The following is a 144,179-nucleotide window of genomic DNA, read 5'->3' on the forward strand; positions in this document are numbered from 1 at the left end:
AGAGTAGCCAGGCACACCCCACCCTCAGTGGGTAGCTCTTTGTTTTCTTAAGTATCCAACAATAAGCGATTTTTTCCCTTAGCAACATGTATGGGGGGGAAAAATTCCTTTAACAGAAAAAAAACTAGGACTAAACTAAAACCCCAACAACAACTATCAAGCAATCTCACCAAGAACCTTTTATAGATTTTGTGGAGAGGCTCCGGCAAGCTATTGGGAAGCAAGTGACCAACCAGGAAACACAGAAAGAGCTACTAACAGAGGTAGCCCAAACGAATGCAAACGACATCTGCAAGAAGATTATTCTTGGGCTTCCCTTTGATCAGCCTCCCATATTAGACTTGATGGTCGAGGCCTGTACAAAGCTTGCAATTTTGGAGCCTGAGGTAAAAACAAAAGAAGGGGGAGTTATAGGGGTGGCTGAGGAGACTGTGGTGGTGGCAGGGGACACAAGACCTAAAAGAGAACTCATTTGTCACTGCTGTGGAAGGAAGGGCCATTGGGCCAGGGACTGTAGGGCACCAGCCCCAGTTAATAACAAACATATGGAGATTGTTTCCCCAGGACCATCACAGCAGGGAAACTGAAGAGGCAGCGTGGAACAGCCCCACGCATGGACAAAATTGAGATTGTTCCTACACCGGACATTTGGACCCCTGGACAAAGCTTGGAGGTGACCATCAACCACGCACTTCGATACCACCAGTTGGCAAGTAATTGCGGTAACCCTCCAACACAAAAATACCAACCCGGACATGGACACTTGCATTCTTGTTTTAGGGGAGACTAAAAGAACACCTCCAGAAATTGAAGCCTCTCCAGAGATTACTAAGACTGATCCAGAGGGAGGCTTCAGTTTGCTGGTGTGGTGTGTCCAGCCCCTGTTCTTCCTACCACAAGGCAGTGCCATCGCCCAGGCTGTTCCAATGCCTTGTGCCCTGCCCAGACACGGGAAAACACCTACCGTCTACTGGACAGAGGTGGTAGGAAGAGGAAAGCCCCTGATGGAGTGCAAACTCCATCAGGGCAAAAATAACATCAGTATTAAGGGGATGGTTGACATGGGGGCAGACATGACGGTCATTCCCAGCACCAAATGGCCGTCACAATGGGAGCTGCAGCCTGTTAAGGGCGTCGTCACTGGGATAGGAGGGCCCATATTGGCTAAACAAAGTAAGAGCGTCATTCAAATTGAGGGAACAGATGGGCAATTGGCCTCAGTACGCCCATTTTTGTTAGACACTGGCTTCACCCTATGGGGAAGGGATCTCATGTCCCAATGGGGGGCTCGGGTTGAAATTCCCTGAAAGCCCCAGGATTTTTAATTGTGGCCACTGTGGAGCGCCCCACTCAGGCACTAAATTGGAAAATTGATTCACAAGTGTGGGTAGACCAGTGGCCACTAAAAAGGGAGAAATTAAAGGTGCTCAATGCACTCGTAGAGGAGCAGTTGGCAAAAGGGAACATCGTGCCAACCAACAGCCCCTGGAATTCCCTGGTATTTGTCATCAAGAAACTGGAGAAGGACAGGTGGCACCTCCTCCACAACCTGTGAAAAATAATGTGATAGAGGGCATGGGACCCCTTCAGCCAGGGATGCCTTCCCCTTCAATGCTCCCCCAAAATTGGAATCTGGCTGTCATTGATATAAAGGACTGTTTTTTCCAAATTCCCCTACACCCAGACGACGTCCCGCAGTTTGCGTTCTCGGTTCTCTCCAGCAACCGGGAAGCTCCCATGCAGCGTGACCATTGGCGGGTGTTGCCACAAGGGCATGAAGAACAGCCCGACCATCTGCCAGTGGTATGTCGCCAGTATTCTGTCCCCCATCTGCAAACAGGCCAGCAAAGCCATCATCCATCATTATATGGATGATGTGTTAATCTGTTCCCCAAACAAGGAATACCTGGACTGGACATTACACATCACTGTCAAAGCCCTAGAAAATCAAGGCTTTGAATTGCAACCAGAAAAAGTGCAAAGAGTGAGCCCGTGGAAATACCTTGGCCTTAAGATTACAGAGCGCACCATCACATCCCAAGCATTGGCCATCAATAATAACCCCAAGACCCTACAGGAGCTACACCAACTGTGTGGGTCCCTTAACTGGGTAAGGCCATGGCTGGGCATCACAATGGAAGACCTCGCCCCTCTTTTTAATCTTTTGAGGGGGAGTGACTAACTGACCTCCCCGAGGACCCTCACAGATGAGGCCAAAGTATCAATCAGAAAAGTGCAGGATACTTTATCTTCAAAACAGGCTCACTGGTGTTCACCGAGTCTTCCTTTCCAGCTCGCCATCCTGGGAAATGTGCCACACCTGCACGCCTCCTCATGTTCCAGTGGGATGAAGGGCAGAAGGACTCCCTCATAATCATTGAGTGGGTGTTCCTTCCGCACCAACCGTCCAAGAGTATCACCACACCACAAGAACTAATGGCGCAGTTTATTATGAAATCTAGAGCTCGCCTCCACACCCTGGCAGGGTGCGATCTTACATACATTTACTTACCAATCACAAATGAATCATTGGAATACCTAGTACAAAAGAATACAAATTTGCAATTCTCATTGGACAGTTACCCTGGACGAATTTTGGTCCATTACCCTAAACACAAATTGTTCAATTCGACATTTAATTTAATTCCAAAAGAAATCCAAAGCTGCAACCCTCTCAATGCTATGACTATTTCTACAGATGGCTCAGGGAGATCCCACAAGTCAGTTGTGACTTGGAGGGATCCCCAGACACAGACGTGGGAGTCTGATGTCGAAGTGGTTCATGGATCACCACAAGTGTCTGAGCTAGCGGCTGTTGTCAGGGCATTTGAGAAATTTAAGGGTTACTGATTCAGCCTATGTTGCCAGGGTAACTGCAAGAGCTGAGAATGCTCTTCTAAAAGAAGTATGCAATAAAAAAATATACAACTTGCTCTCAAAGCTCATTTATCTCATCTCCTACGGAGAGCAACCTTTTTATGTAATGCATGTGAGATCGCATACCGATCTCCCGGAACCGATTGCCAAGGGTAATCGAAAAGCAGATGCCCTAGCCATGCCTGCTCAACTTACCACCTTGCCAGACATCTTCCAGCAGGCGAAGCTGAGCCATTCGATGCTTCATCAGAATGTTCCAGCTCTCATCCGCATGTTCTACCTCATGTGGGAACAAGTGAGAGCAATGGTGGTGACATGTCCCAACTGCCAAAAATATCAATTACCATCCCTAGGCAGTGAAGTGAACCCTAGAGGCCTTAATAGTGGTGAGGCGTGGTAAACTAATGTCACCCACTTTCCTGAGTTTGGGAGACTTAAATATATTCATGTATTGGTAGAGAAAGGGGGAGAAAGCAAAGGATGTGGAAAGACATCAGATATAAGACTTCGCTATGCTTGGTACCCCCCGCGAGATAAAAACTGACAACGGGCCTGCATATACCTCTAAACAGCTTCAGCGATTCCTGCAGCAGTGGGGAGTCACCCACAACACCGGTATCCCTCACTCCCCCACTGGGCAGTTGTCATAGGTTAGCAAGCATAGTCCCGGAAGGGATATCCTTGCTAAGGAGTGCTTACAGCTTCCTCTGGGACCTGAGAGAACCTATCAGCTGGCCAGTTTGAATATGGACAATTCTTTAAGCCACTTAAAGTTGTGACCGCCTCTGTGATCCACACTTAAGAATAGACAAACTCCCCCCCAAGCTCTCTCTCGTTTCCGGCACTGGGACAGGTGGCTGCAGGCCCCGTGCAGGGGCCAGCAGGCCCGGCCAGGCCCTGCTTGGGCTAGGCCGGGCCGGACCACGGCCAGCCTGGAGCCATGGGCCTGTTCCAGCCGTGGAACCCCCCCCCCCCGTCTTGCAGTGGGCGGCCAGAGAGGCTCGGAACGCCCCCCCCCCCCCCCCCTTCCCCCACTGCGGCCGAGATTCAGCAAAGCGGCACCTCTGTCCGGCAGAGGTCAGGTGACCAACTGCGATAAGCCACATTCCAGCTGCAAGGCCAAGGTGAGATTAACCCTTTTATTGCTGGGAAGAGCTGAAAACCTGAGGGAAGAGAGAGAGGAGATGCTTAAAGCTGAAAGTCTGTTGTGAAGCTATGATATATCAGAGTATCCTGTTGTAATTTCATGAAGATATGGGGGGTGGAGTGCTCAACTCGTAAGCAATAGGCAGATGCTGCCGCAGCTGTAATTTCATGAGAAGTTTGGACAGAGAGAGATGAACCAGATGAACCAGATGAGGACTTTTGCTCCAAAGATGAAAGGAGAAAAACCTCAATTCCTAGAGATGCTCCCAGAGATAGTCTTGAAGATAAGAAAGACCCTTTGCTCCCAGGGAAGGAGAAGGGCCTCTGTTTTGTTTGTTTCTGAATGGCTCAACCTTAAAATTGTACCCCAGAAAACTTCAAGAGTGGACCCTGGAAAGCAGTTGTGGGAAAAGCTGCAAGTCGGGGGAAGGGACTCACATCGCAAGCAGAGAGACTCCTCTTCCTAAATGGACTGAACAATATTTGGAAGTGGGTGGCTGTCTCGGTGTGATACTGTTTTATAGCACGAGCAAAAAGAGACTTCTCTTTCTAAATGGACTGAACAAGGTTATTATGGAAGTGGTAAACAGACGGAACATCTTAAGGGTTGTCTTTACATTGTCAGTGGGAGAAGGGAGGAAGGTGGGGGGAGGAGGAGAGTTCTGAAGGTGGTATAATTTTTTTTCTTTTCTTCTTTTAGGTCTGTTAATAAACTTTTTTATATTCATTCAAGTTGGTGCCTGCTTTGCATGTCTCCTAATTCTCATCTCACAGAAGATAAACAGTAATGAGTATTTTAGCCCAAACCACTACAGCAGTCAATTGTGGAACGGACCCACCAAAACTTGAAAAGGGTTTTGCAACAGCAAAAAGGAGGATCAGAGATAAACTTGCCCATGTTGAGGCTATGTAAATCCCTATTTACTATTAGTTTCCTCAACAACTCCTTTGAGGATCCGAATCCTCCAGTGCTCAGGCATTTTCAGAGCACGAAACAGCAGAAATTGAAGCAGAACCCTCCAGTTCTTATAAAAGACCCAGAGATGTTACAGGTCGAAGTACCTTACCAACTAATCACCTGGGGACATGGATACGCGTGTGTGTCCACGCCCTCAGGCCTAAGGTGGATCCCAAAAAGGTGGGTTAAACCTTATATTCCATCAAAAACTTAAAATCACAGGAACGACAATCCTCATGGGCAGACAATGACTCAAAGGATGTAACATTTGCTGCCTGGAGGAGACACCGTCAGGAAGAAACAGGAAACCCTGACCCCCTCAACTCCAACAACCCTAATAACCCCTTTTTCTTGCTTTCAGGTGTAACCCAATTTTACCTAATTCCTTGTATTTACCTGTTTATCTGTTTTTGGTGAAAAAACCCCAAAAACGTCTATGTTGAAAGGAAGACCCAACAGAAAGTCATTTAAGATACTTACCTTATATATTTTTCCCTTTTAGAGCACCCATCCTGGCACCCATGAAAGTTCTGACCTACCTCCGGTTCCTGATGTGGGGATGGATCCTCCTGATGTCCTCGTCGAGCGTCACGTGGATTGTCCCTCAGCCTCACGCAAATGTGTGGACAGTCCTGGCCAAGACCATCGGCCCGGACCACATGTGTTTGTCCATCGGTAGTGTGGATAACCCATTGTCATCATGCCTGGTGGGTGTCCCCTTAAGGCTGAATGAAATGCCAGTTGTTGGCACAGAAAAAAGTTGGGATGTCTGGGTGAACTCTCTAACAATTGTTCAGGATGAGCGCCAAGAATTGGAGTTATTGGGGTCTTACAAAGCAGAATTCTGTGTAAATTGGGATTTTTGGCTGACAGTTGGAACATCATATAAAAATTTGAAAAATGTCAGCCTCAAAGAGGATTATTACTGTCATACATGAAATCCCTATTTGTGCTTGGTCTTTGCATATTAAGTGCTTTAATTAATTAATTTTGAGTTAAATATTTTTAAATTGAATGTTAAAATTAACCCATCAGCCCAGGTACAAAAATCAAGTTCCATTATCAGTGTTTTCAATTGTTCAAAGTAGTTTATTAAGAGAGTTGCACCCTTCCCAGTTAAAAATTCCCCAGTTAAAAATTCCCAACTTAATGCTCCCTTTTCAAACTTCAAACCACCTGTACACCATAAGAGTTATCTTTCCTGTGTTTACTGTATACTTTTACAAGTGTTTTAAGATGTGTTGGATGTATTTTAATACTTTTTTTAGGTGGTTTTACTTGTACTTTGGTTCCAAGGCTAATTCCAAAAACCTCAGTTCTAACAGCCAGCAGCTATTTTTAGCCCCATAGCCATTACCCTGTAGGCAAGCTCCATGGCAACCTGAATTTTAATGAAGGCATTTTAGCACCCTTATCTCAACTAATACCACCCCTCTGACAACGATGAGCCATTGGTGGATGGAGATGATCAAAGGGAAAGCACCAATCACTTTAAACCGAAGGGGCGGGCTGTGGGCAGGCTGTGGGCGGGCTGTGGGCAGAGCAAAGGCACTATAAAACAACGAGACAGCCAGAGACATGCCCTCTCTCTCTCTGCAGGTTAGCTGTGGTGGGCATCAGTGCTGGGAAAGCCTTACTCCTACTAAGGAGCCTTTAGTAATTTTTTTACTTTTGGAGCAGCCAAAAGCCAGCCCAGCACTGCAAGTCCTTTTTCTCTACCTGAGGTCCAGTGCTGTCTCAGCCAGAAGATCTAAAATCCCTGCGCTCCTGGGGCATACCATCTATCAAGCCATAGGATCCGAAATTTTTATATTTTTCTAATTTCTGTAATTTTTCCATTTTTTCCGTTTTCAATAAATTATTTTATTTTTTTTTAACTAAGAGTTGTCTCATTTCTCACAATTACAAATTTAAAAATTGGTGCAATCTTACCCAGGCGTCTCAAATCTATGGTGGAGTCCCCACCTCTGCCTCGAGTGTCCACCACAGAGAACTCCCTAAGGGGATGTTTTTAATATGTGGAAGGAGAGCTTGGGCCAGCATCCCATCCAGTCTTCTAGGAGGACCCTGCACGCTTGGCCGGCTCTCGTTGCTCGCCCCCAACAAGACCCAGCTCCTCAATTGGAGGAACCAGGCACAACTGGCACGACCAAAAAAAAAGGCACAACGATTAGACCCAAATTGTGATGATGATGTCCACGCCTGGTCCCATACACAGAGGGCAGCTGCATCCATCTTTGTGCCATGGATAGCAGCAGTAAAAGCCCTGGGGGAACCTTCCCATTTAGTGTGTTGGGTAAAGAGGCAGGTCAAGCTGACCTCTTACGCCATCAGCCAACTGCTAGAAGACGAAGACACCACCAGGCAGGCCACGCTGCAGAACCGAGCAGCCATAGACTATCTGCTGCTTGTCCATGGACATGGATGCGAGGACTTTGAGGGACTCTGATGCTTCAATTTATCATCAAACAGCAAAGGCATTCATGCGATGCTCCGAGAAATGAAAGATCACATTGGAAAGATCCAGCAGGAGACGGAGGACTGGTTTAACAATTTGCTCAAGAACTTTGGGATGTCGGGATGGGGTGCTTCAATTGTTAAGCCAATACTTTGGTTTATATTGATTTATGTTCTTGTTCTGTTTGTTTTAAGTTGTTTCAAGAATTATTTAGTTCAAACGATAACCAATTTCTTCTTAAAAACAAAAAATGGGGGAGATGTTGGGGTGCATGAGGCGGTGGTCACTGCAGCAGAACATTCAGAGGACTGGTGGACAGGCCTCCTGAAAACCAAGGTCTAATTCTCACCCCTTGATTACGGCGAGTTCCCATGTTCCTAGTGGTTCTTAGTTTACATGTTTTAAGTTTATTTGTTCAGGAGTTCTCCACCTAGTTTTATGTATAAGTTCATGTTTATGTATTTCCCCTAGTTGCTTATGTATTAGTTCTGGAAAATTCTCCCTTCTTCGACCCCCCGTTGGTCTACTCATGTAATTCCCTCCCTTAAGTTATCCCTATTGGATATTCCTCTGTTGTCTCCTCCTCCTCAGTCGATCCCCATTGGTTGTTTCCCTTTGTTCCACCCCCATATAAAATACTGCGTTCTGTCTCACTCCCTTGTCTTTGTCCCTGGACCCTCTACCTGCAATAAACCAGCTGGAACCTATACAAAGACCCCTCTCTCATCCTTTGCCTCTGCCAATGCTTTTACATCATCTTTGTTTGGGGCTCGCTCCTTGCTAAGGAGCCAGCTTTCCCTGCAAGCTGCAGCTGACAGCTTTCCTTGCTTGCTGCAGCCGACCCCTGCCTGCTGCAGCTGACACCAAGGACGTCTGCAGCTGGACAGTGTGCTGCCTTGGGCAGCCCCAACAGTGTCAGTCAGTTGTTAGTTTACACAATTTTAAGGCACAACAAACCCAATTTAACCAACCACCATACACCATGGTGCGGGCATGAGGCATTCACATGGCATGCCTCACTTCCTCTATTCTAGCTGAGTCACTCTCCCACAGTCCTTTTCTACTTAAGCTAAGTAACAGGCCGGAGCCATCATTTTACCAGGCCTTTCCTTAACAAAGCTTTACCTATTGGTCTCACTCCTGGACTGTTTTCTGCTGTGTCATATTTTCATCAGACATCTGGTAAGTTGAAGTTCCCCATGAGAACAAGGGCCAGAAATCACAAGACTTCTCCCAGCTGCTTACAGAATTTTTTTTCTGCCTCTTCATCCTGCTTGGGTGGTCTATAACAAACTCTTACCAGGACATCTGCCTTGTTGGCCTTCCTCCTGATTTTTACCCATAAACACTCAACTCCATCAGCACCATCATCAAGCTCCAGGCAATTGAGACACTCCCTAACATACAGAGCTACCCCACTGCCTTGCTTATCCCTTTTGAAGAGTTTATAGCCATCCATTGTAGCACTCCAGTTGTGCAAGTCATCCCACCAGGTTTCTGTGATGGAAACTATATCATAGTTTACCTGCTGCATCATAGCCTCCAATTACTCCTGTTTGTTGTCCATGGTGTGTGCATTGGTGTAGGTGCACTTCAGTTGGACTAATGACACTTCCACCTTTTTGTGGGGAGAAGCCCTAATTCCTGTGTGACCATTCTCAGGTACTTCTGAGATTTCTAACACATCAATAATCCTTGCATCCTTGATGTTGCATGGATATTCATCCCCTAGCTCAACTGAGATGGCAGACTGAAGGACCTTGCTAGAACACTGTCCCTCAAACAGTGGAGTGAAATTTTGTGCTGCCTTTTCAACTAGAGGCTTTCTACACAGTGAATATTTGTCTGGCTAAGTAGCCTGCAGCTTGCAGAGATGGATGGAAGAAGGGAATTTTGTTACAATTAGACTCTGTGCGAAGGCAAATAATATCAGTGATCTATTTTCCATATTTGCAGCACTTTATTTTAAAAACCTCCTCCATGGCCCCTTAGTATAGGGCAGGACTGAAAGACATGGGAACAATTGCTTCTGCTTGTAGATTGCAGACAGGTCTTCTAATATTTAATGAGATGCTCCTGCACATGTATATACGTGTGCACTTTGCTGAATGAGATGCTTGAATGTTTTGCAGATATTCCAGTTATATCCAAGATGACTGTCTGTTTCTTCCCCCAAAAGGACTCTTAATTGCTCCCCTGTCATTTCAGTTAAGAGGAAAGAATGCTAAGGCCACAGCATCTGTGGGAACCATTAAGGTGACCCTCATCTGGACTAATCCATGGTGCCTGGCAAGCGCTCCGCAGCACTTTACATGTACCTCAGCCCCCTCTGTTGCCAGATGAAAAATTGTCTACACCTGGTGGGCTAACACAGTGCTTATTCTTCAAAGCGCACTGGCCCATGGAACTGCACAATGCCCATTGTGTAAGGAGAACTGGAAGGCAGCCAGCTCCAGTTTCTGCCAACTTTAGCAGTTCACCAGGGGGTCAGCTATGACTTTGGGGTCACTGACCACTAGGGACCACCAAAGAGACCCCCAGGACAGAAGAACACATGAGTAAAGGAGAGGGAAAATATGTTAATGATTTTGGGGAAATGATTACCATATGTATGTTTATTCTGGGACAATCAATGAATATGTATGTAAAATATAGTATATAAACAGGAACTTCCCTGTACTCAGAATGCATGGTATTTCAGAGGAAATATTCCCTCGTGCATCTGGCTGAATAAAGAATGCCTGCTTCTTAATGCTACATTGGTGTTAAGGAGTTTCTTTTATTTTTACCAAATTTTGGGTAACACATCCTTTTCAGCCCAAGGCTGAGCCCATGTTGGGGCAGGCTAAGCCCCAGCCCCTGCCCTCGCCCAGACATGAAAGACTTCCAGCCACAGATTGATGTGGGGCAGGACTTGAGAAAAATCCTTAGGATACTGGAAGAGGGCAAAATCTCTCCCTTCTCCTCCCCTCTGATACTTGGGAGCATCCATGGGAGAATGTGTCCTAGGTGCTCCTAAGGATGTGGAGCCTAGACTGCTCGGAGGTGGCCTTGAATCCCTTGCCAGTCTGGCCTTACAAAAGAGAGGTGCTGCAGGGGAGGCCTAATCTGTCCTTGCATATGTGTCACTGTGTGCCTATGCCCATGTGTCTGTGTAGAGGAGAAAGCTTGTTAGCCTGCCTTGGGGTGTACAGGATATAGGTTAAAGAAATAAGCCCTTTCTAATCAAATTACAGCTCTGGGCAATCACCAACTGTATAAAGTTTAACAAAGTCAAGTGCCAGATTCTGTATTCAGGACAGGGCAACCCTGGATGTATGGACATACTGGGGAATGAGATGCTAGAGAACAGCACTGCAGAAAGGGACCTGGAGCTTCTGGTTGATGGCAAGGTGAATATAAGTCAACAGTGTGCCCTGGCAGTCAGGAGGGCCAACCATGTCCTGGGGTGCATCCAGCACAGCATTGCCAGCTGGTCGACAGAGAGGACTGTCCTGCTCTACTCTGCGCTGGTGTGGCTTCAACTTGAGTACTGTATGTAGTTTTGGGGTCCACAATATAAGAAAGATATAAAGCTATTAAAAAGTGCTCAAAGGAGGGCCACGAATATGATGAAGGGCCTTGAGGGGAAGCTTCATGAGGAACGGCTGAAGTCACTTGGCTTGTTCAGCCTGGAGAAGAGGAGACTGAGGGGAGACCTCATAGCAGTATACAGCTCCCTCATGAGGGGAAGTGGAGGGGCAGACACTGATCTCTTCTCTGTGGTGACCAGTGACAGGACTTGAGGGAATGGCCTGAAGTTGTGTCAGGGGAGGTTTAAGTTAGCTATTAGGAAAAGGTTCTTCACCCAGAGAGTGGTTGGGCACTGAAACAGGCTCCCCAGGGAAGTGGTCACAGCACCAAGCCAGTCTGAGTTCAAGAAGTGTTTGGACAATGCAAAGAACATGGTGTGGTTCTTGGGGATGTCCTGTGCTGGGCAAGGAATTAGGCTTTGATGATGCTTGTGGATCCCTTCCATCTCAGGATATTCTGTGATTCTATGATTTGTGCATTTATTTATATTTAAATTATATACAAATACTACAGTAATAATATAAGCATTTTAAAACATAAAAAAATTAAAAGGACAAGATAAAGATTAAGATAAAATAAATAATATTTATAATGAAATTTTAATTTATTTATTAACAGCACAAAATGCTTTTATCCTCTTACTAAAAATATTACTAGTAACAATATTTTTAAATTACCCAATCCAACTGTCTGACCACTTCAGGGCTGACCAAAAGTTAAAGTATGTCACTGAGGGCATTGTCCAAATGCCTCTTAAACACTGACATGAACAGGGCATTGCCCACCTCTCTAGGAAGCCTGTTCCAGTGTTTGACCACCCTCTTGGTAAAGAAATGCTTCCTAATGTCAGGTCGAAACCTCCACTGATGCAGTTTTCAACTATTCCCATACATCCTATCACTGGATACCAGGGAGAAAAGATCAGCACCTCCGTCTCCAATTCCCTTCCTCAGAAAGCTATAGAGAGCAATGAGGTCTTCCCCCAGCCTCCCTTTTGCCTAAACTAGAGAAACAGAGACTTTAGTTGCTCCTCATAGGACATGATTTCCACCAGCTTTGTTGCCCTCCTCTGGAAGCATAGGACATGCTTTCCATCAGCTTTGTTGCCCTCCTCTGGAAGCATAGGAGTACCTTAACATCTGTTCTGGATTGGCCAAATTTAGAGATATATCCTCTGAGAGAAGGCACAACCACCCCTCCCCCCACCAGGTTCAGGAAAAATAAATTTTCCTCAAAGGAAAGTGAAAGAGACAAAAACTATTTATTTAACAAACACACAGGAGAAGGAAAATAATGCTAAATAATAAAATCTTGCGCTGTGAAGAAAAAAACCTGGGAAAGTGTTAGAGTCCTCCCTTTGGTCTCCTCGGAGCTGGGGCTTGGCCCAGGGCCAGACCCTCTGTGCTCAGTGGAAAGTCCTCCCGATGTGCTCTGGTGTTGAAGCAGTCCAGCAGAAAAGAGAGAAAATCTGAAATTCCAGGGAAGGAAAAAAGGTTCAACTCTCAGTCTCTCTCCAGAGAAAAAGAAACTGAAAAACTGGCCAAAAGGTGACAGGAAATAAAAACAAAACTGCAAGCCGGGTGCTTCCTCACTCCCCCACCGCAGCTGGAAAGAAAAGTCCCTATCTCTGTGTGGCTTTGAACACGCCGCAAACTGCTTTGAAAAAGTTTTGCTCAGTTTTTCCTTCCTCCTCTCAGGCTCAGTTTAAAGACATAGAAAGGCACAAGAATTAATTTCTGGGCTTAGGGCAGCGATATGGGATACACATCATAAGGTCACCCCAAGACATTCCACCCCTTATCCCATATCGTTGGCTTAATGCCCAAATTAATATATTCTAACTCCACAGACACACATTAATACATACATATATATATATACAGCTATGTACAAACAGTGACAGTGACACTCAGGAAGCAGTGGTATACAGGCATTCCACTTACCATGTGGTTTTCAACCAACAATCAGATCTCACTGAGGTACCAAACGTGTTGCTCCATCTTTCTGCATTACCCACCATGTGCAACCAGGCCCCTGAGCAAAGAAAACCCCATGGATGGGTTTGTCTGTACTCAAGGCAGAATTAATCCAAACAGACTTTCGTAACAGACCTCTGACCTGCACTATGAGAACCTTATCTCCATCTACTGTATGCAGGGATTCAGATTGGGCTGGACCAGCTCTATTGGTGGAACCTCGGGTGTTAACTAACCAGGTGGCCTTTGCCAGATGCTGTTCCCAATTTTTGAAAGTTTCCCCACCTAGTGCCTTCAGGGTGGTTTTCAACAATCCATTGCACCGTTCCACTTTGCCTGCAGCTGGTGCATGGTAAGGGATATGGTACACCCACTCAATGCCATGTTCTCTAGCCCAGGTGTTAATAAGGCTATTCTTAAAATGAGTCCCATTGTCAGATTCAATTCTCTCAGGGGTACCATGCCTCCAAAGGACTTGCTTTTCAAGACCCAAGATGGTGTTACGGGCAGTAGTGTGAGGCACAGGGTATGTCTCCAGCCATCCCATGGTGGCTTCTACCATTGTGAGCACATGGCTCTTGCCTTGGCGGGTTTGAGGCAGTGTGACGTAATCAATCTGCCAGGCCTCCCCATACTTGTATTTGGACCAGCACCCACCATACCACAGGGGCTTCACCCTCTTGGCCTGCTTCATCGCAGCGCATGTCTCACAGTCATGGATGACCTGGGAGATACTGTCCATGGTTAGATCCACCCCTCGATCTCGCCCCCACCTAGAGGTGGCATCTCTGTCTTGATGGCCTGAGTCATCATGGGCCCATCGCGCTAGGAACAACTCTCCCTTGTGTTTCCAGTCCAAGTCTACCTGTGACACTTCTATCTTTGCAGCCTGATCTACCTGCTTGTTGTTTTGGTGTTCTTCATTAGCCCAGCTCTTGGGGACATGGACATCTACATAGCGGACTTTCAAAACTAGCTTCCTTACTAGGGCAGCGATGTCTTTCCACTCTTCAGCAGCCCAGATTGGTTTTCCCCTATGCTGCCAATCAGCTTTTTCCCACTTTTCCAGCCATCCCCATAGAGCATTGGCTACCATCCATGGATCAGTGCAGAAGTATAGCTTTGGCCACTTCTCTCTTTCAGCAATGTCTAGGGCTAGTTGAACAGCTTAGAGTTCAGCAAGTTGGCTTGATCCACCTTCTCCTTCAGTAGCTTCTGCAACCCGTCGTGTGGGACTCCATACGGCTGCTTTCCACTTTCGTTTCATCCCTACGATGTGACAAGAACCATCGGTGAAAAAAGCGTAGGGTGTGTCTTCTGATGGCAGTTGGTTGTATGGTGGAGCTTCTTCAGCACGTGTCACTTGTTCTTCTTCATCAGTGAGACCAAAGTTTTCACCTTCTGGCCAGTTTGTGATTATTTCCAAAATCCCAGGGCGATTCAGTTTCCTGATACAGGCGCGCTGTGTGATGAGAGCAATCCATTTGCTCCATGCGGCATTGGTGGCATGGTGGGTAGAGGGAACCTTTGCTTGAACATCCACCCCAGCACCGGTAGTCGGGCTGCCAGGAGGAGTTCTGCTTCAGTGCCGATTACCTCTGAGGCAGCTTGGATTCCTTCATAGGCTGCCAAGATTTCCTTCTCTGTTGGGGTATAGTTGGCTTCAGACCCTCAGTAGATTCGGCTCCAAAATCCCAGTGGTCGACCTTGAGTCTCAGATGACACCATCTGCCAAAGGCTCCAGGACTGACCATTGTTCTCAGCTGCAGAGTAGAGCACGTTCTTCACTTCTGGTCCTGTCCTGACTGGGCCGAGGGCTAGAGCATGAGCGATTTCCTGCTTGATCTGGGTAAAGGCTTTTTGTTGTTCAGGGCCCCAGTGAAATCGTTCTTCTTGCGGGTGACCAGGCAAAGAGGACTCACAATCCGGCAATAATCAGGAATATGCATCCTCCAAAAGCCTATGGAACCTAGGAAAGCTTGCTTCTCCTTTTTGTTGGTTGGTGGAGACATTGCTGTGATCTTATTGATGACCTCAGGGGTCATCTGATGTCATTCGTCTTGCCATTTCACTCCCAGGAACTGGATCTCTTGAGCAGGTCCCTTGACTTTGCTCTTCTTGATGGTGAAACTGGCTTCCAGGAGAATTTGGATGATTTTCTCTCCTTTCTCAAATACTTCTGTTGCAGTGTTTCCCCACACAATGATGTCATCAATGTACTGCAGATGTTCTGAAGCCTCACCCTTTTCTAGTGCAGTCTGGATGAGTCCATGGGAGATGGTGGGACTGTGCTTCCACCCCTGGGGCAATTGATTCCAGGTGTACTGCACGCCCCTCCAGGTGAAGGCAAACTGAGGCCTGCACTCTGCTGCCAGAGGAATGGAGAAAAATGCATTGGCAATGTCAATAGTGGCATACCACTTTGCTGCTTTGGTTCCAGCTCGTACGGGAGCTCCATCATGTCTGGCACAGCAGCACTCAATGGTGGAGTCACTTCATTCAAGGCACGATAGGCCACAGTCAATCTCCATTCTCTTCCGATTTGCGCACAGGCCAAATGGGACTATTGAAGGGTGAGTGGGTCTTGCTGACCACCCCTTGGCTCTCCAGCTCATGGGTCATCTTGTGGATGGGAATCACAGCATCTCGAGTTGTCCAGTTCTGTCGATGATGCACTGTCAAGGTAGCAATTGGCACTCTTTGTTCTTCCTCCTTCAGAAGGCCTACTGCAGATGGGTTCTCTGATAATCCAGGCAAGGTGTTCAATTGCTTAATGCCCTCTGTCTCCACAGCAGCTATTCCAAAAGCCCACTTGAGTCCCTTTGGGACTCTAAAATATCCGTTCTGGAGGTAGTCTATGCCCAAAATGCACTGGGCCTCTTGGCCTGTCACCATGAGATGTCTCTTCCACTCATTTCCAGTCAGGCTCACCTCAGATTCCACCAAGGTCAAATTTTGTGATCCACCTGTTACACCAGAAATAGAAACAGATTCTACCCCCACATGCTGCGATGGAATTATTGTACACTGCGCACCAGTGTCAACCAAGGCATCATATTTTTGTGGTTCTGATGTACCAGACTAACGAATCCACACAGTCCAAACAACACCGCTTTCCCTGACCTCTCCCTGGCTAGAGGCAGGGCCCCTCTATGCCTGTTTATCCTTCTTTCCCTGGGCCTGTATCTTAGAGGTTCCTTCATGGGAATTGGTCATGCTATCGTCTTTTCCATCATTTCCAGCAGTTTGGCTAGAGGCAACTGGAGCTACTTCCTTTTTGGTAGATCCTCCTTTCTGAGACTTGCGCTCCTTCAATTCTTGCACTCGTGCTGCCAGAGCAGAAGTGGGTTGTCCACCCCACTTCCTCATGTTTTCCCCACTGTCACACAGGAAATACCACAGCTCACTTCGTGGGATGTACTTTCTCTCTCGGGAACGTCCGCTCTTGGTATCAGAATCTCTGATCTGTACCCCTGAGATTTGGAGAAGGCCCTCTTTTTTCTCCTTCTTGAGTTCCTGCTTGAATTCCTGGTGATTCTTCTTTATTTCATCCTCCATTTTCTGTATACATATTTCCACAGCTGCCGTTCTTGCATGTGTTGGGACATGCACGGAATCTGCATGTGCTCGGTGCTTCACTGCCATATCCTGCACCGTCTCATTGACACCGTAGTTTGGTTTCATTATTGCTAAAGCAGAAGCGTATTCTTGTGGCCCAAGTCATATGAGTTTTCGCCACATCACTGGGTCAATTCTGACTCTGTCTGGGCTTCTCAATCCTGGGTCAAGTGTGTAGACAACATCTACCACCGCTAGTTCTCTCAGGCGTTGGATCCCTTGTTCTATGATCTTCCACTGGGTTTGCTGCATGTAGAGATCATCTCCGCAAATATATCTTTCAATTACGCCTGTCAAAACCCCTCTCCAGAGACTGGCAGATTCAGCCCCCCTTATCATTGCTTGGTCGATCACTGGATCACGTGACAGGGATCCCAAATGCCTCGCTTCAGCCCCGTCCAGCATCACATCATCACCTGCCGCATCCGAAATACGGACCATCTAACTTATTATGGATTCATCAGACTGTTGGGTGTAATCCTTTCTTAGGCTGTGAAGGTCTTTTATGGACATGGACTCAGTAATGGTTTCTGTGCCTGAGTCAGTTGGTGGTTTTGAGGTTCCTTCCCATGCATCTTTTGAGGTTCCTTCCCCTGCATTATCCTCATCTTTAACTGGACGATCGGTTTTGGTTGTGTGTTCTTTCCTCATGACAGGAGCCACTGTCAATGGCTTAGACTCTCCATCTGGTTTGGCTTGCTGTCTGGTTTACCTGCAGCCTGAGTGACTGGGGTGTCTGCAGGCTTTGCTGATTTATCTTCCTGCCCCTCTACCTTTACCTGCTGCAGTGTGCGATAGGCATATGCCAAAGCCCAACATATTGCAAGGAGCTTGTTCTCAGAATTGTCATTGTATTTCTCTTTCAGATATTTCGCCACCTCAGCTGGGCTCTGAATTTGTTCAGGGGGGAAATTGCAAACCATTAGGACAGAGAATTTCTTCAGGATTTGGCCCATATCCTCCCATTCCCCACACCACTCAGGATTTTCCACCTCTGGGTCGGGTGTCTTGGCAGTCACCCTGGAAATCTGAGCTCTCATTCTAGACAAGCTGAAAACCACATAAAGGAAGGTCACTAGATTAAATACCAGGAGGGTGGTCTCTTTAACATCCAGGGGAAACTGAACATCCTCAAAAGATAACCTATCAAATTTAAAGGGAAGGGAAACCCCGTCTCCTCCTCCTCTAACAATCTGGGTGCAATTACTAATAAATTCCCAAAACAGTCTACTGAAGCTAGGACTGGGGTTAAGATGGAGAAACCACATATCATACACACTTCAAACAGCTGCCTGTACCTCTGTCAACTTCTTATAAATCATTATCACTGAGCACAGCAAAATAGAAATCTGAATTTTTGCCCCTGCTCTGCAAAAATTCTTTATCAAGGATAAGATCGGACCAAGTTGTGGATAGGCAAATAGGTCTAGGGACCAGAAAGGCACTAGTACCTTAAACAAGCCTACGGACCAGAAATACATGAATATATCAAGCCAGAGAAACGTTATGAATGCAACCAACATGGTGACTATTTTACCCCAACACAGAATAAAAAAATTCAAAGCAAAATGTAATTAGCACAGACTTTTCACTTTCCTTCGAGCCACACAGTTGGGCGCCACTAAATTTGTTCCGGTTTGGCCAAATTTAGAGATATATCCTCTGAGAGAAGGCACAACCACCCCTCCCCCCACCAGGTTCAGGAAAAATAAATTTTCCTCAAAGGAAAGTGAAAGAGACAAAAACTATTTATTTACCAAACACCAGGGAAAAGGAAAATAATGCTAAATAATAAAATCTCTCGCTGTGGAGAAAAAAACCTGGGGAAGTGTTAGAATCCTCCCTTTGGTCTCGTCAGAGCTGGGGCTTGGCCCAGGGCCAGACCCTCTGTGCTCAGTGGAAAGTCCTCCCGATGTGCTCTGATATTGAAGCAGTCCAGCAGAAAAGGGAGAAAATCTGAAATTCCAGGGAAGGAAAAAAGGTTCAACTCTCAGTCTCTCTCCAGAGAAAAAGAAACTGAAAAACTGGCCAAAAGCTGACTGGATAAAAAAAAAAACAAAACTGCAAGCCGGGTGCTTCCTCGCTCCCACACCGCAGCTGGAAAAAATGTTACTATCTCTGTGTGACCTTGAACAAGCTGCAAACTGCTTTGAAAAAGTTTTGCTCAGTTTTTCCTTCCTCCTCTCAGGCTCAGTTTAAAGGCATAGAAAGGCACAAGAATTAATTTCTGGGCATAGGGCAGCGATATGGGATACACATCATAAAGTCACCCCAAGACATCCTTCTTAATTTGCAGGGCCCAGAACTGCACACAATACTCAAGGTGAGGCCACATAAACACTAAATACAGCAGGATAATCACCTCTTTTGACTGACTGGTAATACTGTTTTTAGTGCACCCCAGGATGTGTGATGCATGAAGGGATGAGACCCACCAGCAGAGATGTGAGTGAATCTAAGGTTTTATTTGGAAGCATCAGCATATATATCTCTACTCTTAGGAGCCTTTTTTTGGTTATAACATACAGGCTTAATCACAGCTCTACAATAAATCAGTCCTCTTGACATCTATTGTTCTCTCCAAAGCCACAGCTAGTAGAGTGCGAAGTGTGTACTGTTCCAAGTTTCGTCATGGACTACTGGAGATAGTGTGCTTTTCTATGTTGAAGTAGAAACTCGTTGATCCAGTTCTGTCTCAGGTACACACTGTCCAGGGAGATGCTGCTGCGGCTGCTGGCACTGCTGTTGTAGCTCTCTGTGTAACTCTTTCCTAACACCACCACCTGTTACCCCAACAAGGATGCAGTTTGCCCTCTTGGCTGCCAGGGCTTGCTGCTGACTCCTATTAAGCCTCCTGTCAACCAGCATCCCCAGATCCCTTTCTGGAGGGCTGGTCTCCAGCCACTCCTCTCCCAATTAATGCTTGTGTCCAGGGTTACTCTGTCGCAGGTGCAGAATCTGGTATTTGTTCTTGTTAAATTTCATGCCACTGATGATTGCTCAGTGCTCCAATCTATCCAGATCCCTCTGGGAGGCCTCTTGTCCTTCAAGATAGTCAACCATACTTCCCAGTTTAGTATCATCAGCAAACTTGCTAATGGTGCATCCAGCTCCTGCATCCAGATAATTGATAAAGATATTGACCAGAACTGGCTCTAGAATTGAGTTCTGAGGAACACCTCTGGTGACTGGTGAAACCTAAGTGGTATGTAACAAAAGGTTAACCACAAGTAATATTGTAACAAGATGTGCAGGTAAAGCAAGAGAGATAGCAGAGCAAGCGAGATAACATGAGCCGTCAAAAGCAAGATAGGAAGTTTTAACAGAACTTGCAAACTGCAAAATTAGCTAAAAACAATTAGACTGAAAAACAAGAAGCACGGGGCATGCATTGAAGACAGAGGTAAAAAGGTCAAAAGTGAGGAAGACTACAGAAGTCTTCATCAAAAGACCACCAGAAGACGGATGACCACCACAGAAGGAACTGACACGTGCGAAAGCAACAAACTCTTATAAAACCATGACACAGCTTTATGCAAATATGAGTATGCTAATGATATGTTGTAATTGTGACGTTGCACAAAAGGACTTTTAAAATGTAACTGAAGGCTAAAGAAGATTAAGTGAGTTTTTGGTGGAGAGATCCCCCTCACTCCCAGCACTGAATAAAAAAATACCTGCTCTGTAGCCGAGCCGACTGTTGGAGAATGGTTAGAGGATCAGGGACATGGATCATTGATAAAGGGTACAAATCAATAACAGAACTGTACAAGCAAAAGCCTGCAGAAGAAAATGCCTCCATGAGAAAATGCCTGCATTAGAAACAGGCCTGAGAACCAAAAGGGAGTTTTTAGGAGGTACAGTGCTGTTCTGATAAGATGTACTGACCATGAGAAGGGAGGAAGATCTTTGATCTCTCAAGTCAAAACATAAATAATAGAAGCTTGCCAAATGTAGTCTTTTATCTAACCCAATTATGTAGAAGTAAGAATGCGCTTTCATAAGTTTAAACTAATTAAAGAACTGATAAGCATGTACTTTCACACTATATAAGTGCCTCTGTATTGCCAATAAACGAAGCTTGCTTTATCAATCACATTGATTGTCTGCATATCTTCCCCTGCCGAAAGTCAGCATTTGGAGCCAGAGACTGGCACGTCGTTTTCTTGACTAGGCGGGAGACCGAAGAGGCACCGATAAGCAGCGATCGGAGGGCAGAAGATCAGCAGCTGCAGGCAAGCGTCTGATCTGTGCCTGGACTGACCTACAGAGGGGTCTGCCATTACGGCTGACAAGGGCAAACCTGATAAAGGCTGCACAATTCCTGTCGACAGGGACATCGGTAAGATGCAGATGCGCTAGGACGCAGATATGGAAACAGAGGTGGCCCTTAATTTATTTTTACGCTTTTTAGAAATACGGGGAGTTAAGGAGATAAACCTTTGTAAGGAATTAAATGCATTGATAACGTTTGGGGAAAAGCAAGGGTTCTTTAAGGACCCAGGATCATTATTCCACGAACAGCAATGGCAAGACTATGGTGTTTGTTTATGGAATCTCGTTATAGATGACAATAAAGAAGCTAGAAAGTTAATGAAGCCATGGAGAGCAGTAAATAATTGTCTTAAGCCATATCATGTTGAAAAACAGGTAGCAGCAGTTGCTACAGCTCAATTAGAAGGCAAATACCCTCCACCTGGCATAATGACACTTGGGAGCGATTATGTTCCCACGCCACCAATAGGGTGCCCCGTAGCTGTTAAACCCCTTACAGATCAGACACCGTCTGTTCTACCTACTTCACCCCTGGCAGAAAAGAAAGACGAGTTACCAGAAAGCGACAAAAAAGAGTTAGAACAAGAAGCCGCTAGATGGCGCCAAGAGCTTACTGAAAAGGAAAATCTCAACACGTAACAGTCTTAAATCGCGAGTTAACCGAATTGACTGGAAAAGAATAGTAAAAACAGCCCTTGAGAATAAAGACTATGAACTGGCAGAAGTGATCGGAGATCCGTTTGCCTTTCCAGTAATATATCAAGCAGGCGAGGGGGGAATAGTAGGAGAATATAATCCTGTAGACTGGAAGTTGCTAACTCAGCTACGAGGCACAGTCAATGAGTCAGGGCTTCACAGTGAACCAGCTAAGCAAATGTTAAACTATGTATGGGGGAGTGGGATTCTTTGCCCAGAAGATATTAAAACTATTGTTAGAATGATTATGACCCCGTCACAAATTATGTTGTGGCAGGCACACTGGAATCGCCTTTGTGATGCCTCTGCTAACATTCCCCGTGACCCACAAGACCCTTCAAATGGGGTAACAGTGGAGCAGCTTATGGGTGTTGGGCAGTTTGCCAGAGTTGAAATGCAAGTGCAAGTGGGGCCAGAAAGATTATTAGAAGCTATGCGACTTGCACGGCAAGCAATGTCCTATATAAAAACAACACCCCCTCAGCCCTCCTACCTGTCAATCAAGCAAGAAAGGGATGAGCCCTTTTCAAGTTTTGTCGACAGAGTTACTAATGCTATACACAATTCAGATATACAAGACTTTATGAGAGGACCATTATTAAGACAGTGTGTGATGGAGAATTGTAATTCTTTTACTCGAGCCATATTAGTTACAGTGCCAGCAGATGCACCGGTAGAGCTGATGCTAGACAGAATGAGCCGAGTGCCAGTAGGGCCACAGGCAATGCTAGTGGAAGCTGTTAAAGAGTTAGGGAAAGATTTAGTGCAAGCCCAAAATCAAGCCTTTGCAGCCCTCGCTCCCTTGAAAGGGGCAGAAACACCAAGAGGTGGGTACTATACTAAGCCTAAAGAAGTCAAGTGCTTCTGATGTGGTCACAAAGGACACCTGAGATGGCAGTGTCATGTCCAACAAGTATGGTGCCGTAATTGCAATGTCAATAATCACTCCACGGAAGCCTGCCGGAAAAGGTCGGGAAACGGGAGACCGAGCGCGAAGGGTCACGGCGTGACGACACCAACAGCGGCCCCAGCAGTAGCAATGCCAGCCCCCGCAGCTCCTCACAATCGGCTGAGTGCCTGCGGCCAGCGACCCGAGGAAGCCTCGGCCTGGACCTGGCAACAGCAATGGATGTGACTTTGATTGACGACCGACCCCAGAAGATTCCAACAGGCATCAAAGGGCCCCTAGTCATCAATGGGCAGTGCCATGGAGCTCTGCTGTTAGGTCGCTCTTCTAGTAGCATGAAAGGACTTTTTATATTGCCTGGCCTAATTGGCAAAGACTATTGTTCTGGTTTGGCCAAATTTAGAAATATATCCTCTGAGAGAAGGCACAACTACCCCTCCCCCACCAGGTTCGGGAAAAAATAAATTTTCCTCAAAGGAAAGTGAAGAAGATAAAACTATTTATTTAAAAAACACATGGGAAAGGAAAATAATGTTAAATGGTAAAATCTTTCGCTGTAGAGGAAAAAACCTGGGAAAGTGTTAGAGTCTTCCCTTTGGTCTCCTCAGAGCTGGGGTTTGGGCCGGGGCCAGGCCCTCTGTGCCTGGTGGAAAGTCCTCCCGATGTGCTCTGATGCTACAGCAATCAAGCAGTCCAGTAGAAAAGGGAAAAAAATCCAAAATTCCATAGAAGGAAAAGTTCAACTCTCAGTCTCTCTCTGGAGAACAAGAAACTGGAAAAACTGGCCAAAAGCTGACTGGAAAGCCGCAAGCCGGGTGCTTCCTCCCTCCCCTGCCACAGCTGGGGAAAAAAAACAAACTTGCTATCTTTATGTGACCTTGAACAAGCTGCCAACTGCTTTGAGAAAGTTTTGCTCAGTTTTTTTCCTTCCCCCTCTCAGGCTCAGTTTAGAGGCATAGAAAGGCACAAAAATTAATTTCTGGGCATAGGCAGCGATATGGGATACACATCATAAGGTCACCCCAAGACAATTATAAAGGAGAGATTTGCATCATGGCTCAAACTCACTTTCCACCTGTGCACATCCCAACACATAGCAAAATTGCTCAATTAATACCTTTGCCTCACCTGACTGCAGCTATAGCCGAAGAAGCGCCGGAGAGGGGAACGAGAAATTTTGGTTCAACTGGGAGTCTCTCTCTTCTTACCCTCCCACTAGCTTGGCGGCCAGTTGCTACTGCCATATTCACTCATGGCAGCAATTCCATAACATTATCTGCTCTTTTAGACTCTGGAGCAGACTTAACAATAGTGGCCAATTCATGCTGGCCTCAGCATTGGCCCCTTCAACATGCAACAGGAGGAGTCGAAGGTGTCAGAGGCACTGCATCAGTACAACGCAGCCGGGATCGAATTCAAATCATACTAGATGGACGCACTGCATCTGTTATAGTCACAGTGATGCCTCTGCCTGAGAAAGTTAACGGTTTAATAGGAAGAGACGTGCTCACCCAGCTAGGTTTTGTGTTAACCACTGAGATGCCTTTTTGATAGCGGCCACTGCATTGACTTTCCCGATAGCCTTGCACTGGCTTACTAATGACTCAGTGTGGATCGAGCAGTGGTCATTCAAAGAGGAAAGTCTGCAGCAAGCCCATGCACTAGTGCATGAACAGTTACACCAAGGACACTTGCAACCATCTACGAGTCCATGGAATACTCCCATCTTTGTAATCAAGAAGAAATCAGGAAAATATCGGCTGTTGCATGATTTGCGTGCCATTAATGCTCAAATGCAAGCCATGGGGACTCTGCAACCTGGCCTTCCCAATCCTGCAGTTGTACCTGAGAACTGGCATTTACTAATAATGGACCTAAAAGACTGGTTTTTCACTATACCATTGCATCCTAATGACATGCATTGTTTTGCCTTCACCCTCCCTGCTATAAACAGGGAAGGACCTGCCTCTCGATATGAGTGGACAGTGCTACCCCAAGGAATGAAAAACAGCCCCACCTTGTGTCAGATGTATGTTGATGCTGCACTGAAGCCAGTTCGAATGCAGTGGCCAAAACCCATCATTTATCACTACATGGATGATATCCTCATCGCTCAGCCAGATCCAATCACCCCCCAACAAGAACTTTTGCTCACCAATCAGCTAAAACAGTATGGCTTGATTGTCGTGCCAGAAAAGGTTCAAGTACGCCTGTTTGGAAGTACCTAGGGTGGAACATCACCGAAGCACAAATCAAGCCACAGAAGGTGACAATTCAAACCAATCTCAAGACCCTGCAAGATGCACAAAAGCTCATGGGTGACTTGCAGTGGCTGCGACCAGTCGTAGGCATCAGTAATGAAGACCTAGAGATACTGAGACCCTTGCTGAGAGGGACTGATCCCTCTTCGCCAGTTTGGCCCACACCACAGCAAATTAATATTATCCAGTGTATCAGTACTGTTATTGCAGACAGAGCAGTTGATCGAATGGACGCTGATCTTCCAGTCGACTTTACTGTCCTCCACGGAGAGAGTCAACTTATTGGTGCACTGACTCAGTGCAAAAAGAAAAAGGGGGAGCAAGTTAGGGTGCTGGAGTGGATGTTCACAAGCCTACAGCCCAAAACAACATTGCAACAGAAAATTGATAATGTGGCAGAATTGATACAGAAAGGCCGCAAGCCTATAATACAAGTCACTGGGCCAGAGCCAGGAACAATCTACTTGCCAATGAAAAGAAATGAGCTTGAGTGGTATCTGCAATAGTCTCAAGCCTTGCAAATTAGCTTGTTAAGCAATGCCCAGCAAATTGAAGTACAACCACTTAAGGCCCCAATACTGAAATGGATGACACAGCATACATGGATTCAGATTCCCAAAAGGAGCAAACAACCACTACAAGAAGCAGTATCAGTGTTCACCCACGCTGGAAAGAAGTCCCGACGAGCAGCTGCCATGTGGCAAGTTCAAGGACAATGGTGTCACCAGATACTAGAGGCTGAACCTGGAGACTCTTTGCAGACCCTTGAATTAGCTGCAGTGGTCTGGGCATTCAAGCGATGGCTGACTGTTAAGCTCAATGTAGTGACAGACTCATTATATGTTGCTGGCATCGTAGAACGAATAGAGGATGCTAGGATCAAAGATATAAGCAACAGGCGCCTGTTTGAACTACTGCGCCAGCTCCAATCAGCCATTGGTCAGAGAAAGTGCGCTTATGCTATAATACACATTAGGAGTCATCAATGGACAGAGGGCCTGGGCGAAGGGAATGCCCATGCAGATCAGTTAGTTTCTGTGACAGTGCCATTAAATGAATTTGCAAAAGCATGGGAAGCCCATGACACATTCCACCAGAATGCCAGAGGTCTTCATAGACAATTTGACATCACCATGGAAGAAGCCAAAGGAATAGTACGGGCATGTCCTACATGTAGTCATCATGGTCTGGGTCTCGGTGTTGGGGTTAATCCCCGAGGCTTAGGCCCGAACGAAATGGCAAATGGATGTGACCCATGTTCCTGAGTTTGGCAGACTGAAGTATGTGCATGTCACCATAGACACTTGCAGCAAATTTATATGGGCATCAGCGCAGACAGGGGAAAAGGCCTCTCATGTGATTAGACATCTGACCAGCTGCTTCGCCGTGATGGGCGTACCAGAACAGATTAAGACAGATAATGGTCCCGCTTATACTAGCGAGCGGCTCCGCAAGTTCTGCCAGCAATGGAGTGTGCGGCACGTCACTGGAATCCCTCATGTACCCACAGGGCAAGCTATTGTAGAGCAAGCTAATCAAACGCTGAAATTATATCTAGCCAAGTTCAATGACATTCCAGATGTGCAGGAAAAATTAACAAAAGCTTTGTATGTATTAAATTACTTGTGTTTGTTTGGAGATAGTGACGCTGCACCTGCTTACCTTCACAGTGGTATTGCAGAAGCAAGGAGGAAAGTAACAAAGCCTTTTTATGTGATGTATAGGCACCCAGCTACAGGGATCTGGCAAGGGCCCGCTGAGGTTCAGCATTCAGGTAGGGGTTACATGTGTGTGCTTACCCCAGCAGGACCTCTGTGGGTACCCAGCTGCTGGACTCGTGCTGCGACAGAGCCTACAGTGAACAGCGCTGACCCTGGATCCCGAAGCGCATCAAGGTGAGGAGGAAAGGCTGAGAAGGGCTGTTGTGCCCTATGTATATAGACTGCAAACCTTACTTGGCGTAAGAGATCACTTTCTATCACCAGAAAGATTAGTAGAGTTGCTTTCATATGATCCATTTGAGCCAGGTATAAATCCTGATCCCCGGTTTAGTAAAAAACAAAGAGATTGTTTTAGCTGTAGTAGTGTGAACTGTAAAGCTTGGGTTAAAATACTTTGTGGTCGTTGTAATAGAAGAATTTGGGTACACCAAAGAACCTTAGTCCCTTGCTGCACCAGCTGCTGGCACGACCGAGAGAATTGGTTCCAAGCCTTGGAAAATTACACTGGCTGCTCAGTCGAACAATCTTTGCCTCTAATTGAAAGCATAGCTACACGACAACGCTTGTTGATTGTGTGGCAGTATCAGCAAGGTATAAGGCGGTTAGAAGAGTTTAAAAGGACCTGCATATTAGATTTACAGTGTGGAAAGGAAGTTAGCATTCCTGTCTCACATTAAGTGTTAGAAAATGAGTGGGATGCACAAAACTGCAGGTGGAAAAATATTAAGTTGTCTCAGTCTAATACTTATCATCGCTAATGCTTGCCTGGTACCCAGTTCCCATGCATGGGTCCCAGTGCAGCCCAAGAAGAATATTTGGGTTACTCTGGCTAACCTAACCAAACAGAGTGCTATTTGCCTATCTCTTTCTTCTCCTGGCAATCCGTTTTCCACTTGTTTAGTAGGATTGCCAACAGATGTTTGGCTATGTCCGACCCGTGCCCCAACCTGTAATGTAACTAATTCATTTGTCACAGTCAACAGTTGGGATCGGTGGGTACCCTACTTACCTATTGCCCCTGCTGAACCGCAAGAGCTAGAGTTACTAGGATCTGTAAAAGCAGATGTTATGTTTAATTGGACAAGTGAGTCATGCAAACAAGAAAACTGCAAGATGTCTCCCACTAATGTAAACTCCAGTCTACCAGTGTATCGCGATAGTTCCATTTGGTGCAATTACACTGCTACAAAGCTGTCTGTATCTATTAACTCTCCTTTAGCTTTGCCATCTGGTTGCTTTTTGATTTGCGGTGATCGAGCATGGTCAGGAATTCCTTCTCGCTTAAGAGATGGACCGTGTACAATTGGCAGATTGTCATTGCTAACACCAAATACATCAACGAGTAAAGCGTATGACCCATCAGTTTACAGCTGAATGCCTAAATGATGTTAAATTTTGGTCCCCAGCAGCCATAATAAGTGCGTCTTTTTTAGCACCTGGAGTTGCTTCTGCCGGAGCCCTGAGTATATTAAACAAGCTAGGCTGTTGGCTTGCTAAACAAACCAATGCAATGTCAAAAGCATTATCAGAGCTCTTAGTAGATGTAGATTCAGTGAGGCATGCTACCTTGCAAAACCGAGCTGCAATTGATTTTCTGTTGTTAGCTCATGGACATGGTTGCGAAGATTTTGATGGAAAGTGCTGTATGAATTTGTCCGAACACTCCCAATTGATTCACAAGCAGATAAGTGAGTTACATCGATTAACTACACAATTGCAGAAAGAAGATGGTCTCGGCTTAGAAGGATGGTTAAAGTCACTAGGTTTAGGACCATGGCTAGTTTCACTCGTGCAGCATTTGATTACTGTAGGACTAGTAATATTATTAATAATAGTGTGCTTACCTTGCCTGTGCCAATGCTTGCAAAAGATGATATACAAAGTTACTACATCTGTAGCCAATCAAGTATTGCTTGTACAAAAAGAAAAAGGGGAAATTGTTGGAGAATGGTTAGAGGATCAGGGACATGGATCATTGATAAAGGGTACAAATCAATAACAGAACTGTACAAGCAAAAGCCTGCAGAAGAAAATGCCTCCATGAGAAAATGCCTGCGTGAGAAACAGGCCTGAGAACCAAAAGGGAGTTTTTGGGAGGTACAGTGCTGTTCTGATAAGATGTACTGACCATGAGAAGGGAGGAAGGTCTTTGATCTCTCAAGTCAAAACATAAATAATAGAAGTTTGCCAAATGTAGTCTTTTATCTAACCCAATTATGTAGAAGTAAGAATGCGCTTTCATAAGTTTAAACTAATTAAAGAACTGATAAGCATGTACTTTCACACTATATAAGTGCCTCTGTATTGCCAATAAACGAAGCTTGCTTTATCAATCACATTGATTGTCTGCATGTCTTCCCCCGCCAAAAGTCAGCAGCTGACTATAGAGTTTTATTTTCTTGCCTAGTTTTGGGCATCACTGGTCGCCAGTCAGATGTAGCCCCATTCACTACAACCCTTTGAGCCCTGCCATTCAGCCAGTTCTTCATCCAGTGCACTGTAAACCTGCTCATCCCACAGTTGGACAACTTGTCCAGAAGGGTGCTGTGAGGGACAGTATCAAAAGCCTTACTAAAGTCCTCAATTTCAGATTCCCAGGAGACACTGCTAAGTAGCACCCTGAATAGCTTGAAGTTTTCTCTCTTGAAATCCAGGGTAGCAACTCTGTTGACATTTTTTCTCATTTCACCAAACATTTTTAACTCAACCATTTTGTGATCACTGTGACCAAGACAGCCACCTGTCATTACATCTCCCACAAATCATTTTCTATTCACAAATATCAACTCTAGGAGGGCATCTTTCTTAGTTGGCTCACTGAATACTTGTGACAAACTTATTTTCAACATACTTCAGCAATTTCCCAGACTTCCTTGTCACAGAAGAATGGTGCCCCCAATTGATGCCTGGGAAGTTGAAATCTCCCATAAGGACAAGGGCTAACAATCAGGAGATTTCTCCTAATTGCCTAAAGACTAACTCATCAGTGCTAACATCCTGGCTGGGTGATCGTAGTTGACACCCACCAATGACAGATGCTTTGTTTTCCATCCCCCTAATGCTCACTCAGAGGCTCTCAACCACATCATCCCTAACTGTAAGGGCTATACAATCAAACCTCTATCTTACTGTGCTCATTTTGAATGGGGAAGAGTTAATTTTCTTCCCAGTGGCTGGTATGGGGCTGTGTTTTGGATTTGTGAGATACCAAGATTTTGGGTGGGTGTGGAAAAAAAAATGCTGCTAGCAAGGATTTTCTTGCTATTTTCTAAGCCTGTGAGAGACTTTTTCTCTCACACAGAGATAGTAGAAGAGTTCTGTAAACAACCAAACACCTGCAACCTTGAGAAGTCTTGTTTATAGTATAGTAGAAAAATATTTTGACAATGGATGTTTTAGGATTCTAGCCAATCACCCCCAAGGGGTGGCTGATCTTTGTCCAATTAGACTATGAAGAAAAAAGTCTTTAAAAGAGTTCGTAATATAAAAATAATTAAATAAATCAATCTTGCTGCTCAATTCCTGCCTGCTGGATCCTCTCTCCTCCTCCTCCCTATGGCTGCGGGACACGGTAATATACCCTAGGGCATTTTTTAATAGGTGGGGGGTGAGGTGCTGGGCTTAGCCCCTAGCTCTCTCGCTCTTGGCATCGGAGGAGGACGGTCGAGCTGTTGCTTACCACGGGGAGAATCCACTGCCACGGCGGAGCCCAGCCCTGTACTGCTTCTTCCTTACTGTGGGTGAGCCTTTGCTCGTAAGAGCAGCCGTTGAAACTGGGACCTTATAAACACCCGATCTAACTGGAAAGGACCCTCACCATCTACTCAGGTGCCTCAGGAGAAAACCCCGACCCCCTCCCCCTTCCCGGAGGACGCATCTCCCCGGCTGTGTGCCGCAGCTGCTATGGAAAAGCCTGGCTGCCGCTGTCCAGCCCCGCTGTTTTCTGCCGCTGCCTTGGGCTTTTTCGTTAAACTCTAACCCAACACTCCATGTCCACTCGACCTGCGTGGCTCCTGCTAAGGCTGTTCTGTTACATTTTGTTTGCCACCCCAGGAGATGTGCCTGCCTCTGCCGTCCCAGCCGCCGCTCCGAGGTTCCTTCTGCAGCCTATTTCATCATCCAGCCCACCCGCCATTACCACGTGAGGGAGAAGCGGCTGAACTCGCGCCCCAGAGTCCCCTGCAGCTGTGAGGGAATCATCGCACCTGCCCTGCTCGTCCGGGAGCCAACGCCCCTGTCCTGCGGTGACTGTATGATACTGTATTCCCTATCATCTGCCCTATGCCAGACATGAGTTCTGTGCCTTTAAAGCTGGGTCAGAGAGAAAGGGGGGAAAAAAGCCGAGTGAACTCTTCAGAGTGGTTTGTGCTCAAGGACACATACACTCCCCTGGGTTCTCACTGCCGCTGCAGAGCCGAGGGAGCGCTTTTCTGCTTTTCCCAGCTCTCGGCTCCTTTTCTCAGGAGAGACAAAGAGTTAAAATTCTTTGCTTTTTGGCTAGCCTGCTAGCTGAGGCAAGAATCTGTAGGAATCCAGAGTGCTGAGAATATTTCTCTGCCTGTTTTTAAGGGTTCTTACCCCCCTGAACAACACTGTTTTAGCCTCCAACCTTGGAAAAAATTACCAATGGTCAGACAAGAACTAGAAAACACAGTGGTGTGAATTAGGTGATAGACTACTATGTAAGAATGTCACAGGGTGAAAAATTTAGAGGTTTTGGGCTTCTCTTTGTAGTAAATAGATAAGAGTAAAAAATATCAAAATGGAGGATTGTAGGTACAAAAATGCTGTTAGCCAGGATTTTTCTTGCTATTTTCTAAGTCCGTGAGAGACTTTTCTCTCTCACAGAAGAGGTAGCAGGGAATGTAAACAACCAAGCCACCTGCGACCTTGAAAAGTCTTGTTTATGGTATAGTAGAAAAATATTTTGACAATGGATGTTTTAGGATTTTAGCCAATCACCCCCAAGGGGTGGCTGGTCCTTTGTCCAATTAGATTATGAAAAGAAAAGTCTATAAAAGAGTTTGTAAAATAATTAAATAGATCAATCTTGCTGCACAATTCCTGTCTGCTGGATCTTCTCTTCCTCCTCCTCCCTATGGCTGCGGGACACGGTGCCATACCGTAGGAACCGGGCCTGCAGTAATAGAGGATTGATGTTGTTCTCTAAACCTTCTTTTTCTTCTACTACTCCATGTTCTGCAGTAAAAGTAGTTTGGAATGATTGGATAGAAAATTCCGCAGTTCCTAGTCGTGATGCTGAATAAGTCGTAGGAAAGTGAAAATAATGTATGTTTTTAGTAACTATTGGTTAAAATATCTTTAAAAGTCTGTGTAAATCTTGATAGAGAGCTGTCACTCCTGTTTTCTGTGCTCAATGCTGTACCTGGGTCACGCTAGTGGCTCTGTTCCTTTGATAAGACTTAATAAACAACTATCTGGAAGCACTGAAACTCAAGGAAAAGTCTTGGTTTATCTTTGAAACTCCTTGCAAGGACTTTCAGAAAATTCTCTCCCATCAGGAGGGACTTGATTTACGGCACGGTTCAGTGTCAGAACCTTTCCTGGGACTTTGGTTTTTCTTCTTTTTCTCCTGGAACTGTTTGCTCTGGTCCAGAATACCATCACTGGGAGGCCCTACACCGCATCCTGGAGGGCCCTACACTGCACCCCAGCTCTGGAGAGACCACAGCCACACCACCCACAGAAAGGACTTTGAATCTTCTCAGGTGTGATAGATAAATGTTATAATATTGTCTTTCTGCAAATGTTAAAATGAATGATCTTAAAGTAGCACTGTGTTGGGGTTTTAGGAGTTCTCCTGGGTTTTTTTCTGTTAAAGGAATTTTCCCCATACGTGTTGCTAGGGGAACAAATTTCTGGGTACTTAAGAAAAACAAAAGACCTAGCCACTGAGATTGGGTGCATCTTGCGACTCCTTTGTTTCACCTGGGTGTGTGGACAGTCAGTCCCCAGCGTTTGGACGGAGAGAGAGGCTGCTTCTTCGGCTGCTTTTTCCTTCTGCTGGAGAAACCCTGGGATCCCAAGCCCGCCTTCCCTGCCCCGCTGGGAGCCGGGCCGTGGCCGCCCTGCCCCCGCCGTTGCTTCGAGCCTTCACTACTCTGTAGTCCTGCTGTGCCCTGCCTGTCGAGATCTCCAGAGGGTTCCCACCACAGCTTCTGAGTTTGGATGCATCTCGTCTGCCACCCCGGATATGTGCTCGTCCCTGCTGTTCCAGCCTGCTGTTCCTGAGGGTCCGGCCAGACACCGGGATTGGCTGCCCAGGGGTTTGTGAAGCTTTTGTCCCATTCCTCCCCGGGATCCCAGGCCACAAGTGCCGCATGCTCCCTGAGCTCGCTCCAGAGTGCCCCCTGCAGCCGCGGGGGAACCATTGCACCTGCCCTGCTCACTGGGAGCCGCCAGCGCCCCTGCCGGCTGTGACCAGAACTGCACCCAAGGGGAAAGAGCCTGACAGCCAAGAAGGCTGGCACTGGGTTTGTGATTGTTTGCTGTTACTACCATAGTTATTGCTGTTTGTTTGACTTGTTATATACATATAGATATATAATAGTAAAGAACTGTTATTCCTATTTCCCATATCTTTGCCTGAAAGCCCCTTGATTTCAAAATTATAATAACTCGGAGGGGAGGAGGGTTGCATCTGCCATTCCAAGGGAGGCTCCTGCCTTCCTTAGCAGACACCTGTCTTTCAAACCAAGAAACACTGTTATTGTGATAGATTGTGCTGGTTTGGCCTAATTTAGAAATATATCCTCTGAGAGAAGGCAGGTTACAACCATCCCTCCCCCCCCCACTGGGTTCGGGAAAAAATAAATTTTCCTTGAAGGAAAGTGAAAGAGATAAAAACTATTTAACAAACACACAGGAAAAAGATAATAATGCTAAATAATAAAATCTCTTGCTGTAGAGAAAAAACCTGGGAAAATTTTAGAGTCATCCCTTTTGGTCTCCCTTCTCCTTGGAGCTGGGACTTGGCCCAGTGCCAGGCCCTCTGTGCTTGGTGGAAAGTCCTCCCGATGTGTTCTGATGTTGAAGCAGCCCAGCAGAGAAGAAAGGAAAAAATCGGAGTCCCAGGAAAACAAAGTTCAACTCTCTGGAGGAAAAGGAGCTGAAAAAAACTGGCTGAAAAACTGGCTGGAAGAGAGAACAAGCTGGGTGTTTCCCTCCACTCTCTCTCTCCTGCCACCACTGAAATGCAGACCACTTTTTATCCCTGTGTCCTTGAAACATGATAACAAACTGCAGACTGCTTTGAAGAAGTTTTGCTCAGTTTAAAGGCATGGAAAGGCACAAAATTAATTTCTGGGCATAGGGCAGCAACATGGAATACACATCATAAAGTCACCCCAAGACATAGATACATATTATAATATTGGCTTTCTGCAAATAGATGCTATATGTAAAAGTAGCTTTGTTACAAATAGATGCTATATGTATAATGTTAAAGTAGCTTTGTTATAAAGATGTAGTGTTGTAACAATAACTAATGCCTTTATTTCTGTCATTAACTAAACTTAGACATAATAGTAAAATAGCTAATATAGTTATGCTTGTGGCAATTGAACTGTCTGCTATCCAAGCAACGTGTGTTGAAGACCCCTGCTATTGACATACCAACTATCAGCAACTACCGTCTGCAGAAACCATCGACCAAAGCCCACTCTGGGGGTGATAATAAAAACTGACTAAAACCACAGCCAAGAAATGCACATGCTCTAAAAAGGCAGACCTAAGGAGGAGCCATGCTAAACAGTTCCTGGAACATGTAAACTAGTTTGAGGAAAAGTTTGAATATGCATAATTGCTTATGAATATGCATTAGGCTGATGCAATAGGACAGGTATGTAAAGAGTGTCTCCAAACTAACAGGTGTGCTCTTGGCTGAGTGCCAAAGCACCCGGCACCATGAATTTTCTTTTATTATCCTTGTCCCTTATTGTCCTTTATTAAACTTTTAAATCCTAACAGGAGAGTTGTAAGAGACGGTCTGAAAATCCCTCATCTGTCTCACGATCATCGCCGAGGACAGAGACTGAACACAGGAGTCCTGGCCTGGCTGAGGTGGGATGTCTGCCAAGTGTTGCCTGCGGGTGTGCCCACTGGGAACTGGTACGCATTCCTGAGGAAAATTAGTGCAGGTCGCAATGGACTGCGCCGTTCTTGCTGCCCAGGCGGGAAGGACTGTGCTGAAGCAGAAAGGAATGACCTGTCCTGTACACCTGTCCTGTACCTGTTTCCCAAAGCAACGGGCCCCATAACAACGGCTGTAGATTTCCCAACCTCTTGGCCAGTTGCCCCTCGCTTCTGAAAAGGACTATAAAGGGACTTTCTGAAATAATTGAGCCCGAGATCTCCCCACGGAAAGAAGACAAATCTATTGGCGGAAGACCATGAGGACTTCGTCTCATCCACTGTTAGCTATTGCCCCCCCTCTTTTTCTTCCTCTCTACTGTGTTTTTCTTTCTCTCTCTCTCTCTTTCTCTATTCTATTGCATTACTGTGTTGTGGGCACTTAATGAAGGTGCACTGTTCTGGTTAAAACCTAAATCTCTTGTGTCCTTTTACACTCTGAGATCCATAAACAAACCATCACGACCCCCGCTTGTATTAGCGGATCGTGACATTAAACTGGCATCACGGACAGGATCTGACAGACAGAAGGGGTTGCAAGGTTGTGTGTAGTCTGTAATAGGGGAAGGATGTTTCGCTCCAGCCGCACCTAGCCCAACACCCCAAAAAGGGTGAGCAGTGTCTAGAAAGCAAGGGGGGTGACTCGAATTTCCCGCAAACTGCACACGCCTAGGTGAAAAGCACCCCATACTCAGTTGAGGGCTCTGTCTTCAGATTTTTCGCAAAAGATCTCTTAGTGTAAAAGGGGGAACTGTGTTTTTTGGTGTGTGCGTGAATTTGGACTGCTTGGTGTAGTGAAGAGACAACCATAAGTAACTTAAGGAGTACCTACCAGGCAGATTTGGTCTCTTCACCCACCCAGGGAAGCGAAGGGAGACACAGTGAAGCTGTGTGTGTCGCAGTGTGTAATTAACTTTTACCTCCCTGTGGTGGTTTTGATCCCTTCATAAAATGACTGAAAACCCCAGTGCAAAAGTTAAAGCTGCATTTTATGCTCTGCTAGCAAAACATAATGCCCAGCCCTCTCCGGGAGGGGAAGAATGGGCTCAAAATAACTGGCTTAATTTGGATTATGTGACTGATAGAGTATGTTCTTTACAACATGAGACTAGATTTAAATTTGGCCGAAATAAAACCATAATCTGCTCTGTTTTAGGGGCATGCCTTGTGGCAGCTATAGATCATCGCTTAAAGCGATGTACTGAGGAGAAAGCAATCATAGATTCCCTTCAAAACCTAGTGGATATTTTACAGAAACAATTAGATGAAGAGAAGAATAAAAATCATTTGCTAGAGGCTGCTTTAAAAGAGGAATACTTTAGGAATTCAAAGAATACTGACTCACCAAAAGAGACAGAGGAAAAGGAAACTCCTCACATTAACCAAATATACCCCCAGAAAGAACTAATGCTAGTGAAAAATTGTGGGGAAAACTGCTGCCTTCGTATGAGACCTCTAATTAAAACAGAATATAATTATATCAATGATGAAGATTTTGAACCGCATATCACCACTAAACAAATACCATACACTGCTACTGAATTGGCTAGATTAAAAAAGGAATACGGGCGGCTTCCCCATGAATCTGAGACGGAATATGTTTTCCGAGTGTCCCTCACTGGAGGAGACCAAATTCAATTAACTGAACAGGAGGCCAGTGGATACTGGGGACATGGAGTTTTCTTGACAACAGGAGACAAACGTGGCACGTGGTCCCTGACTCAGCGCTCAGCTTTCTGGGCCGGGGGACTCAATCCTTTAGAAAGGGGAGACCCTTTAGCTATAGTTGGTACCCCCGATCAACTTCTAGAAAGCGTTGTGAGGAATGAGACAACTCTTAGTAAAAATTAAAATAATTTATTAAAAATGGAAAAATTGAAAAATTACAAAAATTAGCAAGATATAAAAATTTGGGATTCTAGTGGCTCAGGAGGTATGCCCCAGGAGTGCAGGGATTAGAGATCTTCAGGCTTAGACAGCACTGGACCTCTGATGGAAGAACTTGCAGTGCTGGGCTGACTTTTAGCTAATCCAAAAATCAAAGGTAAAAATTATTAAAGGCTCCTTAATAGGAGTAAGGCTTAAGTACCCAGCACTGGTGTCCACTACAGCTGATCTGCAGTGGTCTGCACTGCTCCGAGGCTTGCCTCCTTGTTTTTATAGTGCCTTTGCTCCGCCCCAGTCCACCCACAGCCCGCCCACAGCCCGCCCACAGCACACCCCTTTGGTCCAAAGTGATTGGTGCTTTCCTTTTGACAGATCATCTCTGTCTACAAATAGCTTGTCATTGTCAGGGGGGTAGTAACAGCTGAAGTAAGGGTGGTAACATGTCCTCATTAAGATTCAGGTTGCCATGGAGCTTGCCTGCAGAATAACGGCTATGGGGCTAAAAATAGCTGTTGGCTGTTAGAAACTGGGGTTTTTTGGAGTTGGTCCTGAGGCTAAAGTGCAAAGTAGAACCTTAAAAAAAATATTAAAATACATCTAATACCTCTTAAAACACTTACAAAAGTAGACAATGAACATAGGAGAAACAACTCTTACAGTGTACAAGTGGTTTAAAGTTTGAAAAGGGATTTTAACTGGGGAACTTTTAACTGGGGAATTTTAACTGGGAGTGGTGCAAATAAACTGCTTTGAACAAGTGAAAACCATATAATAAAACTTGATTTGTGTACCTGGGCTGATGGGTTAACTTTAACACTCAATTAAAAAAATTGTTTAACTCAAAATTAACTAATTAAAGCACTTAACATGCAAAGACCAAGCTAATTAGGGATTTCATGTATGACAGCGTCCACAAAGCTGCCTGTCTGCAAATGATCCATGAAAGGAAATTAACTCCTGTATATGAATCCCCGATGCAATTACCTGTGAAACCTGAACTGAAGACCCCTTTAATTCGAGGCCTTCCAGAATCACTCAAACCTACAGCAATTGTCCTTCAAAAAACCATAGCAGCTGTAGGTCCCATAGAAAGGCTGGATAGATTCCTTGGAAACCCGAGCAATCAAACTGGATCTACCAATCCTGGGTTTACTCCATACTCAACCCCCTCTCAGCCGCCAGGTTCACAATCGAATTCACCTGCTGGTGATCTCAAAGTTTGGACATGGAGTGAGGTTGCAGAAGATGTGTTTAATTACAGTAGAAAATATGGACCTATAAAAATCCCAGAGGAAAAATCAGACAAAACAAAAGGTGTCAGGTACATTAGGGCTCCTCATAGCGAAAAGCCAGAGAATGTAAAACAGATCTCTAACCGTCAGCATTGGTGGTTATTAGGTATCAAAAAGGGGGTCCCCAGAGATGTGATGGATGGCTTACCCCTTGATAAATTGAGTAAGGTAGTGTCTAACTGGCACTGCCGAAAACCCATTCTACCAAATCCGTCACTCCATCCAGTGCACCCCCCCCCCCCTCAGAATCTGGGCAGTGAGTCAAAGCAACCTCTCCCTCAAAGTCTGTGCAGTGAGCCAAAACAACCTCTCCCTCAAAACCAGGGAAACTAGACCCTCCGTCTCTTGTCAATGGGCGAAGAGATGGAGCATGGGTGTAGCTGAGAAGGCTCACTAAAAATAAAACAGGAGATATAATGATCACAGCTATTACAGGCCCTAAACAGTCACCTGTAACTTTTCTGATTGACACTGGGGCACAAATTTCTGTGCTGACAAAGAAAGATGCCCGGAGGTGGGGAATTGTCCCAACAAAGAACCGATATTGTGTTTTAAATGCCTTGGGAATGACAGAATCTATGAATGTGGCCTTAGTCAAGCTCACTTTGCCTGGAAAGGAAAACCAACTCTCTATTAATGTGGTGATTGGAGATATCCCAACCAATCTATTAGGGATGAATGCCCTCATTGGGAGACAGTGGGAAGACTCAGAGGGTCTTCTGTGGTCTTTTGGCACGCCACGTTTTAACGTCAGACTGCTCCAAGCCGCACCCTCCCTACCATTCAGCAAAGTAACTAATGTGAAACAATACCCCCTCCCCCTGGGTGCCAAAGAGGGCATCAAGCCAGTGATACAGGAGCTGCGAGAACAAGGAGTAATAGTTAATACTCATTCTCCTTTCAATTCTCCAGTGTGGCCAGTACGGAAGCCTAATGGGAAGTGGAGGCTGACAATAGATTTTTGCAGGCTGAATGCCAACACAGACCCTCTTACAGCAGCAGTCCCGAATCTGGCAGAATTAATAACATTGATTCAAGAAAAGGCTCATTCAATCATGGCACCCATAGATGTCAAAGACATGTTTTTTATGATACCTTTACAGCCAGAAGATATGGACTGCTTTGCTTTCACATGGGAAGGACAGCAATACACTTTCACTAGGCTTCCCCAAGGGTACAAACATTCTCCTACCCTGGCTCATTACACTTTAGCCCAAGAGTTAGACAAAATACCCAAAGCTGACAATGTGACTGTTTATCGATACATTGATGATATCCTTGTGGGAGGAAATGAAATAGAAGAAGTGAGAGATACCCAACAGAAAATAATCTCCCACTTAGAAAGCCTTGATTTGAAAATTCCCTCAGAAAAAAATCCAAAATCCTTCACATGAAGTGAAATTTTTGGGAATTTGGTGGAAAGGAGGTATGACATGTATCCCACCCGATACCCTAACCTCTTTAGACCAGATTAAAATGCCTGAATCCAAAAAAGATCTCCAACATGCTTTAGGATTATTAGTGTTCTGGAGAAAACACATCCCAGATTTTTCCATAATTGCCAGACCTCTTTATAACTTGTTAAGAAAAGGGATAAAATGGGAATGGACTGCTTCTCAAGAAGAAGCATTGCAATTGTTGATTTTTGAAGCAACAGCTCACCAAGCCCTGGGACCTATTCACCCTACAGATCCTTTCCAGATGGAATGGGGATTTGCCTCCTCAGGGTTGTCAGTACACATATGGCAGCGGGGCCCTGAGGGTCCGACAAGGCCTGTTGGTTTTTACTCCCGTGGCTTTAAAGATGCTGAAAAAAGGTACACTACCTGGGAGAAAGGATTGTTTTTGGTTAGCTTAGCTCTCATAGAAGTGGAGAAGATTGCACGACAACAACCAATTGTTTTGAGACGCCCTTTCAAAGTTATTAAGGCAGTCTCTACTGGGACCCCCCCACCTGACGGGGTGGCCCAGAGGGCCTCAGTAAGGAAGTGGTATGCTCAGATTGAACATTATTGTAGCATCTTCTCAGTAACTGAAGGAGCTGTAAAAAATCTGGCAATTCAAGAGACTGAAAACTTGAGTAGCAGCCAGGACAAACCTGCCTCAGTCATTAAAATAGCCCCTCCTTTTTCCCCCGAACAGTCAGCAAATTCTTGGTTTACAGATGCTTCTGCCAGGCGAGAAGGAAAGGTGTGGAAATATAAGGCTGTAGCCCTCCACACCTCCTCAGGTGAACGAATTTTCACAGAGGGGGAAGGCAGCGCCCAAGTTGGCAAGCTGATAGCTGTTTGGAGTGTTTTCCAACGTGAGGCACAGAATACTTCTCTTGTCTGTATTTACACTGATTCCTATGCTGTGTTTAAGGGATGTACTGAGTGGCTTCCTTTTTGGCAGCAAAATGACTGGGAAGTTAACAGAATCCCAGTATGGCAAAAGGAAAAGTGGCAAGAAATTCTAAATATTGCAAGTCAAGGGAATTTTGCCATGGGGTGGGTAGCCTCTCACCAGACAGATGGAAATCCAGCAGGAGAGTGGAACAATAAAGCTGATGAATTAGCAAGACTAAGTCCTTTGAAAAAGGATCAGATTACAGAGGACTGGGAGCACTTATTAGAATGGTTGCATGTAAAAAAACAACACACAGGTGCAAAAGATTTGTACAAAGAAGCCCTTGGTCGCGGTTGGCCTGTTACCAGAGAAATGTGTAAAACATGGATATCAGCCTGTGAACAATGCTGCAGACGGCTGGAAAGACACCCTTTGGAAGATGACCCTCTGCATTTAAGAAAGGGTAAAGGCTTATGGGATGCGTGGCAGGTAGATTATATTGGCCCCTTTAAAAAGTCAGGAGGTAAACACTTTGTGCTGGTAGGAGTGGAGATAATATCTGGGTTAGTCCAGGCCGATGCCTTTAAAAGAGCTACAGGAGATAACACTGTCAAAGCATTGCAGGGATGGTTTGGAACTTTCCCAAAACCACAAGAAATTCAATCTGATAATGGGTCTCACTTTACTGCCAAAGTTGTACAGGACTGGACAAAAAGTGAAGGGATTAAATGGACTTTCCACACCCCTTACTACCCTCAAGCTAACGGCATTGTAGAAAGGACCAATGGTCTCTTGAAACAACTTCTGAAACCACAGGAGGGAAATTGGGATGTTCGGCTATGGGAAGCTGTGAAAGGTGTGAATAATAGATGGGGGGTAAACAGGTGTCCCAAAATCACTGCCTTTTGCCCAACAGCTCCAAGCATAATTCCTTCACTACAGGGACCAAATGATCCTAAGAATCCTGCACACTACCCTGGACAACCTGTTTTGGTAGACCTTCCTACTGTAGGAGAAGTACCACTAGTGCTAAAAAGCCCTCTGAATAAATATGCATGGGTAGCCTCTGATGCCCTAGGGAGAGAGCATCGGATACATACACGCTGGATAATTCCATCATTCTAATTTTCTGCCTTTGGTGGCAGACTCTGTTTGTGTTTACTTTTCATAGAAGAACTCTGAGGGACGTGAAGAATCCGGCATCGTCCCTTAAACAAGTCAAATTGCTGATGCAAAACAATGTCTCAGAAGTTCAGCCAGCTTGTTCACCTTTTCTGCAAACTTCCTTTGAGGGGTGGACAACCTGGTTGTGAAAGCGGAACCCTTCTAAGAAACGAATGCAAAGAGACATAACCGGTGTTGTGGGAACAGGATTGGGAATCTTAAATAGTATTGATTCAGAAGTACTAATGAATAAATTGGCTGCCACAACTACAGATTTGACTAAAATACAACAACCACTGCAGTCATCCCTATTAGCCTTGGGAGGCCATCAGTGGTTGTTATCAAACATATTACCAAATTGGGAAAAGGTAAATGTGAATGACCACAAATTGATAATTGATGCACTCAGTGCTACACAAAACAACATTTCTTTGGCTCTCAGCTGCATCCAGGCTCAATTATGGATGCAGTCAGTTGCTGCCTCAATTATAAGAGAAGGCGAAGAAGGCACTTTTCCTACTGAAATTCGGAAAATAATCTGGGACAGTGCCACTGATTTTGAAAGAGAATTCCAATCCTGGTGGAACTTAGTAAATTTTACCTACGATCCCATCACAAACAGCCACAGCCTTTGTACTAACCATACGTAATGCTTCAGTGCATTTGATATTCCCTGTCTGTTGCAGTGGTGATACTGTAACACGCCTATATCAAACCAGGAGTCCTGTGGAAAATAAATATATATGGACGGATTCTTGATAGATGTTTCAGAGATGTTTATTTCCCCAGCCACATGGCCGGGCTCTGCCGAGGAACTCTTACAGTCAGGACCCGAGCTCCTTTGCCCACGCAGGAAACACAAACCAACCAATGGGGAACGAGGCTGAGCAGGGGCAGGGAAACCCCGTGCCTCCCTCAGGGCCCCTCTTCCCAGGGCTACATGGCGGGGGAAGGGACCCTGACACCTGTCATTGCATTAGGGCTGAACCATGATGGAGCTGTTCTCTATCCTTTCGAGCATAGAGAATGGGCCCGTCAAATTGGTGAGAAGTGGCAAACTGTTAATTTAGAAACTTGTATTGTCCGAGAACAACAAGGGTTCATCTGTGAAAGTAATGCAATTAGAGCTCAAGACATTTGTTTAGATACAGAACAAAATATCTGTCATTTTGAAATTCATCCTAACGAGATTCCTGAAACAGTGCTTGTGTATATAGGCAATGGATGTGCATGCTTAAGAACTGCTTGTGATAAAGTATTTGTAGAAAATTTAGTAGTAGATACTAAAAATCATTCAAATTTTTGTGTTTGTAACTTTACTAAAATCATAGGATGTGATTTTTCATATTTAGCCCCAGTTACTTCTTATCGCCTTTTACAGTCCAATTACACACCGATCCACCAATTATTGCCTACCCCCATTGGGATGAACCTTACTTTGGTAAAGCAATTGTTGCTTCACCAAGATTTAATTGAAATTTTGGAAAAGATCAAGAAAAATGGACAGAAAACCTTGGTAACTGTTCATCACAATGTGAAAGAAATACATCGTGTTCTAGAAAGAGTAAAGAAAGATACTGAACACAGGTGGTGGGATACTCTTTTTGGGTGGTCACCTACTGCTACAGGTGTCCTGAACAAATTGTGTCATCCCATCATTGTTCTCTTGATTTTGATTGGTTTTGCTTTATCAGCAACCTTATACATCATGAATTGGAGAATGATGAAACGGTTAACACAATTGACATCTATAATAAATGTCCACGATTTGGCCAATATCCCATCCACTGTGGACATACCCAAGGTTATTGACATGCGATGAACTACACGAGTATTAAAATAAGATGTGATAAGAAATTAGAGGTGTATTTTGATTAAAAAATTACATGTGTATTCTGATTAAAAAATTACTTATTTCCTTCTTTTCTTTTCTTTTCTTTTCTTTTCTTTTCTTTTCTTTTCTTTTCTTTTCTTTTCTTTTCTTTTCTTTTCTTTTCTTTTCTTTTCTTTTCTTTTCTTTTCTTTTCTTTTCTTTTCTTTTCTTTTCTTTTTTTTTCCTTCCTTTCTTATGTTCTCTACCCTTTTTTCCAGGATATGCTACCAACATTGACGAGTCCTGAAGACTTCGCAATGACACTACGAAATCGTGCTGATGGAGTTTCGCTTGACGATAATCATGAGTCACGGGGTGGTGTAAGAGACGGTCTGAAGATCCCTCATCTGTCTCACGATCATCGCCGAGGACAGAGACTGAACACAGGAGTCCTGGCCTGGCTGAGGTGGGATGTCTGCCAAGTGTTGCCTGCGGGTGTGCCCACTGGGAACTGGTACGCATTCCTGAGGAAAATTAGTGCAGGTCGCAATGGACTGCGCCGTTCTTGCTGCCCAGGCGGGAAGGACTGTGCTGAAGCAGAAAGGAATGACCTGTCCTGTACACCTGTCCTGTACCTGTTTCCCAAAGCAACGGGCCCCATAACAACAGCTGTAGATTTCCCAACCTCTTGGCCAGTTGCCCCTCGCTTCTGAAAAGGACTATAAAGGGACTTTCTGAAATAATTGAGCCCGAGATCTCCCCACGGAAAGAAGACAAATCTATTGGCGGAAGACCACGAGGACTTAATCTCATCCATTGGTAGCTATTGCCCCCCCTCTTTTTCTTCCTCTCTACTGTGTTTTTCTTTCTCTCTCTCTCTCTTTCTCTCTTCTATTGCATTACTGTGTTGTGGGCACTTAATGAAGGTGCACTGTTCTGGTTAAAACCTAAATCTCTTGTGTCCTTTTACACTCTGAGATCCATAAACGAACCATCACGACCCCTGCTTGTATTAGCAGATCGTGACAAGAGTGAACCTCGTTTTTCACATCAGGTCTTCTCCACAGCGAGAGGTTTTATCTAACATTATTCATTCTTTTTTTGGTGCCTGCGTGCACCCTGCTTGCTAAATAAATAGGTTTTTTTCACTTTCCTCCGATGAATTTTTTTTTGAACCTGGTGGGGCAGGGGCTGCTGAAATCTGCCTTCTATTAGAGGATGTTCATCTCCAACGTTTTCCTCCAAATTTGTCTCAAACTGGGACAGCCCCTGACGGCTGTGACCATAACTACACCAAAGAGGAAGGTGCTTGACAGCCGAGAGAAGACTGTTACTGGGTTTCTGGTTTTGTTTGTTGTTGCTGCCATTGTTTTTGTTTTGTTTGACTTGTTACACATATACATACTAGTAAAGGACTGTTATTCCCTTTCCCATATCTTTGCCTGAAAGCCCCTTAATTTCAAAGTTATAATAATTTGGAGGGAAGGGGGTCACATTTTCCATTCCATGGGAGATTCCCGCCTTCCTTGGCAGACACCTGTCTTTCAAACCAAGACACTATGGGAAGTAGTTAAAGAATTCCTTGCTTTGCTTTCATGTATAGCTTTTGCTTTCCCTATGGAACTGTCTTTATCTCAATACATGAGTTTTCTAGCTTTTTCTTTTCCAATTCTCTTCCCAATCTCCCTGGTGTGGGAGCTGCTTGGTACTTGGTTGCTGGCTGGTGTTAAACCATGACACTTACACACAGTGCAACTCCTCCACCTCACCTGCCCTGCCTATTCCTCCTGAACCACCTGAAGTCCTCCATCCCAGCATTCCAATTGTGAGACTCATTTCACCAACTCTCACTAACATCGATGGCATCATAGCTCTGGGAACTGACCAATGCTTCCAGTTCATCCTGTTTGTTTCTTATACTGCATGTGTTGGTATAGAAGCATTTCAGATGTGCTCCTAAAGCCTTAGTGCTCCCTGGAGCAGTGAAAATGTTCCTATTAGCATTGACACCTTCAGCTAGTGCCATACCAACCCTTGGCTTACCTTCAGCTCTCCTGATGGCATTCCCTTCCCCCACTGATCCTAGTTTAAAGCCCTGTCAATCAGTCCTGCCAGTTTACAATGTCAATCAGTTGGTATTACCAACTATTTGGATGGTGTTTTGCATTTTTAAACAAATGGGCTTAAACCCACTGAAACTTTTTGTTTGGAAGATTTTTAAACAGGCTATAAAATTCTGTTAACAAGCTTTTTATGTATACAGATATTAGACTTTTTATAGGTGATACAATTGCATTGATTTCAGCAACAAAATCATATAATGATGGAAACATTTCCAAATATCTGTTTCCAAAATGGTCTCTTCACAGCATAAGTTTCTTTCAAAAAGCAGTTACTTTCTCAGTCCTTGTTAAATTTCACCTTGAGGGAAAGATTAAGTGTGTTTATTTTTTTGAAAGTATCTGCTAGGTTGCATACTACTGACAGCCACTTGTGACAGAAAAGGTCAACAAATTTAGAACACTTTTCTATCTCCAAAAGAAAAATGTGCGACATGTCTTTAGATTTGACAACTCTCTTAAACACTTTGCCACAAGATAACCATCAAACCTTTGTGTGGTACAAAACATTCTCATGGTCGCTAACTGTTGTGGTTTAAGCCCAGATGGAAATTAAGCACCACACAGACACTTGTTCATGCCCCCTCTCTCCCCCACCAACCTGGTGGAATGGGGAGAAGAATCAAATTAAACTTGTAGGTTGAGATAAGAGCAGTTTAATAATTGAAAACAAAGTAAAATACAATAATAATAGTAAATAATAATAATGACAATAAAAAGGGAAAGAAAAAAAACCCAAACAAGTGATGCACAACACAACTGTTCACTGTTGCAATGGGGATGTTGCAACATGCGTATCAATCAACGAGGCTAGTGGAAAAGAAATATAAGGACTGATTCTTAATAGATGTTTCAGAGAGATGTTTATTTCTCCAGCCGCATGGCCGGGGCTCTGCCGAGGAGCTGCTCAATCATGGGACCAGAGGGTCCTTGCCTGTGCAGGGGAACACAAAACAACCAATGGGGAACGAGGTTGACCAGGGGCTAGGGAAACCCCGTGCCTCCCCCCCAGCGCCCCTCTCCCAGGGCTACATGGCAGGGGGGAAGGGACCCCAATAGTTCACCACACACTAATCGATGCCAGACCCCTCTTCCCAAACTTAGATTGGCCCCCCCTTCTGAGTAACTTCCCCAGTTTTTATACTGGACATGACGTTCTATGGTGTGGAATATCCCTTTGGCCAGTTCAGGTCACCTGTCCCAGCTATGCTGCCTCCCAGTTTGTTTGCTTTGTCTACCTCCTCACTGGCAGAGCATAAGAAACAAAAAGAAAATGTCTTTGACTTAGGATAAGCATGACTAAACAAAAACCCAAAGCATCAGTGTGTTATCAACATTATTCTCATTCTGAATCCAAAACACTGCACTGAACCAGTTACTGAGAAGAAATTAACTCTATCCTATACCCAACCAGGACACTCCCCATCTCATTACAAAGTATTCTACTATTTAAAGGTCTTGTTTTTATAAACTGAACCACATCAATGGCATCCTGTAGCACTTTGTGTGCTTCTGGCTCCAATTTCTTTGCTGCAATAGGTACCTATGGATGATCCAGTGAACGAATTTCCCATCTGATGCTGTCTCTGTACCCTTACCCCCAAATCCATTTTTTATTTCAGTCACAACAGCCACTCCATTGTTGGTTACACTGACACAGGTTTTTCATAAAACATTGTTTTTATTAAAGAAGACCTACTGCCACCAGAGATATAAGGGGGGGGAGGGGGGGGATGCTGCCATTTTCCTTTTGTCTCCCTACACACAGTCACCAGTGAAGAGCGCCATCCTGGGGGGGGGGGGGGGGGGGGGGGGTTACTCTGTCATTTTGAGTTTCTCTTTGTTCCTGGGGAGTCCGTGAGATTTCAGCAACTTTGTAATTAGCAACTAATTAGCAACTATTACTGTTTTGGGTTTTTTTGCCTGTTGCTGTTTCTCTTGTTAGTAAACTGCTATTATTTTCACTTATATCTACTTGTATTTGTTTCTCCGTATCAGTGGAAAGGGATTGGTTAAACTAAAGGGGAGGTAACTAATTTTTTGAGTGTCCCCCCTTAAATTGTCTTAAACCAAGACAGGAACACTGACAGTTAGCTGCTGAGTGTGAAGCAGTTTGGATGAAAAGGGAAAGTAATCTTTTGCTTCAGTCAGCTCTGCCAGAGCTGGAGGAGCAAAATGAATCTCTTAAAAAGGAGCTAGAAACAAAAAAATGTGAACTATGAGACATCAATTTAAGATGCCCCAGTCCAGTGGGGGTGTCCTGGGGTGACTTTATGATGTGTATCCCCTATCACTGCTCTATGCCCATAAATCAATCCTGTGCCTTTCTGTGCCTTTAAACTGAGCCTGAAAGGGGGGAGAGAAAAAACTGAGAGAACTTTTTAAAACAGTTGTTCAAGGACACAGATACACACTCCTCTGCGTTCTGCTGCAGTAGCAAGAGCAGAGGAAGCACCCTTCTTGCTTTTCAGCCAGCTTTCAGCTCCTCTTCTCCAGAGGGAGATGGAGAGTTGAACTTTACTTTCCTGGGACTTTGGTTTTTCCCTTCTTCTCTTCTGGACTGTTTCAACATCAGACCACATTGGGAGAATTTTCCACCGAGGTCCTGGAGGTGGGCCCACACTGACCCAGCTCCAAGGAGGAGGAGAGAGACCACACCTACAGAAGGACTCTGAAATCTTCCCAGGTTTCTCTCCACAGCAAGAGGTTTTATTATTTAGCATTGCTATACTTTTCCTGTGTGTTTGTTAAATAAATAGTTTTTTTATCTCTTTCACTTTCCTCCGAGGAAAATTTTTTTTCCCAAACCTAGTGGGGGAGGAGTGGTTGTAACCTGCCTTCTATCAGAGGATATTTTTCTCCAAATTTGTCCAAACCTGCACAGGGGGTTAATAAATCCCTGTACCTCTCTGGCAAATTACAAGAGCTTAAGCAAAGTTATCTGAAGGACAAAGTAATACATATGCATCTCCTTATTAAAACTGAAACCACTAATGATGGCCAGAGGGGAGCTCAGCAAACTACCACAAGGACTACCTTGTACATGGGGGAAGCCCTGGCTTAACTTCAGGAAAAATATGGCCATAGGGCCAATGAATCAGAGACTGAATACGTGTGGAGGGTCTCCCTAACTGGAGGAGATCAGATTCTGTTGAGTGAGGCTGAAGCAAGAGGTTACTGGGGACCAGGGGTCTTCCTGACCATGAATGATAACTGATCACTGTGGTCCCTGACCCAGAGGGCAGCCCACTGGGCAGGAGGATTGGACCCTATGGAAAGGGGAGTTCCCTACATGATTAAAACCCCCACGGTTGACCACTAAGTAGAGAGTATACAAAAACTGCATGTCTCCAGTTAATGCACACACAATTATTGGACCCACCATGATATTCCCCTATGGAACTTGAGGCAGATCCACAGAGATTTCTTGTCTTGATCCGAGGCCTGCCTGATGCACTAAAACATGCTAAACAACTACAAGAGCACATAATGGCAATGCCTAGACCTAGAAGAAGGGGTTCACCACCAGGAATAACCTGGTTGGAGGTAGCCCAAGAATTAGTAACTACTGGTTGGAAATTGGGGGTCTCTGGTACAGGTGGTCCTAACCCAAAGGCAGGCATCAGGAGGCTAGGGGACATCCAAAAACCTCCCTCATCAGGTAATCACTGACAAAATGTGTCCCTGATTGGGTGAAGGAGATACACTTTGTGGGTGGAGGGTGTTGCAAAAGGAATTCCTCGAGAAGTAATGGACAAATTACCCATCACTAATCTGGAAAGATTGATCAAAGGACCTGAGTCACCTCCTAGGGACAACCCCCTTCAAAAGTCCAACAGTGTTCCTCTCAGCTCCTCCAGAAATTGGACTAACTAGTTTAACCAGTTCCAAGTCAGGAAACTGGACTAGCTGCTGTCAGTAAGTGAACCAGGGATCAGTCAGTGGGTTTACATGAGAAGGCTTATGGAAAACAGCCATTGAGATATGGTAATCACTTTTCCCCTAGGCCCTTTTAAGTCTTTGGCCACTTTTGTGGTAGATACCAGAGCACAAATGTCAGCACTTCAAACTGAAGTTCCTGCTCATTGTGGCATTAAGCCAGACAAGAAAAAGATATGCTAACTGATGCTTTTGGTAAATTCCAACCCAGTGCACACCTCAGGTAAAAGGCTGGTTACTGGGGGATGAGACAGTCACAGAAACTGTCATGATTGTGGAGCTGTTGCTGGCTAAAATCCTGGGATTGGATCTATTAAAGGGATGTGCCTGGAGAGATGCCAGAGGGAGGGAATGGGTCTCTCACCTCCCTCTGTCCATCTGTTGCATACTTCTCCAAGTCTGCCTTCTTCCAAAATAACAAATGTGAAACCCTACCCCCTCCCTTTAGGAGCACATGAAGGAATTGCTCTAGTAATTGCAGAATTGCAGGCCATACACTCACCATATAATTTTCCTGTATGCCCTGTCCATAAACCTAATAGGAAGTGGTGTCTGACACTGGATTACCAATGCCTCAATGCTAACACTGGCCCATTAACAGCTGCTGTACGTAACATAGCAGAATTGATTGCCACAATTCAGCAACGGGCCCATGCAACCCTTGCAAAAGATGTTTTTTATGGTTCCCTTGCAGGAGGCAGACAGGGATTGTTTTGCTTTTACCTGTGAGGGTAATCAGCATACCTTTACTCTCCTCCCTCAAGGATAACAACACTCCCCTACTTTGGCCTGTCATGCACTCCCACAGAAGTTGGCCCAGATTGCCCCTGAAGAAGGGACTAAGGTATATCAATACATTGATGATATACTGATTGGCGGCTCTGATGTCACCAGAGTGGGCCACACTCAGACAAATATTATCACCCACTTTAAGAGTCTAGGACTTCAAATTCCCACAGAAAAGGTACAACTTCCTTCCTCTGAGGTTAATTTCCTAGGTATATGGTGGAAAGGAGGAGCAGTGTGCATTCCCTCTGAAACCTTGACCACCCTAGAGCAAGTAAAGATGCCGGGGAGTAAAAAAGAGCTCCAGCATGCTTTAGGCTTATTGCTTTTTTTGAGAAAACATGTTTTGGACTTCTCCATTATTGCTGCTCTAATGGCATTATGCCAGACAAGGAGTTGAATAAATGGATAGTTCCTCCTTTTCCAAACTGGTCCAAGTACGACTGAGTTTTCTCTTATAGGTATTCCATGAGAAGATGATGTGGTCATGAAGTAGAAAAAGGACTGGAGAGTTACACTGTTCTGCACTGTGTTGATGGATTGCATGTGTTCAGTCTTGGTAATTTTGCCATGTGTATATTTGTATACATTTTGTCTCAGTAGTTTTGCAATGTATATATAAGTTTACTGTAAGCATTGTTTTTAGCTGTTTGTGTCTCCTCTCTGGTTGCCACAGAAGGTGGAAAAGATAACTGCCCCCATAATTGCTTGTATTATCATTTTATTAATAATCAATTTGTTTGTGTTTTCATAACAAGTGACTTGTTGGGAGACCAAACATTAGTCAAATCATTTTATGTATTCATTTTATGGAATGGAAGGGAAAAAAGAAGCTACCTGGGAAAATACAAGTAAATTTGAAAGGGAATTAATTTCATTTGTTGTTGGGGTCTCCCCCCCTGCCATGGAGCCCTGGGAGAGGGGCCCTGGGGGGGAGACACGGGGTTTCCCTGCCCCTGGTCAGCCTCATTCCCGATTGGTTGGTTGGAGTTCCCCGGTGTGGGCAAGGACCCTCGGGTCCCGTGACTCAAGGAGTTCCTGAGCAGAGCCCCGGCCATGCAGCTGGAGAAATAAAGATCTCTGAAACATCTACCAAGAATCCATCCATATATATTTCATTTCCACGGGACTCCTGGTTTGATATATGCTTGTTACAGTAATCCCTGCTGTAACATTTGTGACCCCACCAGAAGTAAAGCCACAGTTTCTGATTTTGTGTCAAGATTAAATCACAATGGAGCTATACTCTATCCCCTGGAGAATATAGAGGATGGGCTCAATGTAAAGATGTGTTTATATAAGGACCTTTTTTATGAGAACTTTGAAGGCTAAAAGTTTTTCATGGTTTATAAAACTACTCAGACGACAAGGAGCATTAACTAAAATTCTTCCAATTATGTGTGGATGGTATCAAGAGAGAATTCTATTAATACAGCTATTACTGCAGCCCTAAGCCCTAGGGTATATCACCATGTAACGCAGCCATAGGGAGGAGGAGGAGACAAGATCCAGCAGACAGGAATTGTGCAGCAAGATTGATTTATTTAATTATTTTACAAACTCTTTTATAGACTTTTTTCTTCATAGTCTAATTGGACAAAGGATCAGCCACCCCTTGGGGTGATAGGCTAAAATCCTAAAACATCCATTGTCAAAATATTTTTCTACTGTACTATAAGCAAGACTTTTCAAAGCTGCAGGTGTCTTGTCATCTGCCTCACTTCCTGATGAGGAATCATCAGGCAAAGGCAACTCTGAGATGCTGGGAGCGAATAGAGGTGGACTGAGAGGGGCAGATTGGCTAGGTTGGCTAGCGGCAGAAGAGACAGCACAGTCTACCGTTGGCTGCGCTGCAGTTTGAACAGCAGCCTCTTTATAGGATGCCGTCTTGGCCGGTTCTGACCGAACTGGTACTGGAGCTGCTGCAGACATCTCTGGGGCTGCAGCCGCGCCTGGCGCTGTGCCCGTCTCTTGCACTGTGCCAGGACTCGGCGCCGCCACTGTCTTCCGCTCCGCAGTTGCGCCTGGCGCCTTGCTCATCTCTTACACTGCGCCAGCGCCCAGCGCCACCGCTGTGGGTTCTGGGTTTACCAGTGCTGCTGGCTACTGTGCAGCGGTCCCGCCAGCGCTTGGTGCCGCTGCCGAAACTGCTGCCGTTTCTCTCTCCCCAGCCACATTCAGCACTGCCGCCCCCAGCTGCCGCTCTGCAGCCGCCGCCATTTCCAGGTTTTCATGTGGCAGCGCTACTTCTGGGTTTTCCGCTGGTCGCGCCGCTTCCTGGTTTGGAGCCGGGTCTCCCATGGCCGGCGCGGGCCCGGCACACCCCGCATGGCAGGGTGCCTCTGGCATCTGCAGCAGCTGCTTTTGCAAGCTGAGCAATTCCTCCAGCTTCCGTGATATGTTGGGTAACTCTGTCAGCAAAGGCAGATACTGTATTAAAAGGTCGATGGCTCAGTTCTGCAGCGGTGCAGAACAGTTCATCATCAAGGAGGGCAGCGGACCACACCCAGGCAGTCTCGGTGCAGTCATGCCTGGCGCTACGCCAGCCAAGAAGGGACATCTGGGCAGTTTTGGCTCTGCTGGCGCATATGCAAACGGGCTAGGAGCTGCCACGGTCCAATTCGCTAAACCGCTAATTCATGGCCCTGGATAAGCCGTGGCCACTGCCGAGCTGAGCGGCAAAGCAGGCTGTGTGCCCTCCCTCTGCCCGGACACCTCCACCTCTGCCAGCACGGGGTCCCTGGGGGCCACGGAGTCCTGCGACTCTGCAGGGTGAGGCGGCGCAGGCTCTGCCTGTGGAGCCGAGGGGGTTTTTCTGTATCCACCATCACTTGCCCCTGCAGCCCGGTCAGCTGGGTCCCCTTTGGACATTCCTCCGTCACTCATCACCGAAATAGGTGAGCCAGCTCTGCTGCCACAGTCAAGGTCTATCAGCAGGATAAATAACAAACGCCAGGTCTGGTATAATTCTAACACTGATGGGTCCCCAGACGGGAGCTCGTGTCTGACAGCAGAGCCGACTTCCTGCCATAAGGCAAAGTCCAGGGCAGTATCTCTGTCCATGGAAATCCCTTTTAAGGTAGCCCAATCTAGTAATTCCCAAACTGAGTTCTCAGAAATGGAGGTGTGCATTGTACTAAACACACCTTTCCAGACCATTACCACAGCGTCGGTTTGTGAGCCTCTGTTCGCCATTTCTCAGTCCCATCAGACCTCCCGGTCCTGGGGGGGAAGGGGAACAGTGTACCTCTTGAGAAATTCAGCTTGACTCGCAGCAGCAGGACACGTCGCAGTGTGCAGATCACGTCGGGTGCACCAAATATTACCACAGCCCTAAGCCCTAGGGTATATCACTGTGTCCCACAGCCATAGGGAGGAGGAGGAGAGAAGATACAGCAGGCAGGAACTGTGCAGCAAGATTGATTTATTTAATTATTTTACAAACTCTTTTATAGACTTTTTTCTTCATAGTCTAATTGGACAAAGATCAGCCACCCCTTGGGGTGATTGGCTAAAATCCTAAAACATCCATTGTCAAAATATTTTTCTACTATATTATAAACAAGACTTTTCAAGGTTGCAGGTGTCGTGGTTGTTTGCATAACTCTGCTACCTCTTCTGTGAGAGAGAAAAGTCTCTCACGGGCTTAGAAAATAGCAAGAAAATCCTTGCTAGCAGCATTTTTGTATCTGCACACAGCTTCAAAGGTAATCAACTCTATTACTGGATCAGAAGATCCCCTTGAGATTTAGCTGATTGATGTGTACATGTATATCTGTTGGGGATACCCCTCTATGAGATTTAAAAATCAGAACACACTGTGTAATTCTATGACTAGTTTCAAGACTTATTGGGCCCATATCCAACAGACGCAGTATTGCAGAATTGCTTACACCCATTACCCATTAAAGAACACTGATCCTTGGGACTCATGGTGTGAGGGGCTGTGGCTAATGAGAACTGAGTTTGTGTCAGTATTAAATCCTTATTTTTGTGTTTGTAACTTTGTAAATATTGAGGGATGTGATTTTAACTATTAAAATCCTATTATATCCCCTCAGTTGTTACAATCTAATAGTGCCCTGTGGTTATTGGCCTGATGCTTGCTGTTTTGCTTTTTGTTCTGGTAATCCCATTGTATTGGACAATGATTTGTGCTGTCTTCCTTCTTCCTCTTTCTTCTTTTTTCTCCTTCTGTTCACTATATGAAAAATACAACCCATGAAGAAGATTTGGAGTGAGCAGCAGCAGAAGAGAAATTACTGAATGTTTAAGCCACGAGATCGTGTGAGAGAATGAAATGGTTAATGGCTTAAACATTGCTAAAACCATCCAGACATTTGCCCACTGTAGCAAACTGCAAAGAAAAAGCTGCTCATCTGTGACCACCAAAGTTCACCCTTCCCCTTTTACTCTAATCTGCCCCAAGGGATCTATTAACAAGAACCTGGGTTATCCCTCCCCTTTTAGGATGGGTCATAACAGATGGAAAACCCACCTCTGCCCTAGCAGCATGGGTATGTGAATTGAGAGGAAGAACAACCCCCACAGGAAATTCTTAAAGGATAAATGCTGCTCCTGTTTTTAGTGGGCAAGTCATCAGATGTAGGAGAACAAGAATGAGCTGCAGGCAGCCTCGACCTTGAAGAGTTACAGCTGTGCTGAACCACGTGTTTCTACTAAAGACCAGAGACCAGCTGACCGTCTGGCAGGTAACTCATAAGAGAGAGGAGACAACCCCAGATGAGGCCTACTAAGAAAGCAAGCAGGACTGGAGCAGCTTTAGGTGATAGCAGTTTCCTTTGTAGCTGTGGATTGAGAGTTGGTTTTTTGTTTACCATCAAATGGTGCCCCATGTGAGAAATATGACTACGGACCTGAGAGCAGTTTTGTGTCCACTGTCACTCAGACAGAATGGGAGGGCTGATGTTACTTCCGATCCTCTTGAAGGGATCTCCAGTTCATATTTACAAGAAGTGAACAATGAGTACTATGACCAGGATTAGAGGGGCCCTGCCTCAAGCTAGGTGGGGGAAAGGGACAATTGGGTCTATTGGACTGTGTGGATCCCATGGCCTGGCACATCAGACCCACAGGAATATAAAGCTTTAGTTGATACAGGTGCACAACGTACCCTGATGCCATCAAGACATGTAGGAGCAGAATCCATCTCTATTTCTGGGGTGACAGGGGGATCCCAACAGCTGACTGTACTGGAAGTTGAAGTGAGCCTGACTGGGAATGAATGGTGAAAACACCCCATTGTGACTGGCTCAGGGGCCCTGTGTATCCTTGCCATAGATTACCTCAGGAGAGGATATTTCAAGGACTCAAAATGGCATCATTGGGCTTTTGGGATAGCTCCTGTGGAGAGAGGGAATTAGACAACTGAATACCTTGCCTGGTCTCTCAGATGACCCTTCTGCTGTGGTACTGTTGAGGGTCGAAGAACACAGGTACCAATTGCTACCACAACAGTGCACTGTCAACAGCACCTCACAAACCAGGGCTCTGTGACGCCCATCCATTATGATTTGTGAAATGGAGACCCAGGGAGTGGTCACCAAGACTTGCTCACCCTTTAATAGTCCTATATGGCCTGTGCATAAGTCCAATGGAGAGTGGAGACTGACAGTTGACTATCATGGCCTGAATGAAGTTACACCACCACTGAGTGCTGCTGTGCTGGACATGCTGGAACTGTGACATGACGACTGATGCACAGACTCAGATTGGCAGGGATACTGAGACTGAAAAACAAGCTGGTTTTATACACTTCTTCAAGACACAGTATTTCCTTATATGGTATTTTTCACTAAGTGACCTATCACACATTGCCATGTCAGCAACATACTTTAATGTCCTTATATGGGGGTGATCCCATGCTGCCCATTTGTCCGACAGGCTCCAGCAGGCTTCTCTCCATAGACTGCCTGCCCTGTGGCATTTCTTCCCCCCAAGGTCTGGCGGACACAAGCTTCTCTGCACTGCCATGGCATTCTGCAGGTGCGTCCCACAGCTTGTAGCTCAATTCTATCTTATCTCCCTCTACAATTCCTCCTTTTTTGTTTTCAAACTGTAGTACCATAACTTTTTTCAATGCTCGATCAACTATATGAACAAAAAATCACACAACAAAACACTCCCAACATTAGAACGTTTGACCCACTGCCCGAACCAAACAAGCTCCATTCATCTTGTTCCCTCAGTTTCCCCATGAGCTGCTGATGAAGCCAGAGTAATCAAGGCTGGTCGGATCACTCTTGCAGGTACCCATTGTGGACCAGAATCTGTGGAAACACAAGCATATCCTCACCCCCAGGTTATCAACGGAAAGGGTCCTTCCCATTTTCCACTTTCAAGATTCTTGAACTTTTTCTAAGTGAGCCTGTGATCCACTAAAATGCCGTTGGACAGGAGTTAGGTCATTCTGAACATGATTCAAAAAATTAAGAACATATAAGGCTTTTTGCAGTCTTTCGTGGGGGGTATATCCCATCCCTGCACTCCCCCTTTTCTTTTAACAGCATGGACTTGAGAGTGCTATGGGCCTGTTCAACAATCGCTTGACCCATAGGGGAATTTGGAATACCCGTGACATGGTGTACCCACCACAAATGTAAAAAATCGGCTATCTGTTTGGATGAATAGGCTGGCCCATTATCAGTCTTTACCTTGGAGACAGGTACTCCGAGGGCTGTAAAAGTGGACAAAAAATGATGCTGGATGTCTTTTGCATGTTCACCTGTATGGGCAGAGGCAAAAATATATGTGGAAAAAGTATCAACGGTAACATGAATGTATTTCAACCTACCAAATTCAGGAAAATGTGTAACATCAGTTTGCCAGATTTCTAGACCTTGAAACCCCTGGGGATTGACTCCAAGGGCAGGCAAGGGTGCGACCTGTTGACAGTCAGCACAGGCTTGCACAATTTGCCGTGCTTGCTCATGTGTAAGCTGGAATTGTTTTCAAAGAGCTGCTGCACTCTGGTGAAAAAATCCATGTGACAGATGTGCCTGAGAAAAAACATCTGTCACAACAACGGCCCCAGCTAACTGGTCTGCACAGGCATTACCTTCAGAGATGGGGCCAGGAAGACTACTATGGGAACATACATGTAGGATATAATACCTTTTCGTACGCAATTGCACTGCAAAACACAAACATAATAATAAAGAAAAAAGCAATGGGTTAGTTACTTTGATATAAGCTGCTTCTATTCTTGTCACTATACCTGCAACATAAGCAGTCAGTAACAATGTTAAGCTCATCCTGAAATTTTTCAAAAGCCCTAACCACAGCTACTAGTTCTACCAATTGTGAAGAACCATGAACTACTTCTATATCTTGTAACAACTGCCTGTTATTTTGCCACACTATTACAGACCACCCAGTCTTTCCAGAGCCATCTGTAAACATCGTGTGGGCAATGGCAATTGGAATTGGGGAACAATAAGATTTTTCAATAAAATTCAACTGTGATAGGCTGCTCAACAAAGTATGAGAAGGCAAATGAATGTTTAATTGACCAGAAAACCCTTGCAGGGCAACTTGAAAAGCCAGTGAGTGTTGCTGCAACCAATCTAAATAATCTTGGGTCATGGGTAAGTAGATAACAGAGGGATCAGCACCATCAAGTTGCAGCAGGTGCTGTCGACCTCTCTGTATTGACAGTGAAATCAGTTCAATGCGGGAAACAATGGTTTTTCCAAATTAATGCAGAAAAAAAATCCATTCTAAAATAACAAGGGGGTCACAAGGTGGTATGGTAAAAAACTGTGGCAGCCTGTTAACCCACTGATTCTGTGATGCCATGTTCCCCCTGTTCCCTGCCCTAGCCTTGGCCACTCCCTTGGACTCTCCTATTGGTTCCTGTACTCCAGCCCCGCCCAGGGACCGCCCCTGGGACCCTGACAAAACCACCCCGCACCCAGACCACGAGGTCTCTCTCTCTGCCTCCGAGGGTGCCGGGACAAGATGTGAATAAAACCATCTTACCACCCTCATGGGAGACCCTTTTCTACCTCTTTATCACCACTGCGTTGTAACGCTGCTAGCTGCTAGAGCCAGATCGCGGGGGTGTCCGAAATGGACTTCGGGATGCGACGGCCCTAGGTAACCCCGGCTGAGCTATCAGGGAGCAGCAGCCTGCTAGACAGAGACAAGCGGTTACAACACTTTACTTCCATCCAACTGTATAGAAAATCTATCACATTTCATAATTTGTTGTAATACTTTTTTATTTGAATCGTTGGCAATGCTTTTTATGCATCTCCAGCATAATTTGCTGACAAAGGAATGCATTTTATTTTGTCAGCATGTTGCTTTCTCGACATTATTTCAGTAATTTTCACTGTTCCAGGGCAAACAAGTGATTGCCTTCCTTTATATGTGGAATGTTTCACTATTACCGCAGCCCTAAGCCCTAGGGTATATCACCGTGTCCCACAGCCATAGGGAGGAGGAGGAGAGAAGATCCAGCAGGCAGGAATTGAGCAGCAAGATTGATTTATTTAATTATTTTACAAACTCTTTTATAGACTTTTTTCTTCATAGTCTAATTGGACAAAGATCAGCCACCCCTTGGGGTGATTGGCTAAAATCCTAAAACATCCATTGTCAAAATATTTTTCTACTATACCAGAAACAAGACTTTCCAAGGTTGCAGATGGCTTGGTTGTTTGCATAACTCTGCTACCTCTTCTGTGAGAGAGAAAAGCCTCTCACGGGCTTAGAAAATAGCAAGAAAATCCTTGCTAGCAGCATTTTTGTATCTACAATTCCCCCTATTTGTTTTATAAGAGAACAACTCTACTATTAATCCTAAATAGAAATTTACATCAGTTATTAATTCTAAATATGTCCTTAAGGCTTTAACGATCTGACTCCAGAACAAGAAATTTAAAGTTCAGTCTCTGCTTGTAGAAGGACCATCTGCCTGATGGTTGACATCCTGGTCATCATCAGAAGAGTCATTAGGCTGATGATCTACATTCTGGTCGCCATTTGGAAGGTTGGTGTTCTGGTCATGATTTGGAGGTTGCCTGTTCTGCCTCTGGTGCCATAGGTCAGGCTGAATGCATTTTGAAGGTAGCCACCGTACCCCAGTATCTGTGGAAATGCAAGCATACCCACGACCCCAAACGATAAGCTCATGAGGGCCTTCCCACTGGTTAGTGAGTAAATTCCGCACCCAGACTTTTGCCTGGGGCAGTTGTGTCTTGCCTGAAGACTGCAACGAGAGAAAATGATTCAGAATAACAGGATTCTTTGAATTTTGTGGTACTGTAAGGTGATTAATTGTATACAAAGCTTTTGCTAGTCGGCTCTGTAGGGTTTCTCCATACATTCCCCTTTTCTGTTTGTCCAAAACACGCTTCAAGGTACCATGAGCGCTTTCAACAATGGCTTGGCCAGTAGGAGAATGTGGGATACCAAAGGTATGGTCTACACCCCATAGGTGTAAAAACTGCCCCGTCTTCTCCGAGGCATAGGCAGGACCATTATCGGTTTTCACAGAAGCTGGCACGCCCAGGACTGAGAAAGCCAATTTCCAATGGGCAATGACATCACGGCCCTTCTCTCCAGTGTGAGCAGTAGCCCACATAGCTGTGGAGAAAGTGTCAATAGACACATGCACATATTTCAGCCGACCAAATTCAGGGATGTGAGTTACATCTGTGTAGCAGTAGGGATACTTCAACACCATGCACCAAACAAGGAGGCCGTGGAAAAGAAATATACATGGACAGATTCTTTATAGATGTTTCAGAGAGATGTTTATTTCCCCAGCCGCATGGCCGGGGCTCTGACAAGGAACTCGTACAGTCACAGGACCAAGGGTCCTCGCCCGCGGAGGGAAACACAAAACAACCAATGGGGAACGAGGTTGACCAGGGGCTCAGGAAATCCCATGTCTGTCCCCTCAGGACCCCTCTCCCAGGGCTACATGGCAGGGGGAGGAGACCCCGACACATCTGTTTGCCAAATCTGCAAGGCTTTTAGCCCTCTGGGGTTTACTCCCGCTGGCAATGGCGCAGTGAGTCCATGACAGTCAGCACAAGCGCTGACAATGTCGCGTGCTTCGGTTGGCGTTAAATGAAACTGCTTCTGCAGGGTATGTGCACTTTGATGGAAGAAACCATGAGATGCCTTGGCTTGTGCAATTTTGTCAGGCTGAGTCCCTACCCACGCAGGGTTGGCCAGCATGTCAGCCCTGGCATTGCCTTCTGTTAGAAAACCTGGTAAATTGGTGTGGCTTCGAATGTGCAGAATGTAATACGGATGCACTCGAGCCTGAATTGCAGACCACAAGGTTTGCAACAGTGGAAACAGAGCCGCATTGTTCACCTCCTTCAGAAGTGAACAATCTAAGCGTTGGGTTATATCTGCTACATAAGCAGAGTCAGTAACCAAATTCAAAGGTTCCTGTGAGAATCGTTGACAAGCCATGGTAACAGCCCTTAATTCAACTAACTGAGCAGAGCCTGACTCGTGTTCCTTCAGCACCTGCCATTCCCATCCCTCCTTCCAGGTAACATTGGCTTTCCCAGTTTTCCCTGAACCATCCGTAAAGACGGTGGGTCCTTGCACTGGCACTCGGCTATTTCTCAGCCGCAAGGAAAGTACGGTCAATTTTGCCAACTGCAGTAATATATGGCTGGGCAGATGGTAAGTGATCTGCCCTGAAAAGTTTTGCAGCGCGCTTTGCAAAGGAGTACTATGGATAAGGCTCCACTCAAAGTATTCCTTTGAGATCGGAATGACAATTACTGCAGGATCCGCAGCCATCAGTTGCAGACACCATTGACAGCATTTGATTATCCGAGAAACGACCAATTCAAACACTGTGGTCACAGTCCTTTTCGGCTGGTGAGGCAAAAAGACCCATTCTAGGATATGCAAAGGATCAGACCATTGTGCATTCCACTGGCCAATGATACCTGTAGGATGGAGGTCTGGAATAGTAATGAAAACAGTGATAGCAATGGAGGGATCCACTCGATAAACCTGACGAGCGGAAACAGCCCGTTGGACCTCCTGCAGCGCTCGTCGCACTTCTGGAGTCAACTCCCGAGGTGAATTCAGAGCAGGATCCCCTTTTAACGTATTAAAAAGTGGGGAAAGTTGTTTTGCAGTTAGACCTAAATAAGGTCGTAACCAAGTGATGACACCCAGCAGTTTCTGAGCATCATTCAAGGTTTTAACTGAATCTGGGAATTGCACCTCTTGGCATTGGATAGTTTGGTCCAAAATTTTCACTCCTAAATATTTCCAAGGAGGATGCTGTTGAACTTTCTCTGGAGCTACCTCTAATCCATAGGCATGCAGAGCAGTGAGCAGCTGAGGCTGTATTCTCAGCAGCTTGTCCCGAGTGGACGCTGCCACCAGGATATCATCCATGTAATGGTAGCAGCGTGCATCAGGAAACTGCTTGCAAACTCCGGCTAAAGATTGGGCGACATACCACTGACAGATATTTGGGCTGTTCCTCATCCCTTGAGGGAGGACCTTCCATTGGTATCTCTTAGCAGGTTCAGCATTGTTAATGGCAGGCGCAGTAAAGGCAAATTTTGGGTTGTCAACAGGATGCAAAGGAATTGTGAAAAAACAATCCTTTATATCAATGATCAGGATGTCCCACCCTGTAGGAGTCATGGTGGGAGAGGGCATGCCAGGCTGCAATGCCCCCATACCTTCCATTACTGCATTAACTTTCTGGAGGTCCTGCAATAATCTCCATTTCCCTGATTTCTTCTTAATTAGGAAAACGGGAGTGTTCCAGGGGCTAGTAGAAGGTTCAAGGTGCCCCTGTTGTAACTGTTCCTGAACCAGCTGATGAAGGGCGTCTAGCTTCTCTTTTGGTAGGGGCCACTGTGGCTCAAAGATTGGTGTGTGTCATAGGTTAGCAAGCATAGTCCCAGAAGGGATGTCCTTGCTAAGGGGTGCTTACAGTTTCCTCTGGGACCTGAGAGAACCTATCAGCTGGCCAGTTTGAATATGGACAATTCTTTAAGCCACTTAAAGTTGTGACCGCCTCTGTGATAAACACTTAAGAATAGACAGACTCCCCCCCAAGCTCTCTCTCATTTCCGGCGCTGGGACAGGTGGCTGCGGGCCCTGTGCGGGGGCCGGCAGGCCCGGCCAGGCCCTGCTTGGGCCAGGCCGGGCTGGGCCATGGCCATCCTGGAGTTGATGGACCTGTTCCAGATGTGGAACACCCCCCCCCCCCCCCACTGCCTTGCCGTGGGAAGCCTGAGTGGCTTGGCTCTGCCCCCTCTCCACTGCAATAAGAAAAATTCAACATTCCAGCTGCAAAGCTGCAAGGCCGAGGTGAGATTAACCCTTTTATTGCTGTGAAGAGCTGAAAACCTGAGGGAAGAGAGAGAGGAGATGCTTAAAGCTGAAAGTCTGTTGTGAAGCTATGATATATCAGAGTATCCCATTGTAATTTCATGAAGATATGGGGGTGGAGTGTTCAACTCGTAAGCAAAAGCACCTGCGCTGAGATAGGCAGATGCTGATGCAGCTGTAATTTCATGAGAAGTTTGGACAGGGACAGATGGACCAGATGAGGACTTTTGCTCCAAATGGGAAAGGAGAAAACCCCAGTCCCTACAGATGGACCAGACGAGGACTTTTGCTCCGAATGAGAAAGGAGAAAACCTCAGTTCCTAGAGATGCTCCCAGAGATAGTCTTAATGATGAAGATGAGGAAGACCCTTTGCTCCCAGGGAAGGAGAATGGCCTCTGTTTTTTGTTTCTGAATGGCTCAACCTTAAAATTGTACCCCAAAAAACTTCAAGAGTGGACCGTTGAAAGCAGTTGCGGGAAAAGCTGCAAGTCGGGGGAAGGGACTCACATGCGAGCAGAGGGACTCCTCTTTCTAAATGGACTGAACAATATTTGGAAGTGGGCAGCTGTCTCGTTGTGATACTGTTTTCATAGCAGGAGCAAGAAGAGACTTCTCTTTCTAAATGGACTGAACAAGGTTATTATGGAAGTGGTAAACAGACTGAATATCTTAAGGGTTGTCTTTTTACATTGTCAGTGGGAGAAGGGAGGAAGGTGGGGGGAGGAGGTAAGTTCTGAAGGTGGTATATTTTTTTTTCCCCTCTTTTAGGTCTGTTAATAAACTTCTTTATATTCATTCAAGTTTGGTGCCTGCTTTGTGTTTCTCCTAATTCTTATCTCACAGAAGATAGACAGTAATGAGTATTTTAGCCCAAACCACTACACTAAATTGGTGTTTCTGCCCGGTTACAAACCCAACCCGTGACAGTGTGTTAGTCAACCACCGCAAAGGCAGGGTAGGATACTGTGCGCCCTTACGCACAGTGACCCCTGCTAAAAATTTGTCCCAATCCATACCCCCCAAACAGCCAACACGTCCTGTCCCCAAAGGTTAAGGGAAGTGGTAGCAATATAATGCCTAATTGTAGCTGTGTGCCCCTCTGAGTCCTTCCCCACCACAGGCTGTTCGCTAAAATAGCTCTGTGTGGTTCTTCCTAATCCTGCGATGGCTGATCCCACCGGGGCTAAAGGCCATGAGGGAGGCCATGCAGAAACGGAGATGATAGTTACATCAGCACCCGTATCAAACCCCGAAGCTGAGTCCAGGGTGGATGGGCTTTTGGCAGGATCAGGGTACATATCATCTGTGGCCTTTGGTCAGAGATGTCTGCAGTCCAGAAGGCCTGCGGAGGTCCTGTAAATCCACTACCATTATCTTCGTGAGTTTGTTGTTCTATCCTGGGGACACAAGACTTAAAAGGCACTAATTTAGCAAGGCAGGTCTTTTCAGGAATAGTTACAGGGGGCTTTTGCGTGGAGACCATAGCGCAAATCTGACCTTTAAAGTCAGCATCAATAACTCCTGAGTGCACTAAGATTCCTTGATGGGCAACATGAGTTTTTCCCACCAGCATCGCACTGGATCCCTGGGCTAAGGGTCCATATGCATCCAAGGGAACCTTATAAATACCGCTAGAGTCTAAGACGTCAAACCCGTCTGATCCCTGGGTGCCGTTTCTAGGGTGGCTGGGTAGGCCTGTGCCTGTACCTGTACCACTCTCTGGGGGAGCAACTGCATAGGAGAGCAATTCCCCCTCCTTGCACCCCAGCGGAAGTTTCCCGACAAAGGCTGACCATCGGCATGAGTCTGGGATCTACAATAATCCGAGCAATGCCCTGGACTACCACAACTCTTGCACTGAGGGATCGGTGTGTTTTCTTTTTGGCTTGGCTTAGGCCACCTGTTTTCTTCACCTGTTTTGGTTGCTTTGGTTCATGACCAGAAGATGTGTGAACAGGCTGCAGGAACACAGCCAAAGCAGACCTTTTCTGGTTCCCAGCTCCCACCTTAGAGCAGGCTTCGGCCATGTCTGTTACCTCAGGGTCCCCTGGTAAAGCATCTATGATTTTTCTGCACTCTTCATTTGCGTTATCTCTCACTAACTGCCTTAACAACAACTGTCTTAACCCGTCATCCTCAACCTGCTTCTCGAGAGAAGCAGCCACTTTCTCTACAAAAGAGAGGAATGACTCTGATTTGCCTTGAACTATTTCAGTATATCGCTTTCTAGGCGCAGACAACTCTATGGTTTTCAACAGGGCAGCCATGCCGACCTGTTGAGCTTGCTGCAGGACGCTAGAGGAAAAAGTACCCTGTAGGCTGGGATCAGAGAAGGGACCAGTCCCCATAAGAGCATCCGTTCCCACTGTCCATCTAGGATCGGCAGCAGGGAGCTACATATTCCCTAATGCAGCCTTGTTGGCCAGCTTTCTCCAGATTTTCTCAAAAACTGTAAATTGTACAGGTTGAAATAGAATTTGACCTAAGTGTCTGATATCAAATGGAGCAAGTAAATCTGTATTTATCACCCTTATTATCTGCATAACCTCAGCAGAACCTAGCCCATGTTGTGCCACCTTGGATTGCAGATCCTGGGCAACCTTCCAAGTAATCACCTCATGCTTGTCATGCTCCCCTGAATTTGGGAGAGCCTTGTACAACTGGGAAAGCTTGGATCTCCCCCTTTGGGGCGTCACTACCATCCTGAACTTCTGGCACAGCCTGTGGATGGAGTGTAACAGCTTCTCGATTACCCCCAGAATCCTCAAATATATTTGGCATTCCAAGGGTTTCCAATAACCTCCAGTCACCCTCCTCCAATGCTCGTATCTCCACTGACTCTAAGGAGCGTCTGTAGTGGGTTAGACGCACTCTTACCATGCAGTTCTGAAAGGCCCAGGGGCGAGACCAGCGCAGCCTTTTCCTTCGCTACGCGGCTACAGCCGCCTTGCGACCTGGGGCCCAAACCTCATCTGCCTCACTGCCTGACGATGAGTCATCAGGCAAAGGCAACTCTGAGACGCTGGGAGCGAACGGAGGTGGATGGAGAGGGACACTTTGGCTAGGTTGGCATGGGGCAGAACAGACAGCACAGACTGCAGTTGGCTGCGATGCAGTTTGAACAGCAGCTTCTTTATGGGATGCCATCTCGGCCAGTCCCGACTGAACCGGTACTGGAGCTGCTGCCACCCTCTCTGGGGCTACAGCCGCGCCTGGAGCCATGCTCATTTCTTGCTCCGCGCCTGCGTGTCGGGAAAGGCGCGGGAGACGAGCTCATGATTTCATGATCGGCAAGCCTCCATTTTATTGTCTTTTCATCTCTTATTTATACAACACTTAAACAGCTCATACATATTGCAAAAGCTGAGCTCATGATTGGTCATCTTCTCTCGTGGGAACAACACGCCCCGCGGCGATGGTTTCCTCATTCCAGTCTGCTCTGGCTTGTGTCCTGTTGGACATCCTGTTGATAAGAAACCCCTTTTCCCACGACAGGCTGACTTCTACATCCTGCAAGGCTCTATCTTATCATGTCCTCTACTGCGCAGCCATTCCTCAGATAAGCTCACCACACTTCCCCCGTTTTCTTTATGTGCTATCATGCTCAGAGTTGTTGTTTTTAGCATTACCCTCTTGATACAAGTTAGAGCGCAGCTGAACAGGACTAATCCTACCAAAACCATGATCAATAAGAGAAACAATGTTTTTACCATGCTTCTTACCCAACCACCCAATCCCAGTTCACTGACCAGCCCATCTAGGCCAAAGAAACCTGTATCTTCCTTAATCTTTTGAGAGTGATTTATAAGCTGTTGAATCTCTGTATGAATAGAGCGAGAATGATCATTTAGATCCATGCAGCATAGTCCCTCAAATTCTTCACACCCGTGTCCATGAGCTAACAACAGAAAATCAATAGCAGCCCTATTTTGTAATACAGCATGTTGGACTGTGCTTAAATCATCTGCTAGCGCGGACAGTACTCTACTTGTTCCATTTGCTTGCTTCACTACCCAGCAGCTTAATCTCTCTATATTGCGATGAGCTCGAGCTGCTGCCCCTCCAGGCAAAAATAGTGATGAAAAAATTACCTCCCACTTGTTCCACAAGGTCAATTCATCATCACAATTTGATTGGAGGGTCTGGGATAGATCTCTGCTCCATCTGGTGGGGTGGGTTTTATTTGGGTGGTGCTGTGGAAGGGCTAAACTAAGCTGTCCGATTGTACACGGACCGCCAACGGGCAAGGTAGGGATGCCGGACCAAGCACGATTTCCGCAAATTAGAAAATATCCAGGGGGCAGCCTTCTGGGTATGACTGTGCCTGGTGCAGGTTTTTCCTGTGTCCTACCAGTGTGGTTGCACCACGATTTTTCCCATTCTGAACTGTTCCCTATGGGAGACAACCAAGTAGGAGTAGATACATTTTTCCAGCAGTTGGTATGCGTGCCCTCAGAGCAGTGTGAATTTCTGCTATCTATATAAAAGCAACTAGTGGCGTTTAAAGAATCAATCAATTCAATCTCTTGCGGCTCAGGCCCAAATGGGAGGCGGTCATCCCAAATGTCATACTGCTCGAAACTTTCAATGATGTTATTGCCAGTAATTCGGCCTGACTGGAACCCTGTATCATTGGCGGCTGACCTGAAATGGAGCCAAGTTGTATTTGTTAGGGGGACTCCTATTAGGCACGTAAGAAAGGGAGTACTTGGGGTAGCTAAGCTGGCACAGAACGTAGTTGTATTTAATTCGCGTGCCAAAGATACCCAAACATTTTGCCTTGGATCGAATAGCTTAGGAGGGCAACTGTGCCTGAGGGCCAAAGTGCCTGGGACGCTTAGAAGACCCAATACTGCGAGTATACCGGCGGCACACATTGTCCCAGTCACGGGGTTTAACCTGCCACAGCTCTGGGACACCAAGGCCTGTCTTGCGACGGGCTTCTAGGATAGCGGAACGTTTGTTAGCTAGTATTTTCTCCGCAATATGCTTTAATTCCCACCGCAATTCTCTTAGGTGGAGGTCTTCAATATTTTCTAGTAACGCTAAACTCTGATCTAGAGGTACTCCCGTTAGTTTACCAAGATTTTCCTGAGCTGATGCTCGATTCCACTGAGACTCACAATTGAGACACCTTAACTCTGTGGACACTTGTCGCTGAAAGATCCACCACTGTAAATTACAACCTCTGCAATGAATTCTAACCCAAGCTAAATGGCAACGACTATAACAAACAATGCATGAGGGTTGGCAATGTGGCAAAAAGTCCGCGTATAATCGGGGAATGAGGGACTCTTCAATTTCCCGTTCAGAGTCTATTAGAAATTTAGTATGGAATTCCTCTTCGGTGTTATGTAGCACTTGTGAGACCACCTGTTGGAGTCGTCTTTTCTTCCTCTGTCGCGGACTGTCCATGCGTATAAGCTGGCTTAGTCCATTTTGCAGGGATCCACTGCTGTCCTGTCGGGGTAGAAACACAAACATAACCTCTGCCCCAGTACAAAACTTTGGCTGGATCCTGCCATAATCCTGACTGGGGGTCTTTATATCTGACCCACACTTCTGGTTGCGGATTAGAAGGTGGGGTAAAATGGATTATGGCAGGAGGAGACTGTCTATCTCCAAAAATGCAAAGATGATTTAAAACAAATAAGCATTTCAGTAGCTTGTCTTGGGTATTAGGAGTGTCAGGATATTTTTCTAGATATTGTTTTAATGTACCGTGTGCTCTTTCCACAATTGCTTGACCCGTGGGGGAGTGAGGAATTCCCCTTTTGTGGACAATATTCCATTGGGTCATATATCTGGCTATCCGCGTACTGCAATAGGTGGGCCCATTGTCTGTTTTAACTGTTATAGGGACTCCCATAATAGCAATACAGCTATTCATGTGGCGTTCAACATGTTTGGCTGTTTCTCCTGCTTGAGCAGTTGCCCACATAAAATGACTATAGGTGTCTATAGTAACATGAACATATTTTAGCCGTCCAAAGCTAGCGACATGAGTGACATCCATTTGCCAAATTTCATTAGCCTTTAGGCCCCTGGGGTTAACGCCTGCTCCCAAACCTAGCCCCTTATTGTGGAAACTGCACACGGGACACGCTTTAACTATGGCTTTTGCCTCTTCGATTGGGATACCGAATTCCCTTGACAAGCCTTTGGAATTCTGATGAAAAATAGCATGGCTTTCTCGCGCCATTGTTTGTTTCGGGAGAATGTTTTGGGCAAGCGAGACAAGTTTATCTGCTCTTTCGTTTCCTTCACCCAGGCCTTCATTCCACATGTGGCTGCGAATATGGAGAATGGAATAGGGGTGTGACCGTTCTCTTAGGGCGCGTTTTAGTTGCAGAAAGAGTTCATAAAGCCTTTTGTTTTGTACTTCCTTAATGACTGCATCCTCAATTCTTGAGGCGGCGCCTACTACATACAGCGAGTCCGAAACTACGTTTAAGGGTCCTGTGAGGTGGGTTACTGCCCAAACGACTGCAAGTAATTCTAAGGTTTGCAGGGTATCATCTGACGAGGCGTTTATTAAATGCTGATGCCATTGCTGGTCTTGTTTCCATACGACGGCTGCTTTCCTTGTCTTTCTTCCGGCGTCTGTGAATGCAGTAATAGCATTGTGGATAGGCTTATCTTCTTGCAAGGGTTTTGAAATCCAGTTCCATGCTCCTATCCACTGTAATGCCTTGGGAAACAGGGGACCGGTCCGAATTTTAGCTCCTGAGGACAACAGGGCTTCCGTAAGTAATGAAGAATTTAGCAAGTACCAGTCCAAGGCAAGTTTTTCCATTGGGAGATTGATGCACTCAGGTTCTTGTCCTCCAACTTCCAAAATGCCAAACATCCTTTCTTAATTAAATTAGCCAAATTTTCAAGTTTTGTGGTAATAGTTTTTCGTTGCTGCAACTGTGGTGATATCCATTCTAAAACCGCCAGCTCCCCCCTTTTCTTTAGCTGCGTAATTGCGCCGAGGAGGTGAGTTTCAGAATTCCAAATAGTAAGAGAGAGGGGGATGTCTGGATTAAGACGCGAAACAAAACCGTCTGTGATACAGGCGGTGATTTGTTGTAGAGCTTCTTGCTGCTGCGGCGTTAGGTGTACCGGTGCGCATGGGTCTGATCCTTTTAGTAAGGGACGGAGCTGATCTAAAAGAACATTGGGGATTCCTACTATTGGCTTCAACCACTGCAGATCACCTAACAGTTTTTGAGCGTCATTTAAAGTGGTGATTGAGGCTTGGATATGCAGTTTTTGAGGCTTCACTCTTTGATTGGTGATGACCCATCCTAAATACTTCCACGGGGAGGATATTTGAATTTTGTTAGCAGCTATTACTAAAGACCATTCTTGAAGAGAGGAGGTAATGAGCTGAATTTCTGTTTGGTCAAAAGGCTCCTTCTGCGCAAACAAAATATCATCCATATAATGATAAATGATGGTCTGAGGTAACTTTTGTCGCAGTGGCTGCAATGCTGCATCGACATACAATTGACATATGGTGGGAGAGTTGCGCATTCCCTGCGGCAATACGGTCCACTCAAAACGTTTGTCTGGTTCACCACGATTAAGAGCAGGCAATGAAAAGGCAAATCGCTTCGTATCATCTGGATGTAGTGGAATTGTGAAAAAGCAATCTTTCAAGTCAATAATAAGAAGAGGCCAATCTTGTGGCAACATTGCTGGATTAGGGAGTCCTGGCTGCAGCGCTCCCATAGGCTCCATAGGAGCGTTGACAGTTCGAAGGTCTTGTAGCAGACGAAACGTGCCATTTTTCTTTTGGATGACAAAAATTGGGGTGTTCCATGGGCTTGTCGACGGCTTAAGATGTCCTTGTTGAAGCTGCTCATTGACTAGAGTGTGTGCTTGAAGCAGATTTTCCCATTTTAAAGGCCATTGCTTAACCACCACAGGGTCGTTGTCAGTCCATCTTAGTGGCAGCGGGAAATTCCAAGCAACGGCCCTTAGCAGAAATGGCGATCATCAGTAAGCACAAAACCCATTTGGGCCAATACATCTCTTCCGAGGAGGCAGTCAACTGTGGGGGGTAGAGGGGCGATAGAAAAAGTTGCGGTAGTTTTCTTGCCCTCAATTTCTACAGTTATCAGCGGAGATTTGTGTGCTAGTTTCATTCCTCCGACACCAGTGATGGCTGTCATTGCTGGCAGAAGAGGCCAATGTGAGGGCCATGTGTTCACATCGACAATGCTGGAGTCTGCCCCTGTGTCTAGGAGGCTCTGTAACGTGATTGTTTCTCCTTTATAGGTTAGGGCACACGGCTTCTGTGGACGGCTATTAAGATCGATGGTGAGCAAGGTTAGTTCCCCAGTTGAGCCGCAGCCTGTATGAGCGTTTGGTTGAGCCTGCAAGGGTTGCATGCCTTGTGTGGCTTGAGGCAAAGGTACAAATTGAGCTAGTCTTTGGCCTTTAGGAATCCTTACAGGTGGATGAACAGTATAAGCCAGTATGAAGATATCACCCTGTGAGTCAGCGTCCACCACGCCTGGTTGAACGAACAGTCCTAGGGCAGTGGCAGATGATCGGCCAAGAATCAAGCCTCCTACTGGTATACCATTGAGGCAGATGGGTCCTGTTAGTCCTGTAGGGATGTTATGGATTTCAGACGTCAGGAGATCACAGTCTACTGAGGCTGCCAAGTCCAGGCCGATGCTGCCACCTGTTGCTGGCTGGAGGCAGGGCAAGGGTTTGCAGCTGCTACTTGTGTCCCTGCGCGGCTGCTGGACGCGCTGCTCCGGGAGTTTCCCTGCTTCTTGTTACGGCAGGCATTCGAGTTATGCGTGTTGGATTGGCATTTGTTGCACCAAACTCCGGATGCTGAGCACTCCCGACGAATGTGGCCCGACTGGCCACATCGATAGCATCTCATTCTGTTTCCCCCTTGAGGCAACCGGGGGCGCGTGGCTGCTGCTTGGAGGGGAGCATGGGCTGCCATTACCTGCATCTGAGCACTAGCTGCTTGTTCCTTCAATCCCTCCCCCAGCTTCTCTAATGCGTGGACTAAGAAGGCTTGAGCACCTGTGGGCAAGGTTGCAGATTTATCTAGTAATGCCTGAGTGGTCCAATCACCAGGTATAGAGGTAATCAAAGATCTGGTGGTAGGGTTGCTATTTTGCAAAATGCACTGTCTTAAAATGGCATCTTGCATATGGTCGGGTGTCCCTGCCCTAGAGATAGCATCCATAACCTTATCAACAAAGGAGCTTAACGATTCATCACGACCCTGCTTGATGCTCATATATAGGGGGGTCCCTCCCGATGTCCTGACTTTATCCATTGCTCTTTTAGCTACTGCCATAGCCTCCCTAAGTTTATGAGGCCCTAGTCCAGCTTGAGCTTCAACTCTGAGATACGGGCCCTGTCCCATAAGCTCATCTACAGTAAGGTCTGTTAAGGGGTCCCCTTGGGGTCTGGGGAGATTAGTGCTATGTGCTGCTTCCTCTCTCCACCTTGCCTCAAAAAGCAATCTCTGAGAAGGGGTGTAAATGAGTTTTGTGATGGCCAGGATATCGGCAGGCAGAAGAATGTGGGCATTAAAAAGATAATCTAACATCTGCTTAGCTGGTTCACTAGACACCCCAAAGTTACTGACTGTTGCTCTCAGCTGGGACAGGAGTTTCCAGTCGAGATGGGCAAACTGCGCGTTCTGACCCCCTTGCGCATTAGTAGTGAAAACGACAGGGAAAGCCATCGCTTCTTGTGCAGCCGCCAGGAGTTCAGAATCTCCCCTTTCCATGCCGTCTCGGGCAAGCGCCTGCCACAGCTCTCTCCTCCTTGCTGCCATAGCCTCCGCCGGGTCAGATTCTGCCCCAGGGACAGGCTCTGTGGCATTAGAGGGGTCGGGCGGCGGCGGCTGGTGTGAGGGGGTTAATGCAGAGGCGGTGATTGAAGCGGAAGGCGGGGGAGCAGGCAGGGGGGTAGGCAGGGCGGGGGATTGACTGTCAGTGGGGGGTGGCTCTGGCGGAATCTCAATAGTGGCAAAGGCAGGGGGGTTGGGAGCGTTGGAATAGACTGAGGAGTCATTATCTTGGTTACGGGAATGTGCCGCCTTAATACCTACGACTGCTCGCTTCTCTGCCTGCACTAACAGTAGCTCATTATGAACTGCTTTCCAAAGTTTGCTTATTTTCTTGGCTGACTTATCATCGTCTAAAACAAGGCTAAAAAGTTCATCCCCGTACCTCCGCCATTCTGCTAATTAGTGAATGCTGTGAGGGTCGTTAAAGAAACCATAGGAACGCGCGTGAGTTAGTAGGGAAGGGAGGTCTTTTTCTAAGTTAAAAGCTTTAAAGTGACGCTTAAGAAGAAAAGCTTTAAATAAATCCTGTGCTGCTTGCCTATCCATACTTACGGTACCATTGCTAGCCCTCCAGGCTTCGGCAGCACGTGTCAGCGAACCCACCGGTGTGGTCGTTCGGGCACGGAGACGGGAACACAGTTGTCCTCCGCTCTTATTGCCGTCCGTCTAGCTGCGGGACCTGAACCCAACGCACCTTTCCTTGTGGAAATGGGGGTGGGGGGGGTCAATGACGTGCCTTCTGTTCGGGCGTCAGATGTCGGGAAAGGCGCGGGAGACGAGCTCATGATTTCATGATCGGCAACCCTCGATTTTATTGTCTTTTCATCTCTTATTTATACAACACTTAAACAGCTCATACATATTGCAAAAGCTGAGCTCATGATTGGTCATCTTCTCTCGTGGGAACAACACGCCCCGCGGCGATGGTTTCCTCATTCCAGTCTGCTCTGGCTTGTGTCCTGTTGGACATCCTGTTGATAAGAAACCCCTTTTCCCACGACAGGCTGACTTCTACATCCTGCAAGGCTCTATCTTATCATGTCCTCTACTGCGCAGCCATTCCTCAGATAAGCTCACCACACCTGCGCTCGGCGCCGCTGCCAAAACCGCTGCTGTTTCTTGCTCCCCGGCTGAGTTCTGCGCTGCTGCCCCCGGCTGCCGCTCTGCAGCCGCCGCCGCTTCCGGGTTTTCCCATGGCAGCGCTACTTCCAGGTTCGCCTCTGGCCGCGCCGCTCTCTGGTTCGGGACTGTGTCTCCCGTGGGCGGTGCGGGTGGTGCTGGCAGCGCAGGCCCGGGGCACCCTGCACTGCAGGGTGCCTCTGTTATCTGCAGCAGCTGTTTTTGCAGGTGTAGCGGGTTGGGTTTGTAACCGGGCAGAAACATTGATTTAGTCTCTGTAGTGGTTTGGTCCAAAAGACTCATTACTGTTTATCTTCTGTGAGATAAGAATTAGGAGAAACACAAAGAAGGCACCAAACTTGAAAGAATATAAAGAAGTTTATTAACAGACCTAAAAGAGGAAAAAAAAATTATACCACACCTTCAGAACTCTTCTCCTCCCCCCACCATCTTCCCTTCTCCCACTGACAATATAAAAAAGACAACCCTTCAGATGTTCAGTCTGTTTACCACTTCCATAATAACCTTGTTCAGTCCATTTAGGAAGAGGAGTCCCTCTTGCTTATGCTATGAACACATTATCACAACGAGACAGCTGCCCACTTCCAAATAACTTTGCTCAGTCCATTTAGGAAGAGGAGTCTCTCTGCTCGCATGTGAGTCCTTCCCCCAACTTGCAGCTTTCCTGCAACTGCTTTTGAGGATCCACTCTTGAAGTTGTTTGGGGTACAATTTTAAGGTTGAGCCCTTCAGAAACAAAAGTTCTCTTCACCCATCTCTGGGAGCATTTCATCGTTAAGACTATCTCTGGGAGCATCTCTAGGAACTGAGGTTTTCTCCTTTCCCATTTGGAGCCAAAGTCCGCATCGCTTCCATCTCTCCCTGTTCAACTTCTCATTAAAGTACAACTGCGTCAGCATCTGCCTATCTCAGCGCAGGTGCTTTTGCTTACAAGTTGAATTAAACACTCCACCCTCTGTATCTTCATGAAATTACAGCAGGATACTCTGATATATCATAGCTTCACAACAGAATTTCAGCTTTAAGCATCTCCTCTTTCTCTTCCCTCAGGTTTTCAGCTCTTCACAGCCCTAAAAGGGATAATCTCACCTAGGCCTTGCAGCTGGAATGTGGCTTATAGCAGTGGAGAGGGGGGGGAAGCCGAGCTACTCCATCTCCTCACAGCAGGGCTGTGGGGGGGGTTCCGCGGGTAGAACAGGGCCCATTGGCTCCAGGATGGCCATGGCCCGGCCCAGCCTGGCCCGAGCAGGGCCTGGGCCAGGCCCGCTGGCCCCCCACATGGGGCCCGCAGCCACCTCTCCCAGCACCGGAAACGAGACAGAGCTTCTGCCTTGGAGTTTCTATTCTTAAGTGTTTATCACAGAGGTGGTCACAACTTTAAGTGGCTTAAAGAATTGTCCATATTCAAACCGGCCAGCTGATAGGTTCTGTCAGGTCACAGAGGAAGCTGTAAGCACCTCTTTGCAAGAACATCACTTCTGGGACTATGCTTTGCTAAGCTATGACAGCAGGCTGAGCAATTCTCCCAGCTGCTGGGATATGTTTGGTAACTCTGTCAGCAAAGGCAGATGCTGTGTTAAAAGGTTGATGGCCTGGTTCTGCAGCGGTGCAGAACAGTCCAGCACCAAGGAGGGCAGCGGACCGCACCCAGGCAGTCTCGGTGCAGTCACGCCCGGTGCGACGCCAGCTAAGAAGGGATAGCCGGGTGATTTTGGCTCTGCTGGTGCATGCACAAACAGGCTAGGAGCTGCCACGGGGGTCCAATTCGCAAAGCCTCTAATTCGTGGCCCTGGATAAGCCGTGGCCGCCGCCGAGCTGAGCGGCAAGGCATACTGCACACCCTCCCGCTGCCCCGACACCCCCGCCTCTGCCAGCACAGGGTCCCTGGGGGCCGTGGAGCCCTGCAACTGTGCAGGGTGAGGCGGCGCAGGCTCTGCCTGTGGAGCCGAGGGGGTGTTTCTTCTGATTCACCATCATTTGCCCCCTCGGACATTCCTCCATCATTCATCACTGAAACAGGCGAGCCAGCTCTGCTGCTACAGTCAAGGTCTGTCAGCAGAATAAATAACTAATGGCAGGTCTGGTATAATTCTAACACTGATGGGTCCCCAGACGGGAGCTCGTGTCTGACAGCACAGCCAAGTTCCTGCCATAAGGCAAAGTCCAGGGCAGTATCTCTGTCCATGGAAATCCCTTTTAAGGTAGCCCAATCTAGTAATTCCCAAACTGAGTTTTCAGGAATGGAGGTCTGCATTGTACTAAACACACCTTTCCAGACCATTACCACAGCGTCGGTTTATGAGCCCCCGTTTCGCCATTTCTCAGTCCCGTCGGACCTCCCGGTCCTGGGGGGGAAGGGGAACAGTGTACCTCTTGAGAAATTCAGCTTGACTCGCAGCAGCAGGACACGTCGCAGTGTGCAGATCACGTCGGGTGCACCAAATATTACCACAGCCCTAAGCCCTAGGGTATATCACTGTGTCCCGCAGCCATAGGGAGGAGGAGGAGAGAAGATACAGCAGGCAGGAACTGTGCAGCAAGATTGATTTATTTAATTATTTTACAAACTCTTTTATAGACTTTTTTCTTCATAGTCTAATTGGACAAAGATCAGCCACCCCTTGGAGTGATTGGCTAAAATCCTAAAACATCCATCGTCAAAATATTTTTCTACTATACTATAAACAAGACTTTTCAAGGTTGCAGGTGGCTTGATTGTTTACATCACTCTGCTACCTCTTCTGTGAGAAAGAAAAGTCTCTCATGGACTTAGAAAACAGCAAGAAAATCCTGGCTAGCAGCATTTTTGTATCTACATTTAACTGCTCTAGAATCCCATGAGAATGCTCACCAAACATATCCCTTATCTTTGGAGAGATCAAAGATGCTAGAGATGCCTTGCCTGTTCCCTGGTATCTTCTAGCAACACCATAACATTTGTAGCTTTTGGATTTTTGTATTCTAAGAACCAAGATTGAGAATTAGTTCAGAAAAGTCTTTTGTAGCATATGATGTGTGATGATTAAACATTTTATGTATCCCTCAGGACTCATCTACAATATCTGGAAGCTTGAAATTATAGGGCATTGCAGTGAGTTGGCCCTGGCTAGCAGTCAAGCACACACAGCCACTCACTCTCCCCTGCAGTGGCATATAGGAGAAAATAGGAGGAACAGCAGCAAGAAAACTCATTGTCTTAGGTTACAATGTGAGATGTAACCAAAAGTATGTTTTCTATCACCATCTGTTAAAAACAGGTGGGGCAACGTTCTTTATCTCTTCCATGACACATCCCTGATAACTCCCTCCAGAGGGAGATCTTCTGTTAATGGGCCATCTAGCCTCACTGCATGACTCATAGAATTACATCATCCCATTGGGAGATGCTCCACCCAGGGGGAGGAACCAAACATTCTTACCTGGATATAATCTGAGGTTTGCAACACCAGTCAGCCCTTACCTACTGGATTCCCACAGGACAAGAGCTACATAACCACCACTGGATCTTCAGAGGAGGACCAGACCTTTCTACAGGATCACTGATTCAACAGAACCTCTTCAAAGAGGACTGCAGCCACCACTTAATCGGACTGCTACCACCACCCTGACCAACAGGGTGTCAGGTCGTATCCTGACTCTGTCAGGTTAAGCCACCATTTCTGTATTATTGCCTGTCCTGGGGTGACAGTATGATACTGTATTCCCTATCGTCTTCCCAAGCCAGACATGAATCCTGTGCCTTTCTGTGTCTTTAAAACTGGGTGCAAGAGAAAGAAAAAAAAAAAGCCAGATGAACTTTTCAAAGCAGTTTTGTGTTCAAGGACACAAAAAGAGCTGCTGTGGCTGCTGGAGAGCGGAGGAAGCACCCTTTTGCTGCTTTTAAAGCCAGCTCTTGGCTTGGTTTTCTCCAGAGAGAGACGGAGAGTTAAATAACTTTTTTTCTTGGGACTTCGGTTTCTTCTTCTTCTCTTCTGGACTGTTCAACAATACCAGAACACACCAGGAGACCCTACACCATTGGCTCAGAGGGGGGCCTACTCCGAACTTCAGCTCCAAAGAGGAGAGAGAGGGAGAGAGAGATACCACAGAAAGGACTCTAAGATCTTCCCAGGTTTCCGGGAAGATTTGTTCCGGTTTGGCCAAATTTAGAAATATATCCTCTGAGAGAAGGCACAACCACCTCTCCCCCACCAGGTTCGGGAAAAAATAAATTTTCGTCAAAAGAAAGTGAAGGAGATAAAATGATTTATTTAACAAACACATGGGAAAAGGAAAATATTGCTAAATAATAAAATCTCTCGCTGTGGAGAAAAAACCTGGGAAAGTGTTAGAGTCCTCCCTTTGGCCTCCTTGGAGCTGGGTCTTGGCCCAGGGCCAGGCCTTCTGCGCTTGGAGGAAAGTCCTCCTGATGTGTTCTAATATTGAAGCAGCCCAATGGAAAAGGGAGAAAATACAAAATTCCAGGGAAGGGAAAACAAATTCAACTCTCAGTCTATCTCTGGAGAAACAGAAGCTGAACCACTGGCCAAAAGCTGACCGGGAAGCCGAAAGCCGGGTGCATCCTCCCTCCCCTGCTGCAGCTGGAAAAAAACCGAAAAAAACGCTATCTGTGTGTGACCTTGAACAAGCTGCAAACTGCATTGAAAAAGTTTTGCACAGTTTAGAGGCATAGAAATTAATTTATGGGCATAGGCAGCGATATGGGATACACATTACAAGGCCACCCCAAGACATTCCACCCCTTACCCCATATTGTTGGCGCAATGCCCAAACTAATATATACCAGTGACAGTGACAATCAGCAAGCAGGGGTATACAAGCATTTCACACTACAGGTGGTTTTCATACAACAATCAGATCTCCCTCTGGTACACAACATGTTGTTCCATCTTTCTGCATTACCCACCATGTGCAACCAGGCCCCTGAGCAAAGAACACCCCACGGATGGGTTTGTCTGTACTTGAGGCAGAATTTATCCACACAGTCTTTCCTAACAGTCCTCTGACATGCACTACTGGGACCTTATCTCCATCTACTCTATGCAGGGATTCAGATTGGGCTGGACCAGCTCTATTGGTGGAACCTCGGGTGTTAACGAACCAGGTGGCCTTTTCTAGATGCTGCTCCCAATTTTTGAAAGTTCCACCACCTAGTGCCTTCAGGGTGGCTTTCAACAATCCATTGCACCGTTCCACTTTGCCTGCAGCTGGTGCATGGTGAGGGATGTGGTACACCAACTCAATGCCATGTTCTCTAGCCCAGGTGTTAATAAGGCTGTTCTTAAAATGAGCCCCATTGTCAGATTCAATTCTCTCAGGGGTGCCATGCCTCCAAAGGACTTGCTTTTCAAGGCCCAAGATGGTGTTCTGGGCTGTAGCATGAGGCACAGGGTAGGTCTCCAGGCATCCAGTGGTGGCTTCTACCATTGTGAGCACATAGTGCTTGCCTTGGCGTGTTTGAGGCAGTGTGATGTAATCAATCTGCCAGGCCTCCCCATACTTGTATTTGGACCAGCGCCCACCATAACACAGGGGCTTCACCCGCTCGGCCTGCTTGATCGCAGCGCATGTCTCACAGTCATGGATGACCTGGGAGATACTGTCCATGGTTAGATCCGCCCCTCGATCTCGTGCCCACCTATAGGTGGCATCTCTGCCTTGATGACCTGAGGCATCATGGGCCCACCGAGCTAGAAACAACTCTCCCTTGTGTTTCCAGTCCAAGTCTACCTGTGACACTTCTATCTTTGCAGCCTGATCTACCTGCTTGTTGTTTTGGTGTTCTTCATTAGCCCTACTCTTGGGGACATGGGCATCTACATGGCGGACTTTCATAACCAGCTTTCTTACTCGGGCAGCAATGTTTTTCCACTCTTCAGCAGCCCAGATTGGATTTCCCCGACACTGCCAATTAGCTTTTTCCCACTTTTCCAGCCAACCCCACAGAGCATTGGCTACCATTCATGAATCAGTGTAGAGGTAGAGCTTTGGCCACTTCGCTCTTTCAGCAGTGTCCAGGGCTAGTTGAACAGCTTTGAGTTCAGCGAGTTGGCTTGATCCACCTTCTCCTTCAGTAGCTTCTGCAACCCGTCGTGTGGGACTCCATTCGGCTACTTTCCACTTTCGTTTCATCCCTATAATAGGACAAGAACCATTGGTGAAAAAAGTGTAGTGTGTGTCTTCTGATGGCAGTTGGTTGTATGGTGGAGCTTCTTCAGCACGTGTCACTTGTTCTTCTTCATCAGTGAGACCAAAGTTTTCACCTTCAGGCCAGTTCGTTATTATTTACAAAATCCCCGGGCGATTCAGTTTCCCGATAGGGGCCCACTGTGTGATGAGAGCAATCCATTTGCTCCATGTGGCATTGGTGGCGTGGTGGGTAGAGGGAATCTCTGCTTTGAACATCCACCCCAGCACTGGTAGTCGGGGTGCCAGGAGGAGTTGTGCCTCAGTGCCAATTACCTCTGAGGCAGCTTGGATTCCTTCATAGGCTGCTAAGATTTCCTTCTCTGCTGGGGTGTAGTTGGCTTCAGACCCTCTGTAGCTTCGACTCCAAAATCCCAGTGGTCGACCTCGAGTCTCACCAGACACCTTCTGCCAAAGGCTCCAGGACAGACCATGGCTCCCGGCTGCAGAGTAGAGCACGTTCTTCACTTCGGGTCCTGTCCTAACTGGGCCAAGGGCTACAGCATGAGCGATTTCCTGCTTAATCTGGGTGAAGGCTTGTTGCTGTTCAGGGCCCCAATGGAAATCATTCTTCTTGCGGGTAACCCAGTAAAGAGGACTCACAATCTGGCTGGACTCAGGAATATGCATCCTCCAAAAGCCGATGGCACCTAGGAAAGCTTGTGTCTCCTTCTTGTTGGTTGGTGGAGACATTGCTGTGATACTACTGATGACCTCCGTGGGAATCTGACCCTGTCCATCTTGCCATTTCACTTCCAGGAACTGGATCTCTTGGGCAGGTCCCTTGACTTTGCTCTTCTTGATGGCGAAACCAGCTTCCAGGAGAATCCGGATAACTTTCTCTCCTTTCTCAAACACTTCTGTTGCAGTGTTCCCCCACACAATGATGTCCTCAATGTACTGCAGATGTTCTGGAGCCTCACCCTTTTCCAGTGCAGCCTGGATCAGTCCATGGCAGATGGTGGGACTGTGCTTCCACCCCTGGGGCAGTCGGTTCCAGGTGTACTGCACACCCCTCCAGGTGAAGGCAAACTGGGGCCTGCACTCTGCTGCCAGAGGAATGGAGAAAAATGCATTGGCAATGTCAATAGTGGCATACCACTTTGCTGCTTTGGTTCCAGCTCCTACTGGAGCTCCAACATGTCCGGCACAGCAGCACTCAATGGTGGAGTCACTTCATTCAAGGCACGATAGGCCACAGTCAATCTCCATTCTCCTTCCGATTTGCGCACAGGCCAAATGGGACTATTGAAGGGTGAGTGGGTCCTGCGGATCACCTTATGGCTCTCCAGCTCCCAGATCATCTTGTGGATGGGAATCACAGCATCTCGAGTTGTCCGGTACTGTCGGTGATGCAATTTCAAGCTAGCAATTGGTACTCTTTGTTCTTCCACCTTCAGAAGGCCTACTGCAGACGGTTTTTCTGATAGCCCAGGTAAAGTGTTCAATTACTTAATGCCCTCTGTCTCCACAGCAGCTATTCCAAAAGCCCACTTGAGTCCCTTTGGGTCTCTGAAATACCTTCTTCGGAAGAAGTCTATGCCCAAAATGCACAGGGCCTCTTGGCCAGTCACAATGAGAAGTTTTCTTCCACTCATTTCTGGTCTGGCTCACCTCAGATTCCACCAAGGTCAAATTTTGTGATCCACCTGTTACACCAGAAATAGAAACAGATTCTACCCCCACATGCTGCGATGGAATTATTGTACACTGCGCACCTGTGTCAACCAAGGCATCATATTTTTGTGGTTCTGATGTATTACCAGGCCAACGAATCCACACAGTCCAAAAAACACGGTTTTCCCTGGCCTCTACCTGGCTAGAGGCAGGGCCCCTCTATGCCTGGTTATCCTTCTTTCCCTGGGCCTGTATCTTAGAGGTTCCTTCATGGGAATTGGACATGCCATTGTCTTTTCCATCATTTCTGGCAGTTTGGCTTCCGGCAACTGGAGCTACTTCCTTTTTGGTAGAACTTCCTTTCTGAAACTTGCGCTCCTTCAATTCACGCACTCATGCTGCCAGAGCAAAGGTGGGTTGTCCACCCCACCTCTTAACGTCATCCCCACTGTCGCACAGGAATTTCCACAGCTCACTTCATGGGATGTTCTCTCTCTGGGGAACGTCCGTGTTTGGTGTCAGAATCTCCGATCTGTACTGCCGAGATTTGGAGACGGCAGTCTTTAATCTCCTGGTGATTCGTCTTTATTTCATCTTCCATTTTCTGCAAACGTGTTTCCACAGCTGCGATTCTTGCATGTGTTGGGCTATGTGCAGAATCTGCATATGCTCGGAGCTTCACTGCCATATCTCGCACGGTCTCATTCGCACCATAGTCTGGTTTCATTAATGCTAATGTAGAAGCCTGTTCTTGTGGCCCAAGTTGAATGAGTTTTTGCCACATATATGGAATAACTCTGGCCCGGTCTGGACACCTCAATCCTGGGTCATTTGTGAAGACAACCTCTACCACCCCTTGTTCTCAAAAGGCACGGGATCCCTCGTTCTATGGTCTTCCACGGGGTTTGCTGCATGTAGAGATCATCTCCACACATATATCTTTCAATCACACCAGTCAAAACCCGTCTTCAGAGACTGGCAGAGTCAGCCCCCTTTATCATCGCTTGGTCGATCACTGGATCATCTGACAGGGATCCCAAATGCCTCGCTTCAGCACCGTCCAGCATCACATCATCACCTGCCGCATCCCAAATACGGACCATCCAACTTATTATGGATTCATCAGACTGCCGAGTGCAATCCTTTCTTAGGCTGTGAAGGTCCTTTATGGACATGGACTCAGTAATTGTTTCTGTGCCTGGGTCAGTTGATGGTTTTGAGGTTCCTTCCCCTGCATCTTTTGAGGTTCCTTCCCCTGCATTATCCTCATCTTTCACTGGGCGATCAGTTTTGGTTGTGTGTTTTTTCCTTGTGACAGGAGCCACTGTCAATGGCTTAGACTCTCCATCTGGTTTGGGCTTGCTGTCTGGTGTGGCTGCAGCCTGAGTGACTGGGGTGTCTGCAGGCTTTGCTGATTGATCTTCCTGCCTCTCTACCTTTACCGGCTGCAGTGTGCGATAGGCATATGCCAAAGCCCAACATATTGCTAGGAGCTTGTTCTCATTGGAATTGTCATTGTATTTCTCTTTCAGATATTTTGCCACCTCAGCTGGTTTCTGAACTTGTTCAGGGGGAAAATTGCAAACCATTGGGTCAGAGAATTTCTTCAAGATTTGGCCCATATCCTCCCATTCCCCACCCCACTCAGGATGCTCCACCTCTGGGTCAGGTGTCTCGGCAGTCACCCAGGAAATCTGAGCTCTCATTCTAGACAAGCTGCAAACCACATAGAGGAAGATTACCAGATTAAATACAAGGAAGGTGGTCTCTTTAACATCCAGGGGAAACTGAACATCCTCAAAAGATAACCTACCAAATTTAAAGGGAAGGGAAACCCCGTCTCCTCCTCCTCTAACAATCTGGGTGCAGTTACTAATAAATTCCCAAACAGGCTACTGAAACTCGGACTGGGGTTAGGATGGAGAAACCACATATCATACACACTTCGAACAGCTGCCTGTACCTCTGTCAACTTCTTATAAACCATTATCACTGAGCACAGCAAAATAGAAATCCTGATTCGTCTCCCTTCTCTGCAAAAATTTCTTATCAAGGGTAAGATCGGACCAAGTTGTGGATAGGCAAACAACCCTAGGGACCAAAAAAAGCACTAGTACCTCAGTGAAGCCTAAGGTCCAGAAAGACATAAGTTCATCAAGCCACAGAGACATTATGAGCTCAACCAGCATGGTGACTATGTTACCCTAACACAGAATAAGTGAATTCAAACCAAAATTTAACTACTAGAGTTATTTTCACTTTCCTTCAAGCCACGCAGTTGAGCGCCACTAAATTTGTCCCGGTTTGGCCAAATTTAGAAATATATCCTCTGAGAGAAGGCACAACCACCCCTCCCCCACCAGGTACAGGAAAAATAAAATTTCCTCAAACGATAGTGAAGGAGATAAAACTATTCATTTAACAAACACACGGGAAAAGAAAAATAATGCTAAATAATAAAATCTCTCGCTGTGGAGAAAAAACCTGGGAAAGTGTTAGAGTCCTCCCTTTGGCCTCCTTGGAGCTGGGGCTTGGCCCATGGCCAGGCCCTCTGTGCCCAGTGGAAAGTCCTCCTGATGTGTTCTAATAGAGTAGCAATCCAGTGGAAAGGGGAGAAAATACGAAATTCCAGGGAAGGGAAAACAAATTCAACTCTCAGTCTCTCTCTGGAGAAACAGAAGCTGAACCACTGGCCAAAAGCTGACCGGGAAGCCGCAAGCCGGGTGCCTCTTCCCTCCCCTGCCGCAGCTGGAAAAAAAAAAAAAAATGCTATCTGTGTGTGACCTTGAACAAGCTGGAAACCGCTTTGAAAAAGTTTTGCTCAGTTTAGAGGCATAGAAATTAATTTATGGGCATAGACAGCGATATGGGATACACATCATAAGGTCACCCAAAGACATCTCCACAGCTGAGGTTTTATTATTTAGCATTATTATTCTTTTCCTGTGTGTTTGTTAAATAAATAGTTTTCCTTCACTTTCCTCCAAGGAAATTTTTTTTTTCCCGAACCTGGTGGGGGAGGGTGGTTGTAACCTGCCTTCTATCAGAGGATATTCTCCTCCAAATTTGTCTCAAACCAGCACATTGGCTTGTTATATAGACTAGTAAAGAACTGTTATTCCTATTTCTCATATCATTGACTGAAAGCCCCTTAATTTCAAAATTATAATAATTCGGAGGGAAGGGGATTACATTTTCCATTCCAAGGGAGGCTCCTGCCTTCCTTAGCAGACACCTGTCTTTCAGACCATGAGTGTCTAGGTTTTGAAAGACAGGTGTCTGCTAAGGAAGGCAGAAGCCTCCCTTGAAGTGGCAGATATAACCCCTTTCCCTCCGAGTTATTATAATTTTGAAATCAAGGGCCTTTAGGCAAAGATGTGGGAAAATAGGAATAACAGTTCTTTACTATATATATATAGATATATAACCAGTCAAACAAAGCAACAACAACTATGACAGTAATAGCAAACACAAACCCAGTCCCAGCCTTCTCGGCTGTCAGGCTATTTCCCCTTGGGTGCGGTTCCGCTCGCAGCCGGTAGGGGCGCTGGCGGCTCCCGGTGAGCAGGGCAGGTGCGATGGTTCCCCCGCGGCTGCAAGGGGCGCTCTGGAGAGAGCTCGGGGAGCACGCGGCACTGGTGCCCTGGGATCCCAGGGAAGGATGGAACAAAAGCTTCACAGACCGCTGGGCAGCCGATCCCGGACTCTCGGGAACAACAAGCTGGAACGGCAGGCTGGAACAGCAGGCTGGAGCGGCAGGCACAAACACAAATCCCGGGTGGCAGACGAGATGTATCCAAAAGGGGAACCCCCCGGAGGTCCAGGCAGGCAGGGCGAGCATGGCTACAATGCAGGGAAGGCTCGAAGCAGCAGCGGGGCAGGGCGGCCACAGCCCAGCCTCCAGCAGGGCAGGGAAAGTAGCTTTGCGATCCTGGCGTTGTTTCCAGCAGAAAGAAAGACGGCCGAAAACAGGAACCAGCAGCTCCTTTCTCTGCAGCTTCTCTCTCCGGGCGCTGAGAGCGAACTGAACTCATACCCAGGTGAAAAAAAAGCCTGGCCAGGCCCTTTTGTCTTCTCTTAAGTACGGCCATTTGTCCCCTAGCAACATGCATATGGGAAAAAATTCCTTTAACAGGAGAAAAACTAGGACTAAACGAAAAACCCCAACATTATCCACCCAGATTTTTTTTCCATACTAACATGTTACATGAAACTTAACCTTTTTAACCATATGAATACATGCATCACCCAAATTATATACATATATACATGCTGATACTGATACAAGTACAGAGCCATGGGTAGTTCACCCTAAAACAAGGTCCCCTTGAGGTATGCATCGGGTCTCTCCATCCCTTTGCATCACCCACCAGGTACAACCTGGTCCCTGAGCAAAAACAACCCCACGGATGGGTTTGTCTTTGCTCGAGGCAGAATTAACCCAAACAGTTTTTCCAAGCATACCTCTCATGTGCACCACTGGAACCTTATTTCCATCCGTCGTTTGTAGGGGTTCGGATTGGGCAGGGCCGGCTCGGCTGGGGGAGCCTCGGGTGTTAACTAACCAGGTGGCTTTTGCTAAACACATCTCCCAGTTTTTGAAACTCCCCCCACCCAGTGCCTTCAAGGTGGTTTTAAGCAGTCCATTACATCGCTCAACCTTCCCAGCTGCTGGTGCATGGTAAGGGATGTGATACACCCACTCAATGCCATGTTCTCTAGCCCAGGTGTTAATAAGGCTGTTCTTGAAGTGAGTCCCATTGTCAGATTCAATCCTCTCAGGGGTGCCATGCCTCCAAAGGACTTGCTTTTCAAGGCCCAGGATGGTGTTCCGGGCAGAAGCACGAGGCACAGGGTATGTCTCCAGTCATCCTGTGGTGGCTTCTGCCATTGTGAGCACATAGCGCTTGCCTTGGCGGGTTTGAGGCAGTGTGATGTAATCAATCTGCCAGGCCTCCCCATACTTGTATTTGGACCACCGCCCACCATACCACAGGGGCTTCACCGGCTTGGCCTGCTTGATCCCAGCGCATGTCTCACAGTCATGGATCACCTGGGAGATACTGTCCATGGTTAGATCCACCCCTCGGTCTCGTGCCCACTTATAGGTGGCATCTCTGCCCTGATGACCTGAGGCATCATGGGCCCATCGAGCTAGGAACAACTCTCCCTTGTGTTTCCAGTCCAAGTCTACCAGTGACAGCCTGATCTACCTGCTTGTTGTTTTGGTGTTCTTCATTAGCCCTACTCTTGGGGACATGGGCATCTAAAATGGCAGACTTTCACAAGTAGCTTTCTTTCTCTGGCAGCGATGTCTTTCCACTCTTCAGGAGCTCAGATTGGTTTTCCCCTACGCTGCCAATTAGCTTTTTCCCACTTTTCTAACCATCCCCACAGAGCATTGGCTATCATTCATGAATCAGTGTAGATGTATGGCTTTGGCCACTTCTGTCTTTCAGCAATGTCCAGGGCTAGTTGAACAGCTTTGAGTTCAGCGAGTTGGCTTGATCCACCTTCTCCTTCAGTAGCTTCTGCAACCCGCTGTGTGGGACTCCATACGGCTGCTTTCCACTTTCGTTTCATCCCTATAATAGGACAAGAACCATCGGTGAAAAAAGCGTAGGGTGTGTCTTCTGATGGCAGTTGGTTGTATGGTGGAGCTTCTTCAGCACGTGTCACTTGTTCTTGTTCCTCTTCATCAGTGAGACCAAAGTTTTCACCTTCTGGCCAATTTGTGATTATTTCCAAAAGCCCAGGGTGATTCAGTTTTCCGATATGGGCGCGCTGTGTGATGAGAGCAATCCGTTTGTTTTATGTGGCATTGGTGGCATGGTGAGTACAAGGAACTTTTGCTTTGAACATCCACCCCAGCACTGGTAGTCGGGGTGCCAGGAGGAGTTGTGCCTCAGTGCCGATTACCTCTGAGGCAGCTTGGATTCCTTCATAGGCTGCCAAGATTTCCTTCTCTGTTGGAGTGTAGTTGGCTTCAGACCCTCTGTAGCTTCGACTCCAAAATCCCAGTGGTCGACCTCGAGTCTCACCAGACACCTTCTGCCAAAGGCTCCAGGACAGACCATGGCTCACAGCTGCAGAGTAGAGCACATTCTTCACTTCGGGTCCTGTTCTGACTGGGCCAAGGGCTACCACATGAGCGATTTCCTGCTTGATCTGGGCGATGGTTTGTTGCTGTTCAGGGCCCCAACGGAAATCGTTCTTCTTGCGGGTAACCAGGTAAAGGAGACTCACAATCTGGCTGTACTCAGGAATGTGCATCCTCCAAAAGCCTATGGTACCTAGGAAAGCTTGTGTCTCCTTCTTGTTGCTTGGTGGAGACATTGCTGTGATCTTACTGACGACCTCAATGGGAATCTGACGTCGTCCACCTTGCCATTTCACTCCCAGGAACTGGATCTCTTGAGCTGGTCCTTTGACCTTGCTCTTCTTGATGGCAAAACCCGCTTCCAGGAGAATTTGTATTCTTTTCTCTCCTTTCTCAAACACTTCTGTTGCAGTGTGCCCCCACACAATGATGTCATCAATGTACTGAAGATGTTCTGGAGCCTCACCCTTTTCTAGTGCAGTCTGGATCAGTCCATGGGAGAGAGTGGGACTGTGCTTCCACCCCTGGGGCAGTCGGTTCCAGGTGTACTGCACACCCCTCCAGGTGAAGGTAAACTGAGGCCTGCACTCTGCTGCCAAAGGAATGGAGAAAAATGCATCGGCAATGCCAATAGTGGCATACCACTTCGCTGCTTTGGACTCCAGCTCGTACTGGAGCTCCAACATGTTCAGCACCGCAGCGCTCAGTGGTGGAGTCACTTCATTCAAAGCACGATAGTCCACAGTCAATCTCCATTCCCCATCAGACTTGTGCACAGGCCAGATGGGGCTGTTGAAGGGTGAGTGGGTCTTGCTGACCGCCCCTTGGCTCTCCAGCTCACGGATCATCTTGTGGATGTGAATCACAGCATCTCTATTTGTCCGATACTGCCGGCGGTGCACTGTCGAGGTGGCAATTGGCACTCGTTGCTCTTCCACTTTCAGAAGCCCAACTGCAGAAGGATTCTCTGATAGTTCAGGGAAGGTGTTCAATACCCTAATGCCCTCTGCCTCCATAGCAGCAATCCCAAATGCCCACCTGAGTCCTTTCGGGTCTTTGTAATAGCCATTCTGGAGGAAGTCTATGCCCAGAATACACAGGGCCTCTGGGCCAGTCACAATCGGAAGCTTTTGCCGCTCCTTCCCAGTCTGGCTCACCTCAGCTTCCAAAATGGTCAACTGCTGTGATCCCCCGGTCACCCCAGCAATGGATACAGTTTCTGCCCCCACATGTCCCGATGGCATTAAAGTACACTGTGCCCCAGTATCAACCAATGCATCATATTTTTGTGGCTCTGATGTGCCAGGCCATCGGATCCACACTGTCCAGAAAACACGGTTCTCCCGTGCCTCTTCCTGGCTAGAGGCAGGGCCCCTCTAGCCCTGATTATCATTCTATCTCTGGGCATACATGCTCGAGGTACCTTCAAGGGGATCTGACATATCATCCTCCCTTCTGTAATACCTGGCAGCTCGGTCACGGGAAGCTGAGGCTACTTTCACCTTAGCGGAACCCCCTCGGTTAGTGCCTCCCTCCTTGAGTTCAGGCACCCGCGCTGCCAGGACAGAAGTGGGTTTCCCATCCCACCTTCTCATGTCTTCCCCATGCTCACACAGGAAAAACCACAGCTCAGCTCGTGGGGTGTACCCTCTCTCTCTAGCTGGGGGACGACGGGCTCTGACTTGGGGGCCTGTGACTCGCACTGGTGCCACACTGACCTTCCTCATCTCCTCCATCTCCTCCCTCATTTCCTCCCTCATCTCCTTCATCTCTTCTTTGAGGTCCTGGACCACAGCAGAGACATGAGCTTTCAGCGGGCCATTGACCATACTGTCATAATTCCTGAGCTTGTTGGCAACAGAGCCCACTGTTTCTCGGGTATTGTCAGCATCAATCGTTGCAATGAAGGTGGTGTATTGCGGTGGCCCTAGCTTTGCCAGGTTCCACATCATCTGTCCTGTGCACCTGACCTTATCGGGGTCATTATCATGCTGTCCATCCTTCCCAAAGACTACCTCCAATACTGCCACCTCTCTTAGCTGTTGGATCCCTTCCTCAAGTGTCTTCCACTGAATTCTATGATGGTACTCCTGCATTCTTTCTTTGTGAATGAACCTTTCTCTCACACTCATTAAGAGCCGCTCCCAGAGAGAAAGGGGCCCTGGCTCCCTCACAAATATCTGGTTCACACCTGGGTCCTGGGTCAACGGTCCCAGATACCTTGCCTCACCACTATCCAGTTGCACACTTGTGCCCATAAGGTCCCAAACCCGAAGCAGCCAGGTGGTATAAGGCTCATGCCCCCTTCGCACAATGTCGTCTCGCATACCACAGAGACTGTCGTATGACAGGGACTCAATGATGATTTCTGGCTCTGGCTCCCCTGCTGGTTGTGAGGGCCCTGATTCCCCATCATCATTAACTGGGCGTACTGATTTGGTCTTACACTTCCTCCTTTGCACAGGGGCGACTGCTGCTGGCTGTGGTTGTCCTTGTGGTTTAGCTGAAACCGGGACGGTTGTAACATCCGTGGGTTCCACTGCTGCACCATCGGACTCACCCTCTTTGGGGCAGGGAGAGGGTTTTTCACTAGCTGAGGAGGTGTATTCCCTTAGCAATTGGCATATCCCCTGGCGCACCTGGGACATCTCCTGGCATACCTGGCCCATCTCCTGGCACACCTGGCCCATCTCCTGGCACATCTCCTGCATCCCTTTCGCCAGTACCCCCACCCATTTCGGGTAGTCCATTTCTGAGGTGGGCTGTGGGGCAGGGTCTCTAGTGTCTGAGGCCGTGTCAGGTTCTGGGGCAGGATCAGGCTCTGGGGTAGGAACTCTACTCTCTGGGGCCATGTCAGGTTCTGGGGCAGGATCAGGCTCTGGGGCAGGATCTCTAGTCTCTGGGGCTGGTGTCTGGGTAGTTATCCAAGCCAATCTCAACTTATCCTTGAGTGCTAAATAGAGTAGGCCTACCAGCAGCAGGTGGTTAGTATTCAGAGGGAATCTAAGCCCTTCGAAAATTGATGGGGTGGGACCAAAGAACTGGTTGAGGGGTTGGGGGAAAACTTCCCCCGGTGTCATTTCCTCACAGAAGGTACCATTGTTAACATAACCCCAAAAACATGCGCTCAGTGTGTGATAGCCCTTTATCCACGTGCCCACATTCCGGAGGAAGTTAAAAGCCCATGAATTCCTCACCTTCTCGACCCATAGTGCAAGCTGGATAACGGCAATGGTAGCCTTAGTCAGAGGACCCATATTCAAGTAAGGAGCAGCAAAGGGGAAGAATATAGCCACGGCCACATGCCACCCGAACCAGGGTAAACTAGACCACATATTGCTGCCTAACAAGGTTCCTATATCCAGCACACCAAATTAAGCTATCCAGGAACTGTTATTCCTTTTTCACCTCTCTCTCTTAATGCCCTCAGGCCCCACGGTTGGGAGCCAAGATCTGTCTAGGTTTTGAAAGACAGATGTCTGCTAAGGAAGGCAGAAGCCTCCCTTGAAGTGGCAGATATAACCCCTTTCCCTCTGAGTTATTATGATTTTGAAATCAAGGGTCTTTAGGCAAAGATGTGGAAAAATAGGAATAACAGTTCTTTACTATATATATATATATAGATATATAACCAGTCAAACAAAACAACAACAACTATGACAGTAATAGCAAACACAAACCCAGTCCCAGCCTTCTCGGCTGTCAGGCTATTTCCCCTTGGGTGCGGTTCCGCTCGCAGCCGGTAGGGGCGCTGGCGGCTCCCGGTGAGCAGGGCAGGTGCGATGGTTCCCCCGCGGCTGCAGGGGGCGCTCTGGAGAGAGCTCAGGGAGCACGCGGCACTGGTGCCCTGGGATCCCAGGGAAGGATGGAACAAACGCTTCACAAACCGCTGGGCAGCCAATCCCGGACTCTCGGGAACAGCAAGCTGGAATGGCAGGCTGGAGCAGCAGGCTGGAACGGCAGGCTGGAGCGACAGGCTGGAACGGCAGGCTGGAGCGGCAGGCACAAACACAAATCCCGGGTGGCAGACGAGATGTATCCAAAAGGGGAATCCCCCGGAGGTCCAGGCAGGCAGGGCGAGCATGGCTACAATGCAGGGAAGGCTCGAAGCAGCAGCGGGGCAGGGCGGCCACAGCCCAGCCTCCAGCAGGGCAGGGAAAGCAGCTTTGCGATCCTGGCGTTGTTTCCAGCAGAAAGAAAGACGGCCGAAAACAGGAACCAGCAGCTCCTTTCTCTGCAGCTTCTCTCTCCGGGCGCTGAGAGCGAACTGAACTCATACCCAGGTGAAAAAAAAGCCTGGCCAGGCCCTTTTGTCTTCTCTTAAGTACGGCCATTTGTCCCCTAGCAACATGCATGTGGGAGAAAATTCCTTTAACAGGAAAAAAACTAGGACTAAACGAAAAACCCCAACAGTGAGGCTCATTGGTCAAAATAAAAACAGTAAAATAACTTAAAAATTGCTGTTGTGGGCAAAACTGACTCAACTTGGGAAATTTAATGTTTTATTGCCAATTAGCATAATTTTTTAATTACTGATTTGGGTATTAGAAAAAAAATTAAACATTAAAACACTTCAGAGAAAAACCAACTTTCTTCTCCTTTGCCAGGCTCTACTTCACTTTCAGGCTCACTTCACTCCAGGTACTTCTCCTTCACACATTATCACTGCAGGCTGCACTCAGTCTCTTCTGTGAGGCAACAAGTGGCAGAGGATATTGAGGTCAGGATGCAGTAGTTTCTTTTTGCCATTCCTTCCTTCTCACTTTTTTTCCTATGCTACCTTGTGTTGCGTTTCTTGGTTTGGTTTAGCAAGCCGCAGCCTTCTCAGAAAGCTCTTCGAGGCTGCTTAGGATAGAGTGGCAGTTCCGCTCTCCTGTAGTCCTTCTGGACGGCCCCGCATGCCTGCTACCGCTAGCTGTTGGCTCCGCAACACAGTGACAGTAAAGGAGGCTAGAAGGGTCCCTCCATGTGGACCTCAGAGGAACTTTTATTGTTACATGTTGACCAGCTGGTTCCCAGAGGCAGAAAGACACGGGGTCCAGGAGCTGGGGGGTTTTCTCAGGGCGCAGGGGTGGTACATGGGCGGAGTTGGGGTACTGGAACCAATAGGGAGAACTGGAGGGAGTGGCCAGGGCTAAGGGCAGGGGAAGGGGGGGAACAATGTGAAATAAGAAAAGCAGTGGGTAAATACAGCACCAAAACCTTGTGCATCTTTGATGGACCACAATTCCTTCAGGGGTGTACTTGCTCCAGCATGAGCTCACTGATGGGCCACACTCCCTCTGGGCAAGTAGTTGCTCTGGCATGGGTCCTCCATGGACCACAGTCCCTTTGGGTGTGTGCCTGCTTCACCATGGAGCACCTCCTACTCCTCTGACCTTGTTGTTCCTTCTGTTGTTCCCACTGTTCCCTCCTTGTTCCCTCCTGTATTCTGTGTAGATGGTAAGGTTTTGGTAGAGGGGAGTTGCAGAGGTGGCCTCTGTGAGAAGAGGTATGGGGCTGCCTTGTGAAAGACAGTCGGTTCCAGTTGGCTCCAAAATGACCCTACTGAAGGCCAAAGCTAAGTCAATCAGCAAAGTTGGTGGTGCCTCTGTGATAACATATTTAAGAAATCGCAAAAAACACCAAACAAGCATAGGAGAATGGGAAAAAAAAGGTGGGAACACCAAGGTAAAAGAAGAAGGAGGGGGAGGAGGTGCTCCAGGTTCTAGAACAGAAATTCCCCTTCAGCCCATAGATAGGACAATGGTAGAGCAGATAGTCACACTGAAGCCAGTGGAGGGCCACATGCTGGAGCAGTTAGATATCTAGTGAAGGAGTTGTGGCCTGCGGAAAACCAAGACTGGAACAGCAGCCCATGGAGAGGACCCACACTGGAGCAGTAGAAAAATGTGAGGAAAGGTAGCGAGGAAATATTACAGACTTACACTAACCACCCATTTCCCATATTCCTCTGCATCATTTGGGTGAGGATAGAGAAGTCAGGAGTGAAGGAGCAAAACTGAGTCTGGGAAAAGGGCAGGGAAAGGAGTTGTTTTAATTTTTGCTTCTGTTTCTCACTAAGATCTATTTTTAATTGGCAATAAATTAATTACATTTTCCCCAAGTCTGTTTTGCCTGTGAAGGTAACTGGTAAGAAATCTTCCTGTCTTTATCTTGAGCCATGAGCATTTTCATCCTAATTTCTCCCTCTGTCCGATTGAGGGGGAGTGAGTGAACAGCCAAGTGGAAGGTTGGCCCTTAGCCAAGGTTACCCCACCACTCCTCTTCCTCTCTCTCCAGCATTTTCTGCCCTTTCTTAAATATGTTTTTACAGAGGCACCACAAACTACTCCAATTGGCTCAGCTTTGGCCTGCAGTGGATCCATTGAGGAGCCAACTGTGCCTGACAGAGGAAAACCCTGACTTCTTTCCACAGAGACCACTCCTGAAACCACCCCCCCAACTTGCCATTTATACTCCATACAGACATGTAACTGGATGATGCAAATATTCTGTTTAAGTGCCACCCATTTCCATTTATTAAAAATTAAACCACACAAATTCTTGAACAGTTATTCCATGTTTCAGACCCTCTTAGGAAGACCAATCCAAAGTCAAGCTTGCTGAGCCATACCTCAAACAGACTTCTCATAGTTTTATAGATTTTCAGTTGCTTAACATTATTTCAGTGGCAAAGGAGTATTATAAGTATTACAGTTGTCTGAGTGACCAAAGAATGGTACATATAGAAATGCATCAACATCCTTCATATAAAGCTAATAAAATTTGAAATTACTAATGTCACCTTGAGAAGGCATTTGATTTATTTGCAGAGTAATTCAGTAAACAGTGACGTGCACAGCTCTAAGAACTGTTTTTACACTGACATTTTGTTAGTAGTTACTTTTGTTGCTGCTTTTGTCTCTTCACTAAACAATGACACAAAGAAAATTTATTATTTGCTATTGTCATATGAATATGAAATGTTGTGAAGTAGAAGCAATAATTCAGTTCAGATATGAAACTACACAAGTGCTGTTTCCTATTAATGATATGTAACTGCAAACACACAAATGTGTGCAGCCATTTTTCCTCTTTGCAGTGGACCCTTAAGGGGAAAAGTTGCCATCACTTGAGCTCTACAGCATCTTTCCTTTGTTTCTTCCCAATAGATAGAAAGGCCTGCTTCAGTGGGCTCAGATTTTAAATGTAATAACATGCAACCTTTTAAATGTCATGCATACATCATTTGCAAGATATTTATCTGTGCGCATAACTCTCAATGCCTGTTGTCCCATCCTGCTGTAAAAAGCGGGAGTCAGGGAGGATTTTTTTAAAGAGATTTCTTGGATGAAAATGAAGAGCAAATACAGTAATATTTTATCTGAGAACTGTTTATTGATAAAAAAGGGTAAGTGTTCTTACCAAAGGGGGATAGAAAAGAGAGAAGTGGGAAAAGAGACAGAGAGAGAAACAGAATGAGAAAAATGAATTAAAGAGCTAAATTTTTAGCAATATAATATTGAAAATTTATTAGTAGAACAAAGGCATATCACAGTGCAGGGGTGCTTAGCAATATTGCCAGAGGCATGCTCCATTCATTTTACTGCGGACTTAAGTACTCTCTTAAACTGTTACATATTTATTAAGCCCATATCTTGGGGTGACCTTGTGATGTATATCCCATATCGCTGCCCTATGCCCATAAATTAATTCTTGTGCCTTTCTATGCCTTTAAACTGAGCCTGAGAGGGGGAAGGAAAACTGAGAAAACCTTTCTCAAAGCAGTTTGCAGCATGTTCAAGGTCACATAGAGATAGGGACTTTTTATTTCAGCTGCGTCAGGGAGGCGAGGAAGCACCCGGCTTGCGGCTTCCCGGTCAGCTTTTGGCCAGTTGTTCAGTTTCTTATTCTCCAGAGAGAGACTGAGAGTTGAACTTTGTTTTTTCCTTCCCTGGAATTTCGGATTTTCTCCCTTTTTTGCTGGACTGCTTCAACACCAGAGCACAGCGGGAGGACTTTCCACCGGGCACAGAGGGCCTGGCCCTGGGCCAAGACCCAGCTTCAAGGAGACCAAAGGGAGGACGCTAACACTTTCCCAGGTTTTTTCCTCCACAGCGAAAGATTTTATTATTTACCATTATTTTCCTTTCCCCATGTGTTTGCTAAATGAATAGTTTTATCTCCTTCACTTTCCTTCGAGGGAAATTTATTTTTCCTGAACCTGGTGGGGGAGGGGTGATTGTGCCTTCCCTCAGAGGATATTTTTCTAAATTTGGTCATACTGGAACAAATTTAGTGGCGTCCAGCTGCGTGGCTTGAAGGAAAGTGAAAAATCTGTGCTAATTACATTTTGGTTTGAATTCACTTATTCTGTGTTGGGGTAAAATAGTCACCATGTTGGTTGAATTCATAACGTTTCTCTGGCTTGATATATTCATGTATTTCTGGTCTGTAGGCTTGTTTAAGGTACTAGTGCCTTTCTGGTCCCTAGGCCTATTTGCCTATCCACAGCTTGGTCCGATCTTACCCTTGATAAAGAATTTTTGCAGAGCAGGGGCACGAATTCGGATTTCTACTTTTCTGTGCTCAGTGATAATGATTTATAAGAAGTTGACAGAGGCACAGGCAGCTGTTCAAAGTGTGTATGATATGTGGTTTCTCCGTCCTAACCCCAGTCCTAGCTTCAGTAGCCTGTTTTGGGAATTTATTAGTAACTGCACCCAGATTGTTAGAGGTGGAGGAGAAGGGTTTTCCCCTCCCTTTAAATTTGATAGGTTTTCTTTTGAGAGTGTTCAGTTTCCCCTGGATGTTAAGGAGACCACCTTCCTGGTATTTTATCTCATAATCTTCCTCTATGTGGTTCGCAGCTTGTCTAGAATGAGAGCTCATATTTCCTGGGTGACTGCTGAGAAACCTGACCCAGAGGTGGAAGTGAGCTTGGGGATTTCCTGTGTGACAGTGGGGAAGACGTTAAGAGGTGGGGTGGACAACCCACCTTTGCTCTGGCAGCACGAGTGCAAGAATTGAAGGAGTGCAAGTCTCAGAAAGGAAGTTCTACCAAAAAGGAAGTAACTCTAGTTGCCTGTAGCCAAACTGCCGGAAATGATGGAAAAGATGATGGCATGTCCGATTCCAATGAAGGAACCTCTAAGATGCAGGCCCAGGGAAAGAAGGATAAACAGGCATAGAGGGGCCCTGCCTCTAGCCAGGTAGAGGCCAGGGAAAACCGTGTTTTTTGGACTGTGTGGATTCGTTGGCCTGGTACATCAGAACCACAAAAATATGATGCCTTGGTTGACACTGGTGCACAGTGTACAATAATCCCATCACAGCATGTGGGGGTAGAATCTGTTTCTATTTCTGGTGTAACAGATTGTAGATACAAAAATGCTGCTAGCAAGGATTTTCTTGCTATTTTCTAAGTCCGTGAGAGACTTTTCTCTCTCACAGAAGAGGTAGCAGGGAATGTAAACAACCAAGCCACCTGCAACCTTGAAAAGTCTTGTTTATGGTATAGTAGAAAAATATTTTGACAATGGATGTTTTAGGGTTTTAGCCAATCACCCCCAAGGGGTGGCTGGTCCTTTGTCCAATTAGACTATGAAGCAAAAAGTCTATAAAAGAGTTTGTAAAATAATAAATATATCAATCTTGCTGCACAACTCCTGCCTGCTGGATCTTCTCCTCCTCCTCGTCATTATGGCTGCGGGACACGGTGCTATACCGTGGGAACCAGGCCTGCGGTAATATTTGGTGCTGCCCGAAGTGATCTGCACTCTCTGACGTGTCCTGCTGTTGAGAGCCGAGCCGAATTCCTCTAGAGGTACGCTGTTCCCCTTACCCCCCTGGGACCGGGAGGTCCGACAGAACTGAGAAATGGCAAACAGTGGCTCACAAACCGAAGCTGGGATGCTGGTCTGGAGAGGTGTGTTTAGCATATTGCACACCTCCCTTCCTGAGAACTCAGTTCAGGAATTATTAGACTGGGCTGCTTTAAAAGGGATTTCCATGGACGGAGATAGTGCCCTGGACTTTGCCTTATGGCAAGAACTCGGATGCGCTGCCCAACAGGAGCTCCCGACTGGGGACTCAGCAGTGTTAGAATTATACAAAACCTGGCGTTCATTATTTTTCCTGCTGACTGACCTTGACTGCGATAGCAAGGCTGGCTTGCCTATCTCGGTGATGAGTGACGGAGGAATGTCCGAGGGGGGCCCCGTTGACTGGGTTTCCGGGGAAAATGATGGGTGTTGTCCTCTGCCCTCCCTGGTGCTGGACTGTTCTGCGCAGTCACAGAACCGAGCCATCGACCTTTTAATGCAGCATTTGCCTTTGCTGATGGAGCTGCCAAACCTATCCTGAAGGATGGAGGAACTCCTCACCCTGCTAGAGCGGCGAATGCCCGAGCCCGCGCCGCCCGAGCCGAGAAACGGCACGGCCGGCGGCAAACCCGGAAGCGGCGCAGCTGTGGGAAAACCCGGAAGCGGCGGCGGCTGCGGAGATGCAGCCAGAGATGGCGGCTGCGGAGCAGCGGGCAGGGGCGGCAGCGCCCAGAGCGACCTCCGAGAACGGGCCAGTGGCGGCAGCGCCGGGCACGGCTGGGGAGCGCGAAACAGCAGCGGAAGCGGCGACCGCACCGAACGCAGCTGCTGTGCCAGAGGGGGCGGCGCCAAGAGCAACTGTAGCCCCAGAGACGGAGGCAGCAGTTCCAGTACCAGTTCGGTCGGGGCTGGCCGAGACGGCCTCCCGTATAGAAACTGGTGTGAAAACTGCCGCGCAGCCAGCTGTAGTCTGTCCTGTCTGTTCTGCCTCTAGCGAACTTAGCCAAAGTGCCCCTCCACTTAAATTTCTGTTCACTCCCAGCACCCCAAAGTTGCCATTGCCTGATGATTCCTCGTCAGGCAGTGAGGCAGATGAGGTGCTGGCACCAGGTCGTCAGGCGGCTGTAGCCGCGCGGCGAAGGAAAAGGCTGCGCTGGTCTCGCCCCTGGACCTTTCAGGACTGCACAGTAACAGTGCGTCCGACGCATTATAATAGATTCTTAGAGTCTCTTAAGATGCGAGCATTGGAGGAGGGTGATTGGAGGTCATTAGAAATCCTTGGAATGCCATATAGATCTGAGGATTCTGGGGGTAACCGGGGAGCTGTTACACTCCATCCACAGGCTGTGCCAGAAGTTCAGGATGGTAGTGCTTCCCCTAAAGGGGAGATCCAAGCTTTCCCAGTGTATAAGGCTCTCCCAGATTCAGGGGAGCATGACAAGCATGAGGTAATTGCTTCGAAAGTTGCCCAGGACCTGCAATCCAAGGTGGCACAATATGGACTAGGTTCTGCTGAGGTTATGCAGATAATAAGGGTGATAAATACAGATTTGCTTGATCCATTTGATATCAGACACTTAGGTCAAATTCTATTTCAACCTATACAATTTGCAGTTTTTGAGAAAATCTGGAGAAAGCTGGCCAACAAGGCTGCATTAGGGAATATGTAGCTCCCTGCTGCCGATCCTAGATGGACAGTGGGAACGGATGCTCTTATGGGGACTGGTCCCTTCTCTGATCCCAGCCTACAGGGTACTTTTTCCTCTAGCGTCCTGCAGCAAGCTCAACAGGTCGGCATGGCTGCCCTGTTGAAAACCATAGAGTTATCTGCGCCCAGAAAGCGATATACTGAAATAGTTCAAGGCAAATCAGAGTCATTCCTCTCTTTTGTAGAGAAAGTCGCTGCTTCTCTCGAGAAGCAGGTTGAGGATGACGGGTTAAGACAGTTGTTGTTAAGGCAGTTAGTGAGAGATAACGCAAATGAAGAGTGCAGAAAAATCATAGATGCTTTACCAGGGGACCCTGAGGTAACAGACATGGTCGAAGCCTGCTCTAAGGTGGGATCCGGGAACCAGAAAAGGTCTGCTTTGGCTGTGTTCCTGCAGCCTGTTCACGCATCTTCTGGTCATGAACCAAAGCCACCGAAAACGGTGAAGAAACAGAAGCGGCCTAAGCCGAGCCAAAAAGAGAACACACTGATCCCCCAGTGCAAGAGGTGTGGCAGGCCAGGCCATTGTAGGGGCTACTGTAGGTCCCGGACTCATGCCGATGGTCGGCCTTTGTCGGGAAACTTCCGCCGGGGTGCAAGGAGGGGGAATTGCTCTCCGATGCAGTCGCTCCCCCAGAGAGTGGCACAGGTACAGGCACAGGCCTACCCAGCCACCCTAGAGACAGCACCCAGGGATCAGACGGGTTTGACGTCCACACCGCAGCCGCAGTTGTCTTAGACGTTAGCGGTATTTATAAGGTTCCCTTGGGTGCATATGGACCCTTAGCCCAGGGATCCAGTGCGATGCTGGTGGGAAAACCTGATGTTGCCCATCAAGGAATCTTAGTGCACTCAGGAGTTATTGATTCTGACTTTAAAGGTCAGATTTGCCCTATGGTCTCCACGCAAAACCCCCCTGTAACTATTCCTGAAAAGACCTGCCTTGCTAAATTAGTGCCTTTTAAGTCCTGTGTCCCCAGGATAGAACAAACTCAGGAAGATAACGGCAGTGGATTTACGGGACTTCCACAGGCCTTCTGGACCGCAGACACCTCTGACCAAAGGCCACAGATGACATGTACCCTGGTCCTGCCAAACGCCCAACCACCCCGGATTCACTGATTGATACGGTGCTGATGTAACTATTATCTCCTTCTCTGCGTGGCCTCCCTCATGGCCTTTAGCCCCGGTGGGATCGGCCATCGCAGGATTAGGAGGAACCACACAGAGCTATTTAAGCAAACGGCCTGTGGTGGTGAAGGACTCAGAGGGGCACACAGCTACGATTAGGCCTTATGTTGCTACCACTTCCCATAATCTTTGGGGACGGGATGTGTTGGCAGCTTGGGGCGTACGGATTGGGACAAATTTTTAGCAGGGGTCACTGTGTGTAAGAGCGCACAGTATCCTACACTGCCTTTGAGGTGGTTGATTAACACACCAATCCGAGTCAGACTCTGCTCAGTTAGTTGAATTAAGGGCTGTTACCATGGCTTTTCAGCGATTCTCACAGGAACCTTTGAATTTGGTTACTGACTCTGCTTATGTAGCAGATATCACCCAACGCTTAGATTGTTCCCTTCTGAAGGAGGTGAACAATGTGGCTCTGTTTTCTCTGTTGCAAACCTTGTGGTCTGCAATTCAAGCTTGAGTGCATCCGTATTACATTCTGCACATTCGAAGCCACACCAATTTACCAGGTTTTCTGACGGAAGGCAATGCCAAGGCTGACATGTTGGCCAACCCTGCATGGGTAGGGCCTCAGCCTGACAAAATTGCACAAGCCAAGGCATCTCATGGTTTCTTCCATCAAAGTGCACATACCCTGCAGAAGCAGTTTCATTTAACGCCAACCGAGGCGCGCGACATTGTCAGCGCTTGTGCTGACTGTCATGGACTCGCTGCGCCTTTGCCAGCAGGGGTAAACCCCAGAGGGATAAAAGCCTTGCAGATTTGGCAAACGGATGTAACTCACACCCCAGAATTTTGTCGGCTCAAATATGTGCACGTGTCTATTGACACTTTCTCCTCGGCTATGTGGGCTACTGCTCACACTGGAGAGAAGGGCCGTGATGTCATTGCCCATTGGAAATTGGCTTTCTCAGTCCTGGGCGTGCCAGCTTCTGTGAAAACCGATAATGGTCCTGCCTATGCCTCGGAGAAGACGGGGCAGTTTTTACACCTATGGGGTGTAGACCATACCTTTGGTATCCCACATTCTCCTACTGGCCAAGCCATTGTTGAACGCGCTCATGGTACCTTGAAGCGTGTTTTGGACAAACAGAAAAGGGGAATGCATGGAGAAACCCCACAGAGCTGACTAGCAAAAGCTTTGTATACAATTAATCACCTTACAGTACCACAAAATTCAAATAATCTTGTTATTCTGAATCATTTTCTCTCATTGCAGTCTGCAGGCGACCGACAACTGCCCTGGGGAAAAGTCTGGGTGCGGAATTTACTCACTAACCAGTGGGAAGGCCCACATGAGCTCATCGTTTGGGGTCGTGGGTATGCTTGCGTTTCCACAGATACTGGGGTACGGTGGCTACCTTCAAAATGTGTTCGCCCTGACCTACGGCACCAGAGGCAGAACAGGCAACCTCCAAATGATGGCCAGAACGCCAATCATTCAAATGGCAACCAGAATGCAGATCAGCAGCCTGATGACTCTTCTGATGATGACCAGGATGTCAACCATCAGGCAGATGGTCCTTCTACAAGCAGAGACTGGGATAGTCCTTCCACAAGCAGAGACTGAACTTTAAATTTCTTGTTATGGAGTCAGATATTTAAAGCCTTAAGGACATATTTAGAATTAATAACTGATGTAGATTTCTATTTGGCATTAATAGTAGAGTTGTTCTCTTATAAAACAAAAAGGGGGAATTGTAGATACAAAAATGCTGCTAGCAAGGATTTTCTTGCTGTTTTCTAAGTCCGTGAGAGACTTTTCTCTCTCACAGAAGAGGTGGCAGGAAATGTAAACAACCAAGCCAACTGCAACCTTGAAAAGTCTTGTTTATGGTATAGTAGAAAAATATTTTGACAATGGATGTTTTAGGGTTTTAGCCAATCACCCCCAAGGGGTGGCTGGTCCTTTGTCCAATTAGACTATGAAGCAAAAAGTCTATAAAAGAGTTTGTAAAATAATTAAATAAATCAATTCCTGCCTGCTGGATCTTCTCCTCCTCCTCGTCCCTATGGCTGCGGGACACGGTGCTATACCGTGGGAACCAGGCCTGTGGTAATAACAGGCGGATCACAAAATTTGACCTTGGTGGAATCAGAGGTGAGCCAGACCAGAAATGAGTGGAAGCAAACATCTCATTGTGACTGGCCCAGAGGCCCTGTGCATTTTGGGCATAGACTTCTTCCAAAGAAGGTATTTCAGGGACCCAAAGGGACTCAAGTGGGCTTTTGGAATAGCTGCTGTGGAGACAGAGGGCATTAAGCAATTGAACACCTTGCCTGGAGTATCAGAGAACCCATCTGCAGTAGGCCTTCTGAAGGTGGAAGAGCAACGAGTGCCAATTGCCACCTCGAAAGTGCAGCGCCGGCAGTATCGGACTAATAGAGATGCTGTGATTCACATCCACAAGATGATCCATGAGCTGGAGAGCCAAGGGGTGGTCAGCAAGACCCACTCACCCTTCAACAGCCCCATCTGGCCTGTGCACAAGTCTGATGGGGAATGGAGATTGACTGTGGACTATCGTGCTTTGAATGAAGTGACTCCACCACTGAGCGCTGCGGTGCTGAACATGTTGGAGCTCCCGTATGAGCTGGAGTCCAAAGCAGCAAAGCGGTATGCCACTATTGACATTGCCAATGCATTTTTCTCCATTCCTCTGGCAGCAGAGTGCAGGCCTCAGTTTGCCTTCACCTGGAGGGGTGTGCAGTACACCTGGAACCGACTGCCCCAGGGGTGGAAGCACAGTCCCACTCTCTCCCATGGACTGATCCAGACTGCACTAGAAAAGGGTGAGGCTCCAGAACATCTTCAGTACATTGATGACATCATTGTGTGGGGGCACACTGCAACAGAAGTGTTTGAGAAAGGAGAGAAAATCATCCAAATTCTCCTGGAAGCTGGTTTCGCCATCAAGAAGAGCAAGGTCAAAGGACCAGCTCAAGAGATCCAGTTCCTGGGAGTGAAATGGCAAGATGGACGACGTCAGATTCCCATTGAGGTCGTCAGTAAGATCACAGCAATGTCTCCACCAAGCAACAAGAAGGAGACACAAGCTTTCCTAGGTACCATAGGCTTTTGGAGGATGCACATTCCTGAGTACAGCCAGATTGTGAGTCTTCTTTACCTGGTTACCCGCAAGAAGAACGATTTCCGTTGGGGCCCTGAACAGCAACAAACCATCGCCCAGATCAAGCAGGAAATCGCTCATGTGGTAGCCCTTGGCCCAGTCAGAAAAGGACCCGAAGTGAAGAATATGCTCTACTCTGCAGCTGTGAGCCATGGTCTGTCCTGGAGCCTTTGGCAGAAGGTGTCTGGTGAGACTCGAGGTCGACCATTGGGATTTTGGAGTCGAAGCTACAGAGGGTCTGAAGCCAACTACACTCCAACAGAGAAGGAAATCTTGGCAGCCTATGAAGGAATCCAAGCTGCCTCAGAGGTAATCGGCACTGAGGCACAACTCCTCCTGGCACCCCGACTACCAGTGCTGGGGTGGATGTTCAAAGCAAAAGTTCCTTGTACTCACCATGCCACCAATGCCACATAAAACAAACGGATTGCTCTCATCACACAGCGCGCCCATATCGGAAAACTGAATCACCCTGGGCTTTTGGAAATAATCACAAATTGGCCAGAAGGTGAAAACTTTGGTCTCACTGATGAAGAGGAACAAGAACAAGTGACACGTGCTGAAGAAGCTCCACCATACAACCAACTGTCATCAGAAGACACACCCTACGCTTTTTTTACCGATGTTTCTTGTCACATCGTAGGGATGAAACAAAAGTGGAAAGCAGCCGTATGGAGTCCCACACAGCGGGTTGCAGAAGCTACTGAAGGAGAAGGTGGATCAAGCCAACTCGCTGAACTCAAAGCTGTTCAACTAGCCCTGGACATTGCTGAAAGACAGAAGTGGCCAAAGCCATACATCTACACTGATTCATGAATGATAGCCAATGCTCTATAGGGATGTCTGGAAAAGTGGGAAAAAGCTAATTGGCAGCGTAGGGGAAAACCAATCTGAGCTCCTGAAGAGTGGAAAGACATCGCTGCCAGAGAAAGAAAGCTACTTGTGAAAGTCTGCCATTTTAGATGCCCATGTCCCCAAGAGTAGGGCTAATGAAGAACACCAAAACAACAGGCAGGTAGATCAGGCTGCAAAGATAGAAGTGTCACAGGTAGACTTGGACTGGAAACACAAGGGAGAGTTGTTCCTAGCTCGATGGGCCCATGATGCCTCAGGCCATCAGGGCAGAGATGCCACCTATAAGTGGGCACGAGATCGAGGGGTGGATCTGACCATGGACAGTATCTCCCAGGTCATCCATGATTGTGAGACATGCGCTGCGATCAAGCAGGCCAAGAGGGTGAAGCCCCTGTGTTATGGTGGGCGCTGGTCCAAATACAAGTATGGGGAGGCCTGGCAAATTGATTACATCACACTGCCTCAAACCCGCCAAGGCAAGCGCTATGTGCTCACAATGGTAGAAGCCACCACGGGATGGCTGGGGACCTACCCTGTGCCTCGTGCTTCTGCCCGGAACACCATCCTGGGCCTCGAAAAGCAAGTCCTTTGGAGGCATGGTACCCCTGAGAGAATTGAATCTGACAATGGGACTCATTTTAAGAACAGCCTTATTAACACCTGGGCTAGAGAACATGGCATTGAGTGGGTGTACCATATCCCTTACCATGCACCAGCTGCAGGCAAAGTGGAACGGTGCAATGGATTGTTGAAAACCACTTTGAAGGCACTAGGTGGGGGAACTTTCAAAAATTGGGAACAGCATCTAGCAAAGGCCACCTGGTTAGTTAACACCCGAGGTTCCACCAATAGAGCTGGTCCAGCCCAATCTGAATGCCTGCATACAACAGATGGAGATAAGGTCCCAGTAGTGCATGTCAGAGGTCTGTTAGGAAAGACTGTGTGGATAAATTCTGCCTCGAGTACAGACAAACCCATCCGTGGGGTTGTCTTTGCTCAGGGACCTGGTTGCACATGGTGGGTAATGCAGAAAGACGGAACAACACGTTGTGTGCCACAGGGAGATCTGATTGTTGTGTGAAATGCTTGTATACCCCTGCTTGCTAATTGTCACTGTCACTGTTCGTATATAGCTGTTTATATATATATATATATATGTATTAATGTGTGTGTAGAATTAGAATATCTTAGTTTGGGCATTGAGCCAACAATATGGGATAAGGGGTGGAATGTCTTGGGGTGACGTTATGATGTGTATCCCATATCGCTGCCTATGCCCAGAAATTAATTTTTGTGCCTTTCTGTGCCTCTAAACTGAGCCTGAGAGGGGGAAGGAAAAAACTGAGCAAAACTTTTTCAGGGCAGTTTGCAGCTTGTTCACGGTCACACAGAGATAGCAGGTTTTTTTTTCCCAGCTGCAGGAGGAGAGCGAGGAAGCACCCGGCTTGCTGCTTTTCCGGTCAGCTTTTGGCCCGTTGTTTCAGCTTCTTGTTATCCGGAGAGAGAGACTGAGAGTTGGACTTTGTTTTTCCTTCTCTGGAATTCTGGATTTTCTCCCTTTTATACTGGACTGTTTTTTTCAACCTCAGAGCACATCGGGAGGACTTTCCACCGGGCACAGAGGGCCTGGCCCTGGCCCAAGCCCCAGCGTCGAGGAGACCAAAGGGAGGACTCTTAACACTTTCCCAGGTTTTTTTCCTCCACAGTGAAACATTTTATTATTTAGCCTTATTTTCCTTTTCCCGTGTGTTTGGTAAATAAATAGTTTTATCTCCTTCACTTTCCTTCGAGGAAAATTTATTTTTTTCCCGAACCTGGGGGGGGGGGGGAAGGGGTAGTTGTGCCTTCTCTCAGAGGATATATTTCTAAATTTGGCCAAACCGGAACACCATGTTTTTACTAGTACCCATTCCCCTGGATGGATATTATGAATTTTGAACTCCAAAGTTGTGGTTTGAGGGATCATTCCTTTCAGCCGCAAATTTTCAAGTGTTCTGGCAATTGTGGTGACATATTTTCTGACACTTACTTCCCCTACTTCATAAGTGGTTGTTTCATGTTGAGTGGTAAGGAAGGGTAATCCGAACATCATCTCATAAGGTGATACTCCCAGGTCTGACCTGGGCTGTGTTCGGACTCTCAACAGAGCCAAAGGTAAGCACTTTACCCATGACATTTGAGTTTCCATCATTAATTTTGTCAAGGTTCTTTTTAAAGTCTGGTTCATTCTTTCTACTCGGCCTGAACTTTGTGGGTGCCAGGGGGTATGTAATTCCCATTTTACTCCTAAGGCTTGAGTTATTTGTTGTAAGACTTTGGATGTAAAATGTGTTCCTCTATCTGAGTCTATTTTATTAACCATTCCATATCTGGAAATAATTTGTTCTAGAAGGGTTTTGCATACTACATTAGCTGTAGCTCTAGTGGCAGGAACTGTTTCCACCCAATGACTTAGATGGTCTGCTATTACTAATAGGAACTTCCATCTCTGTACTTGGGGAAGTTCAGTAAAATCTGCTTGGATACTTTGGAATGGTCGCAGAGCTAACTCCCAGCCTCCTAATGTTGTTTTTCTCATTATTTTCCTATTCACTTTTTGGCAAGTTATGCAGTTCTCAGTTATTTGTTTTGCTACCCCAAAGATTCCAACACACCCATAATTTCTTAAAACATAATCACACAAAGCCTGAGTACCCCAATGAGTTTTTTGATGCATATCTTCTAATATTCTCTTAGTGAGTGGCTTATTAAGTAACTGTCTCCCATCAGGTAGTTTCCATTTTCCAGATTGATCTTCTCCCCCTATCTTAGATAATTCCTTTTCTTCTTCTTCACTAAATTTAGGGATTTCCAATTCTCCCCTTTCTGGGGTCAAGATTAACAGAATTTGTTTAGTCCCATTTTCTGCTGCATCTTTGGCTTCTTGATCTGCCAGATTATTCCCTCTTATTTCTGGGGTCATCCCTTTTTGGTGTCCTTTGATATGCACTACGGCTATTTCTTCAGGCAGTTTTAATGCCTCCAAAACTTCTGAAATCAGGCCTTCATGTACCAGTTCCTTCCCCTTTGAATTTAGTAAACCCCTTTCCTCCCAGATTTTTCCAAAGGTATGTATTACCCCAAAGGCATACTTTGAGTCAGTATATATGGTCCCCTTTTTGTGTGCTAAATGCTCCAGTGCTCTTTTTAGGGCATATAATTCACAAGACTGCGCGGACCAATTTGAAGGTAGTTTTCCTTTTTCGATGGTCTGCATATTTATCCCATCGACTAAGGCATATCCTGACATTCTTTTTCCTTGCAAGCATCTGGATGAACCATCAACATATATTCTTTCCCCTTCTAAGAGGGCTTGTTCTGCTAGATCTTCCCGAACTTTTTTTGGTATTGAATAATTTCCAAGCAAACATGTGCCAGGTCATCTTTTGGTTCCCCATACAGGAATTGGGCCGGATTGAGGCTTTTGCTCGTTTCTACAGTTAGATCATTACTGTCAATTAGAATTGCTTCATATTTTAATATCCTGGAGTCGGTGAACCATTTTTCAGCTTTTTGATTTAGCACATTTCGGACCACATGGGGTGTGTATACAATTAGTTTACTTCCAAAGGTGAGCTTACGGCTCTCCTCCACCAAAATAGCAGTAGCTGCTATGGCTTGAATGCATACCGGCCAGCCACGGCTTACTGGGTCCAATAATTTAGATAAATAAGCTATTGGTCTTCTCACCCCTCCCCATTCCTGGACTAAAACACCATGAGCTACTCCACTTTCTGCATTCACATATAAATAAAAGGGCTTTTCTAGTGAGGGTAAGCTTAGGGCTGGTACCGAGGCTAGTTTCAACTTCAGTTTTTCTAATTTATCATCATCATTTTTGGTCCATTATATATTGTCTCCTCCTGTTAATTTTTCATATAAAAATTTTACTGCCTGTGTATATCCTTCAGTCTATAGTCTGCAATATCCCAGTAGCCCTAGCAGTCTCCTAACCTCCTTCTTTGAAGAGGGAGGAGGGAGGGATAAAATCCCTCTAATTCTTTCAGGACTTAGTTTTCGGCTACCTTTGCTTATCAGGTGGCCAAGATATTTTACTTCTGATTCCACGAACTGTAATTTCCCTATTGATGCTCTTAGTCCCTTTTCCCCAAGAAAATTTAGAAGTTTTATAGTAGCTTCTTTAATTTCAACTTCTCCTGATATTAGAAGATCATCCACATATTGGATAATTTGTATTCCTGGGGGAGTGGGGGAAGTTTGTAGTATTTCTCCCAAGGCTTGCCCAAATAAATTTGGGGCCTCAGAATACCCCTGTGGCAGTTTAGTCCATCTCAATTGGTTCTTTTTCCCCGTGTTTGGATCTTCCCATTCAAAGGCGAAAATATTCTGGCTTTCCTCTGCCAGTGGGCAAGCCCAAAAGGCATCTTTAAGATCCACCACACTAAACTATTACAGCTGGGGATGGGGTCCAAGGCTGTCACCCAGGAAGAGATGACCAGTCCGGGGAGATGGTCCCGAAAGGAATCGCCTTCCCGAGGCCTGGTGTCTTCCCCCAGCTGCTGGCAGAGGGGCCCTTGCAGAGACTGTCAGCTCTTTAGTGATTATCAGCTCGTGATTCCAGCTCAGCTCTGCAGGGCAGCCTCCAGGCCAAACCAGACCAAAGAGAGAGACGAGAAGGCTCGTGTGGCTGGTTCCGCACGGAGGTAGCTTTATTATGTGTCCCCTCCGGCGAAGGGGAGAGCCAGGGACGAGCTCTCTCTCGAGGGGCCCGAGGGAGCTTGCCTTTATAGGGATACAGGGGATCAGTAGGGGACCAATAGATTACAGAGGGTCTGGGACAGACCAATGGGTTACAGAATGATCTGCATAGTGTCTCCCAAAGGATTGTGGGTCCACCTTTCCTCGCCATGACCAAGAAGTGGTTGCCATTCCAGGGAGTGCTGCTGGGAGATTGCTCAATCTCCTTATCTCAGCAGACGTCCCTCCAGGGCAGTGGCTGGGCACACCCCACAACTCCTCCTTCTGTATTTATTAAAAAGGCATTCCCAGCAGCCTTTCTGCAGCAACGTAGGAGGCAAGAGAACATAAGTAACACAGTAATAATTACAATGAATACCCACAAAGCTCCCTTAATCAAAGATGCAATCCATCCCGTTATTCCCCATCGTCCAAAAAGGTCATTGACCTAGTCTAGGCTCTTATCTACTTTTAGGTCTTTTACTAGTTCTTGTAGTTTCTGGATGTTCGCCTGGATGGATGTTGAGTGTGAAGATTGAAGCAGCACATCCCTTCAAAGTCTTGGCAGCCATGTCTGTGGGCAAGCAGTAGGTAGTCTAGTGCTGCTCGATTCTGTAGGGTTGTGTGTCTGGTAGTCTCCTCATCTCTTAAAAGATCACTCAAGGCTGCAGATGTCGCATTGGCCTGTTTGCTTAGCCAACACCCTAGGTGATTGATATCCCCAAGAGCGTTGAGTGCAGCTAACCAAGGGGTGAACACGGAAGCTGCAACTTGTCCTGCCTTATTCCAATTGTAAATGTGGCTGTCACAACTTTCGTCAAACTCAGCAAAGGATCTCTTTTGACGTGTTGATGTGTCTGTTTGTCTCCAATTATGTAACAATGTAATATTTGGGGTGAGAGTAGAAAGCTTGCCAAGGCTACAGGGGCCTCCTTGGAGGCGTGAGGGGATCCCGGCCCATACCACAGACAAGAAACACTCCCCGGGGTAACACTTTTGGGTGGAGAGTGGACACAGAGAGTACGTGGCTGGTGTAATTGCACCAATATTGACTATCATAGGCTTTGTTAAATGGTGATATGTCTTTTCTGTATGTGTTTTTTGCTTGGTCAATCCCTGGCCAGCGTTCGCTTTGCAGTCTAAAATAAAATTTGACACAATATGCTGCTTTGGAGGACCCCAGCAGGTTTAATTCTTGGGGTTCATCTCGAGCATTTGGAAGAATCTTTGTCCACTCATCCCAAGTGTCTACCAGGTTGGGCCTCTTACCTGTGGTGCGGAGGAGCTCTGAGTTAGTGATGGGCCAATCATCTGCTACTAAAGGAATTCCTACCAGGCACGTAGAGAGTGGGTTGTCTACGCTGCCCATGAACAGGCACAGATTGTCTTGATTGAGTGTCTTTGCTAGGGTCACACAAACATTATGGCTAGGCTGTGGGACAAGCCAGCTGAAGGCAAGTGGTACGGTGAAGAACATCGAGGCAGCGGTGAGGACAGCATCAATGTAGATACATTTCATCTTTGGGCAGGGATGGGGCTTCTGAGAGGGAATATAAGTGAGATTTGTTAGCTTTGTGGTGGGAGGGGAAGTTTTGGGGTTACAAGGGGTGATAACATATAAACTAAGGATCAGTTTTTTCAGGCTGTGTCTGGCCTATGGCTTGACTTTTTGCCATAGCTTCTTGTTCAGCTTTCTGATTCGTCTGCTGCCATGTGGTGGGACGATCTTTTTCCTGGTTGGTGGGCATCTGGCGTCATCTTCGTTTCCATGCAGAGCTGGTCTGGTTTTGGGGAGGTCCTGTATTTGATTTGGGAGCGTTCTTGTTGGTGTTTGTGGGAGCAGTGTTTGTAGGGCCTAAGTATGGTTTTATACTTTTTCCTGGGAACCACTTCGGGCCAGATGGTAGCTGGACACAGGTGTAGCCTGTCCCCCAGGTAATCAATTGGAAAGGCCCAGAGACTTGGTGTGATTCAGGGTCCTTTACCAGCACTGGTGGCTTCTCCGTGAGCTTAGCTTGGGTTGAGTTTGAGAAGTGGTGGAGTACTGGGGGGTCAGGCTCTGATGATGTACCATTTAGGAAGTTAATGACATAGAGAGCCTTACAGAGTCTTTCAATGGGAGACAAGATTTCTGTTTCTCTCCGTTGCTGGTTGAGGACTCTTTTGAGGGTTTGGTGGGTCCTTTCTACGATGGATTGTCCTGTGGGATTGCTAGGTATGCCTGTCTTGTGTTTTATTCCCCATTGGTTGAAGAAATCTTCAAACTTACGAGAGGTGTAGGCAGGCCCATTATCTGTTTTGATTTCTTCAGGGACTCCCAGGGTGGCAAAGGCAAGGAGAAAATGCTTGATGACGTGGATGGCATTTTCTCCTGCATGGGCTGACGCAAACACTGCCCCAGAAAATGTGTCAACTGACACGTGCACATATTTGGATCTCCCAAAGGATGGGAAGTGGGTTACACCAGTTTGCCACAATTGGCAGCTGTTCAGACCACGGGGGTTGACTCCAGTACCCATAGACGGTATTTGGTAGTTCTGGCAGTTCGGGCACGTTGCAATGATAGCTTTTGCTTGATCTTTTGCAAGCTTGAACATTCTGACGAGGGCAGGAATATTTTGGTGAAAAAATGCATGTGACAACTTCGCCTGGGCAAAGATGTCAGGGACGTTTGCAGTATCTGCTGGCATGGCCAGTGTATCTGCTCTCCTGTTCCCTTCGGCAATGGGACCAGGGAGGTCAGTGTGTGACCTCACATGCATAATGTAGTAAGGCTGTTTTCTGTGCGAGATTAAATGAATTAATGTAGAAACCAATTGGTATAATTTTTTTTGTTGGAGACCTCCTTTAGAAAAGCATGTTCAGCCCTCATAGCTATGCCAGCGACATAAGCCGAATCTGTGACCAAATTAAAAGGTTCATCTTTAAACTTATCAAAGGCTCTGACAACAGCTGCTAACTCAGCAATCTGTGGAGATCCCTCTACTATTTGGATATCAGATTCCCATTTTTGGGTATTGGGTTGCCTCCATGTCATGACAGGCCGATGGGATGAGCTACACCCATCGGTAAAGACAGTCAGAGCTTTAAGAGGTTTTCTACTTTGGATTAACTTTGGAATCAAATTAAAAGCTGCATCAGGGTAGAAAAGTCTATGTTTTGGCATGTGAATGGAAATTTGGCCTGTGTAGCTATCTAGGGCTAACTGGAGGCTCTCATTGGTCTGGAGCAACTGCTTCAGATCTTCAGTGGTCAATGGCAAGTATATGCATGTGAACTCACACCCTGCAAGAGAGCGGAGACGAGTTCTGGCCTTTTTTATTAAATGTGCCATTACTTCTTGGAAGATGGTTAATGTCTTTGGAGGTTGATGGCTTGTGAAGACCCATTCAAGTATCAGCAAAGAGTCTCTGAGTTTAGGGTCCCATTGGAAGATCAGTCCATGTAAACGGGGAGCTTTACCCAAAACTGCAAACTGGAGAGGCAGGCTGGGTTCAACGCGATGGGCTTGGCGTGAAGACAGGGCTTCTTGGACTTTGGTGATGGTATCTCGGGCTTCAGGTGTGAGGGTGCATGGAGAGTCCAAGTCTCCGCTGCCATGGAGGAGGTTGAAGAGGGGAGTGAGGTCTTCTGTTGTGACTCCCAGTAGGGGGCGTATCCAATTTATGGATCCGCACAGGCTGTGTAAGTCCCTCAGGGTTTTGGGATCCTCTTTGATGGCGAGTTGCTGGGATACAATGGTTCTCTCATGGATCTGGAGGCCGAGGTAAGTTCATGGGCTGGAGTGCTGCACTTTGTCCTCACGAATCTCGAACCCTGCTTCTTCTATGGCTTCAATTGTCTTTTTAAGAGTTCTGTCTAAGTGAGTTTTTTCTGATGCACAGATTAGTATGTCATCCATATAGCGGCAAATGATTGCTTCTGGGAATAGGCTCCTGATGGGGGACAGAATGTGGGCGACGTACTACGGGTAGATGGTCAGGCTGTTCTTCATGCCTTGTGGGAGGACGAGCCAGTGGTATCTTCTGAGTGGGGCTTGTTCATTAAGAGAGGGGATGGAGAAGGCGAACCGTGGTGCGTCCTGGGGATGGAGCGGGATGTTAAAGAAACAGTCTTTAATGTCTATGATGGCAAGCAGCCAGTCTCGGGGCAGCATCGATGGTGATGGCAGGCCGGGTTGGCGGGGGCCCATGTCTTCAATGACCTCATTAATCTTTCATAGGTCCTGGAGTAGTCTCCATTTGTCTTTGCCGGGCTTTTTCAGTACAAAGACAGGGGAATTCCAAGAGCTGGTGGTCTTGGTGATATGACCTTTGGCAAGTTGCTCTTCCACCAGGGCTTCCAGTGAGCTGAATTTTTCTTTTCCAAGGGGCCACTGCCTTGTCCATTTTGGGTTGTCAGTCTTCCAGGTGAGCGGGGGAGTAGATGGCAGCACGTGTTTCTCAGTGGCCCCAGTCAGAAATCCTGGCTAGGAATGGTAAGAGTGGCACCCCACTGGGATAGAAGGTCTCTGCCCCATAGGGTGATGGGGGCTCTTACCACAAATGGTCGGGTGGTTGCTATCTTGCCCTCGGGTCCTTCAATGACAACATTTCGTTTGCTCCTCATGGATACTGCAACTCCACCAATCCCAGAGATCATACCTGCCACTGGCTCCAGTTCCCAATTCCCTGGCCACTCGGAGCGGGCAATGATGGTCACATCTGCTCCGGTGTCCAGCATCCCTGGGTGGTAGACCCTCTCTCCTTTACAGAACAAGTTGCACTCGATGGTCGGTTTGTTTGAGCCCACAATCTCTATCCACATTGCTGTAGGATTGAGAGGATACTGTTCTGGGTGGTTCTGTGGAAGTAAAAAAGCTTGAGCAATCGGTGTTCCCTGTGGGAGAAAGAAAGGTGTGTCCGTGCAGCAAAGCTGGACAAGAATCTCTTGTCCAGGGTGCACTGTTTGTATCTCAGGTAATACAAAGAGTTGTTCTGGACCATGGATGGTATCGCTTAGGATAAGAATGTCCCATGGGCCGTTCTATGGTCCATACTTTCCTGTGGGAATACGATAAAAACGCTTGTCAACAAAGTTAAATGGCAGTGATATTGCCAGTTGGCGTCTCGTTCCGATCAGTAGCGCTCTGTGTGTTGGATCCTTCTCACGTGTTGAGAACGTGATGATGGTGCCGGGTGAGGTCCAGTTGTCTGCTCTCGGTGGTCTGATGTGGAGTTCACGGCTGGGGCGGGGTAGTATGGCCTTTGATTTGTTGTCTGAGCGCAGGGCCTTGACTCCGTGCTCCAATAGAAGTTTTTTTGGACGCTGCTGGTGCTGTTGCTGTCTCTGGTGCCTTTGGTAGGTGGCAAAACAGTCCCGGGTGGGTGACCTTTGTGGGCAGTCCTTTATAAAGTGTCCAAGTTCGCCACAATAGAAACAGTGGGCATTCTCCTTAGAGACTGCTGCAGCAAATGCACCAGAAACTCCCTCTGTGATGCCTTTTACAACTGCTTGGGTCATTGTGTTCTCTGTGGATGTGTGTCTAGAACAGGTCTCTATCATTTGTTCTATTGTGGGTTCTCTGTCCATGGGTAGGGCCCTCAAGATATTCTTACATTGTTCGTTAGCATTTACCATGGCAAGTTTGCCCAAAAATTCCTTTCGTCCATCCGGACTTTCTATCTGTTTTTCTAAGCTAGCTTTTAAACGATCAACAAACTGAATGAATCTTTCATTTGCTGATTGTTTGATGTTAGAGAAATATTGTGTAGGAACAGAATCGTCAGGAGTAAGAAGCAGCGATGTCTTAGCTGCAATAGCTATGTCTTGTAATGCCACTTCAGGTAAGGTTGTAGCTTGATCTAGGGGTTTTTGGAGGTCACCTTCTCCAGCCAGTTGTTCTATTGTCCAATCTGCCTGATTTGCATCTTTAGCATAAGTGTCAGACAGTGTTTTTAAATGCCTTTTCCAATGCCTTTCCCATAACATATATTCGGCAGGGGAAAGGATGCAGTTAATAATGTTTTTAATATCATGTGGTACTAATGTATAGGCAGAGAAAGTGGCTTCCAATAAGTTTCTAATGAAATGTGACCCTCTCCCATGTTCTTTTGATGCCTTGCAAAGCTCTTTGACTTCTTTGAATGGGATAGGTTCCCATGTTTTTGTAGTTGGACCACCCCTCCTCCCTCTCCCTATAATGACTGAAAAGGCTGAAATTTTGTGAGCCAACTCCCAATCTCCCTCCAGGTTCGCTTCCCTGCCTGTCTGTGCCCATCGGTCTTGAGATTCAGAGTCCGAGTTGCTGCTACTGTCATCTGAACAGGAGGGATAAGCTGTGGCAGGGCAGGGCTGGGATACAGGGGGCGTAGCGCGGCGTTTTTGAAATGCGGACTTTGCTTTACCCAGGGCCGGGAGAACGGGGGGTCAGAGGTGGTTTGAGGGGTGGGAAGGGGTCCTGTTATGGCAGCATGTGGGTGGAGATGTTGTACAGCAGCAGGTCGTTTGGGGGGAAGTCGGGTTGCAGGTAGTGCCGGTTTCGCAATTCCATGTGGAGTCGGGAGGGGCTATAGGAGGGTGTGGGGGGGTGGTGGGCTCTAGCGCAGCAGCGGGGGGGATGGGGATTGCACAAGAACCCATGGTAGGGGGAGGGGGGGTGCAGGGAGAGGGGGAGCATCAGCAGGGATTGCGCAAGATGCAGCTGGAGGGGGGAGAGAGCGGGTGTGCCGACGCCTGCCAGGTTGTCAGGGCCATTTGCGGTGGGGGAAGTGGGGAGGGAGATTCCATTCTATGGGCGATAGCCTGAGGTGGTGCCGCAGATAGCTGCGTTCTGCCAGCGGCGAGAGGGGCAGATGCTGGCGGGGGGCGTGACGCTTGTTCCGTGCCCCACAGTGTGTGCGCGGGGCTCTGCGGGACCGGTCCCGTGTTGTACCATGTTTGCTCCATGGGTGCGGGGGGGGCAGCGGCGGCGGGGCGACTTGCTGGGACGGGGCTGCCGCGCTGGGGTGGGGGGGAGAGGGCCGCGTGGAGCAGGGGTGCGGCAGGAGGCTGGGACGCAGGGGGGTGGGACGCGGTGGGGTGGGGGGGGGTCGGAGGCACTGCGGGCCAGTGCGAGAGGGGGAAGGGTGGTGTCGTGCGGGGAGGGTTGCGGGATACCAGGGGCACAGGGAGATGGGGCTGGGGGGGGCTCAGAGGCATCCATCCCTGGGAGGGGGGGATGGGTCTGGGATGGGTGCCGCGTGCACTGCCTGGGGGATGGCAGCGGAACGGAGAGGGCGAGCAGGGGGGGCCGGGCACAGGAGGACCGCCGGGAACAGGGGGTTGGGGAAGGGAAGTGGGGGGGCCAGCACCCCTGCCGGGCCAGGGCCGGGGCGGCTGGCGGAGTCCGTGCTCTGGCTGGCCGTTGTCGGAAGCAGAGAGGGGGGGTGAGAGGGGGGAAGGGCAGAGAAGGGGTTTGGCTGAGGGGGGGTTTTCGCACGACACATTTTAACCAGTAAATGAAATAAAGGAATGAATTTGGAAACTGAGAGGTTTCCCGAGGCTTGAGAGGAATACAGTTTGTTCCCCACACTGTCCCAGAACGAATCAGAAAGAACAGAATCTGTGGTAGTATCAGGGAAATTTAGAGATATCCAATTACTGAAAGATTTAAGATTTTTCTTAGAATCAATACCTTTACGGAATTTAAAGTAAGATTTTAAGAGAAGGGTTAGAAGAAAGGGGTATATCTCTCTCTCAGATTGGGAAAGGCTGGGTTTAGCTTGCCTATGTCCCATCTTAAGTTCCTCCCTCAGCGGAAAAAGAGAAAAAAAAAAAACAAACCCAAAATTACTTAAAATTGCGGGCAAGAGAAGGAGACCCCCAAATTTAAACTTACAAATCCCATTTTCTGGTGGGGCTGGCTCCTGGAAAGGTCTGCTGGAGGGATGGTCTGTCAGTTCAATCCTCAGGGACTTCCGTCCTTGGTGCGAGGAGAGGGTCTCAAACTGTCCCCGTCCAAAAGACCTGCTAAAACGTAGGCCTATCTTCAGAGAAGCAGCACACGAACGGCTGGTTCTGTCTTGGCAATCAAGATGCAGCTCAGGCCAGGTCCGGGGTCCAGGGTCCAAGGCAAGCTGGGGATGGGGTCCGAGGCTGTCACCCAGGAAGAGATGACCAGTCCGGGGAGATGGTCCCGAAAGGAATCGCCTTCCCGAGGCCTGGTGTCTTCCCCCAGCTGCTGGCAGAGGGGCCCTTGCAGAGACTGTCAGCTCTTTAGTGATTATCAGCTCGTGATTCCAGCTCAGCTCTGCAGGGCAGCCTCCAGGCCAAACCAGACCAGAGAGAGAGACGAGAAGGCTCGTGTGGCTGGTTCTGCATGGAGGTAGCTTTATTGTGGGTCCCCTTCAGCGAAGGGGGGAGCCAGGGACGAGCTCTCTCTCGAGGGGCCCGAGGGAGCTTGCCTTTATAGGGATACAGGGGATCAGTAGGGGACCAATAGATTACAGAGGGTCTGGGACAGACCAATGGGTTACAGAATGATCTGCATAGTGTCTCCCAAAGGATTGTGGGTCCACCTTTCCTCGCCATGACCAAGAAGTGGTTGCCTTTCCAGGGAGTGCTGCTGGGAGATTGCCCAATCTCCTTATCTCAGCAGACGTCCCTCCAGGGCAGTGGCTCGGCACACCCCACACTAAACCACTGATGTTGAGGTGGAATTTTGCTTAAAAGAGTGTAGGGATTAGGAACCATAGGGTAGCAGGCCCGTGTTCTTTTGTTTACTTCTCTTAAATCTTGCACTAATCTATAATTTCCATCAGATTTCTTTACTGGGAGAATAGGGGTATTATGAGGGGATTTACAAGGTTCCAGTGTCCCATCCTTTATTAATTCTTCTATTACTGGTTTTAAGCCTTTTCTCCCTTCTAAAGATATAGGGTACTGATGCATACGAATGGGACATTCTTTTTCAATTGTGACCCTTATGGGGTCAATATCTAGTTGTCTCGGTTTGAAAGACAGGTGTCTGCTAAGGAAGGCAGAAGCCTCCCTTGGAGTGGCAGATATAACCCCTTTCCCTCTGAGTTATTATAATTTTGAAATCAAGGGTCTTTAGGCAAAGATGTGGGAAATAGGAATAACAGTTCTTTACTATATATATATAGATATATATATAACTAGTCAAACAAAACAACAACAACTATGACAGTAACAGCAAACACAAACCCAGTCCCAGCCTTCTCGGCTGTCAGGCTATTTCCCCTCGGGTGCAGTTCCGCTCGCAGCCGGCAGGGATCGCTGGCGGCTCCCGGTGAGTAGGGCAGGTGCGATGGTTCCCCCGCGGCTGCAGGGGGCGCTCCGGAGCGAGCTCGGGGAGCACGCGGCTGCTCTGGTGCCCTGGGATCCCGGGGAAGGATGGAACAAAGGAGCTTCACAAACCGGTGGGCAGCTGGTCCCAGGTTCCCGGAAACAGCAGGCTGGACTGGTAGGCTGGAGCGGCAGGCACAAACACAAATCCCGGGTGGCAGACGAGATGTATCCAAAAGGGGGGAACCCCCAGAGGTCCAGGCAGGCAGGGTGAGCACGGCTACAACGCAGCGAAGGCTCGAAGCAGCAGCGGGGCAGGACAGCCGCAGCCCAGGCTCCAGCAGGGCAGGGAAAGCAGCTTTGGGATCCCCGGTGTTGTTTCCAGCAGAAAGGAAAGACGCCGAAAACGGGAACCAGCAGCTCCTTTCTCTGCACCTTCTCCCTCCAGACGCTGAGAGCGAACTGAACTGCCCGCCAGGTGAGAACAAAAGCTTTGACGGGCCCTTTCGTCTTTCTTAAGTATGGCTATCTCCTCTCAAGTATGGCCATTTATCTCCTAGCAACATGCTATGGGAAAAAATTCCTTTAACAGAAAAAAACTAGGACTAAACTAAAACCCCAACACTAGTCCACCCCTATTCCCTTCCCCAGCCCAAACCTCTCTGTTATTTTTTTCCTCATCTTCTTGGCTAAGTTTTAACACTTAGGCCGTCATTTTCCCTTCTTCTGGTATGACTCCAATCCCCAGCTGGATCTGTAAATCCCTTCCCAATAAATTGCTGCCAGCCCCAGGAACTAATAAAACATCCCCTATCCCTATTTTTGTTTCCCCTTCAATGACCACATCTTTAATGACAGGGACCTTAAATCCTTCCCCCTTTGCTCCCGTTACTTTTACCATATCATTACTTACATCACACCCTTTTGGAATATTCATCACACAAGTCCTTTCTGCCCCAGTGTCAACTATAAATTCTAATACCTCCTCTTGGGGGCCTACTTTTAAAGTTATCAAAGGCTCCAGATGGTATTTATCCCCCAAAAAATAGAGCCCATGACTTCCCTATTTTTCTTCTGTGTATCTCTTGAAATATTTTCAGATCCCTCCTCAGGTGGGGGCATTCCCTTTTGTAATGCCCCTCTTCCTTGCAATAGAAACAGGCATCCCTGGGTTGTTCCTGGAATTTTGACCGTGCTGAAGTTTTACTTTTCTCCCTTCCCCTATTTCTGAACCCTGAATGTTTAGGAGTGGTACCTGAGGGCTTTTGATTTAGATTGTTTTGGAAGGTACTCTCCTGCATAGTGGCTATCATGATCCTTGCTTCCACTTTTGGCTTCTTCATCCCTCCGGACATATATCTTCTGAGCTTCCCTTACTAGATCTTGTAATGTTTTTTTGTACCAGTCTTCTATTTTTTCCAATTTTTTTCCTAATATCTGGGCAGGCATGGGTGACAAAGTTAACTCTTAGCAGGGCTTGCCCTGCTAGGGACTCCGGGTCTATCCCAGAGTATTGTTTCATATTCTTTCGGAGCCTCTCCAGCCACTCAGTCGGGGTTTCCTCCTTCCCTTGCTGCCCCTCAAAGGCTTTTCTGACATTTTGCCCTCCGGGTGCCCCCTCTTTTATTCCCTTGATTATCAAATTACGATAATCATTCATATGTCCCCTCCCAGCTTCATCATTTTGGTTCCAGTTAGGAGGTGTAACAGGCATTTTCTGATCCCCTGGTGGGCCCTGTTGGTTTTCTCTTTCCCAAATTTTTCTTCCAGCAATTCTAATCATTTCTCTTTCCTCTTGGGAGAATATTATTTTCATTATGGATTGCATTTCTTCCCAAGTGAAAATGTTGGGACCTAAGAACTGGTCCAACTGTTCAGCTGTGCCTATGGGGTCTTCCAATAATCCTTTAATTTCCTTTTTGAAATTCCTAACCTCTGTAGAGGTTAGAGGGGCATTCACAAAACCAGTTCCCCCTCCTCCCATAGGCACTTCTCTTAATGGTAATAAATGAATTTCTCGGCTTCCCTCTGTTTGTTTAGCAATGGAAGGATTGTTGGGCTGCCTCTGAGCCTTAACGGCACCTCTTGTATTCTGGTATGGTGCTCCTTTGTTAAGAAGAGGGTTTATTTGGGAAGAAAGCACCGAACTCCCCTGGGGAGGAGAGGCAGATTCAGAGTCTGGAGCTGAAGCTGAGTATCCTGGAGTGCAAAGGGTGGGGGCGGGGTCTTTCACTGAAGCCAAATGTTCCGGAGCACAAGGGGTGGAGGCGGGGTCTGGCACTGAAGCCAGGTTTCTCAAGGCAGGAGGGGTGGGGGCTGAAGTTGGGACATGTGACGTTTCCCTTGATTCAATTATGGGTGCGGGGATCCCCGAGATATATGGGAAGGGTGGGATCCCCAGCATGGGCGGGGGCAGGGCTCCCCCCCAGCTCCATTGGGGCGGGAGGGCTGCTGGGGGAAAGGCCCCTGGTGCAGGTGGAGGGATGGCTGGCGGAGGAAACCCCGGAGCTGGGCGGAGGGCCGCCCCCGGCACCAGCGGCAGTGGTAATACCTCTAAGGGGTCTCACCCTTTTTTCTCTTCTGTTTGCTTCTCCTCTGGGGTTTCTGATATTTTAAAGACTTTGGTTCCCAGAGGTTCTGTAACTCCTGTCCAGCAAGAAGCATATTCTCCCTCCTCACAGTTAGGTGGCTCTTGAATTTACAAATACATTTAAAGCCTGGCAAATCCATGCCTCATCAGACCCATATTTTGGCCAGTAAACATGATGAGGTCTGATTTCCTTTTTTACCCACTCTTTCATGCAGAATTGAATCATTTTTACTTTATCTTTTCCTTTTGTAGAAGCCTCAGTTTCCCAATTTGCCAGTTTAATCGCCGGGGGGCTGTCTTGGGGTATATCCTCTGGTACCCTTTTATCCTTTGAACTTAATTTACTAGGTCATTGTCCCATTTTTCCAGGGGTCCTCTATTCCAATTTACTCTTTTTAAAATATCAATTTATCCCCCCCTTTGAAATACCAACTCATTCCTTTAAAACACCAACTTCACTGCTGTAAAATACTACCCACCCTTTCACAGTACAAAAAAAACCCCAAAAAATTTATTATAGCCCACCTTCCCCAAAAACAAAGTTACTTCTTATTACACAGTTTTTCATTCACACATTCACTCAATTTTTTAATTTTTGTTCACTCACTCATTCTTACTCACAACAGAATAATAAGGTACCTTTTTCAAGTCACTTGTTAGTATCCACCCATGGGTATTATATAATCCTTAGGATCCTGGGTGTTCTTGGATTTCCCTCAACCCAGCACTGCTAGCATCTAACCCCCAATTTCTCTTGGGGTACCTTTAGACCCTGGGTGCTCTTGGATTTTTCCTCAACCCAGCATATGGGGGGGGGGTAGCCCCCACTTTGTAACCCCTTCTCTGGGACCCCATCCCAGTCACCCCGGGAGATTCTTTCACTCTTTTTATCTCTCGCTTCGTCTCCTCGCTGGCCGCTGTTCTCGGGAACAAAACAGAACCGCAGCTCTCAGAGACTACCGCACTCGCTTCGCAGATCTGGGGGTAACCAGTCCGTGTCTCATTCACAGGCATTCATCTCCCATAACCACCCCCTTTTTGTTTGGACAATACTTACCAGTCCTGTTTCTTTTCCAGTGTCTGTGGGGTTTTTATTGAGAGCGCTCTCTTTCATTTGCTTTATTTTTGTTTCTTTCTTGTCCTCCGGGTGTCGCCCTGCTGCCACCGATCCACGCTAGAGGATGCTAAGCAGGGACCCGCCAAAAACTGGGTGGGGGGCGCCTTACCCTTGCTCTGAATCCCCTCACGCTTTTCAGAGGCGAGGTGTAGATCCCAGACGAGGTCCCATTTGTGAAAAACGAGGTTCACTCTCCTGTGAGAATTTAAAGGGTTTAATATAAAGACAATAAGAGACAGAGAAAATAAAGCAAAGAGGTAACGGCCGGGTGCCTTGGCGCTCTGCCAAGAGCACACCTGATGCTCGAGGTGAGTCCTTTTTATACCATTTTTACTGTCTGTTCTCTATGCATATTCAAACTTTTCCAGGAGCTGTTCTGCATGGCCACTCCTTGGTTCCGCCTTTTTAGAGCATGCATATTCTTCTGCCTTGTGGTTTTATTTCTTTTGATTCTTGGTCTTGGGCTCGCTAGGTGAGAGTTGATAGTAGAGTGGACCTCTTAATTCTCCAGACAGTCAGGGCTGATTGCAGCTTTGGGCCTCTTTGGCCCCCCCGGGCAGAGTGGTGATATTACGATATTACAATATATGTTTATCACACCTGTGAACACAAACCAGACGCGGAACTACATATACATTTTTATGCATGTCCCGGGTAATCCAAAATGCTATTGTATTCCATATCTATCTGTGCCCAAAAATTGTCACTCTCTCTTTAGGACCCTGCAGCTAGAAAACGGAATGGCAGTGGGGGGGAGGGGGGGGGGGGTAGGCAGCCTGGGTTTTTAAGTCAAAGCATGGAAACAGAGCTTTCTCTCTTTTGCCTGGTGACTTTTTGCTCAAGGAAGAAGCTCTGCTTCATCAGAGGTTATTTTGGATGGATTTCTGGGTTTGCAACAGTAGCAACCCGAAAAAGCTGCACTTCACAATCAGGAACTGTTTCAGAGTGAGTTTTGCAATGCCTGTCAGCAGCACGAAGCTTGAGGTGGTCTGGGGTTGGGCCACCAGTCATCGGTGCTGAGAGACCATTTCTCCACCCCCCCAGCCCCCCCAACTCACCAGCAGCTCGGAAACAGCAGTACCAACACCATCAGAGTCCAGCGAGTGGCAGAAGGCGGCAATGAGATAACAGCACTGGCAGCTGATGAACTAGACTGACACCACGGGGCCGGAGTTCCCCGAACAACACCAGCAATTCTCAACTGCCACTAGAACTGCTTTTAAGCTCCTACCTTCCTGGGAGGGTTTTGTCCACCATCTTTTCCCTTTGTCTCATGGACCGCAGGGTTCCATACAGAGAGTGCCATCTTGGAGGGCGGGCTGTCACCATTTTCCCTTTGTCTTTTGGGGCGGCTGTGGGGGCTGCCATCTTAGGAGGGGTCACTCCACCATTTTAAGTTTCTCTTTGTTCCCAGGGGGTCCACAAGATTTAGCAATTTTATATCTAGCGATTATTTACTGTTATTTTTTGCCTGTTGCTGTTTTGCTTGTTAGTAAACTGTTATTTTTTCACTTATATCTACTAGTATTCATTTCTCCTTATTGGTGGAAATTTATTGGTTAAACTAAAGGGAAGGTAACTCAGAGTGTTCACCTCTTAAAATTGTCTTAAACCAAGACAAATTTGGTGCCCAATGTGCAACAGGAGAGACAAAGTGAAAAAATAACACTTTTGTCCAAAACATTTGGTATTGTGTACAGAACTCACTGGTCACCATGCTGCTCAATCTAATCAACAGGGTGTGGAACATAGGCTTGTATACATCTCCATATATATGGTACAATTTGCCTGGGATATGGGTCTTTTTCGGATCAGGGACATAAACCAAGACTGCTTTGTTGATATACTCTGAAATATCAGTTTATGTAGAAATAACATCAGATGCAAAAAGATTACTTGGGATGTGTATTCGTTGCTGTTTGCTTGTCTTGGTCTCAGCTGTTACTTCTAGGGGTTTATTAATAATCGCACCCAGCCTGTTGGGGGAACAGGGGAGAATGATTTTTCCCGGCCTTTCACCACCTTCTCCTCCTTCCAGTCTGACACATCACCTTTTGAGAATGTTCATTTCCCTCTGAATATTAAAGACACCTTATTTTTGTTGCTAATTCTGCTATGTCTCCTATACGGCCTACAACACATTTAGAATCAGGGTTGAGATTTCCAAGGGAGTTGCCCAGATGTCTGCCTGGGTGGGGGAAAACCCTGAGTGGCATGGGATGTGCTTATCACACTCTGTTCATTACTGTACAGCAGCACATACAGCCTAAGGGGAAGGAGAACAAATCAGCAGATGCCACGGTCACTCAGACTGAAGTTAAACCAGACAGGCAGCCTAAGCCAATAGCAGTCGCCCCTGTTCAGAGGAGGAAATATAAGACCAAATCCATTCGCCTGGTGAATGACGATGGGGGAGCCAGGACACTCACAGCCAGCAGAGGAACCAGAAATAATTACTAAATCTTTATCCTTAGAAAATCTTTGCAATCTGAGTGTTGTAGTCGCTTGATTTAGTTTAGCAGGCTGCAGCTTTCATGAGAGCTCAGTGGGGCTGCTTAGGGCAGTGTGACTATTATCGCCCTCCCGTAGTCCATTTCGGACAGCCCCATGGTTTTTGCTCTGGCAGCTAGCAGCGCTACAACCAGTGATGGCAAAGGAGGCAGAGAAGGGTCTCCCATGAGGGTTTAAGAAGACTTTTAATCACATCTTGTCCCGGCGACCCTCAGAGGCAGAGAGACCTCGTGATCCGGGCACAGGGAGGTTTGCTCAGGGGCAGTGCATGGGCAGAGTTGGGGTGCTGGAACCAATGGGGAGGAAGCGAGGGAGTGGCCAAGGCTAGGGCAGAGGAAAGCGGGAGGGGGGATATGGGATCAGAAAAGCAGTGGGTAGACAGATCACCACATCTGAGGAAAGACCTCAGACAACGAACTGATGAGTCTGTATTGAGCTGGTTGATCTGAGTCTGGGACACTGCAGGTGATGGTACAATTTTGGATGATACTGAAGCGAGGCACTTGGGATCTCTGTCATGTGATGTGGGTATGGACAGGGGGATCGCAAGGAGGCCTGAACCTCTCAGCCTCTGGATGTGATTCTTAGCAAGTGTGAAGGAGAGATACCTTTGCCCAGAAGATCTCCAGCTGCAGCAAAGCCCTTGGAAAACCATGGAGCAAGGAATCCAACGCTTGCGGGAAGTGGCTGTGATAGAAATTCTTTTCTCAAATGATGACCAAACTACTAAGAGTACAGACCTGGTAAAATGAACAAAACTGATGTGGCTAAAAATTGCACAACTCAGGACCCAAGAGTACTCCCACTTCCTAGTAACACTGCAATGGAATGAGGGAAAATGAGACAGTGGGATATATGACAAGAAAGCCTCCAGACATATGAAAACACTGTCCATGCCCTGACATGAGCCCAAGTTTGAACTGTGGAACAAGATTTGACCAAGTGCATGTGGAAATTGGAAGACAGGATTGAAGAGACCCATCAGAAACTCAGCAAGGAGCTTAAAGAGGGCCTTCTCCAAGTCTTGTCAGTACAGGCCTGAGCGCCTGCTATCAGAAGCAGACATCCCCTGGCTAAGGAGAGGGCGTACACCCCACAAGCTGACCTGTGGTTCTTCCTGTATGAGCATGGGGAGGATATGAGAAGATGGGATGGAAAACACTCTTTTGTCCTAAGCAGCACGGGTGTGTAAGCCAAAGGAGGAAACTACTAACAGGGAATTCTACAATAATGAATGTAGCTCCTGTTTCCCATGACCAAGCTCCTAGGCACAACAGAAGGGAGGATGAAATATTTAATCCCCTTGAAGGGATCTCAAAAATGTATACCCGGGGAGGGAACAATAGCCAGAAGTAGAGGGGCCCTGCCTCGGGTCTATTGGACTGTGTGGATCCGATGGCCTGGCACATTAGAACCACAAAAATACAAGGCTTGGTTGACACTGGTGCACAGTATACTCTAATACTATCAGGACGTGGGAGTAGAACCTGTTTCCATTGCTGGGGTGACAGGGTGGTCTCAGCAGTTGACTCTGTTGGAAGCTGAAATGAGCTTGACTGGGAAGGAGTGGAAGAAACACCCTATTGTGACTGATTCAGAGACCCCATGAAATCTTGGTATAGATTACCTCAGGAGTGGGTATTTCAAAGACCCAAAAGGACATCAGTGGGATTTTGGGATAGCTGCTGTGGAGACAGAAGGCAATAGACAGTTGAAAACCTTGCCTGGTCTCTCAGACAACCCTTCTGCAGTAGGATTCCTGAGATTTGAAGAACAACAGATACAGGTTGCCACCACTACAGTACATTTTCAGCAATATCACACTGAGACTCTGCCATTCCCATCCATAAGATGATCCATGAACTGGATAGCCAGGGGGTGGTCACCAAGACTCACTCACCCTTTAACAGTCCCATATGGCCTGTGTGTAAGTCTGATGGGGAATGGAGACTGACAGTGGACTATTGTGGCCTAAATGAAGTTACACCATCACTGAGTGCTGCTGTGCTGGACATGCTTGAATATCAGGATGAGCTGCAGTCCAAGGCAGCAAAGTGATATGCCACTACTGACATTGCTAATGCATTTTTCTCCATTCCTCTGGCAGCAGAGTGCAGGCCACAGTTTGCTTTCACCTGGAGAGGCATGCATTACACCTGGAATCGACTGCTCCAGGGGTGGAAACACAGTCCCACCATTTGCCATGGACTGATCCAGACTGCACTGGAAAATACTTGCAGTACATTGATGACATCATTGTATGGAGGAACACAGCAGAGGAGGTTTTTGAGAAAGGGGAGACAACAATCCAGATTCTCCTGAAAATGGGTTTTGCCATCAAAGAAAGTAGTCAAGAGACCTGCCCAGGAAATTCAGTTCCTAGGAGTGAAGTGGCAAGATGGACACCAACAGATTCCAACCAAGGTAATCAATAAGATAGCCGCTATGTCCCCACTGACTAGCAAGAAGGAAATGCAAGCTTTCCTAGGCACCGTGGGTTTTTGGAGTATGTACATCCAGAGTACAGACAGATTTTAAGTCCTCTCTACCTCGTGACATGAAAGAAAAACAATTTCAAGTGGGGTCCTGAGCAACACCAGTCCTCTGAACAGATCGAGCAGGAGATTGTCCATGCTGTAGCCCTTGGGCCAGTCAGGACATGGCAGGATGTGAAGAATGTGCTCCACACCGGCAGCTGAGGAGAATGGTCCTTTCTGGATACTCTGAAGAAGGTACCTGGGGAGACTTGAGGACGACCTCTGGTGTTCTAGAATCAGGCATACAGAGGATCTGAGGCCAGCTACACCCCAACTTAGAAAGATATTCTGGCAGCCTATGAAGGGGTTTGAGCCGCCTCAGAAATGATTGGCACCGAAGCACAGCTTCTTCTAGCACCACGGCTACCAGTGCTGGGCTGGATATTTAAAGGAAAAGTCCCTTCCACACATCATGCCACTGATGCAACGTGGAGTAAGTGGATTGGTCTCATCACACAGCGAGCTCGAATAGGAAATCCGAATAGCCCTGTGTCATGGTTTAGCATAGTTTGGGTTTTTAGTTAAAGAGGGCTCCATCTGATGCCTTTTCCTGGTCTTAAAATCAAGAGTCATACACGGTTAGAAGGGGAAAAGGGATTTTACCTTGGTATTTATTTTAAGGATCCTTAGGTACACACGTCCAGGTCATATGCATCAAAATGCACCCCTTCGAATTATGCCCCCCCCAAAAGATTGAGCATAACATTATAGGTTTTACTAATGTCACGATCCGCTAATGCAAGCGGGGGTTGTGATGGTTCGTTTATCAATCTCAGAGTGTAAAAGGACACGAGAGATTTCAGTTTTAATCAAAACAGTGCACCTTTATTAAGTGCCCACAACACAGTAATGCAATAGAAGAGAGAAAGAGAGAGAGATAAAGAAAAACAAAGTAGAGAGGAAGAAAAAGAGGGGAGGCAATAGCTACCAACGGATGAGACGAAGTCTCGTGGTCTTCCGCCAATAGATTTGTCTTCTTTCCGTGGGGAGATCTCGGACTTGGTTATTTCAGAAAGTCCCTTTATAGTCCTTTTCAGAAGAGAGGGGCAACTGGCCAAGAGGTGGGGAAATCTACAGCTGTTGTTATGGGGCCCGTTGCTTTGGGAAACAGGTACAGGACAGACATACAGGACAGGTGTGCAGGACAGGTGTACAAGACAGGTCATTCCTTTCTGCTTCAGCGCAGTCCTTCCCGCCTGGGCAGCAAGAACGGCGCAGTCCATTGCGACCTGCACTAATTTTCCTCAGGAATGCGTACCAGTTTCCAGTGGGCACACCTGCAGGCAACAGTTGGCAGACATCCCACCTCAGCCAGGCCAGGACTCCTGTGTTCAGTCTCTGTCCTCTGCGATGATCGTGAGGCAGATGAGGGATCTTCAGACCGTCTCTTACAACTAATTAGCATATCTATCAAAGATTCCCCAATGAGAGGCTCAAGTGAGGCCCCCTCCCCAAGGAGCCTTTCCCTGGATAGTTCTATTTTAGTTTACAGAATGTGTTCTGGAGAGGACCTTGGGGTCTGGGGCACACTGATCCCTAGCTACGAAGCTTCTAAAATGTTTAGTCACTGTAGTAGTTTGGTCTAAAATACTCATTATTGTTTATCTTCTGTGAGAAAAGAATTACGAGAAATGCAAAGCAGGCACCAATCTTGAAAGAATATAAAGAAGTTTATTAACAGACCTAAAAGAAGAAAAAAAAATTATACCACACCTTCAGAACTCTCCTCCTCCCGCCACCTTTCTCCCTTCACCAAGTGATAATGTAAAAAGACAACCCTTCAGATGTTCAGTCTGTTTACCACTTCCATAATAACCTTGTTCAGTCCATTTAGGAAGAGGAGTCTCTTTTGCCCATGCTATAAACACATTATCACAACGAGACAGCCACCCACTTCCAAATATTGTTCAGTCCATTTAGGAAGAGGATTCTCTCTGATCACATGCGAGTCCCTTCCCCCAACTTGCAGCTTTCCCGCAACTGCTTTTGAGGGTCCACTCTTGAAGTTTTTTGGGGTACAATTTTAAGGTTGAGCCGTTCAGAAACAAAAGTTCTCTTCACCCATCTCTGGGAGCATTTAATCTCTAAGAACAGAGGCCCTTCTCCTTCCCTGGGAGCAAAGGGTCTTCCTCATCTTCATCTTTAGGACTATCTCTGGGAGCATCTCTAGGAACTGAGGTTTTCTCCTTTCCCATTTGGGGCAAAAGTCCTCATCGCTTCCATCTCTCCCTGTTCAAACTTCTCATGAAATTACAGCTTCATCAGCATCTGCCTATCTCAGCACAGGTGCTTTTGCTAACAAGTATGAGTTGAACACTCCACCCCCCATATCTTCATGAAATTACAACGGGTGCTCTATCATAGTTTTACAACAGAATTTCAGCTTTAAGCATCTCTTCTTTCTCTTCCCTCAGGTTTTCAGCTCTTCCCAGCACTAAAAGGGTTAATCTCATTTAGGCCTTGCAGCTGGAATGTGGCTTATCGCTGTTGGTAACCTGACCTCTGCCAGACAGTGGTGCAGCTTTAGCTGAATCTTGGCCGTCCTGGAGAGGGGGGAGCTGAGCTGCTCCGGCTGCTCACAGCAGGGCTGTGGGGGGTGTTCCGCGGGTGGAACAGGGCCCATTGGCTCCAGGATGGCAGTGGCCCGGCCTGGCCTGGCCTGAGCAGGGCCTGGGCTGGGCCCACTGGCCCCCACACGGGGCCTGCAGCCACCTGTCCCAGCAGCGGAAATGAGACAGAGAGACTCTGCTTCAAGGTTTACTATTTTTAAGTGTTTATCACAGAGGCGGTCACAACTTTAAGTGGCTTAAAGAATTGTCCATATTCAAACTGGCCAGCTGATAGGTTCTATCAGGTCATAGAGGAAGCTGTAAGCACCCCTTAGCAAGAACATCACTTCCGGAACTATGCTTGCTAACCCATGACAATCTCCCAGGAGAATCATTGGCCCACACTATTTGAATGACAGCCTCTTCAACTTCTTTGGGAATTTTTCCATGGCATTCCTGTACAAGTATAGCAGCTGCTTTGATAATTTTAGATTCTGGGATTATAACTTTCACTCCCCTTTCCTTGGAAAACTTAATTTCTGCTTCCAAGTTTTCCAATAAATCTCTGCCCAATAATGGCATTGGGGAATTTGGCATATACAGGAACTGAGGAGTGACCCAGTGTTTTCGCAATTTAAATTTTAAAGGTTGGAGAAAAGGCCTTGTTTCACTTACCCCTGTAGCTCAGATCACATCCACAGTGTCTTGACTCAGATTACTTTTTAAAGTATTTAACACAGAAAATGTTATTAACTCAACAACCACACATTTCTGGTATCGCTTCAGCTTTTCCATCTGTTCTGGGACATTAGGATCCCAGCCAGGGTTTGCTAGGGGATAGATATCATTAACTGACCCTTGGAGACTCCCAGTGTCAATCTGAGTTTCTATAGCAGATATAGCAGCTTTGTTGACCATTTCTCTGTCTGTTTCATCCAATAGTTCATCTAGCATAACATTAGATCACCCCAATCTGGGTTTTGGGATTTTATGGCCATTTCTACATGCATAGCTACTCTCTCTGGGTTGTCCCTGTACTTCCCAATTGAGTTTTTCCACTGCTGTAATTCTCCGAGGGAAAACGGTGTCTTTATATAAATGACTCCTTGATTTCCCACAGCCTGTCTCAGAGGTGCTTCTAATGCAAGTTCTTCCTCTCCCCCTTTATCTGTTTTGGACCTTGTGTGTTTAGTGATGGGACTGCTTTCATAGCTTCTCGGGCTATCCTGCCCCTTCTTCTACCACCCTCCCTGTGAGAACCATCTGTATCAGAATCATCCCATTCGCTTTTAATTGTAATTGATCGTTGGCTTTAAAGATTCTTCCAGCCGAATGTTGATCAGGAACTGTCTCGCTTTTTGCGGCAGTGGAGGGGTAGGGAGGCAGGAGCTGCAAGCAGATTCTCCTTTTTATTATTATTATTATTATTATTATTATTATTATTATTATTATTATTATTATTACTATTTATCATTATTACAGTATTTTACTTTATTTACAATAATTAAACTGTTCTTATCTCAACCTACAAGTCTTACTTTGATCCTCCTCCCCATTTGTCCCGGTTTGGCCAAATTTAGAAATATATCCTCTGAGAGAAGGCACAACCACCCCTCCCCCACCAGGTTCGGGAAAAAATAAATTTTCCTCGAAGGAAAGTGAAGAAGATAAAACTATTTATTTAACAAACACACGGGAAAGGAAAATAATGTTAAATGGTAAAATCTCTCGCTGTAGAGGAAAAACCTGGGAAAGCGTTAGAGTCTTCCCTTTGGTCTCCTCGGAGCTGGGGCTTGTGCCAGGGCCAGGCCCTCTGTGCCCGGTGGAAAGTCCTCCTGATGTGCTCTGATGTTACGGCAATCAAGCAGTCCAGTAGAAAAGGGAGAAAATCCCTAATTCCAGAGAAGGAAAGTTCAACTCTTTGTCTCTCTCCGGAGAACAAGAAACTGAAACAACTGGCCAAAAGCTGACTGGAAAGCAGCAAGCCGGGTGCTTCCTTGCTCCCCTGCCCCAGCTGGGGAACAAAAACCTGCTATCTTTATGTGACCTTGAACAAGCTGCAAACTACTTTGAGAAAGTTTTGCTCAGTTTTTTCTTCTCCCTCTCAGGCTCAGTTTAGAGGCATAGAAAGGCACAAAAATTAATTTCTGGGCATAGGCAGCGATATGGGATACACATCATAAGGTCACCCCAAGACACCATTCCACTGGGGTGGGGAGGAAGGGGGGGGTTTAGTGAGCGGCTGCGAGGTTTCATCTCCATCTGGGCTTAAAACCACAACACCTCCCCACATCCCAGATTCCAGCAGAGCTCTCATCCCACCCTGGATCCCATCCCTCCACTCATCCCATGCTGGATCCTGTCGCATTCCTCCTCACATCCTGGATGCCCTCACAGTTCCTATCCCCTCCCCAATCCCATCCTATTCTGGAACCCATCCCATATTCCATCCCATTCTGGATCTGGGATCCCATTCTCAGATCCCATCCCTTCCCTCCCCACATCCTGTATCCTGTCAAAGCTCGTCCCCCATCCTGGATCCCATCCTATGGTGGATCCCATCTTGGGACCCATATCCCATCAGGTCCCATTGTATCCCACAGGATCCCATCCTGCCCACAGGTCCTGGAGGTGCCCCTGGATGGGACCGAGTTCAATCTGGGGCCAGGCTGGGGGTCCCACTGCCCCCTGAGGCCGTCAAGACCTTCCTGCAGCTGGTAGGGGCCCTGCAGAGGCAGCACCAGGTGCAGGGGGAGACCCAAAACCAGGGGGAATCTGGAAGACACCCCAAAACGGGGGGGGTCCAAAACTGGGGGGCCTCAGCAGGGATCTGACAGCAGCATGAGGTGGGGAGACCCCAGAAACATGAGGGGGGAGAGGGGGCCTGGGGGGTGCATGGGGGCCTGAGGGGGCTCCCTCCCTCCAGGTGAGTCTGAGGAGGGAGAAGCCAATTCCTCATCCCAGAAAAATCTAGGGAGTATGTGGAACCCCCAGGATGAGACTGGGGGGAACCCCAATTCCTGAGGGGCTCCAGGATACCAGATAGATATGGAAACCTTCCTCTTCCTCCTCTTCCTCCTCCTCCTTCTCCTCCTCCTCTTCCTCTATCACTCTTCTTTTCCTCTTATTTTCCTCTTCTTTTCTTTTAATATTCTTTTCCTCTTCCTCCTCCTCTTTTCCTCCTCCTCTTCCCCTTCCTCTTCCTCTTCCCCTCCCCCAAAATGTGCCTCACCTGGCAATTTGCTCACCTGGGGAACATCTTGGGGATGACCAGGTGGGGGTGGAGGGGGGTCCTTCCTCCTCCCCCGAGGAAGAGGTGACTGATCCCAGGGTGCCTGATCCTGGGGGAGGGAGGGTGTAACCAGGTGTAACCTGCCCAGATGTTTCCCCCCCAGGTACAAGGTGCTGTCCGAGGAGTGCTGGCCAGAGCCAACCTGTGATAAGGAAGGAAAAATAAGTGTCATCTCCTTCCAGTAAAACATACACTGTTGCTCCAGCTCCTTCAGCTAGAATTACCCTAGGCCTGGTAGCTTGACATGGGGTGATTGCCCACACAGATTGAAGAGGTTTGGCTTACACGCTTTCAGACTGAGCTTCACCTTGGTAGAGGGTTTGTGGTACCAGTAACAGAGTTCCAACACAAAATCCCTGTCGTCGTTTGACACTGGCCTGACACCAGGCACCCATGAGAGTTGCTTGCTTACCCTCCCCTGCCACAGCTGGGCAGAGGAGAGAGGGCAAAAAAAATTAACAAAGGCTTCATTAGTTGAGATAAGGACCAGGAGAAAACACTTCAAGGGCAAAACAGGCTCAACTTCAAGTTACAAAGTGAATTTATTGCTAACAGAATCAGAGGAGGATAATGAGAAGTAAAATAAACCCTTAAAACACCTTTTTCCCCCAGCCCCTCCCTCCTTCCCACCAACAGCGCAGGGAGATGGTGTAGCAGGTTCAGTTTGAAACCAGGCAGAAACACCAATTAGAGTGTAGTGGTTTGGTTCAAAATATCCATTACTTACTTATTTACCTTCTGTGAGATAAGAATTAGGAGAAAGCAAAGCAGGCACAAAACTTGAAAGAATATAAAGAAGTTTATTAACAGACCTAAAAGAAAGGGAAAAAAGTCAGACTAAACCTTCAGAACACTTTCCTCCCCCCCACCTTTCTCCTTCTCCCACTGACAATGTAAAAAGACAACCCTTGAGATTTTCAGTCAGTTTACCACCTCTGTAATAATCTTTTCAGTTCACTTAGGGAGTGGAGTCTCTCTTGCTCATGCTATGGAGACATCTCCACAAGAAACAGTTCTCTCACAGCTTCAGTATCACAGCAAGACAGCCACCCGGGTTAGTTCTCTGCTTTCATGTGAAAGTCCCTTCCTTCGACTTACAGCTTTCCCCACAACTGTTTTCGAGGGTCCAGTCTTGAGCTACTGGGGTACCATTTAAAGGTTGAGCTGTTCAGAAACAAAGGTTCTCTTCACCTATCTCTGGAACCATCTCATCTCTAGGAATAGAGGCCCTCCTCCTCCCCTGGGAGCAAGGGTCCTCATCAAATTACAGCTACTGTCATTTGCTTATTTCAGCACAAGTACTTCTGCTCACAATAACAGTTTGAATGCTCCAACCCCCCATGCTTTCATGAAATTAAAACAGGTACTCTGATATATTGTGAGAAAAGAGACAACTCTTAGTTAAAAATTAAAATAATTTATTAAAAACGGAAAAATTGAAAAATTACAAAAATTAGCAAAATATAAAAATTTGGGATCCTATGGCTCGGTAGATGGTATGCCCCAGGAGCGCAGGGATTTTAGATCTTCTGGCTGAAACAGCACTGGACCTCAGGTAGAGAAAAAGGGCTTGCAGTGCTAGGCTGGCTTTTGGCTGGTCCAAAAGCAAAAAAAATTACTAAAGGTTCCTTAATAGGAGTAGGCCTTCCCAGCACTGAACTCCACTTCAGCAAGGCTGGATAGAAGGGGCATGTCTTTCTCTGGCTCATTGTTTTATAGTGCCTTTGCTCCACCCACAGCCCGCCCACAGCCCGCCCCTTCGGTTTAAGGTGATTGGTGTTTTCCCTTTGACAGATTATCTCTGTCCACCAATGGCTCATCCTTGTCAGAGGGGTGGTATTAGTTGAGATAAGGGTCATTAAAATTCAGGTTGCTATGGTACTTGCTTACAGGGTAATGGCTATGGGGACTGGGCTGTTTGTTGGAACTGGGGTTTTGAAATTTGCCTTGGAACCAAAGTACAAGTAAAAACACCTAAAAAATACATCCAACATATCTTAAAACACTTGTAAAAGTATACAGTAAACACAGGAAAGATAACTCTTATGGTGTACAAGTGATTAATGTTTGAAAAGGGATTTTAACTGGGGAACTTTTACCTGGAGAATTTTTACTGGGAAGGGTGCAAATAAACTGCTTTGAACCAGTGAAAACCATAATAATAAAACTTGGTTTGTGTACCTGGGCTGATGGGTGTTGCTGCCTGTTCTGAGCTTCCCCTCCCCCTCCCAAAGACACGTGCTCCTGCCACGTGCTCCGAGCTCCTTTGTTCGAAGCGCTGGCAAAACCAATGTAACTCAAACTCTTCAGCAGTGTCTGATTGGCCACTCACCCCGGGTCCGCCCCCAGTCCTCCCCTTCCCCCTTCTCCGAATAAAGGATAGTCGAGGGGAGGCTCCGCCCTCTCTCTCAGCTCAGCTTTTCCTGTGAACATCTGTAGTTGTCTCTCTCCTTTTTTAAGGCTTCTAACTGCAGGGAATGAGGCTGACCAGGGGCAGGGAAACCCCGTGCCTCCCCTCAGGGCTACATGGCGGGGGGGAGGAGACCCCGACAGATGGGTTAATTTTAACATTCAATTTAAAAATATTTAACTCAAAATTAATTAAAGCACTTAATATGCAAAAACCAAGCACAAATAGGGATTTAATGTATGACATATATCATAGTCCATCACCGCCATAGCTTTACAACAGAATTTCAACTTCTAAGCTCGAAGCATCTCCTCTTTCTCCTCCCTCAGGTTTTCAGCTCTTCCTTCTTCACTGAATTTGGTGTCTTTATGGCGTTTACTCGGGAGAGGATTGATGTCTGCAGGCTTCATCTGTTCTGGAGGAAACTTACAGCACTAAAAGGGTTAATCTCACCCAGGCCTTGCAGCTGGAGTTCGCTTATCACTGTTGGTCACATGATCTCTGCCGGGCAGTGGGGCGGCTTCAGACAAATCTTCGGCCGCACGGCCGAGGGTGTGGAGCCGGGCTGCGCTGCCTGCACGGGGCAGGGCTGTGGGGGGGGCGGCAGATGGAACAGGGCCGCGCCACGGCCGACCCGGCTGGGCCAAGCACGGCCCAGCCTGGCCCCGCTGGGCCGCCTGCAGGCTCCCCCCCCCCCCGCTGCCTGTCCGAAAGCCGGAAGACAAGAGAGCTTTCCTGGGCTCTGTTCGTTCTTAAATGTGGATCACAGAGGTGTGTCAAGCTTCTTAAGTGGCTTAAAAAGTTGCCAATATTCAAACTAGCTAGTTGATAGGTTCTGTCAGGTCATAGAGGAAGCTGTAAGCACCTCTTTGCAAGATAATCACTTCCATGACTGATGGAGACCTCTAACAAAAACCCAAACTATACTAAACCATGACACAGGGCATGGGAGTCTTTGATCAGTTCATCACCGAGATTCTCTTCCACTGCTCCGGAAGAGGAGTCCTTCCCCATGAGACTCTGGGGTCCCTCCCATGAGAGACACTTCTCCATGAACCTCTTTGATGCAGGTCCACTCTCATGAGCAGCAGTCCTGCCAAAACTGGTGATGCCATGATGATTTTTTGCCTTTTCTTTTATACCCCTTTTATATACCTTTTTATACCTTTTTGTATTCTTAGTGTTTTTTAGCCTAGAATCTTAGACGTATTTTGTTAATCTAGGAGACTAAACATCTTAGAAGCCTTGTAGTTAAGTATCAGAAAGCCAAAAAAAATGAAAGCCCAAAAAAACTAAAGCCCAAAAAACCTAAAAACCCAAACTATGCTAAACCATGACACCCAGACACCAAAGTCCTCTCCAGAACACATTTTGTAAACTAAGATAGGACCATCCAGGAGGAAACTTCCTCAGAGAAGGGGGCTCACTTGAGCTTCTCATTGGGGAACTTTTGATAGATATGCTAATGGGTAAGACCTATAATGTGATACCCGATCTATCGTGTGGGTGCACTGCAGTGTGCATTTCGGAGCATTTCACCTGGACATGGTGCACCTAAGGATCCTTAAAATAAATACCAAAGTAAAACCCCTTTTTCCCTTCTAACCGTGTTTGATTCTTGATTTTAAGACCAGGAAAAGGCATCAGCTGCTGGCAACTCTGGTGGGACACTAGAGACCTTGTGTAGTGGTTTGGGCTAAAATACTCATTACTGTTTATCTTCTGTGAGATAAGAATTAGGAGAAACGCAAAGCAGGCACCAAACTTGAAAGAATATAAAGAAGTTTATTAACAGACCTAAAAGAAGAAAGGAAAAAAAAAATTATACCACCTTCAGAACTCTCCTCCTCCCCCCACCTTCCTCCCTTCTCCCACTGACAATGTAAAAAGACAACCCTTAAGATGTTCCGTCTGTTTACCACTTCCATAATAACCTTGTTCAGTCCATTTAGAAAGAGAAGTCTCTTTTTGCTCGTGCTATGAAAACAGTATCACAACAAGACAGCCACCCACTTCCAAATATTGCTGAGTCCATTTAGGAAGAGGGGTCTCTCTGCTCGCGATGTGAGTCCCTTCCCCCAACTTGCAGCTTTTCCCGCAACTGCTTTCGAGGGTCCACTCTTGAAGTTTTTTGGGGTACAATTTTAAGGTTGAGCTGTTCAGAAACATAAAAAAACAGAGGCCCTTCTCCTTCCCTGGGAGCAAAGGGTCTTCCTCATCTTCATCTTTAAGACTATCTCTGGGAGCATCTCTAGGAACTGAGGTTTTCTCCTTTCCCGTTTGGAGCAACAGTCCTCATCTGGTCCATCTCTCCCTGTCCAAACTTCTCATGAAATTACAGCTGCGTCAGCATCTGCTTATTGCTTACGAGTTGAACACTCCACCCCCCATATCTTCATGAAATTACAACGGGATACTCTGATATATCATAGCTTCACAACAGAATTTCAGCTTTAAGCATCTCCTCTCTCTCTTCCCTCCGGTTTTCAGCTCTTCACAGCACTAAAAGGGTTAATCTCACCTTGGCCTTGCAGTTGTGTGGCTTATCGCTGTTGGTCACCTGACCTCTGCCGGACAGAGGTGCCGCTTTGCTGAAATCTTGGCCGCAGTGGAGAGGGGGGGTTCCGAGCCGCCCTGGCCGCCCACGGCAAGGCAGTGGGGGGGGGGGGGGGGGGGGGGGGGTTCCACGGCTGGTACAGGCCCATGGCTCCAGGCTGGCTGTGGCCTGGCCCGGCCTGGCCCAAGCAGGGCCTGGCCAGGCCTGCTGGCCCCCGCACGGGGTCTGCAGCCACCTGTCCCAGCGCCGGAAATGAGAGAGAGCTTGGAGGGGGAGTTTGTCTATTCTTAAGTGTGCATCACAGAGGTGGTCACAACTTTAAGTGGCTTAAAGAATTGTCCATATTCAAACTGGCCAGCTGATAGGTTCTATCAGGTCCCAGAGGAAGCTGTAAGCACCCCTTAGCAAGGATATCCCTTCCGGGACTATGCTTGCTAACCTATGACACCTTGAAACTCGCAGTCTTGGGTTGAAAAACATCTTTGCTTCGCCCCTCTCTGCTGGCAAACTACAGAAGCCGGAACGATGATCCAAGACTGTGACAAGGGCTTTAGAACCCAGTACAGAAAGACAGAAGCACGGAAAGAGAGGTGAGTTAAAAAGAGACCGGTATTGTGCTAACACTAGAGAAAGAGATCTCCGAAGGAAGTGGAAAAGTTAGGGTTTGAAAGTGTAGGCAAAGAAGCCTGCGTAAAGAGAAAACTTAAACCTTTCCACTGCAAAACTATAGAGAAGAGGAGATGCCCTCCACTGAATCCACAGAGCCTAGAGGCTATGCTCCCCACAGCCATGAGAGTGGCTCAGAGGCTTGAGAGGTTGGTTGGTTAGGAAATCAAGAGGCTGCAGGTTTGAATCCTGCCAAGGACAAATTTTTTCGCACCTGCGCATTTACTTCTTGCTAAAGTTAGTTGCTTCTTAGTAAAGTGCTGTAGTTTGTGTTGTAAACTAGATAAATTGCCTGAAAAGTAGAAATTCCCAAGCCAGATTACAGGCTAAATTCCAGAGCTAAAAGCTTTTCTCTAGCAGAGTTTTCCTGTTTGTGAGTAAACATGAGTAGTGTTTTTTCAGATGAAAATGTAAAAATTCCCCATAACAGTCCTCTAGAATTGATAATAAAACACTAGAGATGGCTGACGGAGCAGAAAACTACCCTGGACACGCAAGAACTGATCAAGCTGTCGACACAGGTTTGGCCAACTTTAAAGTTAAGTCAAGGAACTTGGCCTCACTTTGGTAGCTTGGAGAATGATCTCATTACTGACCTGATGGTAGAACTTAGATCATTACGCAAATTTGATGAATTAAAATATGCAGAACATTTTACTATGCATCTGAACAAAAAAGAAGCATACGTGATAAAGAAAAACAGTTTGGAGATGACTTTAAAGAGAAAGAAAAAAGAAAAAACAAGGCTACCGCAAGCTAACCTAGACAAAACCGGAAAAACCAATATGACAGACGTAGATATAGTAGCCCCAGCCTTGCGCAGTGGGGGGGAGTCTCCCCCCCTCCCCCCGTTCAGCCACCGGGGCAGCCCGCACAGGTGGGAGTAGGGGATAGAGGGGCTGCACCGCCGCCACCGCCACCGCAGTCCCCACAGGAGAAGCGGGCGGTCATTTCAAAGCCGGATGCAGCTGGCCGAGAGCTGCGGCCGCTGTCGCCTTCGTCATTGCAGCGGCGTGCCGCCGTCTCCAAGCCAGAATCGGCTCGGTGCAAACCCTCCCCCCTCCCTCTTCCTAGCCTGCCGCGGAAGGCAGGCACAGGAGTAGAGCGGAGGCGGGCTCACCGCTGCTCATCAACTGCCCCAAGGGCGAGCACGAAGCAGAAAAAAGGCGGGCTTGCCGCTGCCTCCGACCGCCTGAGAGGCGGGAACAAAGGCAAGGAAAAAGCGGACTAGCCGCCGCCCCCTGATCTCCCCAGAAGCGGGAACGAAGGCAGGGAAGGGACGGACTGGCCACCGCCCCCCGATCTCCCCGAACACAGAACTGAAGGCAGAAATAGAGACGGGCAGTTCCGGCCACGCTCCCTGGTCCAGCGTACCGCAAGCTTCAGAGCTAGAGACAGGCGGTGCCACTCGCACTCCCTGCTCTGTGGGGCAGCCAGTGTTAGAGATGGAAGCAGACGAGATAGCTCCGACCCAGGTGGCTCTTGCGGAGCTAGGGACGGAAGAAGCTGCTTGCAGCCCCTGCCTCCCTGCACCTCTCGGGCCGTAATTAAAAGCGAGGCAGACCCTGATCAATCTTTGGCTGAGACAATCTCTAATACCAATGAAGCAGTTTCAATTAAAAGCGAATGGAATGATTCCGATATAGATGGTTCCTGTGGAAGAAGTGGTAGAAAAAAGGAGAAGATAGCCCAAGAAGACATGAAAGCAGTCAGTTCCATCGCTTGACACACAAAGTCAAAAGCAAATAAAAGTAGGGAGGAAAGACCTGTATTGAAAGTACCTCTAAAACAGGCTGTGAGAAATCAGAGGGTGATTCATATAAAGACACCATTCTCTCTTGGAGAATTACAGCAGTGAAAAAACTCGATTGAGAAGTACAAAGACAATCCAGAAAAAGTAGCTATGCGTGTAAAAATAGCCATCAAAGCCCAAAACTCAGATTAGGGTAACCTGAATGTTATACTAAATGAGTTATTAGATAACACAAAGAAAGACATAGTCAACAAGGCTGCTATATCTGCTATAGAAACTCAAATTGCAGCTAAGAATCTCCAAGGGTCAGTTAATAACATTTATCCCCTAGCAAACCCTAGCTGGAATCCCAATGTCCCAGAACAGATGAAAAGCCTGAAGCGATACCAGAAATGGGTGGTTGTTAGGTTAAAATGTGCCATTCCTAAAGCAGTGAATTAAGCTAAGTTATAGGAAATCAAACAAAATCCAAATGAGACCTGTCGCTGTTGTACTAAGAAACGTCCAGAATCATGACACGTCCAAGGAGAAAAGCTCGATTTAATTAATTATAAAAACCGGTTTATATAACGTGATCTGCAAGAGTGGTAGGAGAGCTTTTTCTAATCGACTCTGTGGGATTTCTCCATGCATTCTCCCTTTTTTGTTTCTAAAACACGCTTCAAAGTGCCATGAGCGCGTTCAACAATGGCTTGGCCAGTAGGAGAATGCGGAATACCCAAAGTATAGTTCACATTCCATAGGTGCAGAAACTGCTGCGTCTTCTGAGAGACATAGGCAGGACTATTATCAGTTTTCATAGAAGAAGGTACGCCCAAAATCGCGAAGGCGAGTTTCCAATGGGCAATGACATTGCAACCTTTCTCCCCAGTATGAGCAGACGCCCACATAGCTGAGGAGAAAGTGTCAGTAGACATGCGCACATACTTAAGTCTGCCAAATTCAGGAATGTGTGTTACATCCATTTGCCAAAGCTGCAAGGCTTTTAGCCCTCTGGGGTTTACTCCCGACGGCAAAGATGCAGTGAGTCCGTGACAGTCAGCACAAGCACTGACAATGTCCCGAGCCTCAGTTGGCGTTAAATGAAACTGCTTCTGCAGGGTATGTGCACTTTGATGGAAAAATCCATGAGATGCCTTGGCTTGTGCAATTTTGTCAGGCTGAGGCTCTACCCACGCAGGGTTAGCTAGCATGTCAGCCCTGGCATTGCCTTCTGTTATGAAACCCGGCAAATTGGTGTGACTTCGAATACACAAAATGTAATATGGATGCACTCGAGCTTGAATTGCACACCACAAGGTTTTCAATAGTGAAAACAGAGCCACATTACTCACTTCCTTCAAAAGTGAACAATCTAAGCCTTGAGTTCTGTCTGCTACGTAGGCAGAATCAGTGACCAAATTCAAAGGTACCTGAGAGAACCACTGAAAAGCCATGGCAACAGCCCTCAGTTCAACCAGCTGGGCTGAGCCTGTCTCGTGGCCTTCCAGCACCTGCCACTCAGATTCCTCTTTTTTTTTTTTTTTTTTTCCAAGATTCTAGGATGACTGTTGCAACGGTGAACACATCCACCCCGGCTGATCCCTGGGTGCTGACTCTAAGCTAGCTGAGTAGGCCTGTGTTGGCAGCATGACCTGGGGAAACATTTGTCCCTGTGTGCAATTCCCCTTTGCGCTCCTGGTCAAGTCTCCTGAACGTGTCAGAGGTCGACCATTGGCATGGTACATAGATCCACAGTATTCTGCACAATGACCTGGCCTACCACATCTCTTGCATTGAGCAGCTCCCCTGTTCTCCTTATTTCTCTGCTTTGTTCTAATCTGGTTCTGTTTGCTCTCAACCTTAAGTTGCCTGTTTTGTCTACCAGAATTTAATTGAAGAGGCCGTAGAACTGCAGCCAGAGCAGATTTATGCTCCCTAGATTCCATCTTAGTACAGGCTTCAACCATCTGTGTTAGCGTGGGTTCCCCCGGCAAAGCATCTATGATCTTTCTGCACTCATCATTAGCATTATCTCTTGCGAGCTGTCTGCACAACAGCTGCCTCACAGCCTCATCTTCAACCTGCTTCTCGAGGGCTGCAGCAATCTTTTCCACGAAAGATAAAAAGTGCTCTTTCTGCCCCTGAGACATTTTCACATATCGTGTTTTTGGAGCAGCCATGTCTATGCCCTTTAATAAGGCTCCCATACCGATCCTCTGAGCCTGTTCAAGGATCTGAGGATGCCAGGTAGCCTGAGTATCAGGGTCTCAATAGTTATTGGCTCCCATGAGAGCATCTGCAGGAAGTCTATATCTGGGATCAGTTTGAGGCAATTGCATATTTGCAGCTGCAGCCTTTTCAGCCATCCTTCTCCAGTTGGCCTCAAAAACTTGATATTGTACAGGTTGAAATAACACCTGACCTAAATGCTTAACATCAAACGGAGAAAGCAAATCATTATTCAGTACTCTAATAATCTGCATAACTTCAGGAGAACCTAATCCATATTGAGCAACCTTAGTTTGCAAATCTTGTACAACCTTCCAAGTGAAGGTCTCATGTTTGTCAGGCTGACCTGAATTAGGAAGGGCCTTTGGTAGAGGAAAGGCCTGGATAATACCCTCTGTATCACTACCAGCTTGGTCCATTGTTACATCGCTTTGATCTACCTGCACACCATTCTGAGGCAAGGTAGCAACCTGCTCAGGTTCCCTTTCCTCTTCAGGCATCCCAACTCTTTCTATTAAATCCCAATCCCCAGCCTCCAGTGCTTGCCTCTTGACCTCCTCCCAGAACCGTTTTGGATTTCTTGGATGCTTAGTCACTTTACAGTCTGGAAAGGTCCGAAGACGGTTGCGTAATGAAGTGAGGGCTTTGGCGGATCAATGCCACGTTTGTCCCTACTGGGTCCCTTGTGGACCTCTAAGGCGGCACTCTCCCAGCACCTATGCGTGCACACAATCTCACCTTCGCAGGTGGTTGTGAACAGCCGCTCACACACACAGTCTATGCACAAACTGGAGACAAAGAGGTGAGAGGGGTTCTCTGCATGCAATTCCGAGGCGTTTAATGGCAACACCCCGAAGGGAACAGAGGCAAGAACAAACAACTTGAAAGCTCGTGCCCGTTCTATTCCGAAAACTCCCAAAGGCGGGCAGAGCATCCAAAACCAATAGGTTTGAGGGCTAGGGGGCAGAGGCAAGGTTGAATGACATAACAGGGGCCAATGGGAAAAGGGATGGGAGAGGGGAGAGGGCCAGTGACCAGCAGAATCTAGACAAAGGGAGAACTTTCTGGCACAGTGTTGTAAGGAGAGACCACTTTTAAGGCAACTTGAGGGGTGTAAAGTGGACTTAGCCACCGTAACAGTTGCGGGCTAGCCGTGTTACTGGTTGCTGGCGTCTGAGTGCCGTCACAGACTCCCGTAGCGAAACAGGCGTTTCCATAGCAACGCCGCTCGCATCGTCGGGCAGGGGTGTGTCCGATGGTCTCCCGGGAGGCTGGCAGGATGCAGGCGCCAGACCAGCGTGGGGTGCGGTGGCGGGGGCTGTAGCGGCGGGGGCTGTACACGGTTGCACGGAGGGTAGCGATGTATCCACTCGCAGCAGTGCAGCTTGGGGCCTTGCCGCTTGCGGCGGCATGGCCGTCCGTGCAGGTGCTGCCATCTGCGCAGGCGCCAGCGCTGTGATCGGTGCCCCGGCCGGGGCTGCCAGCGCCGAAACGGACTGCGCCGGCCCCGGCGCGAGCGCAGCAGCAATAGCCCGTCGCAACATCTCTGGCAGTGCTACCAGCTGCTGTGATACCTCTCGCAGAAGCATCAGCTGCTGCGTTACCTCTTGCATCATCATAAACTGCCGTGCCAAGAGGTCCGCCATCGGCAGCTGCCCCGTCTGCGCCTGCGCAGGGAAGTGCCCGGGTGATGGCGCCTGCGCAGAAAAGCCGGGCGCCGCGGACGCCTGCGCAGTGTGATGGGGCATCCCAGGCGCATGCGCAGAATACCTGGGCGCCGCTGGCACGTCGGACGCCTGTGCCAGAGCTGGCTGTGGGGGAAAAAATGGCGCTCGCTGCGGCAGAATTTCGGCCGCCATGCCTGGCTGTGGTATCGGTGGAGCTGTAGGAATTACAGATCTCCCTGGGGCGACTGAAGTAGGTGTCTGTGCAGTCGTCTGTGGCGCGGAAGAGGGAGGGGTGACTGCTGGGGCGAAAGGTGGGTGTCACTCCTCTTCCGCGGTTTTCTCCGGTTCCGTCGCTACTGGGGCCGCTGGAGCGACCTTAGCTTCCGGCTGTGGTACTGGCGAAGGCGCTGGCGACTGCCCTAGCGATGGCGCTAGGGACGGGGCCGTAGACTCGATA

The 144,179-nt window shown here is 47.2% G+C and overlaps 1 protein-coding gene across 1 annotated transcript; it reads left to right on the plus strand.

The window, feature by feature from the left end:
- The first annotated feature begins 35,568 nt into the window (after nucleotides 1-35,568).
- On the plus strand, nucleotides 35,569-97,837 carry LOC138102681 (uncharacterized). Its single transcript, XM_069000400.1, has 3 exons — nucleotides 35,569-36,432; nucleotides 37,386-38,052; nucleotides 97,443-97,837. The coding sequence occupies exons 1-3, from the start codon at nucleotides 35,569-35,571 to the stop codon at nucleotides 97,835-97,837; spliced, it is 1,926 nt and encodes a 641-aa protein (XP_068856501.1).
- The last annotated feature ends 46,342 nt before the right edge of the window (nucleotides 97,838-144,179 follow it).

Source organism: Aphelocoma coerulescens (genome assembly GCF_041296385.1).
Source record: "Aphelocoma coerulescens isolate FSJ_1873_10779 chromosome W unlocalized genomic scaffold, UR_Acoe_1.0 ChrW_unloc_scaf_1, whole genome shotgun sequence".
Lineage (NCBI taxonomy): Eukaryota > Metazoa > Chordata > Aves > Passeriformes > Corvidae > Aphelocoma > Aphelocoma coerulescens.

Bases quoted from the DNA above. Each gene is read 5' to 3' on its own strand.
- LOC138102681 (XM_069000400.1), top strand. From the start codon at position 35,569: ATGACTGAAAACCCCAGTGCAAAAGTTAAAGCTGCATTTTATGCTCTG. The intron at 36,433-37,385 runs GTTGTGAGGAAT...GCAAAGACCAAG, and splicing joins CCGATCAACTTCTAGAAAGC to CTAATTAGGGATTTCATGTA. The intron at 38,053-97,442 runs GTGAGTCAAAGC...TGTTCTGCGCAG, and splicing joins CCCCCCTCAGAATCTGGGCA to TCACAGAACCGAGCCATCGA.